Raw genomic sequence first — 144179 nt, 5'->3', positions numbered from 1 at the left:
GTACAGTATCTAAAATCATAACAGCATACACACAGAGCGGTAAGACAAGCTGGGCAATGCATAGTGTGGGGGGGGGGGGGGGGGTAGAAGCTCAATTAAATAAACCGACGGGTGTTGAAATGTCTAAAAAGTAAACAACAGCATCAAAAGTGACCACAGAACTCAATCGACATACATAGTCACCACTTGAGCGATTAAAGTTAGAAGGGCACCTTTATAAACAGAACATTTACGGCAGAGTAGCGATTCCCAAAAAAATTTTTCCAAGTGTTTCCATTGTTTTGATAACTGCATGTACATCAAAGAAGGATGTGTTTGGGGTTTTTTCTCTGTCTAACGACAATGAAATGTATCTGCTTCTTTTTTTTTAATTATTCCTTGTAATGCCACTTTTATTCCTAAGTAAATTTGTTGCTTCATTTAAATTTGATAGAAATGCTTACGTCCATCCTTATTTTCTTTAAAAATCTTTTAATTCCATTTCATTGAGCCTATCTAGCTCTGAAAAACAAATTTAGATGTGTAGCATTTTATAAGTAGTGATAAAATGCAATCGAGGCAGTGAGAAGCAAAGATAACATTGAAAAGTTTTTCTAAATCAGCCTGTCCAGTAGAACCTACCAGGACTACTAGTCTCAATCTCTTGCATCAAAACAGAGAAGAGGTTCCATTTGTATTAGCTTTCTAAAAAAATTAAATTTTGCCACTTGCATTCCTTTGCTTCTCACTGTCTGAATAGTGCTAGTATATTTTTGCACGAAAAGAGAAAAAGACAAGAGCAAAGTTTAACAGTAAAAACGCATTTTATTGAAGAACCAAACGAAAAGACAGAACATTTTCCTATAGAAACACATAAAGCTTAACATAAAACTGCACCCCAAAAGAAACATAAAAAACACACCCGAAATGCAAGACAAGAAAAGGTGACCCACATCGGAAAGAGACACTACAAAACGTAACACAAAAGAAACATAAGAAAACACACCCGAAAAGAGACAAAGAAAACACATCAAAGCAGCACCGAAATTTACAGCATTTTGTAAAGGACACGAATTGTAGACAAACCGAAGCATTTACGCATAAAATAATAGACCGAAATTGTGCAAGTATAAATGAAAGTTATCAAATAAAATTTTGTAAAGTTGTGCAAATTAAATATTTTATAACAAAACCAACCAAAGTTATTGATAAATATTAACTTTACTAACAATGTTCGAAGATTTTACTTGCAGTTAATTACTCTTTTATTCATCTATTATTTTATAAATTCTGTTTTATCGTATAAAACTACAGTAGACCCTCGTTTTACGCGTGTTTATTTTACGCGGTTTCGATTATACTCGGTTTAAGATTTAACACCTTTATTTTATTTTACGCGGATGAGTTTCGGTTTTACGTGGATGCGGCAATGCAAACATAAGATTTTCCCTTCTTTCAAAATCCAAACTCCTAAAGATTGCAGATAACACGTAACAACTGCATTTTGGCGTGCTGATAATCGAGCTTGGGCCACTGGAGGCATTTTATGCAATTGGTTCCAGAGTTCTTTCCAGAAGTAAAGTTATTAAACTCACACAGTTCAGAACTCACTGGAAGAAGAGCTTTTAGGAGTGACAAAGGAGGACAAAAGCAACATGAATACCGACGTCGGTGACGCACAACCAAAAACGTTCATATTGAAAATTCTGAGCCATTCCTAGACAATAGAAATGATCTTTCTGATTTGTTAGTGAAGGAAGATTGTATCATGGAAATGACGCAAGTGATCATGGATGCGTTAATGCTCTGCAAAGAATTACAGAGAAAAATTCTTAATGACTGCCGAAAGACTATAATAGCCAGCTCCTTTTTTTAAACAGAGAACGAAATTAATTTTTGTTTTCTTTATGCATGTTGTGCATAAAAATCGATATAAGTACACATTAAACTCATTATATAATTAATCAATACTAGAATGAAGTATTTTGTTATCTACGAAACCAAACCTCTATTCCAACACTAGGTATTAGGCCTCAATTTACGCTGTTTCAATTTACGCGGCATTTCCGTGGAACGTAACCCCCGCGTAAAACGAGGGTCTACTGTATTTACAATGTGTACTATAAATGCAATTTGTGAACTGGCAAATATTTAAAAGCTTTATTAAATCTTCTTTTTTGTACTTTTTTTCTTACTCGTATTTAAAGACAAGTAGTTTTGTCTGATTTCAATTTTTGCATAGATTTAAGATTTACTGCGCACAAAGTTTGAAGACAATTAAATGCTTAATAGGCACTCTTTGGTTGAGAGTGGGCGCTTGGTCCGAAAGCTGAAAAAGCGCCTCCTGATCTTGATAGTCCATGGATTCCACCATGTGCACCACCACCATAGATGCCGCCAATTCCAGCATGAGTACTTCCTCCAAAAAGGCCACCGTATCCCCCTCCAACTGCGCCATGGAGTCTAGAGGCTAAAACGGTGCAAAAAGAAAAGTAAAATATAAATTGTAAGCATACATCTTATCTATCCAAACAGCTATTACATATATTTACTTACGTTAGGAAATAAATAATCTATGAAATTGGACAGTGTATTTTGTATCGGTATTTCGACAATAACACTTAATTTTGATCTTGAATTTTTGTCTGATTTAAACGTTTTAAAGGGAGCTTAATCCAGTTTTATATTTTCATTTTTCTTATTACCGGGTTCTTTTAAATCTTTTATTATTTATCTCTACGGCCTTATGTCTTAATATAGTATTTTTCTACAATGCCAGAATCTTTATTTAGTTGTAGCATGAAAACATTTGTAATGTGCATAGTTAAATTTAAGCGAGACTTAATGTTTTTGGGTGTAATACCAAAATAATTTCTTCTCAAAAATCCTTATCTATCTAAACTGTTATTACACTTTCATAAGTTAGAAAAAGTATGCTTCAGGGTAGATTATTTCAAACAGGTTTAAATCTTAAAATGGTTATTATGTAGGACTCTCTTGACGTTTTAGTATTGATTTCTAGCATTTTGACGCTAATACTTGACTTTGTGTGTGTGTGTGTGTGCAAATTTTTGACCTTTTAATTTTGACAGGATATTATGTTTTAAACAGTTTATAATTTTTGATTTACAGTTCTTAATACATTTCATTAATATTACTGGATTCCGTTTAATTAGTGCCCTATAAAGGCATCAAATAGAGCTTATGTCAATTATACTATGCAAGTAGAAGACAGGTTTCCCTTACCAAAAGTGGTGGAAACGGCTTCAAAGAGCTCAATAGATATCATAAAAGTTGAAAGAAATATTCTTACCAGCACGTTTTGCTGCTTCTGCTTGAGCCCTGCGTACGACACCAGCGGGTGTTTGCTGAACTTGCATGTTTACATCAGCAGGGTTTTCCTTGCCATCAGTGCCTGGTTCATTAGTCCTCACGTTGGCCCTGAATCCTGCAGCGTCGGCTACATAGTCCACTTGACGGTAGAGTCCCTGTTGGTCCCTGTAGCCATAAGATCCACTCACACTACCACTGCCGTCACCGACTTCAGAACGGATAAGAACGCCGCCATCCTCAAGTCTGGACTGCTCTTGCAATTTGTAAGGTCGTGCAATATTGTTGCCCTTAAGAAAAATGATCAAGTTTAAGCTTTTCAAGTCATTATTTAGACAATACGTTTGAGAAAGGAATAATAAAATTAACTGAAACGATAAACGCGCTTTTGGCGGTCACTGACGGAGTATTTTGAACACACTTTGAGCCCGAAATAGAACCAATCAGGCAAAATCTGTTATTTATCCATAATTCCGTTAGAGTTCTGAAATAGAAACCTTGAACATCCAACTGAATCAGCGACTGAGCGCGTATTATTTTGTGTCATTTTTTTTTAAATAAAATAACTACCTGCGTTGCCCGGCTTTGCTCGGTCTACCTTGATTGTAAAAATTGTTTCAAATGACGTATATTCAACAATCAAGCTTAAATATAAGAAAAAGAAACAGCATGCAAAATTTCCCTCCCAAATAATGACGACAGTTATTTAGGTACTTTTAAGAAGTTAAAATGAGAAAGATGGATTTAAAAAGCGGAAAAATGAAAACAAAAAGTAAAATAAATTGAAGAAATTAAAATGAGAAAGAAGTAAAGTAACAATGGATTCAAAGGAAACATAAAATAAAATGGTTAACAACTTGAATGGAGATGAGATTTTTCAAACTTAATTTTAAAAGACTGCTAACTTTTCCTCATTTCGAGATAGAAGTTTAGTTTTTCAACCATAGGTCGAGATAAATCTGGAGTAAAATATCGCTTTTTCCAATGTTGTCAAAAAGAAAACTGTGGGATAAATCCTTCACTTTTTTATTGATATATTTAATGAAGAAAGTAGTGCTAGATTTCAGCTAAGCCTAAAACAATTCGAGCTAAAAACAAAAATAACTCCCGCCCTATTTAAGTAGCAGCATTGAAACAAATTGCACAAAATGCGGAAAATTCTACCCTTTCCAACGATATGTAATATTAATATCAGCAAGTAATTTTTCACCACCCACCCAATTCGGGAATTTATGTGAAAATTAAGCTTAAATTGGAACAAAAAAAAAAAAAAAACTATTAACGATTTTTTTTTTGGAACTGGTCTGCAATTTTTTCCGCTGCTAATAGAAAGATACTGTAAACTTTCAGCGAAATCGGTCGATTAGTTCTAGAGTTTTGCGCGTTCAAACAAACAGACGCTTTTTGGACCCATGCTATGTAGAGAAGAAGTGAAAAGCTTAGACTTATAGGAAGGGGCAGTGTACCCATTAAAAACACCAATTTAAACATAAATTAGAACAACACGGTTTTTGTTAAAAATGCTTCGTTTGCAGCATTTTCATCAGAAAACCAAAACTCTGAAAAATACATTGTGTTCTAGTAGATCCCCAAGCACCCCAATCCCAAAAGGTGTTGTGTTTGTTTGCGTTCAATAAATAAACGTCATTTCTTATTCAATCGACACACAGTTTGGTTTAAGAACGCTTTACAGTATTAAGAACAATATAAACGATGCATAATGCTTACTTTCTGACAAAAGAAGTGAGGTAGGAACTCTGACTTTCAAATTAAGTTTTTGCCAGATTACATCTAATATGCAGAAATGGGGTCGTTTCCAAAATTTTAAAAATATTTTTTTGCTGAAAGAGCATGCTTAAAAACATAGGATCCGACCATTTTTTAAATAATTTGTTTATGTTTAATCTTTTTAAAAAATTACTTAAATCGGTGCGCTTTCATTGTTTAAGCTTCTGCCGATGACATCACAAATGATGAAATGCCATTTCGTGTTGGCATTCACAGAGCAAAATATTTAACTCACATCTTTACTCACGTGTATTGGCAACGATAGGGTTGATAGGAAGCGTAGAGTGCAGTATTAATTCGCTTCTTGATTATCATAATGTGGGAATGCGGTGGAAAGATGCGCCAAAGAGCAACATTTGTGACGTCATCAAGAATACGCCTTGTTTGAAAAATCGGACATAAAAACATTAATTAAAAAATAACTGTTGGGAAAATAAAAGTATTTTCTGGGTCCATGATATTTTTTTCGCTTATTTATTGAACGCAAATAAACACAACACCTTTTGGGATTGGGGTGCTTGGGAATCTACTAGAACACAATGTATTTTTCAGAGTTTCGGTTTTCTGATAAAAATACTGCAAATGAAGCATTTTTAACAAAAACCGTGTTGTTCTAATTCATGTTTAAATTGGGGTTTTTAATATGTACACTGCACCTTCCTAAGTTCAAATTTTTCACTTCTTCTCTACATAGCATATCTCCAAAAAGCGTCTGTTTGTTTGAACGCGCAAAACTCTAGAACTAATCGACCGATTTCGCTGAAAGTTTACAGTATCTTTCTATTAGCAGCGGAAAAATTTGTAGACCAGTTCGAAAAAAAAAATCGATGAGTAGTTCTTTTTTTTTTTCCAATTTAAGCCCAATTTTCACATAATAGCAATTTCACCGACTAAAAGTATTGCTTTTGACTGAAGGAACAATTTGACAGAAGTACAGGACCTCATCAACTCGTCTCTCATAAGGTCTAATGCAAATTATGAGTAAGCGATGCATTAAAAAGACACTTAACATGGTAGTCCATCAATACTTATTGCATGAAGCCGTTTGAACAAACTGCACTCAATAATAGTTAATTCAACATATTTTTCTTAGTTTGTAACAAATTAGATGCAGTTACATAAAAAATGTTAGTGTTGTTATACAGTTTTACTTACCAGACCGTATCCTCCATGACCTGCACCAATGACACCAGCTAATCCATAACCTCCTCCAATATTTGAATATCCGCCTCCGTGTCCGAGGGCGGACGCATAACCAACCAAACAGAAAATTGTCAGCGCAACCTGAAAACGAGACATACCTACCCATTAGCATATGGCTTATTACAGTGCACTGGAACCTTTTACTGTGAAAAAACACTATCTTAGTCAGATTTTCTACACTATTTTATAAAAAGCTTTAAATACAGTGGTGGTAAAAAAAATGCATCACCCGCGTCGCATAGGAGAGGAATATCATACCGACTGCATTCAAGACACAATCAAGCATCCGGTAACCCAAATGATTTGGGGATGTATTTTTGATCAAGGAGTTGGTGGGCTTCACTTTGTGCAAGGAGCAGTAAACGCTCAGGTTTATATTGGCATTTTGGAGGAGAAATTGCTTCCTACTATCCGGGATCACTTTACTTCAGTTCCAAACGTCATTTTCCAGGATGATTCTGCTCAGTGCCATAGGGCAAAACTGGTAAGTAACAATTTAGAAACCTTTATCCTGCCATAAGACTTAAATTGACATGGGGTTAAGTAATTGTTTTCCTCTAAACTCACACGCAGGTTCAGAAATGGAAAAATGAGCTAGGGGTCAGCCGTTTGCCTTGGCCCGGAAACAGCCCCGATCTATATAAACAATGATCGGATTCCTGCTGTTAAATGTTTATTTCGTAAGTTTTGCAGAATTTCACGTACATTCATCGTTAATCGGTCGACCAAAACTTCTCACATAATCCCATTGTTGTGAAAATGCGAGGGTATTTTTTCTTACCAGCACTGTATATACGCGCACTCAATTTGTTGTAAGACGATTTCGGTACTACGAGAATTTCTTTTAAAAGTGTAACTGAAATCAAACCAAAATTCGATTCTATTCCAAAATACGCAGTAGGGCAATGTGGGGCAAATTGAAATGGCGCGACAAGGAGAAACTGTGAAATATTTACTCTGCTTTTAGCACCACCTATCTGGTAATATTTTAACTATGTAATAGCACATATAGTCTACTTCAGTTAAGAAAATAATACCGTCGAAAATTAAAGCATATGAAAATACAGGCAATTTTTAAAAATTGATACTCGTATTGTAATATTTTTTTGTAAGTCAAAAATTATTTTTGTTATTGTAAAATGATCAAGCTCTTGTTATATATTAACGTTTCAAACATTGAGACCTTCTTAAAATTCAGTATAGTATTTATTTAGTTAATATTAAGCTTATTTGTTTTTTAAATATTTTGTACAATTAGTCAAGCTCATGCTGGGCAAAGTGTACAGGGCAAAGTGAAATAAATTATTTTGTTTACTCACTCAATCGTTTACTAACTTACTTTCGAATTCCTTTATTAATTTATGTATTTACACTCCTTCATCTCTTAGTTCCCTTCTTTGTTCGTTCATTTACTAACTTTCTTATTCATTCACTCTTTTTCGCATTGATTTGTTTTTCTTCAAACATTAATTAACTCAATCGTTTAGTTCTTCGTTTATAGTTTCATTATCTTTTCCTTTTTTCATCCAACTCTTTACTTACTGATTCCTGATAAAAAATATTTCTTATAATGGAATAGAAAATATTTCATTAGAAAAATTTTATCTATTTCACTATGATCCATGGAAAAAAAGGGAGAGTTCCACTTTTTTTTTTTTTTTTTTGAAGACGTAAATTTATTGCTAAAAGTAAAAAATACAATTTCAGTGCAAGTTCTAATAAAATGCAATATCCCCTCTTTATATACTGTCATTATCAAAAAAAATCCAATTTGTTTTATTTTGAAAAAGTTCAGTCATCTTAACTATTTCACTTTGCCCCACATTCCCCTACTATACAAAATTAAAAGGACAACGGTCACCTATGACATACAAAACCTATAACTAAATTGAAATAATTTCAAATTCATTCTATTATTTTTGCCATCTACGCTTCGATAGTTTCACCCATTTGGTTTAGTTGCGCGCACAGACGATTTTGTTCTAAGCTAATAAAAATTCTTCTAGATTGCTAGCTAACATACATTTAAAGTATCAACGCGGATTTTTTTTCTCCGAGTTTTGTTAAAACATATCTAGAAAATAAAAGCTACTGAAATTATTATGTGGTAAAATTTTGAAATGAAAGATATGTTTTAGTTAAGTTCTCCCCTCACACACTCATTTGTTTTAGCTATGCACTACTGAAGTTGTGAAAATAGCAGAAGGTTGGGTCAATCTACCAGTGAATGAAAGCCTCGTCTTTTTTGTTAAAAAAGGAGGGTTTAAACATTTTTCATAGATGAATTGGCAGTAGTAACTACCTTCTACTAATGTACCATTGGAAGCAAAAGACTAGAAAATGCTGTGTTTATCCACTATTTGGCTGTGTTCACTCACTGAGTAGGGGCACTTTTTTTTTCATTCCAACCTCCCAAAAAGCCTACCTTAAAAAAAGCCTACCTTGCAAAACCATAAAAAGTCTTACATTTTTTAAAAAATAACTACACGCGTCATTTAAAGCGTTTTTCCTGTCCTGTTGCAGATACTACCATTTTCAATGATACTATGAATTTTTGAAAATGAAAATGCGCTAAAGTGTTCACTGGTCGGTCTACATTATACTGTTGTAAAATTTAAAAGAGGGCATAAATTGAAACTTAAAGGAAAAGCGATGGGTAACTTAGATTAAAAAACAAAAAAGATGAACTAAGAATTTCTATTTTTTCTGAAAATAACCCCGGATACCAAGGCGAGATACATATTTCCCAGTAAACTATAATAAACTTATAACGCACAACATAAACTAAATGTTGATGGTTAAACTAGAAAAATACACATTTATGTCGATCGGATATAGGTGCGAAATCTGTTTGGACATCATTTTTGTAAAATCTTTCTTTTAATGAATTTAAAATCTATTAAATTTGTTTAAAAGAAAAGGATATATGCTTTTCATGAACTAACCAAAGTACTTTTCAATTCAACACTGAAGCTGAATAATGTCAAAACAAGGTTTATACATAATTTTCCATACAATCGTTGACCACGATTCAAGAACTTTTCTGCCAAGAACATTCAAAAAGCATACCTTGGTGAAATTCATTCTTTTAACAGGAGGAGCAACTTCTTCAAACTGAAGCTGGAAGATGAACTGTGAAAGCTAACAGTCACCCGCCGTATTTATACCACCAGATAAATCTGACGTAAATCTATATCACAAAAGAAATTTTTGATTTTTGCAAAATCTTTTTCTTTTTTTTTCACTTTAAATTTTTCTCGCTCTCGCTTTTATAAACTATCTATTATTTAAAAGATGAAAACGCCATCGCTGCTCTATATTTCATCTCGCATCATCTGCCATTGTATTTCAGAATTATCTATTCACTCGCATTCCAAAACGTAACAATAATTACTGGATGTTACAACACATTTCCGAAATTTTCATTGAAAATAAACACAATCTGTTATGCCTACCGGAAATAGAGCAAAAATTCATACCAGATTCCAACGGAATTAGACTTGTTCTTGACGTTACCCCACACCAGTATTTGTTTCAAAGCGGAAAAGTAGGAAAAGAATAAGTGGACCTCAGGGAAAACATAACAAGACTTTGATTGAAATTGTTAGTTTGCATAAAACCTTTTTAGAGCGAAATAATAAATTCATGAATCATCAAAACATACAAAGAACTTTCTTGGTTTCAGTGCGATTAAACTCGGAAGAAAGTGTTTTTATGCTGTTATTTTACACGTAAGAGTTGCATATTATTCTGGTTGCCAGAGGTTGATGTTAGGATTCCCCTGCATTTACCGGCTTGCTTTTCGCTTTGAAATCTGCGACAGTGAACATATGCCCATTGGGCCACATGCTATGCATCAACCATTTGTTAGTAAAATTAATAAAACTTGAGAAACGTTCTTTTAAACTTATTTTTACGCAGTTCGTGCTTGAAAAAAAAAACTGTTGTCAATAAATTTCAGTTGAGTTGGCAACCGGAATGACCGTTTGCTAAAAAATGGTGTTAAACTTACGGCCACGGGGCCACATGCGATCCGCATAGCTAATCTATGTGGCCCATTGCTTTGATGCTTTGCTGCATTCTACAAATTAAAACCCACGAGTAGTCGTAATCTCACAATTTTGGGCCTAAATACTCAGAAATTGGTTTCTGGAAAACAAATTTCGTATTAATAAAATAGGCATCAAGTAATTATAACAAAAAATATGGGTATGTAATTTTTGAGTAATCACGATTGCTTATTGTTCTCACTTGACCGTCCTTGATGTTGTGGTTTCTTTTTCAGCTTGGACCAAGGACACCAGCACCACTGCCCACCGGCCTCTGCAGGCGCGGCTCCGAGCACTGTCTCCTGGAATCCGTTTCTCCTGGTCGATGGCGTCCATGTCCTACACACACGCGCTCTCACACACACACATACACACGCTCATACACACAAGCCTTTACACACATACACACGCATACGTAAATACTCACAGGTCTACGCACACACACACACAATTATACACACCTTACCGCCCAGGAGGAGGTGTAGGCTTGGGGGGACCCCCCCCCCCAGGAGCTGTTTCTAGAAACAATAGCCCCCAATGAGTAGGGCACTGTCGCAACTCGTAATTGCGAAAAACATAATTTGAATTCAAAATTTCAGAATTCAAATTAATTTTGAAAATTCGAAAGTTTTTCTTTCCTTTTTCCTGTATTCAACACTCTCCCCCCCCAACCCTACCAAAAAGGAGGGGGGTATAAGTTTGATATACCATTCTATCTGTTAGTAACACCGAAGCTCTTAAACTGATAAACCGATTTTAAAAGTTTTTTTTTTCTTTTTTTGTTGGAAATGAGACTTGACTGAGAATGTTCTAAGCTAGGTCCAGTCTTGGTATGATTTTAACTACGAAGTTATGGTTAAAAAACTTCAAAAACCAGTGTTTCTCTCCGATTTTGGAAGTGAAAACATGTTTTCACTTTTAAAATATTGGTACCAAGCGAAAAAAACGGATTTTTACTCGTCTAATGGAGTTTGTTTGGCGTTTCTAAGTTATATAGAACTGGAATTATGTAATCTTTTTAGCAGATTTCAAACACAATTTCAGATTTTGTTTCCGCAATCGGGATAGCTTGACCACGGGGAGATGACGGATGAACTGGAAGCGGAAACGGCCCACTTCATTTTGTATTAGGTATGATGTGAGAGATCGCGCAAGCGGTAAAACCTTTACTGCTTGCGAGTTCTCGGCAAGCGCTATCTCACTGATACTACCCATTACAAACGACGTAATCAATGTCCGCTTCCAGTTCATACGTCATCTCCCCGTGGTCAAGCTATAACGATATCGTCGTTTTCAGACTAGAAAACAAATCTTAAAGATTTAAATATGTTGTTGTGACTTATGCCAATCGGGACCGGAGTTCGAGTATCAATGCTATTTGATTTCAAGGCAAAGGGGTACGGTTTTCGTTTAATCGAGTGCATATTTCTATGTGGAAGTCCGATTTGGATTAGACAACACGATAGATGGCAGCACCATCTATAGACAGTTCGATGATTTAGAACCAGACAAGAAGTCGAATAACTGCTGGCCTTGCAAATCCATAGGTATTGTTTCACTTGGAGGACTTTGTGACTACGATTATATTTAACGCCTCCCCAGTCACCCTTAATGAGGAAGGTGGATCTTTGACCGGCTAGGATCAAACCAGGGACCCTCCGGTCACAAGTCCGATGCCTTACCGATCAGGACAACAGTGCCCTCAGATTTAAATAGTCTGTCTGTTCCCAGTTTCTATTTGTTAACAAATAAAAGGTGTAAAGGGGCACACGTGAACACGTGTCAACATGGTATGCTTTGCTAAGATATCTTCATGCGAAAAATCTTGAGAAATTCTCAAGTAATGGCAGTACCTTGAGCTTTTGGGCAAAACTAAGACCATTCAATTAATAACACATTTTTGAGCTGAGAAATTGGTGATATATTTTGAAAAAAAAATAAAGTAATTGAAAAAAATGTTCACATGTGCCCCCCTCTCTCCCTTCTTATAGTTCAGTTTAGTATATAAAAAAGTCTTTTAAAAGGATTTTCAATTTTCTCTTGGTTCTTAGCTCGGTCAAAACTCAAAAAAAAAAAAAAAAAAAAAAAAAAAAACCGTGAAAGTGCATAGAACTGTACACCTTGCATAGAACTGAAAATCGGTACAGACCTTAAATACATCGATATACCTGAAATGTCAAAAGTACCAATCGATCCTAGTGGAGCTAAAAAAATTATTTATGGTGAAAGGTTTAAAAAAAGAGGGAAAATTTGAAAATATTCATAGAATTGAAAATTGGTGCAGAAATTGAAAAATTATTTGCTTTACTTAGATTTTATGTCAATTCAACAAAGCGCGTAACTTGATGGTCTCGGATTAGTTTTGAATTTAACATTATGTGGAAATTCATAAAAAAATAAGAAATATGTTTTTTTTAATTTTATTTATTTATTTTTTATTTTATTTTATTTATTTATTTATTTATTTATTTTTTTGACCAAAAAATTCCTGGGCCGAGATACAGGCCGCTAAAAAATAAGCATCTATCTCAAAAGGAAAATACAAAAATGTTACAAGCCTTTTTAAATCATGTTAAAAAAAAATCTCATTTGCATAAAAATTGTTAACCATTTTCTTTCGCATTTTAATTCCTTAAACTTATTTTATTTTGGGTTCCATGGTTAAGTTTTTTAAATCCATTTTTCTCGTTTTATTTTCTTAAAAGTTTTGATATCTGCCGTCATTGTTGGGGAGGGAAATTTCGCATGATGTTTTTTTTTATTTATTTATTCAAGCCTGATTGTTGAATATACGTCACATGACACAATTTTTATTTTCAAGGTGGGCCAGGCAATGTCAGGCAACGCAGCTAGTCATAACACGAAATTTAAATTCTTATTTCAAACACTGAATAAAGGGGAATCTTTATATATTAATAGGCAAGCCGTTTTCTTTCGGTACCGATTTCTCCTCTGTTTGTGAACCGATTTTCTTCATTCTTTTTTTGTTCGGTAGCTATTGCCGAGTTTTAATGTCATCAATAAAATTTTTTGAAATCGAACGCTATTTAACGGAGATATTAATAATAAACGCATTTTTGTCCTAAATGGCTCCTTCTACGAGAACGGATGGTCCAATTTTTTCGAATTTGATATGGTTTGAAAGGTCTTTAAAAAACGCCCCTAACGAAAAAATTGTCAGGGCGCCCAAGGTCCAAAATAACCTAAATCCACTAGAAAAAATGTTATAAACATTTTTTAGTTAGCGAAACTCAAAAATTTTAATTTTATCTCTTTTCCATTGTTGAAATTCATTGTTGGAAGCGTGAAACATTGAGTTTTAATTCATTTTTTAAACCACTTTTTCTACACGAAAAATGCATTTTATTGCTTCGAGCTTGGTATGGTTGGAAAGCTCGCGAAAAATGTTTTAAAACACGGTTTACCCGGTTATACCGCGCGAAAATCGAAATCGCTATGTTGGCTAGAAACAGCAATTAAAAGTTAGTGAAAATTCATTTTTATTTGCTTTTTCACGCGACATAGTTAGCGTGAAGAAATTGCTGGATGTAATATTGTGGTGTTGCCAATTCTCGCTTGAGCATAAAGAAATGAAATAATTGCATTTGTTTTTATTATTGAGGCTTTTTGGGTAACTACGGGCATTTAAAATATTTTGATTTTGATTATGTTTTCGCGATTTTTATATTTAAATAAATTATTTTACGCAGTGAGTGATGACTTTCAGTTCCAGCTCCCAATAATACCTGCATTTGCTATCACCACAAACAGATCTCAAGGTGAAACTTTTGATAAAATTGGCGTATTATTACGACGTCCAGTGCTTCCGCATGGACAATTACATGTTGTCGTGAGTAGAGTTCGTTCATTTGACTGTTGGAAATTTTATATTTAAGGGCAAAATCATGCCTGCTTTTACAAAAAATATTGTTTGTACAAAAGTTTTACGTATTAAGGGAGATTTGCGGCATCATTTCATTCGGAACGACATCCATAATTGTGAAATTGAAGAGCTTTATCCATTTTGGCACCAGTGCCAAGAGGAGAAATATTTTCCTTTTTCATTCGTAAGAAAACGAGTACAGAAATGTCTATTTGCAAGGAACTGACTACGAATGAAGTCCCTCTTTAAGGTGGGGTTCATTAAATTGTAACCGTTTGTGACAAGGCGGAGGAAATAAATGACAAGAGGAACATACAATGGGGAGAATGGGACATTAAGCTTTGTTTTTAATTGCTTAATGTGCTGTTTAAGCTTGATTTTTTTTTTAATAAGAATGTTTATGAAAAACAGTGTGATATGTGGCAAAGGGAAGACGGGTTATGGTGAAATGTGAAACTTTTCGACAAAGGGGAGAGAGATCAAAAATTTTGAAAAGTACATTTGTCAGTTTTCCCCTAAACCGTAAACAAATCACAAACACGATTTTTTTTAAGAATTACACTATTATTGCGACGTCAAGTGTTTTTGAGTAGACAATTTATAATGTAGCAAGTAGGATTCGTTCATTTGACTGTTTGGAATTTAATAATTCTAACGGCAAAGGTCAAGGCAACTTACAAAATTATATTAAACTTATGAAAAGAAGCATTGTTCATGCAGAAGTTTTACATATAATCTGAGTTTTGCCGGATCATTTCATTTGGGAAGGTTTCGACAATTGTTAAATTGATGGGCGCTCTTCATCTATTGGCGTCAAATTTTTGGCACCAATTGCAGCTCGAGAAATGTTTTTACTTTGCATACGAAAACAAAGAGTAGGGAAATGTATATTTGCATACGGTTTCCACAAAATATGAGCTGTCCATGGATGAAATCCCGGTTTAAGGTGGGGTTCACGAAATAGTACCAGTTTGTGACAAAGGAGAGGAAAGACATTACAAGAGGGGCATACAATGGGGTGAACGTGGTAACAAGCCTTCTTTTAAATAAGAACGTTTATGAAAAACCGCGTGACATGTGACAAAGGGAAGAGGTGGTATAGTGAAGTGCGAAACATTGTGACAAAGGGGGGAGAGAGTCAAAAATGTTGAAAAGCATGACATCAGTTATGCATCGCCCTTAACCATAAACAAATCACAAAGTCGACCTTTTTAAATAATTGTACTAATTTTACGACGCCCAGTGTTTTTTGATTGGACAGTTATATGTTGACACGAGTAGAGTTCGTTCATTTGATACTTGGAAATTTATATTTCTAATGACGAAGATGCAACTTACTCAGTAAAATTAGACGTTTTATAAGTAACATTGTTCACACAGAAGTTTTACGTATAAATTGAGTTTTGATGCTTAATTTCATACAGAAAGATTTCGAAAATTGGATAATTTGTGATTTTTATCCATTGGTATAAATTTTTTTGTTTCCAATGCTAGTGCGAAAAATGTTTTTCCTTTGCATACGTAAGCAAAGAGTAGGAAAATATTTATTTGAATAATGTTAGCTCAAAGCAACATAATATCCAAAATAAATTTATTCAAGCCAGCAATTTGTCGACCACACCATTTTCCCAATGCGGTAGTTTCCTTTAAACAAAAGTACTACTTTTAGTCACTGAAATAGACAGAAGAAAAAAAAAAAGTTGAGCCAGAAAAAAACTTTTATTTTCTCAACAGTTGTTTTTTTAAAAACTTTTTTGTATGTCCGATTTTAGAAATAATGCGTTGTCTTTATGACGTCATACGTGATGTACTTTAGCGCGCGACTTTATTACCGCACTAAATATTTACGGTTTGCTCTCAACCGCGTTTTCGGGTTATGATAATTTATGTTGTGCGCTAATGGCATCAATGAGTGACATTTTATCGCTTTTGATGCCAAAAAATTAATTTCAATCTGCACACCAATTAAAATAGTTGTTAAAAAATACTAAATTTATTCAATTTAAAAAAAATGGTTAAATCCTTTGTTTTTAAACATCCTCTTTCTGTAAAAAATATTTTGAAAATTTCGGAAACGATCCCATTACCGAAATATCCCCTTTCAACCATTTATTTTGAGATTATAGTGTGTCCGTATAAAAATTGTGTCTTTTCAGATATGCAGTAAACATGAGTAAGAGTAGAAATAAAAATGTTGGAAATAGTTAAATTCATACAAGTTTTCTCATCAAGTATTCATTTATGAATATGGTCGAATTTCAACCACTGGGCGAACACTAGTAGAAATACATCGCCCCTCCGTAGAAAAGTTTCCGTATCCGTACTTGATTTGAACAACCTTTCTTTTTTTGGTCGATAGATCTTAGCAAGGACTCCTCATTCCCGAATTTTATTTTTTGATTTTAACAATACAAAGATATTACATTCGCTCCTTCGAGGAAATTTACGATAAATATACTAGATTCTGAACTTTAGGCGGACTTGTTTCCAACAAACTATATTGGGAAAATTTCCTGTCGAAGAAAAAGTTCATTTTTTATGTAACTATTTGAGGCTATAAAAAATAAATATTATTTATCGTTGATTTAACATTGATGAAAGTTAGATAGTATATTGATTAACTGAATCAAAATAAAGTAAATTCAGAGAGAAAAAAAAGTGTGTGAAATAATGAATTTTTTTTATTTGCAATGTTATAGGATTGGTTGGAATTAGTGGGACCCCATTTGAGAATAGTTTGTTTTCATAACCTTATACAAAAATTTGGAAACAAAAAAATTTAATCTTAACGTGATATTTTATCTTGGACATTATTAATGAACAAAAATTCATCCTTATTTTCTAAAATAATGCTTTAAATATTCGTAACGATTATATTTTTTAAAAAAATCGGATGGGTGTCGCACTTACCCTATAGTAAGGGGTAAGTGGGTCACTCCCCATTTATTTAAATATAAATGAAGCATTTTTAAAAAAATGGGTAAGGGGGTCTTACAGGATAAAGTATGTAAATTTTAAGTGTGAATTACTTTTTTTGTAAATGGATCCATTCATGAGACATTTACTGTATCTTAAATATGTATCACAGAAAATTTTAAAACGAAAAGCAAAACAATTTCATTTGTGAAATTTATAGAAAGGCTATTGGAATCTATTTTACTTTTACATATAAAAGTGTGTTTAATGGACGTTATACAAATAAGAGCAATTTCAGTAAATTTGTCGAAAGATAACGAATTTGAAAAAGAAATTGGAAACACTAGAAGACTGCGTATATGTAAAGTAAGCTAAGGAATAACCATTACTGCTTCATCTTCAGTAATTATTCCAACATCATCTGCACTATGCCAATAAAAAGTGTTACTATTTCTATTTGTTGTTGCAAATTCAACAGTATTTTTTGATTTGCATCATAAACTTCTAACATTACACCTACTTAAATCTTAATGATTTTCTTTCATGTATGTTTCACAAATACATTATCACCAGCTAGATTTTTGCTCATAGTCTGATATTATTTAATTGTTTTCAGTAAATAATGAGACTAAACACTATGAAAAGATGAAGGGAGACATACTCTTAGCATCAGTAAAAACTACGCCAGTATTCACTAATTTTAAACTTTAATAAAAGTTCTCCATAATATTTCATGGAAACAATAAAAAATTATCTTGATATGAAAAGAATATTGTTTGGGCTATTAAACCAGAACTTTTGACTGACAGTTGAACAAATTTATTAAGTGCGTGGAGTTCTACAATTATTAAGCCTTTTTCAAGCCATTAGTTTTCTTTCATTTTAGTAGTTTTCATTAGTTTTAGTACACTTAATAAAAATCTCTGTTTTAAGAAACGAAGTAGAAACTCGCCATCAAGTACGTATGTATGTAAGCCATACAATTATTGTTATGAAAAATAAAACTGGAACGCAGCACCTACGCACACTGTTTACTTAGTTAATTTAAAAATAAAAGACCTAGATTTTTAACACAAATCTAAAATAAAGCTAAGTGATAGTAAAGTGTAAATTTTGTAAATCATACCACAAGTGAGCAGAAAAAATTACCCGATTTTTAAAAATAAGGTTTTCAAAACTACTGCCCATATTACCAAAAGTGGTACATAAGTGGCAAAGAGAAATGTACCAATTTGTTTCAAGAACAAATGTTCGATGTGCAAACTTTCTGTTACTGCACAAACATGCTGAAATTCGACTCGCACTGTGCGATTTTTTTTTTCTGTCAAAGACACCTTTTACCTACTCTCTCGATGCTGAAAGTACTACAAAAAGTTTAGTACGTTGAAACATATGTAAATTGGCCACATACGGTGCACTACTTTAGTGATCAACTTATAGAGGTTGAATTATACGTTATAGATCTAATTCTGTGCCTGAAAATAGCGGTCAACTTAGACAGGTGGTCAACTTACAAGGGTGGTCAGCACTTTACAGGTTTTACTGAAACGTTTTTTTTTTTTTTTTTTTGCTGCAGGGCGAACGATGCCGTTAGATGATGTCGCGAAACAAAGTGTTTTAGCCATTGTGCCTTTATAACTGAATGTTTTGAGCGATATGCTCACACATTGCACATTTGTGTAATTAAACTTAATTTGGACAAACAAATTGGTGCATTTCTCTTTGGGGGTTCGGGACACAAAAATTGTCAAGTTTTGCATTTTTTTCATTCAAAAAACTTCTCTGTTTTTTCCTGCTTAAAAGGACATTTAAATCTTGTTTCTATCTTAATTAGAACGAAAGATATAATTATTCTTGTTGCATGCATTTATATGATGTTATATTTAACTTTAAAACTTTGGACTCGTTTTTCTCCATGATGCAATTTTTCCCGATTTTTTGGATTCCAATTCTTATAAATCAAGGATTGATAAAGATAAAGTGATGAAACTTGAAGCATATCTTTTTCAAACAGTTTACTTCAGTTTTTTTTCGGCAAATTTGAAAGAAAAAAAAAGTTTACTTCAAAAAATATGATTTGTTTTTAAAAAAAGTATATATTTGTAAATAAAAGTATAATTTTTCCTCGAAATTTTTCTTGAAATATTTTCTATTTTTTATTAAATTAATATTTTTTAAATTGTCGAATAAAAATTAAAGCTTAGATATTTGGGCATAATTTTTTGAAAATTATTTATAAATTGACCAAGAATATTTTGTGTTTTAGCAATTTAAAGGAACCCCATTTTTTTAAACAAATTAAATTTAAATAAAAGTTCTTAAAAAATATTTATGTTATGATTTTGCTTATTAAATAGATGTTGAATCCGTGCAAAGAATTTCAAAACAGTTTAATAAACTTTTCTTCAAAATGTGTCCCTTGCACCCTTAAGCTCATATATTACTTATTACAATATGTGCAATAGTTTCGAAAGTATGATTATTTAAAATAAGGTCCATCATTTGAATTCATCTTGGGAAAAATGCAATTAAAAGCCAAAAAAAAAAAAAAAAAAACACTTTTTGTAAAAAATAAAATGTACAAAAATAAAATACCTTGGCGAGAAACATGGGTGCAGAGAGTTTAAAAACTTCTTTTAGCCGCAGAGCTGAAAGACGAACTGTAAACCAATATTTTAAACTCGTATTTATACTCTTAAAGGAAAAAAATCAAAATTAAAGTACATTTTCATCATTTTTTTAAATTTCGACATGAAACCACATTGTTGTGTCTTGAAAGATGAGAGCCCCTTTACTGTAAACAATTTTCTTAAACTATTATCTATTGTGTTTACCAATTTCGCTCACATTCCATTTCCTGTCATCAATCTAGAATAGTTTTCAACTCTCCAGAAATAAACATTCAATTTCATCTCAATAACTTCAACGATCCGAATGTGGTGTGTAATGATATTTTTTCTTTCAAAAAGAACACACCTGTTCTTGAGTTTAATTTGCCCCTTTCGAGCTCAGAAACATATAAAACAATAGGTTGAAAGCCCCCAGGGGGAAAATGACGTATTGTTGATAATTTTCTCAAAAATCCTTAATGAAGTGAACTTTTATTTTTTAACAGCAAATGGAGAAAAAAGTCATAGTTATGTTTAGTATTACTTTAGATATGCAGCAGAATTGCTTTTGAATGTACGTAATAGAAGTAAACTTTTCTGTAATTGTGAAAGTCTTTGTGCTATAATGATAATGCACTGTAAATAAGGTGAGAATCCCACCGTCCAGGTTTTGAACGGTGAGGTATTCACCTTATCTAAAGTTCAATGTCTCAGTATTCATAAAGTAGGGAGTGAGCAAACTTTTTAAAGAAATTGAAGAGGACTTGGTTTCAAAACAAGTTTTGAAAAACACTTTTTAAACTGCTTGGAAGATACGAAATCTAAAACAATTGTTTTTCTTTTTTCTTATTTTGCATGTAGAGCAAATTTTAAGTGTTTAAGTTTTAAGTGAAGTTTCGTAAAATGTAGCACAATGTGTTCTATGATTAAAACATCGATTTCTTCTACTTTCCTCAAGTAATTCGCGTGCTCATTTTCGCAAACTAAAAGCTAGCCGAAAAGGAAGAGCTTATGGGATTTATAGTAGGGTTTAGTAAAAGTATGGAGAAAAAAGAAAATATTTTTAAAGATTCAATTCATAATAGCGAGCAAAAGGTATGGTCCCATAAAGAAAGGGCAAAGAAAAAAAAATCCTATTTTTAGCACCAGGATTCATTGCGAAATGTACTGTTTTTACGTAATATTATCTTCATAGTGCAGGTGATTTTTGTTTTTGATGCATCTATTTACCTATTTTTACGTTTCTAGGTCTTGGAAGTTTTCCCTAAATGTGTACCACACACACACACAAATAAACATACATCTATACATCTTACATTTATTATGTGTGCAGATGTTCAATTTGCAGTAGAAAAGTTGCCATTTGGTATCATGAAACATGAAATTAAATTATTTTTAGTTGTAAGTTTTCATCTTGGAGATCCCTCTGACCTTTGTCTTATAATAATTTACTTTTAACCACATTTTTTTTCACTATCTGATATAGAGCTAAAATACATTTATTCTCCGTTTTTCATTTTTAAGTTCCGTTATGACTTTATTTTTTAATCTTTCTTTATTTTTCAACTCTACGAGTTTACAAGGACCAATGTAAATGCTTGAAAAAATGGAGGTGTGATAAGGCTTCTCTAAGTTCATTTTAAGAAGCTGTAGCAGTATGACAACATCTCTACATAGTATAAAATGAAGTCTCCAAAAAGCGTCTGTGTATTTGAACTCGCAAAACTCGATAACTACCCGGCCGATTTTGCTGAATTTTTCAGTTTGTTCCTTTGCGTCCTGAGAATGTTTGCAGACCAGTTCCAAAACAATTCTATGAATAGTTCTTTTTTTATTCCAATTTAGGCCCAATTTTCACACAAATTCCCGAATATGGGGATGAAAAATTATTCGCAAATAGTAATATTATATATCGCTGGAAAGGGAAGAATTTTCCGCGTTCTTCGCAATTTGTTCCAATGCTCTAACTTAATTGCGGCGGGAGTTTTTTACGTTTTTAGATCGAATTTTTTTAGGCTTAGCTGAAATTTAGGCACTACTTTCTTTAATAAATCCATCAATAAAAAGTGAAGGAATTGTCCCACAGCTTTCTTTTTGACGCCATTGGAAAAAGCTACTTTTTTTACTCCAGATCTAACTCGACCTAAGGTCGGAAAAATAAGCTTTTATCTCGAAAGGAAATAAAGTTACAAACCTTTTTAAATCAAGTTTAAGAAATCTCGATTCCATTCAAATTGTGAACCATTTTCTTTCGCATTTTAATTCCTAATTTTTTTTTTTATTTTGTGTTTCCATGGTTACGTTTTTTAAATCCATCTTTCTGGATTTAATTTCTTAAAAGTATTTTAATATCTCTCGTCATTGTTTGGAAGGGAAATCGTGATGTTCCTGATTGTTGAGTATACGTCACTTGACACAATTCTTATTTTCAAGGATCGGGCAAAGCCGGGCAACGCAGCTAGTCCTTTTAATGTACTTGCATCAATACTTCTACTGAAACACTGAAACGATAAATTTGAAGCACAATGTGTATTTTGAAGAAACATTGAAACAGTAGACCAATGCGTTAAATAAGCCGCTGGGGCATCCATAAGCATGGTTTATGGCGTAAAAAAGAGAGAGGTGATTCTTTGGAGTTTTATTCGGAGCTACTTTAGAATCTAGAAAACGCAAGGCACAATTTAGCACTTAGACTGAATAGTCAGAAAACAAACTAATGGTCGAACCAACGCAACCGTTCCATGTTTTGTTTGAAATTCGGTTACATTTTAAATATGTTGAGAAAAGAGTTCTCCTTGAGAATTTATTAGAAAAATGTTTGCTTTAAGGGACTGTTGCAAGCTGCATACATAACTGAGTTGAACTTAGGACTTGCGCTAAATTAGAAAACCTTATATCTGCTGTTCTAATTGATAAAATTTGAACAAACAATCTGTTGCAGGAAAAAAGCTTTTTCGAATTACATAAGATGTTAAGGTATGTGGGAAGTATTTCACCCTTTCAATCCGCAATTTATGTGAAATTTCAGTTTAAAACATCGTTGCAAAACATTAATTCGAAATTTAAAAGGTAAAACCTCAGGTGCAGATTTCCGGGAGTTTAAGTAATTTTGTACGAAATTTCAACGATGTAGATGCTATAGGGTATCCTGGACGCAAACCCGCCAAATGCACAAGACAGAATTTCACAAATTCTTTTACGTTATTTTTTTAGTATACAGACTTAAAGATTATTGTTATTATTGCTGCGTGTTTATAAATCCTTTCTTGCAATTTTGATGTAGCTGTTTTCTTAGCTCCAACAAAATACCATGATTCATTTAAAAAGCAATTAAAAATGTATTTTAAGCGTTTAAAGCAATTGCTGCATGACGATATTCTAAACATTATGTGAAACTGATCATAAATCTGAATTTTGATTTTCGTGTGATGACAAAAATCGTTGCACCAAAGTTAGCACAATTTTCAAACAAAGGAAAAAATCAGTCGGAAACAAAATTTTCACTTGCATGTACATTTTATTTCATAGAACAGTACAGAAACATAAAAAACCCATAAAGAAACAAACATTTAAGTGCACAACAGTTTGCAATAAACGGCAGAAGAACATTGCACGAGGGAAATCGTTTTCTGGCAGGGAAAGCAGAAAAATACCCACAAAATACCGACAACAGAAACAGACATTGAGCAAATAAAGGGACCAATAATCATAAAAACGTAACGCATCCCTGAATTTGAAATAATTTTAAATGAATTTAAAAGAGGTATATATTTATTAAATCTGTCACACAGATATTTACATTTATGTTACCAGGAAATATTTATTGATGAGTTTTAAGATTTCTTCGAATTATAATCATGTGACGTTAAAAAGTTTATTATATCATAATTATTATTATAAGAAATTTATAAACAAGTATTGCTTTATCATCATAAATATTTCGGGAGCTTAGTTTTCATATAATTCAGAAATACCTTCTTTAAAAAAATCATTGATTTCTTAGAGAGTTCAATGAAAGAATAGTTTAAAGTAGAACATTTTTATTTACTGGCAGTCACTTTCTAACATTTTACGATTTTCCAAAAGAGGTATATATTTTTATGCGTCATTAAGAGTTCTAATATATGCTTTTTGGTTTAGATAAAGCGCTAGATCCAAAAGCTCCAAAAGCACCTCCATGTCCTGCTGATCCTCCAATTCCAGCTCCACCGTGAGCGTTTCCTCCATAAAAGTTAATTGCTCCAGAGTTTCCGCCAATGCCTCCTCCAACTCCAGCATGAAGTCTAGCAGCTAATGTTTTTGATAAAAATGTACACATTATTTAATTTTTATTTTTTAAATATCAGAAACTAAGCAACATCAGTGACATTAACAGTAATCGAAGTTTTAATACAGTTTAGGCATATTTGGAAACTTTCTTGAAAATTCTTTAAGGGGATGATTTATTAAATTCTCTAAAACATTTCATTTTTTGTTTTTTTTTAAGTATTGCAGAAAGGCTCTTAGGATCAAAACAAACATGATGATTCAGGTATTAGAAATTCTTTCAACTGAAATAAACAGTTTTCATCGTTACGTTAAGAAAATAGATTAGTTTTACAACTCATTGCATTTGCTGTCAATCTCCAGTCTGGTAGACCAGGATTAAAATTCCGTTGACACTTAGAAAACCTACAAGAAGGACAAAAGAACAAACTCCCTCCCCAAGAGAACCCAATCGGTTTAAGATATGTTCAGCTAAGGTCTATTTCTGGTGACCTTTTACGCAGATGATGGGAAAGTTCTTCTTAGCCTCAGTAAACAAAATACTTTAGGCTTCTGAGTATACTAGACTTAAGTTTAGGATTTTCTCTTTGATTTTCCTACTACAACAACTTAAGTCATAATGAACCGATTGATTTTGGTTTTCTTTGAATCTTAATTTTCGATTTTCAGTTTTTTTATTAGTTGTGATTTTTCTTGAGAAAAGTGCTGACTTCTCAAATAGTGAAAGCATTCCAATGGTATCAATCACCGTTTGTCAATGGTTACTATTCGCAAAAAACCTTTCATGCAGACATATAAGGTCACAATAATGCAATGTATCCAGTGATGCAAACCTGATACAGACCATTAATTTAAAAAATGGGAAATGGGGTTGTTTCCTTCAGTCAAAAGTACTATTTTTAGTCACCTGAAATTGATAGAGTAAGCAAAAGAAATAACATGGAGCGAGAAAAAAAAAATTATTTTCCCCAATGCTTAATTTTTAATTATTTTTTTCGAATGTCCCATTTTGAAAATAAGTCTTTATGAAGACACAAATGATGCACTTTGGCGCATCTGTCTATCACGTTTCCACGTTATGATAATCAAGAAGCGAATTAAATATTGCTAGCAACCATATCGTTTCCAACATATTAGAGTTACGATGCAAATTAAATATTACGCTCGGTGAATGGCATTTCATCATTTGTGATGTCATCGGTAGAAGCGTAAGCAATGAAATCGAACCGATTAAATTTTTTTTTTAAATATTAAACTTAGTCAAAAAATTTAAAAAATGGCCAGATCCTACGTTTTTAAGCAAGCTCTTTCAGGAAAAAATACTTCAAAATTTTGGAAATGATCCCATTCTTACATGTTTTACCTAAAACTAAATTGCACGGAAAATATTCTTACCAGCACGTTTCGCTGCTTCTGCTTGAGCTCTCTGGACAACTCCAGCGGGTGTTTGTTCAACCTGCATGTTCACGTCAGCGGGGTTCTCTTTGCCATCAGTGCCTGGCTCGTTGGTCTTCACGTTGGCTCTGAATCCTGTAGCATCAGCAAGATAGTCCACTTGACGGTAGATTCCCTGTTGGTCTCTGTACCCATAAGAACCACTGACACTGCCGCTGCCGTCACCGACTTCAGATCGGAAAGAAACGCCGCCGTCCTCAAGTCTGGTCTGCTCTTGCACTTTGTAAGGTTGAGGTACTCCCTAAAAAGTAAAATATCCTTAAATACAATTTCAAATGATTCTTATCCTTATATAACGTAAGCAACGAGCACACAACATACAGCCTAGGACCGAGAAATTAATGGCACTTTTTTAGCCAGAAAAAGGGGATAGTGTAGAAAAAGGGATAAGGTAGGTTGTTGATGAATTAGATGGATTTATTCAGCCTATTCTCCTCAACTAATGGATCAGCACAAGGGAGCATTAACGTCGTAATTTTTGAGGCACTTTTCTATTAAAAGTAGGTCACTAGGCACATTTTTTTACGATTTTTGTTGTTTATCGATATTGCAAACTAATAATTTTGTAGTTGGCGACATTCAACAGGTTGAATACCTAAATTCTAGGGTTACCATATACTTTTAGATATCGTCAATCAAGCAAATTTTCTATTGTCGTCAGAGAAAAAAATAATTTTGTCCTCAAACCAAGAGAGTTATTATGGATTAGTCTTTTACTTAAACCAGCTTTGTTTAATTTATTGCGTTTTCAATTCGACAACAAACACGTATAAAACTGATTTCTTTTCTCATTTGACAGCAAAACATGTGTTCGACGTTTTTTCTTTTTTAATCCTAATCAAGTATACTAATTAGTTCTACTAAATTAGAGTGCAATAAATACATTTCACAGTTCAATATGTTTTGTACTTACAATGTCAAGTGCTCCTCCGTATCCTCCACCTAGACCTGCTCCGCCATAACTTCCATCGATGGATGAATGTCCACCAAGACCAAGAGCAGATGCATAACCAACTGCAGAAAAAACAGCTAGGACAATCTGAAAAGCAATTTATATCAGAACTGGGAAGATTTTTCTTTCAATCACTTATTTACTGGAAGAAAAAAAACTTTGTTTACTTTGCGATTTTTGACATTCGTTTTTAGACAGTTCTACTTAAAAACCGATGGAAAACGAAGAAAATCCTTGCTAATGAAATCAAATATTGCTGAAACAAGTTTTCTGCGTAAAAAATAGCTGTTTATAAATGGGGAAGAAACCTACCATTCGATACGCATTTTCGAAGTGTTACGAAAGAAGAAAGTCCAACTGTTAAGTTCTCTAACGGACGTCCAGCAGTCAATCCCCAACCAGAATGAAGAGAGCTCAAGGTTCAGCCAACCAAAATTAAGGACGCACGTTCATCAGCCAATCCTGGCCTAGAACGGAGGGAGAGCTAGATCTTCCCACATAAATAGTGACAACACTTCAATATAAACATTAGTTGCTAGGAATTCGCTTGCCTGGAAGCTTCGACCACGTTAACACTGAGGATGGCCGCCGCAGATGCGGTCGAAACGTTTGGAATAACAACACTCAGACCACGGCACAACAGCCCGGAATCTTAAAAAGTATTGACACCGGCTGTGAAATCCTTCATTCTTACAAATAGCTATTTGTTCACAATGTGGGGAGTATTACCGGTTTAGCGGGAAACTCTGCATTCTATGGAATGCCTAAGACATTGTTTATATAATGCTGGGCATTTTTAGGCGAAGTATGAAACATGAGAATTATTGCATACTTTCTCTGGGCATTGTATATATTACCTAGACATTATATATCGTCACCTCCGAGCAACAGTAAAATATCTTGGTGTTATTCCTGGGATTAGATATCTTACTGTTGCTCTAAGGCGACGATATGTAGAATGACAAATACTATTTCGGCAAATCATGAAGAAAGGTGCTCATATAAACTCTACTTTAAATGTTAACGGTAAAGTATGAAACGCTGCATTCTATAGAACGCCTAGCACTGAATATAATTCCGAATGTTTTCAGGCTAAGTACAGCCGAGCTCGCTTATTCGAATATTGGTTTAGAGAATATCCCGTTTAATGTAATGAATTTTCAAAGCACCAAAACGTTGAAACTTGTCATTTTGATCCCGGATATTGGAATGTCCCGCTTTTTAGAATATTTTTTCTTGGTAAATTGGCTATTCCATTAAGCGGGTTTGACTTATAAAGTTATGACAGTTTAATAATTAATTTTTCGTTGAACAAAAAGCGTATTTTGATGTTCCCGAACAAACCTCACTGACAAACTTTGAGTCTGAAGCGAATAGAAATATGTTTCAGTTTGAATTAGTGAACAAGTTGTCTAAGATATTTTTAATAAATGCATTATTTTTATTGAAAAACACATATTTCATTGTTCTTCCATTTCGTGTTTTTCTGCTATAAACACATTTATTTATGATAGCAAAGAACAATTAATATTACTTTGACCAGCAATTTTCAATCCCCTTGATTTTCAAAACTCTTTTATCAATTCTCAGATAAGATATTTAAAAAATAAAAATTAAATAAAATTAAAAAAAAACTGCATCCAAGAGAGGAAAAGAACAATTGGTTTCATTATTTAGATCATGTTTATAATAGTAATACCATTACTCTTGTATTGTTAAAACGCGTTAAGAAGCTTTAAACATTTGGATTACAATATTTAATCAACTAGTCTAGCTTTCTTCCATCAATACTCTAAGGCAACTCCAAGATAACTTTAGTATCAATTGCAGTAAAACAACCTGAAAATATCCCAAGAATGAGCTTCTGGTGACATTGGATTACATTTTTATGCCAAAACTAGGTCCGTATTCAAGGGGTGGGTGTTTTGGGTTAATGACGCCCTCCCCTGAAACTTTTAAAAATAATTCTGAAAATTGTTTTTCATCTTTTATTACTTTAAAAAATGCACTAACTCAGTGTTATATCTGCATCAGTTGTTTCTGAATTTAATTATCTGTTTATTCATTTTTTTTTTTTTTGCTGTTCTTGTGAGCATCATTTCTTAAAAAGCAACACGGCGATTTCCTTCAAATTTAAATATTTGAAACACTTTACTTTTAGAGGACGAAATTCTACATTTAACATTTTTTTATTATTTTAAAAGAATAGGAATTTAAGAAGAATTATTTTGAATTCACGTGTCCGAGTATTACACTGGTACGCTTTTTTTTTTTTTTTTTTTTTTTTTGAGCTATCAAAATGCATCGATTAGGGGTACAAGCAAGTTATGTAGTACACTCATGAGATTTTTTTCTTCATTAAATAAATCCATCATCTTTTATGGTTGCATAAAATTGTTTAAAAAAATAATAGAATATATGACTGAAATTAAATTTAATTGATCATTACGTTTCAAAAATGTGTTTGGTAAAACTCTTTTCGAATCAAAAGTCTAGTTACAGCTTTTGCCAAAACCTCCTATTTAAATATTGTTGTTTGAAATTTTTCCACAGACAAAGATTTTATCAGGTAATTTGTGCGACATCTGAAGCATCAATTAAAATAGAATTGTCCTGTACACTGGCTTATATACCATTACATTAACCTTCAGAGTCCCCCATACCTACCACTCCATGGTTGGATTGGTCCCGGAAGACAGCTCTGTTTTTTGTTCCAGACCAGAGACCGAGAAACCCCTGATTTTTAAATCCTAGAGGTTTTGATCCAGAACCGAAACTTGTGGAGAACGTAGTAACCAAAACAAACTTAATGAGTCCCATCGCCATTGGACAGCACAGAGGACCTTCAATCTCCGGCTGGCATAAACAACCTTTACTTTCTACTCACGGATTCAACGCCTCACCGATAAGGCGACCACATTTTCTTATTGTTCAATTTGAAGAAATGAGACTTTGGCTTTTTATAGATATTCGAGCATAAGATACCATTATATACCATCATATGAAGTATCATATGAGACAGTGAGAAGCAAAGGGAAGCAAGTGGACTAGTTTAAGTTTCGAGCAAAACGCGTTTAAAGATGAGGTCCTTGGTAGGCTTTCATTGAAGTTTTTTCTAAATCATGCTGTACAGCAGGACCTACCAGGGCTACTAGTACCATCTCTTGCCCCCAGACAGAAGAGAGATTCACCTACCATTTGTACTGGTTATCTCCAAATTTTTAATTTTCCATTTGCATCCCTTTGCTTCTCACTGCCTCCTCCTATATTAAACACATTATACAAACTAAAAGTCATTTTTCTAAAATCATACTTCCGATCCAATCCGTCAGATGAAATTATATTTTGATATACAAGGAACAGGGAATATCTAAACACATACATACCTTGGTAAGATGCATTTTTCTGGTACTTGTAGCTTGTTCTCTGAACTGAAGCTTGGGAACGAACTGTGAAAACCAACTCTCTTGACCGTGTATTTATACTATGAGATTTATCTGACGTAAGCAGTAATCCTTTTAAAAAAAATCTCGATTCCGGCAGTTTTTTGAAATAATTACAGCTCGTTTATAAACGCATTGTTGTAATTTAAAAGATGAGAATTTCACTTTTCGTTCTTTTCTGAGATTATCTCTTTTGTAACTCAAGATTTCCGTCGCATTCCGAAATTTTAACAATCGCTGAATTTTTCAACCTTTCTTCAGTAATTCCTTTAAACTCAATGGGATTTCTTCTACATTTCAGAAGTAGAGCACATTATTAAATTCATATTAGATTTCAAAAGGAATAGACCAGTTTCTTGCTTTAGCCCAAAGCAAGAATGCTTCTAAAGATGTGAAAGTAAAATGAATCCCAAAGAAAAATGATACGCGACGTTAAATTCTATGCTATCTAGACAGCTCAAGGCCTTTTTGCTTCAGTACGCTTTATAACATTTAATGGTTTTACTATAAGAATTTTTTCTAATATTCTTTTGCAAATCCCCAACTTCAAAATTTGCGCTTAAATGTGCCTTTGCATAGTGCTACTTCTGAGAATGCCCTAAATATATTTTATGGAAGTTCTAAAGACAAGGTGCTCATCTTGTTTATTACGTCGCAATTTAAAACCAATATCAACTTGGGTTCCTGAAAAAGGAATTAGTCTACAAATATTAATGAATATAGGCTTTTAAATGTCAAAATTTCTTTAAAATGTCAAAAAAAAAAAAAAAAAAAATTAAACCTGCTCTGAAAAGTTTGGCATGTTTACTCTTATTGCAAAGAATTTGTAGGAAAACCCAAAACACTATGTGACATTTTCAAGACAACCAGCATGACTTATTTATAATACTAGCTGCGTTGCCCGACTTTGCCCGGTTCACCTTGAAAATAAAAATTGTGTCAAGTGACGTATATTCAGCAATCAGACTTAAATAAATAAATAAACATCATGCAAAATTTCCCTCCCAAACAATGACGACAGATATTAAAATACTTTTAAGAAATGAAGGATGGATTTAAAAAGCGTAACCATGGAAAAACAACATAAAATAAGTTAAAACAGTGGGACAACGCCTTCACTTTTTATTGATAGATTTAATGAAGAAAGTAGTGCCTAAATTTTAGCTAAGCCAAAAAAAATTAGAGCTAGAAACACAAATAACTCCCGCCGTAGTTAAGTTGGAGCATTGAAACAAAATGCGTAGAACGCGTAAAATTCTACACTTTCTAATGATATGTAATATTAATATGTGCAAATAATTTTTCACCGCCATATTGTGGAATTTATGTGAAAATTGGGCCTAAATTGGAGTAAAAAAAAACTATTCGTTGAATTTTTTTCGAATTGGTCAGCAAACCTTTCCGATGCTGAAAGAAAGATACTGTGATAATTTTAGCGAAGCCAGCAGGGTAGTTTTCGAGTTTTGTGCGTTCTACGAACAGACTCTTTTTGGAGACTTCATTTTATACTATGTAGAGATTTGTGCACTGTGAGGTTATGTAGACCACATAGGCTAGAGCCTTATTTCTTGATGTACAATAACAAAAATTCGCTAGATCGTGATTTCATCATCCTCAGAACATCTAACTGATGATAAAGCGTTATAACCAAGCAGTTGGTTATTCAGAGGCAAAAGAGTTCCTAAAGTTGTCTTGCTAAAACTTCCTGTTCTGAAGTTTTCTAGTTTTGAAAAAGTTCTTAATCGTTCTAGAAAGTCTAAATTATGTAGCCTCAAGTAGTAAAAATTTCGTTTTGTGCAGTCATGTTCTCTTGTGATTTGATAACCATAGATATGAAGATTGTAGACCAACAATCCTATGGTTAGCCCTATTAGGAGTGTGGTGTTCTTATTAAGACCCCGAAGGATCTGGTGGAGGATATGATTCTGTGCTGCATACTATTCTGCACATACGTGCACGAACTTTGCCCAAGAGTGACCAAAAAACAAAAAATAACGACTTACTAGTGCCCCGAGTGTTACGATTGATTTTTTTCCTTTCCATTGAAGGAAAAATAAAACTTTTGGTTACGTTTTGAGTTTATCAATAAACTCTAAAATGATCAAATATGCTTTTATATGAACTATAAGGAATGTTTCTTTTTTTTTAAAGTTTAATAATATTTTTCGGTGTTGTTTGAGTGTTTTCTGTATTGGGACTAGGGATGTGTCGTTCATGAACGAACGTGTCAAAAAGAACGAATCCTTAAAATGAACGGACTTGTTCGTTCACTTAAAAAATGAACGACAGTTCTTTTGAACGGTTAGCAGTTTGGAACATTGTGCTGATGAATTTGTGATAAAATTGCATTGCTTTAAAAGTTATATTCACCTTGGAATTTTTAACTCCAACATTCAATATCCAGATACTTTAAATAAGGATTATTACTGTCTAAATTTTTTCACCATTTCAAAGAGTGTTGTGTTCTTTTTTTTTTCTGTTCTCATCGGTATTGTGGAATAATTTTAAAGCTCCCCAATATTTTTTTGAAAGTCTTTTTTTTTTAAATAAGTTATCCGGCAGTGCTACCGATATATTTGTTGTTACTTTTTTCATTATACATGGTCTTTAGGTAATATGGTATATTATACAGTGCTCTAGCTGGAAAAATTTAATAACTTAATTTTTGGACATGATGAAACGTATCCTAGGTTTTTGGAATGGAGAACCTATCTTACGATTCGGCAACTGAGAAATATCTTACAAAATGAACTAGAATTGCCAGAACCAAAATGTGTTCCCAATCTGTTTTTAAATGCGCTTAAAGTTAAAGTTAAAATTTAACAAATACGCTGAGCGTGACACTTTTCGGTGCACTTTCTTCAATGGGGCACATTTGGAACATATTTTAGTGGACATTTAGGCAACTCGAACACTATCGCCTTCTGAAATTTATAGTGTAGAGGTTATCACTGATAAAATAATTTTAAAAATGCATTTTAATTAATTAATGTATTTCATTAAAAAAAAAAGCCGTTTGACGTTATAAAATTTTATATCCATCGCTTAATATGATTGATACAAAATATTAATATTCCTACATTGTGCTTTGAGTAGTAAAAGAAGAAGAAAAAAGATACCTTTCAAATATTGACACCTACCCCATGGATTGGTAGAGTTGTATCAAAACCGTGATATTAACCGATGAAAATGTAAAGAGAGGAAGACTGGTAAGGATTTTTTTTTTTCCTTTTCTTTCTTTTTTTTTTTTTTTTTTTTTAAGTATGCACACAAGCCACCTTTAATATTCGCAACTCTAGCGCTGGACTACGCTACCTTGCGGTGATTAGCAATAGTAAAGAAAAAGGTAAAACATTCCATTCCACGCGTTTTCTTTGGGATAAATTACAGGCATCAGACAGTTTGTGATGTAATGTAATTTCAGAAGAACAGAAAAGAAAGCTTCCCACAAGCACGATGAAAAATTACTGTCATTAATTAAGCGTCAAAGCAAGTCATAAGTTATGGCATTTGTTTGTTTTATTTTATTCATCCGCCATTAGACAGTGGCTGCAGCGCCCCCTATAGTTCACTGGAGTTGCGAATTCTGCTTTGGCAGTCGAAATGAAATAATATTTTGGGACTTACGAAGTTCTTTATCACTATATTCTTTATAAACCCAAATGCTTTAATCCTAGACCTGCAAACACTTTTAGTTAAGTGTGCTGTTCTTGTTACTTTTAGTGCGCGCTAAAAAAAATGTGCTAGTTCTTAACCTGTAAATAACCCTAATGCCGCTCTCTCCGTTTGTATTATACCCAGTTGAAACATGAAACACTGAACTGACACCCAAAATGAAATCAGTTATGACGCCTTGTTGCCTGCTGGTTATAAGAATTCTAAAGTTGCGTTATTTCCATTGGGATTTGAAATAAATTAATTTGAAAAGGTTGACTTCTTTCCTTCCTTCAGTGGGGGGATTTATAGACCAAGAGCTTACCCCCCAAAACGCGATTTATCTCTTTTATGGCGGGTGGCCGGTTAAAATGATATTTTTTTTTTTAAGTTTAACAATCGATATTTCACCCCTGGGGGCACCACGATCGCCCCAACATAGCGGGGGGGGGGGATTGGATACGTGTTTTCTCTTGTTAATTTTATGTTATTATATAATTTTTAGCCAATTAACTTATCACGTTAATACTTTTCTTTTATTTTGACCTTTCATCCACCCACGCAGCGTGTGACCCAAAATTAGTGGGGTGGGGGGATTAGAGCCAAAGTTTTTTTAAACACATTTTTTCACCTCTTGGTCTATTAGTCTACCGTTGAAGACAAGGTATTCGTCTTCAACAGTAATGCCAGCTGGTTATATCATTCACAAGTATTTGATGATTGAAGAGTGATTGAGCAAGACACTAATAGAGTTAAATCTATTTATTGATTTGAAATACATACTGCACACATAAATAAAATAAAAGTAGTTATCTGAATTAAAATAAAACAACAAATCCGATTTCAACTAATTTCTCAAGCATTGCATTACATTGGATTACACTTGATTATGCATCAGAATCTATATATAAATCTAAAAAAAAAAAGATTTCTACGTCACGTGGGTGATTTACATAAATACATTCAGCCCCTGGGGCACATTTTCAGTTCCAGTATTTTCAGAAAAAAACCTTTTTTATTTCTTCTGTACCTTCTTTAATTTCATCCATATTACAAGCTACATACCTATAGCTTTCTTCTCAAGTCGTTCAGTTTTTGGACTGAACTTTTATTTGTTGTTTAGAAAATCACGTATTATTATTACTTGCACATATACGAAAAAATACTGTGAAGCACTTTTAAGGAGACCCCCCATTTTATTTCCTCTTTCATAATTTAGAAACTAAAACTCTGTGATGAGGAACTATATTGAGTAAAGTAAGTTTACAGTTGATTTACCAATGTTTATTTTCTAAGTTTATTTGGCATTCATGGAACTTGCAGCGATTCAGGAAACATTTTTGCAAAAACTCTTGTTTTTCACAGGAAACTGGTGTGAAGTCACGAAATCCGGCAACGATTCCTAGATATAATCAGTGACGTTGCGGAATTTTTTCAGCCTGCTTTCCCACAGTCAAAGATAGAACAAAAAAGCATGAAACAAGGCTTAATGCATCTTAAAGATTTCGCTAAAAACAAAGAAAAGTTACAAATAATTATAATCTTTAGTAAAAATAAAGCTGAACGTCTCTGTGCGATATCGGGATATCTCTCTCTATCTAGATGTCAGGATCTCTGTGACGCGCATCTCGCCTAGACCGTTCGGCTGATTTTCGTGAAATTAACAAATGTGTGTGTAGTATATGATTCCACTGCAACCTCCCCTAATAACTCTTTCCAACGAAGAGAAAAAAAAAACTTTCTAACGCTTTTGTGTTATCCATACCATTAAAATCTGTTCACGTCCGTCTGTCTGTTTGTCCATCTGAAGATAGATCTTCTCGAGAATCGCTGAGAGCCGAGAGTCGAACGAGGTACTATCAACTCGAAATTTTACAAGGAAAACAATAGGACCAATCTCGTAATTGTACGACTTTAACTAGCGGATAGATTAATCAAAACGTTAATTGAGGCAGTGAGAAGCAAAGGGATGCAAGTGGCAAAACTAAAAACTTGGAGATAACCAGTACACATGGTAGGTGAACATCTCCTTTGTCTTGGGGCAAGAGATGGTACTAGTACCCCTGGTAGTTGCTACTATACAGCATGATTTAGAAAAAAAAATTCAATGAAAGCCTACCTAGGAGTAAACTTTAAACGCGTTTTACTCGAAACTTGAAAATGTCCACTTGCATCCCTTTGCTTCTCACTGCCTCAGTTAACATTACGTTATTCAGGAATTTTAATTTCTTTCCTGTTGCCATTTTGCATACGAGTAAGCAAATAATAAAATTTCAAAAATTGTTTTAAAAGGGAATTTTTTGGATGTGGTCCAAACATTAAAACAACTTTTCCATCTAGAATTTTATTTTAAATCAGTTTAATGTATCTTTTTTCTGTGATATATAAATCATAAAGCTACTCTTTTAAGCAATTTTTTCGCTTTGAAATTTATTGAAAGTTAATTTCGTTTCTCTTTTATTCTCAGAAATAATTTCTATTCGCAACTCTAACAAACTATAGGGAGCACTGTAGCCACCGTCTAATAGCGGATGAAAAAGGTAAAACAAACGTATGCCGTAGCGTAGAAAATGCTAATAAGCCTAGTAATTTTTGTTTGTATGCATGATTTTTTTTAAAAATTCTTTTGAATTAATGTTTCAAGTCTTGTGGATATTTTGGCCCATGTAGAAAAAAAATGAGAATTCAAGAAGCATTACTAAACCTCAGAAATTAATGAAAATTATGTAGTTCGTAGTTCTAAGCAGCCATATCCACGATGTTCAATTCGATATTTATCAATTCTTGATGGAACTATATTCTCATTGTAGTCATAAAACTGACAAGAACAGCATTTACTGCTGGAAAATTTAATTATAATATTGCGATTGATTAACAAAAGAGGAAGATGATATTCAGTAAGTTACCGCTCTATAGCCAGGGCTAAGGCAGAAATACATGAAGTACTGCGTCAGCTCAGTCAATTCCAGTCGAGGACTGCAGTTTCGTGCTTATTAGCACTCAACCACTATGACTGAGCTGGAGGTGGAAAACCTCTTGAGGAAGCCAGAGTGCCAAACAAACTGGTAGCTAATACAGAGTTAGCACTGACCAAACGAGTGACCGATGCAATGGTTCGGTTCAACTGGAATATTAAAGGCAAGGCAATATTCAGTAAGTTCCCGCTCTATGAGGGCTAATAAGCATGAAACTGCAGTCCTCGGCTGGAATTGACTTAGCTGGCGGTGTATTTAATGAGGAAAATGATACTTGTTTGGCTAGTGCTAATTGTTTTACATTTATAGCTGAGTTATTTCTATGCCGAATCAGTTAATTTTATTTTTTTTTCTGTTTTGTATGTTTCTAATTTCTGAATTATGATTTCATGCTGTCATGCTATGCAAATCATCAATAAAATTCTCACAGATATATCGTGGTAGATTTCTTTTTAATTGATCTTCCATTATTTCTTTAAACTATCGAATTGTGTAATATTTCCAATATTTATACGAACGAAATAAACATTTTTTATTTCGTTCTACGATAATATGTTCAAGAAAATATTTTGCATACAGCCGATTCCAACTGGATGCTGCAGTGAAATAAGGTTAGTTAAATTAATTATTTTTAAACTAGGCGGAATTGAAAGCCTAATTCTTCTGCTCATGTTATCAAATCCTTCTTTCGAGTTTAAAATTTAAAAAAAAAAAAAAACTCATATTCTTACAAATTCGCACAAAACAGTAAAATGTTTTACCTGGTATAACGTTATCCTCTTTCAAAAAAAAAAAAAAATGCTTCGAGCAGACGAGCATATTTGTTGTTAATTTCCTGAAAATGCGAAGTTTGTTCATCCAGAGTTTTCTTGTGCTTACGCTTTCGCCGTTTACGACAATCAACTCACTTTTTAGAGGAAAATAATGAAAACTAACAGTATTTTGAGAAGCTCAAAAATACCATTAAGGGACGAAACAATTTCTGTTGCTAAAAGCAATCTATGACACATAGAATGCGTTAATAAATACTCATAACAAACTGCATATGTTTACCAACAGACACACGTGGAACGCAATTCCTTTCACCCTTTTCATTAATTTTTCATATCACCGCAAGATGGCGTATTCGAGCGCCAGAGTTGCGAATTTCTTTCTGTTGCCATTTTTAATGTGCGTTAATAAATAACATTTTAATATTTGTTTCAGTGGGATTGACGTCTTCAAAACAATCAACCGGGTTTATCGGTTGCTCTATTCGGACATAACCTTTATTTATCGTCTGCCTTTTTATTTTTTACAGCGAACGTTCTAAACTCTTCTCAACATATCGTCGCCTCAGAGCAACAGTAGGAAATCTTAGTGTTATTACTGGGATTAATTGTCATAGTATTGCTCTGAGGCGACGATATGAAATTTATTTCTTAAGGAATGTTTAATTAATTGTAGTGTAAGTTTATCATTACCAGTCTCATATTTTGGCAATTTAAGTTGTGCGATAAAATTTTGTTTTACTTTTTCCCTTCACATAGATGAGTTTTTGAATTATAATAACTCTCTTTTTCCTTCCTCTTTAGTTTAAAGAACTCATAAATTAAGATTGTTTGGATTTCTTCAAATGAAATAGAGTTGAACCAAAAAAGCTTGCTTTTAATGATTTTAACTAAATTTTAATTGTAATATGATGATTTAGTATTAAATTAATGCTTACTGGTATATTTATTAAGTGTTGATGCTTTAGTTTCACGTAATCGACTAAGCAATATGTGTCATTTTATGTAAAAAGCTGGTTGTTATTGAACATCAATATTTCAGAATACTCATATCTTGTATTATCGATAACTATTATTAACGTTAATGAGATTTTTGTCAAAAATATGTTTTACTGGTGTTTGCAAACCCTGCATTACGCGCATTTATTTACATTGTATGGAGCCTCTTCATCCATTCAGAAAACTTTGCACTGACGAAGAGGCTCCATTGTAGCCTTGAAATAGCTATATGCTGTATTTTCGTATTATTTGTGCTTTATTTACGTAGTTTTTTCAATTTAATCATATTGTAGCAAAAAGCTTATTTCATCTTCTTTTATTTAGTTTCTCTGTATGCTTACAGAATACTGTACCTTACACAGAAATTAGCAAAACGTTATGCTATAGTTACATTACCATGGTGTAACCTTCAATAAGTGATGTGTATCTTCACACCAGTCACCAATTATATCAGTTAATTTTCGATTCCGAGTCACAACTGACTACAACTGTATTTATGTCGAGGACTGCTGACTAAGTGCCTTGCCTCCATTATTTTTTATACCGATAGATGGCAGCAACATCACCGGATCGAACAGTTAATGAGAATTTAGAACTAGACCGGGAGCTAATAGCTACCTGGTGCTAGCACCCCCAGAGGTATCGTTTCACTTGGAGGACATTGAGACCACGAGCATATTGTAACGGATCCGGTGCGACTTCCAACTTTCTTGAAAGGACGACACAGTTCTTAAAAAAACAAAGGAGCTTTATTTACACTATGTACAGGAAAGATCGTCAACAACTGCTAAATTAATCATCAGCAATTAAGCAAATATCACACAACACCGTAAACTCAACGGTTACACACGTATTTACTTCCAAATACGAAAAACAACACAGCGAAATGCCTCGCAATAAACAGAGCTAATACAATCTCAGTACAAATTCTAGATCGAAACTAAACTTTTTTATCCTGCTTAACTGCTTTTATACACACCGAAAAGAAAGCTCTCAAATATTCCACAAGATTCCAAATGCTTCTCGAAAATCGTAGACCGTTATTTTATTTCTCTTCCTTCGCAAATTTTATTAATGAAAAATAGGGGATCGTATACTTCAGTCGAATGTATAGGGGCTGTATATTCATTACGGGAAACTATTTACAGGGTACGTTACTACAATAATTACTATTTACAGAAGTTGTAACAATATTTAACGTCACCCAGTCTCCTTTAATGATGACGGTGGATCTTCGACCATCGAGGTTCGAACTCAGGACCCTCCGTCGCCGAATCCGACACTCTACCGATCGGGCTACCACGGCCATATCAGTTAAGTTAAGTTAATCCATCGGTGGCTATGCTGCCACAGATTTTATACAGACAGTAAGGTTACACATATTTTTTACAGTGTACTTGCTTACAGAAAATCGGCTTCCTTGCTACTGAAAGATGTTTTTCTGAGTTGGCATCTCAGTTAATGTGTAATTAGGTGTTGTATTAGCACTGCAGTTTACTTTCTAACTAAATTATATTACTTCTGCAGACAATCTATCCATTGTTTAAGTCAGCATTTCTTAAATTGGGTTTTCCGCACGCTTAAGATTTCAGAGAGATAACACAAGGTAAAGTTTATCTTCCTTATAATTCAAATTTGTCACTGAGAAAATTGATAAAGAATAGAATTTGAGTGAAACTTTTAATCAGCATTCTCCGAATAATCTTTGGAAAAATATCAAAGGAAATTTTAGGAAAAAAAAATCTATTTTTAGCGTACGAAATTCGATTCTTTCAGTACAAGAATATGAAACTTATTTTGAAATTGCATCTTATTTATCCTTGCAACATTTATTTAAATTAATGTCGTCATAGGAATTTTGGTGCAGTGTAAAAGCTGCATATTCGCAAATGCTACGAAAAGCGATATTGGAAGCATTACTATTTTTAACTATATGTGTTAATCACGGTTCTCCACTTTTGAGTTAACAGAAATAAATATCGCAACAGGATCAATATGCAAAATCTGACATGAGAATTGAAGTTTCATCCTTCAATATTATAATTGAGCTTATTTGCAATATAAAAAAAAAAGAACTACTTATTTTTCTAAAATTTAAACTTTAAAATATTGTTTGAACTAGTTGTTTAAGTTATTTTGTGCATGTTTCTGAAGTTACTTTTTAAAGAAAATAAATATTATATGAAATACTTTTTATTTTTATTGCATGTAAACCAGTTTTAGAAGACTACATTCAATCCATACTGTTGCAGAAAATCAGGGGTTTTAGTAGACAAGTGGTCATTTAAAAGGGTTCCTCTTGCACTTATGGAAGAAATTAAGGAACACTGGTCTAAGTTAATGTTACTGTATTTTGGTACCTTCGCGAACAAAAATAAAATAAGATTGCAAGGAATGTATTACCTCTGTAACTTATCTTCGAAGAACATCAGTTTACGCGTTTTTTTTTTTTTTTTTTTTAACCGAAAAAAATGCTTTTCTTTTCTTTTTTTTCTTTCAGTTTTTGCTTTTCTTGAATTTTGACATCTTTTTAAAATCATGTATTTTGAATTACGCCATTGTTAAGTACAGCTGTGCAACTAAAACGATCATTGAAGTGATGGTTTGTAACAAATTACAAATAACCTTATTGTATAATGCAAATTAACTGTGACAAATAAAATTCACTAAAATTCAGACCAATTTTGTTTAGAAATCGATATTACTTTTCAAAAAGATCGTAACTGCGTATTTGGATAACATTAAATAAAATATATTTAGACACTGCATTGAAAATTTTTAAATAAGTAGCTCTCTGGTATCTGTAGGAAAATATTTATTAATTTTTTCCCACCCCCCCCTAATAATAATCCTAAAAACTATAACATTACTGATCATTCTCAAACTTTATATTTATAACCTCCCCCCCCCCCTCCAAAAAAACTTCACCCAGTTTTTATTACAACAAAAGATTTTCAAGTTATTAACTTAATTCAATTAAATTATTTTTCTGTTTTATAAACTAAATCGACAAAGAAAATTGCAACCATTTACTTGACAAAATTGCTTTTATTGGCACGAATACAACAAAACACAAAAACAGTACAATGAAGCGAAATTAATCATTGATGAAAGAACGTTCATCGTCTATAGATAGACTACTAGGAAGCGAATAACAATCACATTGCCTGCAAACGTAAGAAACACCTTCACCTAGTGTTGTAAACCACATAAATTCCCTGATAAGATAAGTTTGTTCCCTGAAATTATTTCAAATAAGCACTTGCTTATTTCTGTTTGCCATCAAGTGAAATTCTCTCTTGGACTCGTATTTTTAATTTTAAATTCTGAATCTTTGAAATCTAAAACAAAGTAATTGCAACTAAACGTGAAAAAGATTCTGAAACATAGAGAAAAACAATTCAAATACTTTCAAACATGAAATTGAAGAACTGTTTTTTTCCCCTCATGTCTCTTGAAAAACTACGATGTTAGATGGAATTTTAGAGTTACGAATTTTTTTGCTTATAACTGTGTCATAATTATGTTTAAGTATAGATAGAGAATTTCACTGCTGAGAGGGCAAACGAAAATTTACCAAAACAGTTCCCAGAAAGCAAAAAGCTTTGTAAAATTGAATCAGAAATAGCATCAGTACGGAATCATCGGCCACTTTTCTTGCTGTTGCTTGTGATTCTACTTGGTCCAAATGCACCAAATGGACTTCCTGCTCCATGACCGGAAGAAGCTCCACCATAGGCACCAAGGCCACTATGAGCACCACTTCCCATGCTACTAGCACCGTGGTAAGCACCACCTCCGAGTCCACTAGCAACTCCATGAGCACCGGCTCCTCCATAAGCACCACCTCCGAGTCCACTAGCACCACCATGGGCACCGGCTCCTCCATAAGCACCACCTCCGAGTCCACTAGCACCATGGTAAGCACTACCTCCGTGTCCACTAGCACCACCATGAGCACCGGCTCCTCCATAAGCACCACCTCCGAGTCCACTAGCACCATGGTAAGCACTACCTCCGTGTTCACCAGCACCACCATTAGCTCCGGCTCCTCCATAAGCACCACCTCCGAGTCCACTAGCACCGCCATGACCACCAGCTCCTCCATATGCTCCAGATGCTCCTCCATAAGCTCCAATTCCTCCATGTGCTCCAACTCCTCCATGAGCACCAAGTCCTCCATAAGCTCCAATTCCTCCATGTGCTCCAACTCCTCCCTGAGCACCAAGTCCTCCATGAATTCCTTGAATTCCACCGAGAGCTCCACCACCAAGACCTCCCATGTTTCCAATACCCATGCCATAAGCTGCAGCTCCTATGACAATAGAAATAAAATATATTTTTTATTTTTAAAATCGTTTAATCAGCAGTTTGAGAATAGTTTAAATACGCGTAGAACTTATCAGTAGGCCTTCAAAAATTTTAAATACTAAAACAACGCGCAATCAAAGTAAAAAATCACTCATTAAACTAAATATTTGCAATCATCTAAGGTTTTAATCGTAGTGATCGAAATTATACAACGAAGGTTATTGTAAAAACTACTGCATTGTTTTACACAGCAGCTATTAATAGAAACGCAATGTGAATAATGTTTCTTTAATTTCTACGGTTGCAGAGAAAGTATTCTTTCCTCACTTTTTTTTTTCTAACACCATAGGTGTCTGGTGCCCGAGCAAGCTGACTTCATTCAGCTTCTGGTTAAAAAGTTGACTTCAAAAAACAGAATCAGGATTAACAAGAAATGTTCCATTTCAAATTCTGTGTACCAGTTTTGGAACGAAATTACTTTCTTTTTTTCTTTCTTAACTCGGTATTTTTTTTCCTTTTTTTTTTTTTTTTTTTTTTGAAGTGGTTTCCTACTGATACATTTACCCGCACATTGATATTGAGGAACTTCCACTCATACTGCACCAAAAAATGCTGTTGCAGGAAATATCTGCAGATCATTATTAGAAGCACTAATATATATTCGCCATCTTACCTGCAGAACGTCTTGATGTTTGTCCAGCTGAAGCCCACTTCTTCAGAACAGCGGCTGGTGCTTGTTCAACTTGCATCTGCACATCGGCGGGGTTTTCTTTGCCATCGGTGCCTGGCTCGTTGGTTTTAACAGATGCTTTGAATCCATCCTGGTCAGCAACGTAATCTACTTGTCTGTACAGTCCTTGACCATCCTTGTAACCATAAGAACCGGAGACGGACCCACTACCATCTCCACTTTCTGTTCTGAAATTGACATTGCCTTGCTCATCTACGCTTTGGTAGCCCATCTTGAAGGGTGTTGGAACACTCTAAAGAAGGGATGGATCTTGAGTTACTTAGCAATTGAAGTCTTAGCAGAAAAGATTTTAGAAAATGTACAATTACCTAGTTTGTAAGAGTAAGGAATAAAAATTCAATTTTATACACTAAAAACATTCCGGAACGCCATAGATTATTTCGAGACAACGCTCGGGGATTTCAGGGGTTTACGTCAATTTTCTGTGAAAAGCAAACTGTTCTGCGAAAGTTTTCCTGAGCAAATTTCATTTATGCAGATTTCACACCGTTGTGAAAAACATTTTTGGCTACCAGCATAAAAATATGATCATCTTCTTTATTGGGTGTTTTGCCTTCGACGCAGTTACGACCCTTTCAAATTGCCTGAGCCCTGAACAAGAGCAAAATGCGAGCTCTGGATATTGTAGCTTTTCATGATTCGCAAGCAAATGGGATTGTTGGTATTTTCTTGCAATTCTGCCTTGGCCACATTTGCTTTAGAAGCTGTTGTTTTAAACCAAGAAGAATGCCAATATTTTACTACAAAAAAAAAAAAAATTCTTTGAAGCTTCTGGATTTATTCAGGAAACGTGACTAGCTGTTATTGGAAAAGATTTTTAACCGACTTCAAAAAGGAGGCGGTTATCAATTCATACCGTATGTATGTTTTTTTTTTTTTGTTTGTCCACTCATAGCGTCTCACCTAGTGAACCGATTTTGATGATTCTTTTTTTAATGGATAGGGGATGGCTCAACTTAGGTCCCATTACTTTGTTTGACCATATTTGTTCTTTAGAAAAAAAGTTATGGGCAAAAAACAGTAAATTTTATGCAATTTCCCTATTAAATATTAAAAGGATATTGTAGCGAAGTTCGCACTTTTCATCCGTGGATAACGGTGGCTCAGTGGTAGAATTGTCGCCTCCCACACGAGCGAACCGGGTTCAAATCCCGTCTAGGACAAAGTGAATTTTACTAAAATTTCGTTTCTACTGTTTCCCGTATTTTCTCGAATCTTCTATTAATTTCTGTATCTTTCCAAGTCTGGAAAGTTCCAGCACTTTCTCAAGTTGTATATAAGGAGATGTAACGTTCATTCGTGGCTCTGAATCAAGATCTCGAGTTGAGACTAACGAGTATTCGCTTCATTTGGCTTTCACATTGTCTTCGCTACCTTCATCTACGCGACAATATGAAACTCATTGTTATAAAAGTTTGGTGCCATATAATAGTAATTGTAATGATAATTTTGAATAAAGGCTTCTCTGAAGCAAGCATCAAATTTCTTCAAGGGATATTTCGATAATGGGGAATCTGGCGCTGTCAGCTCATTTTTGGCGTAAATAATTTTATTTTAGTAACCCTGCTGATTTATAGTAACCCTATGTGAATTATCAAAATCTTCCTTTCTTCAGTGCTATTGCTCCATAGTAGGGGTAAACCTAACCTGGAAGCGAGGTGATGCAGTGATTAGGATCTGCGTTATCATCTATGCCGATAACAGATGATCTAAGTAAGAAAATACAGGATTGCATCATGAGCAACTTAGATGCTGTGGAATATAAATCAGTTAGGAAAAACGTAATACTTAAATGGTTATAATTAAATTAACTGCGCATGATTTCCAGAGAAGAACAAAGATAAGTTTTTAGTGCCAATCGCTTAAAGTTTAACGCGTGTCAATAGTTTTTTTTTAGTATGGAATATTTTTAAGAAAAAAATGTGAAGTTTCGTGATGGTAACTTCCTATTATTTCTGAAATACCTACATTTACACTAAAAAGAATGAAATAAAAAAATTTTGAAAAAAAAAATAGAACCAACTTCAAAATTGCTCTAAAAAGTGAAAAATAATTTTATTCTTTAAACACCATCCATAATGCTTTTAAACATAATTTTTGAAGTTGGCGCAAAAACGATAGATAAAATCATTCACAGCCATAACTCAAATACAACTATAAATTTAACCAGGACCAGTTTCTTCACTATCACATACATTATGCATTAATGACAGCATATTTGAATAGCGATATAAATGTTTCGTTCGTAACTTTGGATACTTTTCTAAAAAAAAAAAAAAAATATGAACGAAGCATGGTTACACTGGATTTTACGTTTTGCTTTTGCGCCAACTTCAAAAATTATGTTTAAAAGCATTATCGATGGTGTTCAAAGAATAAAATTATTTTTCACTTTTTAGAGCAATTTTGAAGTTGGTTCTATTTTTTTTTCAAAATTTTTTTATAAATCATTCAGAAAGATTCCTGGTTGTATTTTAATACCCCCTATAATTTAGCAGCATATTAATTTCCAGGAACGTTACAGTGTAAAAAATTCAAATATACGTTAAAAATGTAGGCAAAAATAAACAAACAAACGAATAAATAAATATAGTTGCAGAAAAACTATACTCTCTCCATGAACACACACTGCTACAGCTGAAAAAATAATCTGTTAAGTCTCATTTTAAACGTGGTGTTTTTTCTGAGAATCTTAAATAGGAGTTCTAGATAATTATCTATCAGTGAACAATTAAGTCGTTATTTATTTCGTACTATTCACGGCCATATTCGCCAGCCACATTGCTTCGCCAGCCACATTGTAGTTGCCGAAACTCTAATAGAAGCATTTTGCAACCGATCAGAAGGCTTGAATCCGCTGCTCAGGTGTCTGATTGAGATTTAACTGGACTGATGAATGTGACCGTCAGTGAGAGCTGTACACTAGCTAGTGTTGGCGGAGCTAGTGTTGGTGCTACTAGCATGTGTTGGTGGACAATAGCTAGTAAACAATGGTCCTATTTTCAAAATCTAGTTCCAAATCAATAGACAAACAATTAATTATTAAAGAATAAAATAGCATTTGGAAAGCTGTCACAGCTGTAAAACTTTCTATTTAGGTGGCATCATGTTGGCAAAGGAGTAAACACATTTTTAATGCAATTTAATTAAAATAAAAACAGAAGGCAAGACAACACAGGAATCTCAACACAGAGAATTATTTATGTAGAAGAATGTAGGGCAAAGTGAAATGCTTAAGATAACTAACTTTTTTAAAAAATGGACAAAGTATGAATTTGTTTTGGAACTGACAGTACACAAGAAAGAATATTCCATTTAATAATTAAAATTTCATTGAAACATTATTTAAAATTTTTGGAAGTAAATTTGAACCAATAAGTAAATAGAATAGCGAATGAACATAAAAATAAGTGAATGAATGAATAACTTACTGAATTATTAAATGAAGAAGTGCAATAAAGTTAATTAATAAATGAATACGAAACTCGTTTAATAAATGACTGAATAAGTAAATGAAATGAAATATTTTACTTTTGCGATCCCTTTCCCCCCGTATGCACTTGACTCATTGTACAAAATTTCAAAACTCAAATGTGCTTTATCTTAAATGAATAAATACAGCACCGATTATAGGTAAGTCTCAATTAATATTTAAAATGATAGCAGAACCTTTTTCCTTTTACAATAGCAAAAATAACTTTTGACTTATTAGTCGATATTTTTCACAAAACCAGTTCAAGTATTGCATGATTAAACTTAAGTATAATGTTAACCAATCTTCAGAAAAGCACTTACAAAAATATCTTCTCCAGCTCCATAACCTCCTAAACCAGCTCCAAATCCAGCAGCAGGTCCTCCAATTCCAGAGCCGAATCCTCCAGTTCCAGCACCAAATCCTCCATGGAGTCCCATTCCTGAGCTTCCTCCATGAACTGCTGATCCTCCATAACCTCCGGCACCACCAAATCCTCCATGTGGTCCGTGGCCTCCCATTCCGAATCCTCCCATAGATCCGGCTCCTCTATGTCCTGCGGCTCCTCCACCAAGTCCACCTGCCGATCCATAACCGCCATCTCCTCCTGCGCCAACACATGGTCCATTTCCACAAGCTGTGGCATATCCGACCAAAAATGTGACCGCCAGTAGGGCCTGAAAATTGAAATCATCAAAAATATAAACTCTTTTCAAACTTCAAACAAACCTAAAAGAACATAAATTAGCAAAAAAATACTGATGCTTTTGTAATTTTAAAGAGCCCTTTTATTAAGAAATAGTGGTACCTGCACGCCTTTGCCCGTAGTAGAAAATTAAAAGGTCTTTTGGTTCGCCTGTATATTTGCAAATAATGTATGGTGAACTTCTCGCCAATTGGCTTGCCCATATGTTACGGTTCCACGTTAAGATAACTTGGTAATTTACTCGTCTATCTAATGATAATTTTCTCGGGAAAATGTTCTTAAAATTGGAATAGAAAAAGAACAAAATCGAATTTTTGAAAAATTGTTTCGAGTTGCACATCCCCATGCTACAAGCTAACTTTGTGCCAAATTTCATGAAAATCGGCCGAACGGTCTAGGCGCTATGCGCGTCACTGAGATCCAGACATGCAGGGCAGACATCCAGCCAGAGAGACTTTGAGCTTTACTATTAGTAAAGTTGTAAAGAAGTGTGATATTTATGAATGTAAAGCTAAGCTTAAACATTTTTACTTGGAAAAGCAGATTGCTTGTAGCCCCTGCAACACATGTTGGCATTTTTTCTCTTTTGAAATTCTGTCCTTTTTTTAACGATCTTGCTCAGATTTAAATTTTTTAGTGTAAAACTATTTATATTTCTTACTTAAATATAGACTGCATTTTCAGGTCGAGCGTAAACTAATATTACACGCTTTCTTGTTTAAGTACATTTGTTAAGGCAAATCATTTAAATAGGCGAAAATGGATTACCCGTATTTCCCGAAAATATGATTTTTAGAATTGTGTAGCTTAGGTCTCTTAACCTTGGACGAGGTTTTTTATGTTTGTTGGTGAAACAGGAGAAATTCTTAGATTGGCATAGCGCCAGTAATCGTTGTCGCAACGCAAACCGGCTTTTTTCACCAGTAAAATTGATAAATAATTTTATACACACGTTCAATTAAAGTTCTTAAATCGTCACTTAACTCAAAATTAGTAAACAAAAAATACGTCTCTTGATTGAAAATGCAGCATTCGAATATTAAAGATCATAAGGAAATGAAAAAAAAAGCTAACTGTAAGCAACTATCTTTATTAGATGTAAGAAACAGGAGAAACCATCAGCTATTTCTTTTGGGTTTTTGGTTTTTACATGTAGACATAATTACGTTTACCATACGTCTGGGATTAGCCCCGACTGACCTGTGTTTTTAGTATTGGCTTGGGGTTGGCTTAGGGTGACAAAAATGTGCGTCATTTTAAGAGTGTACTTATCAACGGAAGGATTTTGTTTTTCAAGTTATGAACCTAAAAATTGAACCAGATAAGTTAAAGATCAAAAGCTGGGTTTTGTTTAAGTTCTGATAAAATACCTCAGTACCAGATACAATTGAAGAGGCACACAATTTTAAAGGTATTCCTAAAAACTGATGCATCAATATCTGCAAAATTATTGAGTTTCTAATGTGGTAGCTTGGAATATTTGCTCCAGAGAGTTTTTTCAGATATAAAGAACATTTGGTCGGCAGAAAGAGGTAAACTTTTGGTTCCTAAAATTTAACATTTGCTAAGCATTGAAATAATTTCAGTACTTTCATGCGGTAAGGTTTTTTTTAAAGGTATGGACTCAAAAATATATGGTAAGCCTATACATAAATAGAACTTGCGATTACCTTTTGTAAGTTAATTTATATCTTTGTAAGTTTGTAGAATACTTACTTTCGTGAGGTACATCGTTGTAAAATCTTTGAAGTTTCTTGTAGACGATGACAGAATGCGTCCAGTTGTTGATTGCTGACTAGCAGAGTTTCCACTACATATATATACTTTTGCTTGATGATGACGTACGAATGATGTAACAGCAAGAGAAAAAAACGCTCGAATTCCGAAACCATTTTTATTAACCTCTAAGACAAAGATTGTTATTATTTTCTCGAAGTGGACAACCAGAAGTGCAAAATGGCTTTTATTATTTTTCAATCTTTACGCTTTTTAGCCGAAATTAGCTTAACGATGCGTTTCATGTTTTGAGACATACGTCTTGATGATGATAGTTAGTGGTTAAAACAATTTCACGGCAACATCCGTGCTATTGTCAAGGATTCTTTGTTGATCCGGAAGTCGGCCGATTTCATAATTGAAAAGAATACGTCTTTTTGGTTTGAAAGCAGTAAACTATTTCTGCCCCAGAAACATCTTGTTTTAAAATGTTATGAAAGTCGAAATCGAAAAGTCCCCCCAAGGCTAAACTCGTTTCTTAAGGTATTCCATTTCATCTTCACGTGTATTAAATCTCTTCGGTCGCATTTTCAGCATTTCTGTTTTATTTTTCTAAGTGATAGCGATTTTAAATGACAAACTAAGAATGGCTGATGATTTATCTAAGGGAGTGAAATAAGGGTAATTGCTGTTTTTTAAGGGAAAAACTTTTTCCCTTCAATTTAAATTGCTTTTGAATATGCTTCCACTAAGTTTTTAATTTTCCCTTTCATATTGAAGCTTCATTTGACGTTGGAAAATGTAATTGTGATTGTAATTAACCCATTCTTTCGAATTTCTCTTTTTTACATTGAAGGAAATGGATTTTTAACGTTGAGAAATCTATAGAATTGTCAAACATATATAAATCCGTCAAAAATAATCTTTTAGTGGATGGATTTTGGACCATAAGCTGCTCATAGTAGCTGCTTTCAATTATAGCTCTTTATGATAAAGCTCTTATGAAGGAGCTACTTATGATATAGCTGTTATTATCTGTACATGATATTTCGAAGTTTCAGCAGTTTTTGCTCAGAAAGTACGCTTATCAGAATTTTATATCGCATTGTAATTGTTTTATAAGTATATTAGGTCTACTAGAAAATTTTGTTTTCTTATGAAGAACATAGTGCTGTGTATACCGTGGCCAGTTTACCGTTGGAGTTGGACTGATTTTGCGATAAAGGATTCGGAGTCGGGAGTCGAAAGCTTTATAATTCCAAGAGTAGAAGAAATTGATTTCTCCTTCGAGTTCTAAACTCCAGCAAGGTTACTGAGTAAGAATCGGAGTTAGAATGATTTTGGGGTGAAGGAGTCGGAGTCGCAGTCAAATATTCTAAAACTTCAGGTGTCGGAGTTAGAGCCGGGGTCTATCATTTATCCATTCGACTCCGCAGCCCTGATTTTTACAAATATAAATACAAATACAAATGTAACGACCAGCAACAGGCTCTTGGCCCAGCTTGGCTGGTACTAGGACCAGCAATTACCCTAGTCAATTTATTAGTCCCAATGAAGATCATTGGCCCTCTTAAGCTATCCACCCCCTTGCTCATTACCACCTCTTCCGGTAAGCTGTTCCAAGTGAACACAACCGTAATAAAGTAGTAGTTTTTCCGTATTTCCAGTTTGGCCTGAGCTTAAAAATATGACCCCTCGTCCTGCTTTCGGTGCAAAAATGCAATCCATTAACATCATTCATTTTGATAAATTTGAACAACTGAATCATGTCCCCTCTGATCCTCCTTTGCTCCAGGCTATACATATTAAGCCACATTTTTGTCACATTTAACAACACTCATTCAATATAGTTTTTATAGTAGCTTATTAATTCTTGATAGAGTGATGAGGTCGTCGTGGCCTAATCGGACTCGTAACTGGAGATTTCCGTGTTCAATGCCTGCCGACGAAGCTTAATGGTGACTGGAGCACGTTAAATGTGTTCGTGGTTACAAAGTCCTCCAAATTACCAAGACAAATGAATACCTCTGGAAGTGATTGGTGTATCGGCTCCTGGTCAGGATGAAAATGAAATGGTTGGATGGCCCTATCCAACAGGTTAAATTAAACATAGTGGTTGATACGGGCAGGGCCGTAACCAAACTTCTGTTTCGGAGGGGGTTTTACCAAACAAATTTTTTGAAAGTCTATAAAATTTGGTTTTCACGTGTATTCTAATGATTTTTGTTACAATAGATTATCTAAATGGAGTGAGGGGATGTTCTTACGAAACGCCATATTGTTACATAATAAATGATTTTTTTCAATAACTACCATAGATACACAATGAGTTTGTACAATTTTTCAATCAGACTAATTTCATTTCACAAATAATATTGAAATAATAATAACAACAATAATATTTTTGTCACTAAAATATAAATAAATAAATAATGGAAAGCATTTTTTGGATGAAAAATTTCGGAGGGGGGGTTTGAATTCTATAAGCCATCCCCTTGCATACGGCCTTGGATACGGGAGACCATGGAGTGTAGTGTAGTCCCAGCATGAGAGCAATTCGCAGATTCTATTTTGCAAAAAAAATTTCCTTACGAGATAAAGCACTCTAGTAGCGGTAATTTAATATCTTGCTCAGTTTCGTATTTTTTTCCTACCCAAAGGAAATTGCAGAAGAGGGAAAAAATATAAATCAGAGGTCATTACTCTTTTATCCTTAGCATGATGATTGCCATGTAGCATGAGAAAGTTAGTGAGCTTATTCGTGTGCCCGATTCAAGCCAAGGTCGTTGTGGTGAAGGACAATGTTCGTAACCATCAGTAAACTATGTAATATTTAGTGTGCAAGGTCTGAGGAATATGGTAACAGACCGGCAATGTTCAAAAGGCAACTTTCATACTGTATTACTAGTTCAGACCATTGGTAACTTTAGCGACTCACTAGAAAACAGACTAACTTAGCTGGAGAAGAAATTCTAACCCACCTTAATCCGCCCCCGACCTTATAGTCTTCGATTTTAATGTGTTTCTGTCTTTACAAAATTTGTTAGTAAAGAAAAAATTTAAAAATAAAGAGGATGTCAAACACCACTTATTCAGTGCTTCGATTCCAAAGATGAGGCATTTTTGAAAAATGGGATTAACAAATTCCCATCACGCTGGCAAGAATTTGTTTGTAACGATGGAAATTGTCTCGCACACTAAATAAATATGAAATGTAAGAAAATCTACAAAACGTCGTTCTTCTAGAACTGATAGAATATTCTGGTGCAACTAATATTTTCCAAAACTAACAAATTCTAAAAAATCGTTAAAGAAATTCCTTAATGTTAAGTCAGTTATGATTAAAAAAAAAGAGGGAAAACAAACATTTAATGAAAAGTTTAAGCAAAATAAAAGTAAGACAAAAATGTAGTATGTTAACTTTTCTTTAGTAAAATTGTTTAAATTAGTTAATGATGTATTTAACATTTTCTTCTTAACGTGCCAAATAAAATATTACTGACGTTAAGAAAGCAAACGTACCATAAAATAGAATTAAAATAATTTTGGTCATAACGCAAATTTTATGAAAATTGATTTTAAGTCACATTTTTTAAACTATCTGTTTTTTAATTCCATTCTGTCGAATTCTAAAAACGAAAAAACTAAAGAAACTTTCATATTATCTGTAACTCGACTTTTTGGTGATAATAAACTAATTTTGGTGTTATAGGCTTTTTAGGAAAAAATTAAAATTTCTTTCGTTGCTGCTAATGTTTATATTTCTTTAATTTAAAAAAAATAATAATAATATTTAAAAACAGTCAAGTTAAAGAATTATCTTTTATTCGACGGCTAATATCCCTCGTAATGAGTTTTAATTGGTGAAACTCCACCAATTGAATCAGGACTTAGGTATACATGCTTGAAATTTCTCCGTTGAAGTTAAAGTTGAATTTTGATAAACACTTTAAAATTTCTCGGATCAAAAAACTAAACACGAATGTGAAGTGTTCTGGTCAAGATCTTTCGAACCAAACTCTCTTTGAATATGACTGAACCTCAAAAATTATTAGTTTGGGTACAGACCGATCGACAAACATTCAAATTTTATTTTTAAATTTTCCATTAATGTTAAATTTGTGTCAAAAACTCAGTCATGAGACAATTGTGATCAATAACATTTTATTAACAGACAATGGAGTACAATTTTAAAAAATACATTGAAATTAAGATAATGAGATTTTCAATAATCAACTGGGATTTATTTTTCACTCATAGGTTTCCGAGAAAAAACGTCTGCTTCTTTAAAAGTCCTTATTATGCGCAAATACGTTAATGTTAAATGTCCATAAAAAATTTCAAAAATGAGTCATGCCATTAGTCATCAATAACATTTTATAAATAGAAAATGGAATACAATTCAAAAAATTACATTGAAGTTTATTGAGAGAGGTTTTTAAAAATCAGCTGGTTTTTTTTTTTTTTTTTTTTTCACTCGTAGATTTCCGAGAAAAAACACCTGCTTCTTTAGCGGTATTTAGTATGCATTAATACTTCTTTTGTGGATTGTCAAAGTTTCTAAGTACAAATATATTTCTAAATTTACACTGATACCCTTGGCTGTCTTGGCTGTCCTAAGAATTAGGACCGAGTTGGGACGAATAGGAGAGCGCATTTATGATGAGGGAAAATATATAAAAAAAAATACTTCTTGGTTGTACAATAAATGTAGCATCTATCAAGAGTCTAAAGCTGCCCCAGCCACCGGAAGATCTGAAAACAATTCTTCTCATTTTATTTCGGCAATAATTCAGTTGTTGCCCATCCCAATTCTCTCAACTTCTTCCTGCGTTTAAAAAATTTGCAATTGACAGGGAAATTACTTTACATTAAATTCCTTAATAAAATAAAATCATTCGTTAAGCATTAAAAAAGTTTGAAAAATAATAATAACAATAAAACGAACTTTAATAAATGGATACTTATCGAATGAAAAGTTGCAAGGAAGGACAGAAAATATATTAGTTAATAAATAAAAAAATCCTCGAGTAAGAAGGATTGATTTGAATACACGAAAACTACTGTCTAAAAGACCGTATTTTGCTTACAACATCACGTACCTAAAACATGCTTTACAGTTTAAAACAGAAAAAACGAGGGAGTTTTTTTGCAATGATAGCAGAGTGTATCTGAACGTTAAAAAAAGGCTAAAAAAATTATCTTCTTTCAAAAATCATATTTGTAATTCGCCACTAAGATTGTTTCCAAAGCTAGATTTCATACCTCCAAATATTCCACCACTTATCCCTCCACCTGTTCCACTAACCATTCTTCCAACTCCGTTCATTCCACCCGAATTTCCTAGACCAAGTTCACCACTTTTTCCCGCCCTTTCATGTCCCTTGCTTCCACCCATATCATTTATAGTATTCCTCCACCCCAGGTCACCCATACCGTTTCCTATTCCATTTAGACCGAAACGCATCTCACTTCCTAGACTCCCCATAATTCCTATTCCACTTTCCAAAGCGCTATTGAATCCCCCCATATGACCTATTCCAGCACTTCCAACACTTCTGAATCCTCCCGTGCCTCCCATTCCCCCGCTCATTGAACTACCGACTCCAGAGAAGATTCCGGTTCTTCCTCCAGCTTCTGCACCTGAAATGTAAAAAAAAAAAAAATGTTTTGAGTTTTCATGATTAAATATTCTGTACCTCAGAGCCAAACTGCATGAAATCACATATCATTACTCTACAAGAGAGCGTAAAAACGTTTACCTGGTACCTACCAAGATTGTGACTCGCGCTGTTATAACACTGATAAATAAAGGATTCTTTTTTACTTTCTCCTATATCTAATATATAGAAGAAAGTATTGGATTCGTGCAAATTTTCGAATTTCGAAGGATTCAAACGTTTTGAGTTGTGCCGAGTCCATTTCGACCATTTTTGGAAAATGTGTGTGCGTGTGTATGTGACTAGTATTTTTAGTTGGAGCAATGGGATATTTCTTGAGTTATGCGTGCCTGCTATTCCCCAAAAAGTAACTGGTGGAATCAAACAAAATTTGGTTCAAATGTTGACCCTAACAGGTTCAGGTGCTGATTCAATTTTGCTGTCAATTTTGCTGAAACAGGGGTTGAGCTATAGAACGTTTTTTGTCGTCAATTGTGACTGCTGTATCTGAAGAAATAATGAACGGAATCAAACAAAAATTTATCGACAAGTAGCCCTTAAAGGGTATAAGAGCTGATTCTATTTTGGCGTTACCAGCTGAAAGGGGGGGGGGGGAGGCGCAATCGAACGTTCTTTTTTTTTCATTGTGAGTGCCATATTTTAAGAAGTAATGCTACGTTCTGGATAAAATTTGGAATAAATGTGAATCCATATGTAAACAGGCGTTGTTCAATTTTGGCGTCAATCGCTCCATGGGGCGCTGTTTTTTTTTTTTTTTGGTGTTTGTGTGTGAATAAAAATAGCTTTATAATTGCAACAAGAAGAAAGATAAATCGTAATAGACTGCCATCTGCGTATTTCACATGATTTTAACTGTTCGAAAAATTACCAGAAAATCGCGATGATTTAAACTGTTTAACTGTTGCCATCTTGTGCTTGTTGACAAATAAATTTTTATTATAAGCAAGGCTTTTAAAATAATTTTCAACTTTCATTTTTTGCTTTGCTTTTGAGATAAATCGGGAATTGAGACGGTCGTCAAGTTTTGGAATGTGTAATTTTGTTTTTGTTGGGAATATTGCTTCCTCGTCAAGCATGGGGAGGGATCAGAATTGGAAGAAAGATATAGAAGAAAGTTTCGTGATGGGGCCACAACATACTAGTTAAAAAAGCAATTTGTTACAGCTCAGTGATGAACAATGTTCTTCAGACAATGCAGTAATGACCTGTAATTATTAACCTGCTATTTTTGGAGTTGCGATAGTCTGACCATGAATAACATTACTTAAATAACAAGGACATTTTTGATAATGATACAACTTTAGAGGAAATATAGTAAAGAATGTAGAATTTCTGAAGTTTACAAGACTTTACTGAATATTTGAAAACATTGATTGAACCGCTGAATTATGTAAAAATAAACAAGCAGTATTAATGTGAAATACTGACGTTAGTAATAAAACAGTTTCAGTCAAAGTAGTGAAAGTGCTTCTGTACATTTTTTAGATCACTTAATACTGAGATACTATTTATGAATTATCAAAAAATTAAAAAATGAAAAAAATAATAATGATAAAGGTATGATAGCACAAGTTGCAAAAAAAAAAATGTTATGTATGTTTTGTAGTTACAAGGAAACCAGAAGCCTTTTTATATGCGAGAGAAAAGAAGCTGTCAGCTTAAGACATAAGCTTTTTTTTTTATGTTTTTAAAATATTTTTTAAAGCATCAATACTATGGAAAAAATATAGCACACTACGCAAAAGTTTTAAACTGGTTGAATGGGATATTATATCAGGATGCCACAAGTTTAATAATTTTGATAATAAAAATGATGAAATTAATAATAAAATTTATACTAATAATAATAAAATTTATAATGACATTTATACTAATAATAATAAAATTAATAATTATAATAATAATAACAATAATAATAATGATGATAATGATGATAACAACAATAATAATGATAATAATAATAATAATAATAATAATAATAATAATAACTACAATAATAATGCTTTTTCATTATCCTTGAGCCCATTCCATCCTGATTGTAGTTTAAGTTCTAAGAAAATGATTTCACTATGGGATTGCTACTAGGGATTCAATTGCTAGATAGATAAGATAGCATTTATACATTTGGGGCCATTCATTAATTACGTAAGGGTCCCGAGGGGGAGGGGGTGAAAATCTATACGTACTCTTTTACTTGAAGGGGAGGGAGGTGTCAGACCCTTTCTTACGTAATATTTTCCCAGTCGATATTTTATATTAGAAATCCCACGATCAAGTGGTTTCGCAGGGATCATATTTCATTTGCTTCTGGAAGAAGTATTGGGGTGAGATGTTTATTTGTTTTACAGAGAATAAATAGTGTAAAATCTAATAAAGAATCGCACTGTATATGGAATGTCTTATTTTAAATTAGTATCGCATTATGAACAAAAAATATTTGTCGGAAAAACAATCAGTCTCGATTCTTTTAATAATCATTTCTTTGCACAAAAAGTTTTTTTTTTTTTTTTAATGCAATAATAGCGAATTTTATAACGATTCCAGTGATGTAAGATTAACTATTTTATTATTTTGAAAAACGAAAAGGAATCTACGTAAGTTGGGGGGGGGGGGGTGAAAAATCTTACTTACCCTTACATGGGGGAGGTGGAGTCAAAAATTGCCAAAATCATCCTTAAGTAAATAATGAATGGCCCCTTAGTAAATATATATGCAAAGCATAACGCGGAAAGGGAAATAGTTTTTCCTCCTGCGTAGTCTCAACAATAACCATCATCCTAAAGCTGTTTTACGTAAACTACCATTGTGCTTAGACTGAAATTAAATTATCTTTTACTGCAGCACCCATAAGGTAAATATTTCGTCTATAACTTTCATTCCGCTAGTACAAAACAGTAAATAAAATTTTCAATTTGCAAATACATGGGCTAATAATTTAGATTTGTTGGTTGAGGAACAACAACTGATGGTCTTTTTTCTACTCAAGTACAAATACGTTTCCAAAGAAACGTTTTCCCTTCTAAATTGCTCCTGCCGGTGTTCTGAAGACTAAACTGATTATCCTTGGATTCTATTTGTTCGCAGTACAGTAAAATCTGTAAAGTTGACCATCTTTGTAAGTTGACCACATGTCTGAGTTAACCGCTTTTGTCAGGAACGGAATTAGTTCTATCTTATATAATGAAGGAAAACCTCTGTAACTTGACCACCTCTCTATCTTGACCACCTGTCAATCTTGACCACTAATATACACCAGCTTTGGTTTGGTAGTGTAGTAGTTGTTTAGTAGTATAAAAAACCCTTTGTAAGTTGACAACTATGCAAAAGCATTAAAGTGTACTAAACGTTTCATCATTTATGCCTCAAATAAGTAACCAGACCCATTTTAGAAAAATATATGAACATTTATGCTTCTATCGAAAAACATTGGGATAATGTCAAGTCCCAGAAAATGAGTCAAACTTCAATAAAGAGTTATTTTGTTGAAAAGTAGATTACCATGGTTACAAATGTACAAGAAAAAATCAAATGAAGAATTTGAGTCACTTTTGACTTGTTATGAATTTTTAGGAATTGTTAATATCAAGTAAGTACTTTTTCATAAGCAATGAGGCTTTTTTTTTTTTTTGATCGATTCACAAAAATTTTAAATTTGTATGATACTTTGTGCGTCATTTTGGTAAATCTCTAAAAATATTTAAAGAACATTTTTTTTCTTATTGTTTTAAAGTAATGTTAAACAATGAAAGTGAGTTTAAAGTATTCCAATTAGTTAAAAAATTGCATGGGGCAAGAAATTACAAAAAAAAAAAAGCTTTCATTGCTACCCTCTATAAGTTGACCGCCTGTCTAAGTTTACCACCAAAGTACTGCACCGCAAGTGGTCAACTTACACAGGTTTCACTGTATGTTCAAGAACTGCGCAATTTTCGATAAGAGGAGTTTCCATTCAAGTTTTTGATCGACAGTTGCTGCTACTACAAGTATGTTATTATTATGCATAATGACTTTCTTCATTTGTTCCATTAATCTTTTATCTTAAGAAATTCCCTTAGAGTTGACGAGAACAGTCATAGGCCGGCCAGTGAGTGGAAACTTCAGCTCAGTTACATACTCAAAAATTCAAAACATCGTTAAAAACTGTAGCATTTAACCCCATGGCAGTAAGAACGTTTTGATTTTAATCATTTTCAAAAAAAATTGGGACAACTTTTATAGTTTCTGATCAGGTTTTGTGTGGGGGTGAAATGCAAAAGAAAAAAATACTAAATCCCAGCGAATGAAAACTCCAAACAAGTGGATAAACACAGCATTTTCCAGTCATTTTCTTTTTGAGAAATGCACAGAAACCACTCACTACTGTCAATACATTTACGATATTTATTTACAACCTTAGTTAAAAAGAAAAGGAACTATTCATTAACAGGGGAATATCCATTCACTCGCCATTCATTGGATTTAGAATAAAGAAAGTGTATACAGATTGTTACAAAAAATAGGGAGCATAACCTTTTTTGGTGTACTTTTCTTGAACATCCAAGGGAGATGGCTGTGCTTGAAGTTGGACGTGGGCAGGCATTTCTCTAGCATGCCCCATAGTTCCAGGCTCGTTTGTTCTGACGTCAGCTTTGAAGCCAGTTTCGTCGGCTATGTACGTCACTTCACGAGAGAGTCCTTTGTTGTCTTGGTACCCGTAAGTGCCAGTTACAGTTCCAGACATGTCGCCATTTTCTGATCGGTAAGATACACCGCCATCCTTCAAAGCATTCCGGTATTGGAATTTGTAGGGCTTCCTCATCTATTTAAATGTATTTCCTCTATAATTTCAACAATCAGTTTACCAACAAAGAGAAAATGACTAAGTAAAAGTTTAACAGTTCTATACCTTAAAACAACACCACCAAGTTATCAAATCTATTTATTAATACGAGCACAGAGCACAAGATAGTAAAAATCACGAAAACACTTTGTTAAACATAGAATAACTCAGCATTCCAGCAAGGGTTACATAGTGGGAGAACGTTCAATGCAGCAAGGCTAAACTGATTGTTTTGTACCCTTTCTCCACTAGAAGGAATTCTACTTGTGGTGTTCTAACAGTTCTGTTTTAGTTAAGATAATTTTGCTCAGAAGTTCCTCCTTCAAAAATATTTTAGAACGTTTGTTAAATTTGAATGTGGATTATAATGTTAGTGGTTGCAAGGAAAAGCTTAGCAAAGGATAGAATATTTATCTAAATAAAATTCGACACCTCAACCATGTTTTTAAGTTCATTCAAAAAAAAAAAAAATGTATTAGAATTCATAAATTGAAAAAAAAAGGATTTTTAAGCCGAAATGTTTTGAGACTGATATGCATTTTGTTGACAATTGATAACTTTTTGAGGAAGCTTCCTAATCATGTAAAATAAGATACAACCATATCAGCAGAAAATAGAACTCAAATTTCATACATTTGTTTTAGGGTTCCAAGGAACTTTTTTTTTATATCTTTTCGTCCATATGATTACGCCATTTCCATAAGCTAATGTATTTTCACGAATAAATTTGCATTCTTTTACTGTAACAAAACGGGTTTATTTCACGTGCGCGTAGTTTTGTATTGCTTTTTCATGTTTTCTTTTTTTGAGCAATCACGATTGCTTATTGCTTTCACTTGACTTTTTTTGGCGTCCTATCATTTTATTTTCCCACCGCCACCCTTCGCACCATCACCGTCGACCGGCTCCTCACGATGCTGCTCCTATAGCGAAGGCCGTCTCCAGGTTGCATCCATGTCCTACACACACGCGCATACATGCACAAATACACACATACACGCACACGCACATACACATACATCTACACACACACACACACATACACACAACTACCCACACACATACACACAACTACCCACACATTCATGCCTGCACACAGAAACAAACACATATGCCTACACACACGCATACACATACCCTGCCCCCACGCACTCACACATTCATACACACAACTACCCACACACTTATGCCAGCACACAGACACAAACACACATGCCTACACACACATACACATACCCCCTACACACAAACACACATACCCCCCCCCACACACAAACACACACGCCTACATACACACACTCGTGATTGCGAAAAACATAGTTTGAATTCAAGATGTCAAAATTCAAATTAATTTTTATGTATATGTATTCTCTTTTCAAAACTTTTTAAATATTTTGCACAAAGGGTGAACGTCTTAATCGTTTTCTTCATCCCTCCCCCACCCCCATAGTTGGAAAACTAAAATTATTAATCAGTAATCACTGTCAGCAGGTTGTAAGAGAAAAAGAAACAGAAATGCATATGGATTTCCAAATTATAGCAAAAATATGAAATTGTTATTAAAATAAATTTTTGGACACATATTAGTGGTAGTACTCAAATAAGTAATCAAAACTTGAAAATCTTTCCATAAAGCAATAAAAAAACTGAACTTTTTATCAACATAAGCAGTACTGCCGTGCTGAGCACAGACGTCGTATCTGCACTTTTTAACTTTCTCTCAAAAGTTGGTCAGTTTTCTCCATTTAATTTTACCTTTTAAATGAATCGATATGTACTTTCTTTCGACGGGTATGTTTCCACAGAAGTATTAGCATAAATATAATACATAAATACAAGCAAACTTTACTTACCATCAGTTCTCCTCCATTTTTGTCCATTCCACTTGACATTCCAGACCTAGCTCTGCCAGACATTCCAGGACTGATTCCTCCTGATGTACTGGAGCTACTTGACTGGGACTTAGATTTGCTTAGTTGTCCCGACCTATCTCCGTTAAATTCTCCGCCCATTCTCCCAGACATATCTCTTTCAATCTCACTTCTTACTCCTCCAGACGCAGTTCTCGCAATTCCACCGTTGATTCCCCCGGACTGTGCTCCTTCGCCTTCGCTGCTAATTCCTCCGGACACAGTTCTAGAGAATCTACCATTGATTTCCCCTGATACAGCTCTAGAAACTCCGCCGTTCATTCCCCCAGAAAATAATCCTTCAACGCCACTGTTGATTCCCACTGACAAAGCTCTATAAACTCCACCATTGATTCCTCCAGACAGTATACCTGCGCCTTTACTGTTGATTCCTCCAGATACAGCTCTAGAAACTCCACCATTGATTCCCCCAGACACAGCTCTAGAAACTCCACCATTGATTCCCCCAGACACAGCTCTAGAAACTCCACCATTGATTCCTCCAAGCAGTGATCCTGCAACTGCATGGTTGATTCCCACAGATACAGCTCTAGAAACTCCACCATTGATTCCTCCAGATACAGCTCTAGAAACACCACCATTGATTCCCCCAGACACAGCTCTAGAAACTCCACCATTGATTCCCCCAGATACAGCTCTAGAAACACCACCATTGATTCCCCCAGACACAGCTCTAGAAACTCCACCATTGATTCCTCCAAGCAGTGATCCTGCAACTGCATGGTTGATTCCCACAGATACAGCTCTAGAAACTCCACCATTGATTCCTCCAGATACAGCTCTAGAAACACCACCATTGATTCCCCCAGACACAGCTCTTGAAACTCCACCGTTGTTTCCTCCAGGTAATGCTCTTGGAACATCATTGTGGATTCCTCCCGAAACATCTCTCGCAACTCCATTGTTAACTCCGCCAGACAATGTACTTGCTACACCACTGTTGATTCCCCCAGACGAAGCTCTCGCAGCTCCAGCTCTGATTCCTCCAGACACACCTCGATCAACTCCACCATTCATACTTCTATATCTTCCTCCACCAATTTCACCTCCAATTCCAGCAGATCTTGCAATGGCCAACCCACTGCTGATACCTCCGTTCATTTCTCTACTTTTTGTACCACCTATACCTCCAGAGATTCCGCTAGCTACTTTTGAAGAAATTGCAGTTCCCATCCCGATTCCTCCACCTATGGCACCTCCGATTCCTCCACCAATTCTATTGCCGATTCCTCCTAATATTCCATTTCCTATTACTTCTTCTCTTCCATTTATGATTCCTCCACTTATTCCATTTCCGATTTCACCTCCAAATCCTCCTCCAATCATACCCCTGCTCAATCCTTCACCGAGTATTCCCATAGCTGCTGCTTGATGTATCATAAAGGCAAGAGCAAACATGACCTAATAGAAATAAATATTATCAACACCAGAGTGCTCAACGATCTTCAACATAATGCTTTAAATAAACATCATTCTTCGTCTACATAGAAAAACAAGATTTAAAAATGCTTCAAACTGCTATAAATCTTAAGCGAGAGATAATCACAAACAATATGAAAAATAATAGTTCTACAAGTGAGTCACAGTGACTGTAAACAAATAATCAAATATAAACTACTAATTTCTTCAATTTATTTACATTACTGTCAAAATTAGTTTATTTCAATGCTTACTTTTTTTTTCCAGGTTTGTGAAATTTCTTTCCTAAGAATCATTTTATCAATTAAGTCTAAAACTAATCGAACCTGCTTTCCTTCAGAGTAACAACGATGCTTCAATAGCAGCTAAATCTCGAACTTTATTGGATAAGGCCGAAAATGCTTTAAATATTCCTTTTCAGCATTTAAAATCATTGTTTGAAAGTCATGAAAAGCAAAAAAAAAATTAAACACGTTTTTCTAAGCGGGGAAAAACGTAAAAAAAAATCAGATAAAAAATAATATCTAAACGGAAAATAAATATATAAATCAACAATTAATCTAAGAAAATTTTTGTGCAGTACTCTCAATAAGCAGCATAAAATGAAATTATTTTGTTTTTTGATAGTTCTTTATAAAAAATGTATGGAGCATTCAAAATTTTAACTAAAAATAAAATTACATCTCTAAAGATCATTTACATAAAAATTAAAATGGTTTGTTTCTCTTTCCTCTGCGGAAAAAAAAGGGTAAAGTACGTTAATCCAACTAATTAACCAATTCCTCAAGTAAGGTCATGTTATGTATTTTAGTTTTCAATCACAACGTTTTTATTTATTTAATTATTTTTTGAAGCAAAAAAATGAATAAATAAATAAATAAACAAATAAAAGTTAAATTTAAACTCTAGCTTAATTTCCCAATTTTTAGGTGCTTGAACATAATGTCTAGTAAAAGAAAATATAACCATGTTAAATCGCACAAATTTGCAGAGAACTGAAGACACGTGTTTCGGAATTTTAAAATTTCAATGTCCCCTTTTCACTGCAAAACAGCCACTGCTGCCAGTCTTTTGGCGACAAAACTTGGCGACCAAAAGACTGGCGATATATCGCCAAGTGTCCGACAAATTATAATACAACTTGAGTTTACATCGAAATTAACAATGATTTCCCGCCAAAAGGGGCAAAAAACCGCCTTAAGAACATCCAAATGCAACCAAAAGGGAAGGTGCACATATAGACCTCACTAGGAGTCTAAGTATCAAATTTCAACTTTCTAGGACATTCCGTTCTTGAGTTATGCGACATACATACACACATACACACATACGCACATACGCACATACATACGTACATACAGACGTCACGCGAAAACTCGTTGCAATTAACTCGGGGATCGTCAAAATGGATATTTCGGGTGTCTGTACGTTCCTAGGCATATATCCACGTGTGGTCGGATTGAAAAATAAACTCAACATACATTCGGGGGTGAGCAAAATAGAAATTGAGGTCGATTTTTGAGTGAAATTTTTTTCGCGAATACAATACTTCCTTTTTTTGTAAAAGGAAGTAAAAAGAGCGTGGATGAATTTTTTAACATACTTGACACGTTTCTAAAACTTGATATTATTTTCTACTAAGCATTTTTTACATAAAGAGTTATTTTAGCATTTATTATATATCCTTTAAATACTATCAGCATATTACCTTTGAAAGAAACATTTTCGAAGACACTGAGAATAAAAAAATCCTTGCACAACAAACCCTAAGTGCCTGGAGATTCGATTTTCGGCTGTTTTATACCAAATTTGTAATGACGTAATGCTCATTGCAAACAACACCTCAGCAGCTGAACTGGAAATATTGAACGGATATTAGCAATAATTTTCAGCTACTAGTTATGTTTCCGACTAATAGGCACAAATTTGTTGTCTATAGTAGTTATTTACGATTGCAAACAAAAATAATTAAAAATATTATAGATGACTTCGAGAAAAATTAATGAAATGATGGTTTTTGTTATCATCAAAGTGTTTTTAATCAGGTCACTGGTTCAAGGTTATATTTCATTCTAGAAATTTATTCGTTACGAAAAGTTGTAATTATTTATTGTTTTATAATATCTTTTACTCTCGAAACTATCCACGAAACAGATGAATTCTAAACTTCAAAACAGCCCAAAGCATCTTTGACTTCCCGCCAATTTTAGGTGAGCTCATCCTAGTTTTCAAAAGCATTGGATTTCCAGTATTTGAAAAATGAATTTGAATAACTTACGGTATAAATGGGAGATTCCTATTAAATGTATCACAGACATATATGAACTGCTATCTATGCGTTTGAAAAATCTAACCTGGGAAAATAACGTTTTTTGGGACAATTATTACATTTGTGGCTGGCATCATAAGTAAATGAAGAATAAAAATGGAAAACGCAGTAAGTACCAAATAATAGTTTTTACAGGGCATCAAAAATAAGATTCCAGGCGGATTGTGGCACTTACTACTTTTCTTTCTTTTTCTTTCTTTTTTTTTTTTTTTTGAACAATCACGAATTGCTCTTTGCTTTCATTTGACTGTTTTGATGTCCTATGATTTTATTTCCCCCTACCTTCCTCTGCAGCACCGCCGTCGACCGGCCTTCCTGATGTTGCTCCTATAGCGAAAACCGTCTCCATGTTGTGCCCATATCCTACACACACACACACACGCATACATACACACACATACACACACGCATACATACACACACATACACACACATACACACACACATACACTCCTACACACACACACACACACTCCTACACACACACATACACACACGCACACACTCGTGATTGCGAAAAACATAATTTGAATTCAAGATGTCGAGATTTTTTTTTTTTTTTTGAGCAATCGCGATTGCTATTGTCCTTACTTGACCGTCTTTGATGTCCGGTTGCTTTTTCAGCTTGGACCAGGGGCCTCTGCAGCACCACACCCACCGTCCTCTGCAGGCGCGGCTCCGGGCACAGCCTCCTGGAATCCGTTTCTCCTGGTCAGGGGCATCCATGTCCTACACACACGCACGATCATACGCATACACACATATACACACAAGCCTTTACACACATACACACATGCCTACGTGCATACACACAAGTCTACGCACACGCACAAGCCTACACATGCACGCACGCGCACCTACACATACACGCCTGCACACACACAACTATACACACGTAACCGCCCAGAAGGAGGAGCAGGCTTGGGGGACAGGAGCCGTTTCTAGAGATAATAGCCCCCAATGAGCAGGGTCCTGTCGCAACTCGTGACTGCGAAAAACATGATTTGAATTCAAAATTTCAGAATTCAAGTTTTTTTTTTTTTTTTAATTTATTCATTTATATATTTATTTATTTATTTTTATTTTTTTGCATTATGGACTTGGACCTACCAAGATAAATAACGTTCAATAGCCTTCAATGCCACTTACTGCGCTCTCCACCGCACGGGCGCTCCACTTGCTCCACAGGCTGACCCTAACAACATTATTTTAACTACGTTCAGGGGGGATTGGCACATAAATCGTTCACCACTTGGCATTCGTTTCATTTTGACGAAAAAAAATGGCACTTATATATATATATATATATATATATATATATAATGAGTTTTCCAATTTCAGTCTTCCATTAAGAACCACATCCTCGATTCTGTTGCGTGTTATTTTTATTGATATATATTTGTTTTCATTCATGGAGAGTTGGGGAATGGGACGGCTGGAGGAATGGGACAGCTAACCTTCGGCTGCAATAAAATGCGAAAAACAGAAAATTTCTACTTCGTCATGTAGATCTATCGTATAAGTGACAGGTAATAGTATAATGCAGCTAAATCTACTCGACAAAATAGAAATAATATTTCACACTTCATTTCGGCATAAATGCAGCGATATCGCATTCCTGCTGCCGTCTCCATTTCTCCCAACTCTTCCATAAGTCATTTCTTTGCACTGAAAAAATAGTTTCTTGTAACCCCGTAACACGTGTCTACAATTACAGCTGCACGTAAACATTTTATTCATGTTGACTTAATCGGCTCTATTGAACTTTTCTACTAAAAATTCAAGCAAAGTGACTAATTCTGAAAAGTTAGCGCTCATTTGGCTTCTATTTTTGAAGTTCCTCCAAAATACTTTTCCGATTGTTTCTTTCTTTTTTTTTTTTTTTTTGTATAAACTTTTATAAACTTTTTTTTTTTCTTAGCAGTTTTTCTCTTATATTACACTAGTGGTACTCGCACGGTTTTGCCCGTAGTTGAAAATTAAAAGGTCATTCGGTTGGCCTGTATATTTACAAATAATGGATGACGAATTTCTCGCCAATTGGCTATGTTCGTTCCACGTCATGATAATTTTGTAATTTACTCGTCCATCTTATGATAATTTTGCTCCGGAAAATGTTCTTAAAATTAAAATAGAAAAAGAACAAAATCGAATTTTCGAAAAATCGCTTCGAGGTGCACACCTCCATGCTACAAACTAACTTTGTGCAGAATTTCATGAAAATCGGCCGAACGGTCTAGGCGCTATGCGCGTCACAGACATCCAGACATCCTCCGGACAGAGAGACTTTCAGCTTTATTATTAGTCACTAGTGGCACCCGCACGGCTTTGCCCGTAGTAGAACATTAAAAGGTCTTTTGGTTCGCCTGTACATTTACAAATAATGTACAGTGAATTTCTCGCCAATTGGCATGCCCATGTTACGATTCCACGTTGTGAAAACTTGGTAATTTACTCGTCCATCTCATGATAATTTTGCTCGGGAAAATGTTCTGAAAATCGGAATAGAAAAAGAACAAAATCGAATTTTCAAAAAATCACTTCAAGTTGCTCACCCCCATGCTACAAACTAATTCTGCGCCAAATTTCATGAAAATCGGCCGAACGGTCTAGGCGCTATGCGCGTCACATAGATCCAGACATACAGACATCCAGACATCCTCCGGGCAGGGAGATTTTCATCTTTATTATAAGTAATAAATATTATGTGAAAAAGGGCTTAAAATTTTAATAGAAAATTAATAAAATCGAATTTTTGAAAAATCGCTTCGAGGTGCACACCTCCATGCTTCAAACTAATTGTGTGTCAAATTTCATGAAAATCGGCTGAACGGTCTAGGCGCTATGTGCGTCATAGATATCCAAACATCCATACAGAGAGACTTTCACGTTTGTTATTTAAAAAGAAAAGAAAAGAAGAAAGATAAAGAAGTAAAGAAAAGAAAGACAAAGAAATATAATTTTCAGAACAAATTCTTTCCCATTTTATTAAAATTCTGTTAAAAATGGGCTTAAAATCGGAATAGAAAAAGAACAAAATCGAATTTTCGAAAAATCGCTTCGAGGTGCACACCCCGATGCTACAAACTAACTTTGTGCCAAATTTCATGAAAATCGGCCGAACGGTCTAGGCGCTATGCGCGTCACCGACATCCAGACATCCTACAGACATCCAGACATCCTCCGGACAGAGAGACTTTCAGCTTTATTATTAGTAACTAGTGGCACCCGCACGGCTTCGCCCGTAATAGAAAAATTAAAGGTCTTTTGGTTCGCTTGTATATTTACAAATGATGTATGGTGAATTTTCTCGCCAATTGGCTTGTACCGACGTTACAGTTCCACGTTATGATAATTTCGTATCTCGCCAATTGGCTTGTGCCCATGTTACGATTCCACGTTATGATAATTTCGTAATTTATGATAGTTTTTTTTTTCTTAAAATTTGAATAAAAAAAGAACCACATGGAATTTTCGAAAAATCGCTTCGAGGTGCACACCCCCATGTTACATACTAACTTTGTGCCAAATTTCATGAAAATCGGCCGAACGGTTTAAGCGCTATGGGCGTCACAGACATCCTACGGACATCCTACAGACATCCTACAGACATCCTACAGACATCCTCCGGACAGAGAGACTTACTGCTTTATTATTAGTAAAGAAGGATAAGGAAGATAAAGATGTAACAGGAAATAAACGGATTTTTGTTTTTTGCAACTGTAACATATATTTTTCTCAGAACGAAACGTCCTAAGGTAAAATGTGTTAGCTTCTGACCTACCGTGTTGTGTCCTAGCTAAATTCAGCAAGCACAATTGCTTTTTATCCTAAAAATTAAAATGAATTGTTGCTTTTTTTTTTTCTTTTGGACTAATAGATAAAAGTGGCTTAAACTATTCTCGGTATTTCAAGAAATCCAGCGAATCAAAATAAAATTTATATAGATTCACAAATATCATTTTTTTTTTTTAAATTGATGAAATGGATAAAGAAGAGGTGCAGAACAAATTAAATTGCATACACATGTTTCAATTGCATACACTTGTTACGAAGAACGGAGTTTTCAATACAGAATGATGTGTCTTTTAACTTTTTCGCAGAAGCTCTTTTTAAATGCCTTGAAAAGTAGTTTTTTTTTAAAAACTTCACAACAGCTGCATGCAATTTAAGTTCAGGCAATATAAAATGTTGTTTTCTCACGTTCAGTCCGCGACACAAATAAAATCTTTTCTAAAAAACTTATTATGTAAACAATCTTTTCTTAGTAGATCCACGTAATGATTGCACATTTTTGCATTGTAAAAGAAAGAAAATCAACTAAACATTTGTTCTTCAATTTTCTCTAATGAAACACCCGAGATTGATTTATTCTCTACTAGCTGCTGCGTTGCCCGTATTCGCCCGGTCTACTTGAAAATAAAAATTGTGTCAAGTGACGTATATTCAACAATCAGGCGTAAAAAATAAATTTAAAAAAAAACATCATGATTTCCCTTCCAAACATTGACGACAGACATTAAAATACTTTTAAGAAATTAAATCCAGAAAGATGGATTTAAAATGCGTAACCATGGAAACACAAAATAAAATAAGCTTAAGGAATTAAAATACGAAAGAAAATGGTTCACAATTTGAATGGAATCGAGATTTCTTAAACTTGATTTAAAAAGGCTTGTAACTTTTTTTCCTTTCGAGATAAAAGCTTAGTTTTTCGACCATAGGTCGAGTTAAATCTGGATTAAAAAAGGTCGCCTTTTTCAATGGCTGTGGGACAATTAGTTCACTTTTTATTGATTTATTTAATGATTTATTTAATGATTAAAGTAGTTAATGATTAAAGTAATGTAAAGATTTAGAAAATGTCATAAAATGAATTTTTCTGAAAATAGATTTGATAAATTACTCCTCAATTTTTAAGGACAAAGAAAAGTAGTTTACGTATTATTTTGGCAACCAAAGAGGTTTATGAATCTTAAAAATGAGAAAATTGAAACATTACCTTCGCAAAATGGCTTAATAATGTTTTATCCGAAGCAGTGATGCGTGTAATATTTCTGGAATTGTTGGTCATTTTTAATCCTGTGAATGATTGATAAAACTAAATATTGAAACCACCTACTTCTTTCTTTTTCTCATTTTATACTACTAAATGAAAACACAATTCAAAATGTCAAAAATATCTTAATGAGGAAAAACATTCGTCTCAATATTTCTTTAATAATGATGTTTGTATAGCGGTGAAAATTCATCTGTCAGTAGCAATGAAAAATGATTGGTACCAAATGAGCATTTTAATGATGTTGCCATTTCAAAGTATAATTAACTGCCATAATAATGTGTCTTTCTAGAATACGTGGCTAAAGAGTAAACACATAAAACTGATAAATTCATCTGAATACATCTATGATTGAATGGTATGGATGACAGGATGTAAACTTAAAGAAAATGTAATGCAAAAATTCAAGACATTATCAGCAAGTTGGGGATAGTGGCAACAAAAGTGACTGGTAATAGTTTTTTTTTTTTTTTTTTTTTTTTGAGCAATCACGATTGCTTATTGCTTTTATTTGACTGTTTTGATGTGCTATCATTTTATTTTCCCGCCACCATCCTCTGGAGCATCACAGTCGACCGGCCGTCTCACGATGCTGCTCCTCTAGCGAAAACCGTCTCCAGGTTGCGTCAATATCCTACACTTACACGCATACATACACGCACGTACACACAAACACATACACATGCACGCATACATACAGACACCTACACATACACACACAAATACTCACACACACTCATGCCTGCACACAGACACAAACACATATGCCTACGCTCACATACACATCCCCCCACACAAAAACACTCATACACACAACTACCCACACACTCATACCTGCACGCAGACACTCGTGATTGCGAAAAACATAATTTGAATTCAAGTGGTCAAAATTCAAATTTTTTTGTTTTTCTTTTGTTTAATACACTGACCGGCAAAAAATTCTCTTAAAATGCGTTATTTGGAGGGGATGTGAGCATATTATGTTAACTGTCAGCATTCTTCCGTCAACAGCAAGCAATGAAAGATACTGTACTTTTAAGTACATTGTACGTGTAAGTTATTTCAAAAGTTATTGAACCCGGTGATTTTCAACATGGTAAATATGTTAACCTTTTTCAAATGGTGTTTTTTTTTTCACGATATTTTTAAAGCAGGGATATAAATCTGAGAACGAACTCTTTACATGGGTTAGATAGCTTCATACAAAACTTAAAATGTTTTTTTTAGATGAATGTTTTTATCTGTGCAAGACTTTATAAACACTTTTTTAATTTCACGTTTTATTTATTTATTTTTTCTTTTTTTTTTTTTTTAATTCATCTTTTCTCTTATATGGCAAGGAGAACGAACTATTTCTATGTAGTGCTTTTCAATAAAAACCATAAAAAGGGAAGAAATGTGATTTCACGTTCTTCCGCCACTTGTCTAACATGTCACGTGCTTCCAAGACTTAAAGCAGAGAGAGAGAGGTGAGAGTTCATTAGACCACTTTCTCCCATCGTGCCATTTTTTCATTCTCGTTACTTGATAAGTAGCTCCAACTATATAATGAAACCTATTTTTTATATTTCTTCCATATCCCCTTTCTTTAATTTATTGCTCCATTTCTCAGAAGTAAAATAAAGATTTTTTTTTTTGAAAATAACTTTTAAGATTTGGGCATTAAATCGTAAGTTAAATAATGATCGTCAAACAAGAAGTAGTCGTTCACGCAGTGACTAGGGCTGAATAGCTAAAAAAAAACAAGTTGAAAATCAAAGGTAAACACACACACAAGATGCCTGGAGATTAATTAGTTCAGAACAAGAATCCATCAGAAGCGAAGTTGCATGCGTTTTCTTGTAAACCCCGAGAGAAAAATTGTCTCGAAATGCCTACACTAAGCTATGGGGCTCCAATGATTTTTTTTTTTTTTGAGCAATCACAATTGCTTACTGTTCTCACTTGACTGTTTTGATGTGCTATCGTTTTATTTTCCCGCCAGCACCCTCTGCAGCATCACCGTCGTTCGGCTCCTCACGATGCTGCTCCTCTAGCGAAATCCGTCTCCAGAATGCATTCATGTCCTACACACACGCGCATACATACACATATATACACACACGCGCACACATACACATACATACACACACGCGCACACACAAATACAGACACCTACACATAGATACAGAATACCTACACACACCTACACACAACTACCCACACACTCATCACACTCATGCCTGCACACAGACACAAACACATATGCCTACACACTCATACACATTTCCCACCACACACAAACACTCATACACACAACTACCCACATACTCATACCTGAACACAGACACAAACACACATGCCTACACACACATACACTTACCCCCATACTTACAAACACCCATACCCCCCACACACATAAACACACATGCCTACACACACACACACACACACACACACACACACACTCGTGATTGCGAAAAACATAATTTGAATTCAAGAGGTCAAAATTCAAATTATTTATTCTTTTTTTTTAACTGGCAAACCTTGAATTTACGTAATTTTTCACTTTTCCTTTTGATATCTTGAACCTTAATTTTTTTTGAAGATAAGATCTAAAAGAGGTGATTGAGGCACACAGTAATTCGCAACTGATATATAAACTATACTCGAATTAACTATTTTAGTCGTCAACAAGCCTCCTTCATATTTACCTCCTTTTGAATATCTTCTATGGTTTTTATCTCTTAATAAGAATCACTTTATTTATTTGTCCGTTTATCTAATTATTTACTACTGTTTTTTTTTTACATTTATTTATTTTACTTCCTTTTGTTTTATTTTATTTATATTTTAATTTAATTTAACTTATGGCATTTTTTGAGTACTATATTAAATAAATGGAAGTTTTTAGTTCATCATCAAACTCTGAACCCAAAGAAACAGTGAGAAGCGTTTTTTAAGCATGCTTTATACTTTTTTTAATTACTTCCATTCAATTAAGTGTTTAACTAAAATTGTTTAAGTGAGTAGTTTACTTAATTAACTCTTTTTTCTTAAGGTGGTTACCTTAGAAAGATGCAAGATACGTATGGTCACCACTTGCACGATATAAAACTATTAATCTGTTAAACTTAGTAAATGTAATTAAAGAGAAGAAATAATAATATTTCAGAAAACATATTTTAACTCAATGTTCAAAAAATTTGAAGACATGTAAATTAGAATAAATTTTTTTCTTTTAACTTTTCCTCCTCAAAAAAGTAATAATTATTATAATAGTAATAATAATTTCGTACAATGGCAATCAGCAAGGTAATCCCTTCAAATTCAGCTATTTTTGCCAGTGACACATGTTTTACAGTTTAGCCTTTTTGTAATTAAAAATAAAATAGTTCTGCTTTTTAAGGAAAGTCCATGTTTTGCCATCTCACCTTATAATACATTAAATTGTTTTGGAATTAATTTACTTTGGAGAATTTCTCGAGTTATGATTAATGCTATATAAGATGTGTGCGAGAGTGAATCCTTGGAGAAATTCTAGTTTTAATGCTTTGGAAAAAAAATTGCTCCTCATTGGCGAACACAGAGTTCGTAACAATCAAAATTAACAAAAATATCACGCTGAAAACCACTTAATTCTGTGCCGAAAATTTGCAAAGATATAACTCTATTTCTACAGTTTGAGTAAATGTATTTCATACATTCTTTCTAATAACTGGCAGATTTTTTTTTTTTTTTTTTTTTTTTTTGAGCAATCACGATTGCTTATTGCTTTTACTTGACTGTTTTGATGTGCTATATTTTATTTTCCCGCCAGCACCCTCTACAGCATCACCGTCTACCGGCTCCTCACGATGCTGCTCCTATAGCGAAAACCGTCTCCAGGTTGCATCCATATGCTACACACACGCGCACACACAAATACATACACCTACACACATTCACAAACACATACACACACTCAAACACATATATACACACACGCATACGTACAGACTCCTACACATACACACACCTACACACAACTACCTACACACTCATCACACTCATGCCGACACACAACTACCCACACACTCATCACAGTCATGTCTACACACAACTACCCACATACTCATCACACTCATTCCTACACACAACTACCCACACACTCATCACAGTCATGCCTACACACAACTACCCACACACTCATCACACTCCTGCCTGCACACAGACACAAACACATATGCCTACAAACACATACACATTCCCCACCACACGCAAACACTCATACACACAACTACCCACACACTCATACCTGCACACAGACACAAACACACATGCCTACACACACTTACCCCCTACACACATACACACATACCCCCCACACACACATAAACACACATGCCTAGATACACACACACTCGTGATTGCGAAAAACATAATTTGAATTCAAAAGGTCAAAATTCAAATTATTTATTTTTTTTTTCACGCGAGAGAAATATTTTTCAGTTTCAGAAATGGCTCCATTTAGGAAAAAAACGAATTTGAAATGATTTGCAGCCTAACACAACTAAACGAGAGGTTTTTTTCTCATGTTAGAAAATCGAAGTTAGTTAACTGGAAAGTTAGCTCGTTTGTTTCTGCACGGAATTTCCTGTTTAATACCAGCTATATTGAACGCAGTTGAAGACGTTTTGTAATTCAACTGCGTATAAAACTTGTCATACATCACAGCAACTTTTCAACTTGTCACTAAAAGATCTAGGGTTGTATTATTTATTACATAGGAAGCTTCTAACCTGGAATTTACATTGGACGGATCTGTGTTTTTACTAAAAGTAGATTTAATTTCACTGTCTAAATATGTACACAATTTAGTCAGCATACAAGGAATTTAAGTAGTGTCGACATCAGATTGGTTTTTAATGTTCAATTACAAATGCAAAAAGTGTGAGGCAGTTGTAAAAAACATAAACTTTTATTAAATTAGAACAAATACATGCTCTCCATTGCAAGCACGAAAGTTAGCTTACGTAGACTTGAAAAACACATACCACACAAGAGCTCCCACAAGTTTAAATAAGAACACATCATTACATGCACCGCCATCTATTATCACACAACAAAATGGGATACCATCTTGACATTAAATTTGAAAACAAAAGAAATATATGGACTATGAGAAAAAATATGAATATAATGTAACTTTTTATAAATTATAGAAGTTCCTTATTTATTACATTGATGCAAAAGAAGACGTTTTGCTTTCAAATACTTAATGTCAAAGAAGGTTTATCAGAAAAGTTCCATATTCCGAAAGAAATCACAGCACAAAATGTCTGAAGCAAAATCAGTGTTGTAGGGTATGCAGACAATCAAGAGAAATACCCGTTAAAGCTCAGAAAAGTAAAGCTATGTCACTTCCCAAAAAGTAACGCTATTCGTAACAGAAAAATATGTACACAAAAATACAACAAAAATATATATACAATATTACAGTGATTGTTTTTCTCAAAGATTCAACATACAGTGAAATCCCATTACAACGAACTTCAAGGGACTGCAAATTTTGTTCGTTGTAACGGAAATTTCGCTGTATTGGTATTCGTTGTAACGGAATTTCACTATAATACAAATACCAAATTTAATATTTTAAGAAGTTACATTTCTTTAACGCGACTTTTTATTTTCCGATTAATCATTTTTGCGAATAGCGATACTTTTCAAGAATTATAAATACAAGTATAAGGGTAGTTCGATCGAGAAAAAAATGCATTAAAAGCATTCTTTCGGATCCTTCTTTATGGAAACATGCGATTAAATGTCCAAGCCATCAATTTATCAAATTATATTCTTTAATATCCACTCTTTCCACCTGATCCAGCACCAGCTCTGCCTCCTCCATAGCTGGCTGCTGCACCTCTTGCAGCTCCTGCTCCACCGCTGAATCCACGGGAGCCACCACTTGCTGGAGCGAGTCCAGTAAATCCACCTGCAGCACCGGCACCATAACCACCTGCTGACGCTGCACTAACGGAAGAAGCTCCTCCACTGTAGCTGGCAGAACCTGAAACATTAAGTTTTTTTTACAAAAATGTTTTCTTTAGCGAGCTGAAGGTATTTATTACATTTTGTATTATTATGCAATTTTGGAAGTTAAGGTCTTGTACATTCATTAGTGCGAGAAATAATATTTCAAAAAATTATAATTAATTTGAATCCTGAAATTTTGAATTTAAATTATATTGTTTTGCAATCACGAGCTGCGACAGGACCCTACTTATTGGTTACTACCCTTCTCGCTTGTTTCTAGAAACGGCTTCTGCCCCTCCTCATGGGCGGTCACGTGTGTATAGTTGTGTATGTGTAGGCTTGTGTGTGTGCGTAAACCTGTGTGTATGCACGTTGGCGTGTGTGTATGTGTGCAAAGGTGCGCGCGTGTGTGTGTAAAGGTGCATGTGTGTTGTGTGTGGGTGTGTATGTGTATGAGCGTGCGTGTGTGTAGGACATGGACGCCACCGACCAGGAAAAGCGGCTACCGGAAGGAGTCGCGCGTGCAGAGGACGGTGGGGTTGAAAAAGGAACCAAATATCTAGGACGGTTAAGTGAGATCAATAAGCAATCGTGATTGCTCAAAAATCCTGACGAAAATTTAATCGAATGGAAACTAAGACATAGAGCAGGGTTAAAATTAAGACGCACAGTTCATTTCAAATTCAGTCTTGGTTAAAATTAAGACGCACAGTTTTGTTAATCTTCATTGTATCTGTGAAATTTGTTTTAATTAAGGTTTTATTTAAACTACGAGATCTGATGAAAGCTTGATTTTTGATAAGCTTAGAGAGTCGTTCAGTTAAGATTCGTGATAGATTTGTATTAGTGATCAGACATTATTAGTGCAGATTTGTATTTCCGTTGCTTAACTTAGCTTAAGTTTCCGACAGTTTTGACAGGCAATCTTTTCCACACTAGCTGCATAAAAACTAATCTATGGAACATGAAACTTTAAAAGATTTGCTTCATGGCAAATTTAACGCACTATGCTGTACATGTTTATTTTTTCTACGCAAAAATTATACTATTGTACAAAAAATATAAGTTTTTGCGTTTGTACTCCGTGTTTCAATGAAAATTAACTTTAAAAAAATTGCATCGTTTTTGTAAACTGCGATTTAAATTAATATTTAAACGTTTTGACAGCTCAGAAAACTGTTTGAAAATTATAAGTTTAGAAAATTAGTTTTAAAATTTTTAAAACAGATTAGAAGGTGTCATTACTTCATTGTTAAAGCGTATATCCATTAGCCTTTGTTTAAATTTCGGAGAAAACATTTTATAAATACTTATTTATTCGTTAATTTTCCAATTCCAAAAATTCGTTTCCATATTTAAATCAATTATGAAAACTAGTGACCTCTGAAGTAAATTTTATTCTTCTGTTTCACTTCTTTTGCATATTTATCTCATATTTTAGTTAACTTTAAAAAAAAATTGAAAGGAGAAATTTTATAGAAGAAAACATTTAAATAGTAACCGTTTAGAAGAAGCACAAATTTGTAAATTACAGCAGACACGTGTTTCGGCGTTACAGGGAACGCCTTTTTCAATGCAAAAAAAAAAAATAATGAGCTTATGGATGATTACAAATTTGGGCTTCTTCTAACGTTGTTTTGTCTTACTTTACTGTTCAGCACAAAGGTATTTATTTATCTTAGTAACCGTTTGTTCGATCAGGCCTATTTCCAGGTACTTAAAGTTGACTGACCAGGGAGTAAATAGGTCGAAATTAGTTGTTAAAATAAATATTCAAAAAGGTTTTTTCTTTTTTTCTTTTTTTTGGGGGGGGGGGTGAATGGAGAACTTTAACTTACTGTAAGTTCCATTCAATTCAAAAAAAGGAAACAACCAGTTACAGCCGCGTTTGTTGGTTGAGAATGCTCATTCATTGGGTTGAAGTACCTTTCATTCAACTCCCCGCGATCAAACATGAAGCAGCAGTATCAGTTTTTTTTAGGGGTCATTCACAAATGATATCTCGCTTTGATGTTAAGGGATTCTAGAAATTGTGACAGCTTGTGACAAGTGACAGTGAGGGGGTTACACGAAATATGACATCACACGTTATTTTCATACCAATATGCTTATGAAAAACAGTGTGATATGGGAAAAGGAGAGGGGTTAAAGTGAAATGTGATACTATGAGACTAAGGGGGAGGGGTCAAATGATGCAATGAGAAGCAAAGGGATGTAAGTGGACATTTTCTAGCTTTGAGTAAAACGCGTTTAAAAATACGTTCCTAGGTAGGATTTCATTGAAATGTTTTTCTAAATCATGCTGTATAACTGGGCTACTACTGCTATCTTTTGCCTCAAGACAGAGGAGAGGTTTACCTACCATTTGCATTGGTTATTTCCAAAGTTTTAGTTTTGCCACTTACATCCCTTTGCTTCTCAATGCCTCAAATGTGGGGAAAAAAGTTTGACATAACTTATGGACAACCCCCTTATAGTTACACTTATCAATAAAACGTTTTCAATTTCGCGTACCGAACGCTGCAGTTGCACAAGATATTATGAATTCCTGAAAATGAAATATTACTTAGTGGTCTAATTACTTGTCTAATTACTTGTTAGATTTCCCCATCCACTAAATGACAGCAACAACTTACCCCCACTGGATGCTGCAAATCCTCCAGCACGTCCGCTTCCGGCACTGAACCTGTCTTGAAGTCCTGCGGGAGGTTCTTCAACAGTCATGACAACATCAGCAGGACTTTCTTTCCCATCGGTTCCTGGTTCGTTGGTTCGGATCTGGGCTCTGTACCCGTTGGCATCAGCCACGTACTCGACTACGCGGTAAAGGCCTTGGACATCGGTGTATCCATAAGTACCTCGGACAGTACCGCTGGCATCTCCTTCTTCATTTCGGTAATGGACGTTGCCTTGCTCGTCTGTCGATTGGTAATCGAAGCTGTACGGCTTGGGCGCGCCCTGAAATAATTTGTTATTTTTATCTGTCTTTAAGTTATCAACTGTACAAGCATTGTAAAACGTGCTTTGCAATTTATGTAGCAACCATACAAATTCAAAACGAATCTACATTTTACTTCACTATTGGTCACGCATTTCATTACCATTTTCAGAAATTATTAATCATAATCTAGGAGCATTTTTATAAGGTTTTTTTTCTCCTCCCTTAACAAGTTATTTTTTACCCATAACTTTCAGTTTGTTATCTTTGCTCCTAATGATCTGTATTGTCATTGGTGAGACAAAAGCTACCATCCTTAATCAAAGTTAGGTTCTTTAAGGATAAAGCGTTACACTTTAACTAGCTGTCAAGCAAACAAAGAAAAATAATAGTTTAAAAAAAAACTTGTATTCATTTTTGAAACATTAAAATGACACATCGATGAATTTTGTCCAAAAGTTAATGCTGTGTGAATGTTTTTGGATCTGATATTCAAAGAAATTAGAAAGGGTCAAGTCACTGGTCTGACCAATCACAAAAACAGTAGAAAAAAAAATGGCATGAATATAAAGAGACAGAGAGCTGAGTGAGACCAATAAGCAGCAATATTGATTGCTCAATAAATTATGCTGCTTCAAGAATAAATTGATCATTATGGAAATAATTAACAACCATTGTATTTAAAGTTATTCAAAATAATAATTTCTATAATAGTAGTTGTAGGTGTTAGAATTACTGATATGACTCTTTCTTAGCATACTTGCTACAGATCATGAAATGGGTAACTTACACTTAATAAAATTCTGACAGAGTGGTGTAGTGATTAGGCACTGGACTCTTACGCCAAAAGCAAAAGTCGCAGCTTCGATCCTGGCTACTGTCGGTGAATTTTCAAGATGCAGAAAATCAACAGCGTTCATGTCGTATAATTATGCGGAAAAAGTGTGCATATGTAAAAGAAACCTCGACTACCCGTTCAACTTAGAGTGCTCTAGGCAAAAATAAAATCCAAGCGCAGTTTTGCATCGAAAATGGCCCAGGTTGCCTTGACATTGTAGGGAAACTGGACATCAAAATTCTCGTATTAATGGCATAAGTAATTCTACATGAAAAAACGGATTCTCCATCGGGGGATGGGATTGCACTAGGTCTGCAGAAGGTAATGTCTCTAACGCAGCCCCATTAGAAAGAAAGACGAATAAGAAAATGGGATGCGACGAAAGAAGGTCGCCGGAAGGTCAAAACGAACGTTCACATTGAACTTCTAACTTACGCCTTGTTGGTCAAATGATCCCCCATATGAAGAGGCTCCTCCTCCGAAGCTACCTCCGGCTCCACCTCCGTAAGCAACTCCACTTGCTCCACTTCCAAAACTGGTAGCTCCTGCATTGCCTCCATAACTTCCTCCAGATGCGCTCGATCCACTACCATAACTGCTTGCCCCACCAGAACTGCCACCATAATTGCTGGCACCAGCATTGGATCCTCCACCGTATCCGACTGCAAGCACGTAGCCTACTACGGCTGAGATAACTAGAGAAACCTGTGAATTAAATGAGAATAAAACATTTTAAAACGAGCTGATGTGTGCATCACATGACTTCTTTTCACTCCAATTTAATGTCATTTCCCCATTACTTGCATTTTTAATGTGATTCAATAGTTTACTCTCGAAGTATCACCAACTGTGGCCAAATTGAAATCAGATTTAAAAAAAAATCGCCAAAAACTTGGCGACCAAAAGACTGGCGATATATCGCCAAGTGTCCGCTAAATTATAACACCACTTGAGTTTACATTGAAATTAACAATGATTTCCCCCAAAAAGGGGCAAAAGACCCCTTTAGAAACACCCGAATGCAACCAAAAGAGGAGGTGCACAACTAGACAACACTAGGAATCTACGTACCAAATTTCAACTTTCTAGGACGTACCGTTCTTGAGTTATGCGACATACATACGCGCATCCGCACATACGTACATACAGACGTCACAAGAAAACTCGTTATAATCAACTCGGGAATCGTCAAAATGGATATTTCGCGTGTCTATACGTTCTTAGGCACTTATCCACGTGTGGTCGAGTCTAAACAAAAACTTAACATTCATTCGGGGGTGAGTAGAATGGAAATTAAGGTCGATTTTTGAGTGAAATTCTTTTTCGCGAATACAATTTCTTTTCTTGTAAAAGGAAGTAAAAATATCCATTAATCTCGTATGGTGAGATATTATTACATCAAATTTGCAGTTACCCAGCTTGAATCTTGCGGTGATTCAAGAAATTAGACAAAGAAGTAAAACGCTCTATTTTTCCTTTGGGATGAAAAATTTGCCAGCACTCTATAAAATCCATTTCAAAAGAATAAAAATGAGAAAACTGATAAACACAAAGATGAATTAGGCATTCACTAAGCTTAAAAGCAGGATATATGTCGCTGTCAACTGAACTTCAAGTTGTCTGTTTTACCTCCTTCAGTATAGTTATAAGCCAGAGACTGCAGTGCCCCTGAAGTTAATTGATTTGCCTAACTTATACAAGCAACTTAAAAATAAAAGCTTTTATAGCTTGAGTAGAAACTCAAAAAGCCCAAATAATTTTACCAGGAATTCATGGTATGCCAAGATCCAAGAGATTCATTAAATATAACTCCAAATGCAATACATTTCTGCAGAGATTTCAATGAAAATATTTAAGTGAATATTGTCAAAGAATTCCAGATAGCACAGATATTTTCGTTTGTATTAAAGAGTGTGGCATTTTAAAATTCAAATTTTTCCCGGGGGCAAAGTATATGCTTTTAAGATTAAAATCGTTAATAAAAAATATTTTAAAATTCTTTTAAAGGTCATTATTTATGAAAAAATGATTAAAAGTTGAATTACGATATAATTTTGATTCATACATTTTTACCCTTTTTACTCACATTTCTGCTTTCATTCTGTTTAGTGAAATACATAAATTGTTTGTGTAGAGATTGATTAAAATTTGGGGATGAATATTGTAAGTATGCACTTATGAGTTTTAAAAAAACTATGTGTACGAAATAAGTAGTGTACAAAATAAAAATAATTAGAAGAAGTAGTTTCATTTCTACGCATTGCTGTGGATGAGAAAACTCTGAGTAAATCTCTGTAAAAATTCATAGTAAATTTGTTCTTTTTCATGCGTTATTATTTTCAAAAGATCAATATCCGTAGATATTGATTCAGGTTAATTGAGTTGTTTGTACAATATCGTAAAACAACAGCTTGAGGAAGTTTGATTCTGCGGAGAACAAATAATGATTGCTTCCTTCCACTGTTTAATATTCTTTCAACGTGTAGCTAAAAGGCTGTACCAAGAATTAAACTCGCTCAAGTTTATCATCAGCTGTTAAATTAGAAACTATATTTCATGCACTTTCTTTCATCTCCGTTTTGCATTGAATATAACGAATTTTGAGAAACTAGATTACTAGATTAGAATCTATTAACATAAATCTTGCGTAACAAATCATTTGATTTGTTTTGTTTAAATGTTACAAGCATTAAATTACTGCACAGTTTAAAACAAAATAACTATTAGTTTATGTGAAAAAAAATATTTTAACAACGAATAGGAGTTGATGTCTCAAAAAAATAATAATAATAATAATAAACTCCTTTAATTAACGCGTTTTGTTTTGCAATGAATTTCGAAATGACAATTAGCACCGAAATAAAATTAAATTAAACTTCAAGATTTATAAAACCCATCTTAAATCTCACTGAATTTTCAAAAAAGTTCTGTTCACATAACTCTGTACGTGTGTTTTCTCCGCGTTTGCTCTGGCAAAGTTCTTTCCCAGCGTAGCTCTGTAAGCATGTTTTCCCCTCTTAGCCCGGAGAAAACTGTCAAATGAATCGATAATACTTCCTTGATTTTTGCAAAGAAGATAATAAATATTAAGAATATTTCATATACGGGATCTCAATGTTATTGGTTTTATTCATCAATAGCATGTCTTCTTTCCCTTTTAATTGGCAAACAATTTTTTTTTTTTTTTTTGTGTCTTACTAATTTTCTGTAACTCATTTAGTGAAAATAGTTTTAAATATTACTTGTAGATTAATAAGAACAATTCGTAAAAGTTTCATTTGAATCGCAAAATTTGTAATTTAGAACAAATAGCGTACTGAAACGTAATATAACATAAAATTGGAAAACTTGATTATAAATCGTTAAGTTTTTTAAAATTTTTGAAGTGAATTCTAGAAACATTTTGTTTAATAAGTACAATTTTACTGTTTCTCAATGACACAAATTTAGCTTTGTACGTTTAATTAAAAACTATCATCACTCTTAACTTCTTCCTTTAGCTACAACTTAATGCATGAATACAATCAATACAATCAATTTTAAATATCATGATCTATCATAACTAGGGTTATGAGCCAGACAAGGCATTGTGGAAGAAAAATGTCAGACCTCTAGGACGGTTCTAGTTTTCAGTGTTATCTTATATAATTAAAAACTGAGCATATGTATTTATGTATGTACCTATGTATCTATGTCCAAGTTTCTTCTCCCGAGCAACAGTGAACTGACCATCGATACAGGTATCGATGGATTCGTAATCTTCCCGTCTTTATGTTTGGCTATTTAACATAATCCTCCAATAATAATGAGCAGAGATATCAATTGAAAACTATTAATTAATTAGGACACTTAGATTTCGACATAAAATCCCTATTTTTCGAAAGCTTGCCTCCATTCAAATTATTATTCAGTGCTTCATCTCAACTTTCCGCAACAATGCTTTTATTAAAATTTATGGCATGAAGAAAATCATTGAGACGAAAGATCTGTTGCCATTTTTGTTTCTCGAATATGAACAAGTAAAATTCTTGCGTTGTTTTAAAGGCTTTTCCTGTAACCGGGGGATTTAAAATGTTTACTTTTGGTTATTTTTCCGAAATCTGCAGCAAAATTTTACTGATTTTTTTTTGTTCATGCCTGATTGTTGAACACGCGTCACTTGACATAACTTTTATTTTCGAGGTGGACCGTGCAAAGCCGGGCGACGCAGCTAGTTATGTATTTAAAAGTGGAGAATAAGTTCTTGAGAGCTAATGAATTCCGAAAATTTTATGAAGGGAAAAACCACACAAAAAACAAAAAGTTAGTGCGGAAATAATTCTCATTCTGTACTGCTTCAGTTTTTTTAAGAATAAGTAAAAAAAAAAAAAATTCAAAATTTCAATGAATAATAAAAGTTCTGAGATGATATAAAACCAACAATATCACTCAAATATTATACAGAAGTTTTAACATGGGAACTTCCTAATTCAAGAATAATATTCAATAGTATGTGCTTTTGTCGCAGAATGAGATTAGCCTGAAAAATATTTTTTTAATCTAAAAACCAAAATGTTCCTGGCACAAAATATTGATTTGAAGTTGTTGAAACTTCTCTTCTGAAGTTGTAATAGTGTATGCAATAAAAAAAACGAGGTAACTTTTCGTGATCATTGATTGTTAAATAAAAATGTTTAGTTTTATCTCTCGAAAAAAAATATAAAGATTTTTTTTTTTTTTGGTTCAACGGTGAGCTACTTTTTACTAAAGTAATTTATTTTGCTTCGCTTTTTCATGTGCCTAAAAATTACACAAAGGTTGTTACTCAAGGGGGTTATCAAAAGGATAACTATAAATCAGGTTAATATTCCATTTTGAACAATTTTTAATAACTATTAAGGGTTCTGTCCTTTGCTCGATCCATAAAAAAACCCGTTCGCCTCTTGGAGCGGATGACAATTGATGATTTTAATGGTGTTTTTATCAATATATACCTCCGACAATGTTTAAAATGGAAAGAGAGAGAGGAATGGCTTCCCGTGGATGTTCTGTATCCAACTCTACCGGTATTGACCCTGTCAGACATTGACAATCCGGAAGAGATAGGGTTACAGACACAGACAGACGCGGGCAGATTTTAATAGCATGGATTCCATAGCTTTCGATAACTATACAATGCTTTAAGACATTTTTTTTCTTCAGTTATTTGACTTAAGATATAATAACACTATTAAAATTCGAGTGAAGTAATTAAAAACAGAGAAATTAATCCGTAAAGTTATCTAACATGCCTACAACAGAAAATGGCAAGTACAATCGTAGCTACTGGCTGTTAGCTACGATTTTACAAAAATGATTTTGTATAAATGAACTGTTACTAAATAAAAATAAATGTTTTAGGAATTTTGAACGATTACTTGAATTACATTAGATCAGTCAGATATGCGACTCGTTTTTGATTGTGTCCAAAAATGATCTCAGTTTTAGTGTACCACGTCAAGTTTTAAACTGCACATGGCACGAAGCTATCAATTCACAAAATAAAGTGCATTATTTAAAAATATAGGACAAACTAATTTTGTTTTCAGGTAAGAAGCAATTACCTAGAAATTGCATACATAATACAAATAAACTACCTTTATCTGTTACTGATGAGCAAGGAATTATTTTAGATTACTTAACGAAAATTAATATTTTAGCCGTAGCAATCAAGTTCATCAAAACTTGCTACGAATGATAGTGTTCCGTCAAAGAAACACTTCAGTAGAAAAATGGTTTTATCAGTCAAAATGGAAGAGCAGTGGGGCTTCCTGTAATAGGTGTTCCTCCGTGGAAATTGGTCCCATCCACATAAATGGAACAGAAAATGATGCCTTTAAATCAAGACGTCTATTAAGATAATAAATATTTGAAACAGTAGAAAACTAACGTCCGGGATATCAAAACTATTCGTGTTATTCATTAGTAGTCTCTCTTTTTTCCTTTTAATTGGCAGACGAATTTCTTGTATCATATTAATTTCCTGTTATTCATAAGGTGAAAATAGTTTTGAGTATTCTCTAAAACATCTCAAAAATTTAACCCACCCAAAATTTTGCTAAAAGTTTTTCCCTTGTAGTACTCAAGGGAATATGGATACGAAGGTAGAAGTAAAAGGTAGAAAGGTGGTTGAAGAAAAAGGTAGAAAAGGAACAGAGATGACTATCTTCAAAGCTTCTTAATCAGATACTGAACAATCAGCCGCTAATCAAAGACCTTACCTGGAGAAATTTCATGTTGTTGGCACTCTGATCTACACAAGCTATTCCAAGCTCTGATCGAAGAAGATGGTCAAGAATGATATGATGTTGGCTTGTGCCGGTGCATCCTATATATACTCTAAATGCACCCAATCAGAACGTCACGATGGTGCCAGAACTGCTCCTAACCCCCCTCATTTCCTAATCATTAATTTGCATCTTGTTTTTTCTTTTAATTCTTACCTCTTCCGATGAGTCCTCTTACAGTAAGATGAGACGCGCGCGAATTCGCCTCTAGGGTCCCAATCAGGAAGACAGGGGCAGTGTTAACTTGTCGAATGTAGGTGAACTCCATGCCACGGGGAAGAGATGATCTTTGCTTCACCTTTTCACTTCAATTTCGAGTGTCAGACGAAAGTAAAAGTTGATTATCGTTCCACTGAACAAGATGGTGTTTTGTTGAATGGTGGTTTATTGCTGCTATTTTTTTTTTTAATTCTATTTCTAAAATGATGCAAATGAGTTGTGAATATTGTCCATAAATAAATGCTTCGTTCTAAAATGCGTGATTAAAGAAGACGTAAATAGCGGTATATGCCATTTTTATAATTGTCCTCTTCCGTTTTGTATTAAAAGAATATGTAATAGAATAGGTTATCGTTTGAAAATGAGCGTAATTGTGTAGGCAACAAAAATTTTTAATTGCTTATATGAGTATTCTTTTTAATGATTTCAATGAGAAATAATTATGTTTATTCCTCCACTGGAAAAAAAAAGTTTTTAATAACTGAAAAATAAATTAGCAAATTATTATGTAATAAAAAAAGGCCGTTTGACATTTTCCCATTATCTTTTATAGTTATAGCAAAGCAACTATGTTGAAGATGAGATGAATGAGATCCTTTGTGTAACAGAGTAACAGTACAAATCACAACATCATAAATGCGCAAATTTGACCCTAAATGAAGACACTTGTTTTGAGATTTCAAGGATCCCCAAACAATTCCTTGTGAGTGAAATGCAATCGTGTTTTACTTACACTTTTCCCAATTAAAACAAGAATTTCTAAAAACCCAAAACACGTGTTTACAGTTTGTTGCAAATTTCTGCATTTATATCATTTATCTTCTCACTGTTGTATATTAATACTGAAAATGCGCTTCACAGCATCGCATTAAAACCGCAGTGTCGTACATAAAGACATTTTGCAAAACTATGCATCTAACTTGAAAGATTAAAGAAACAATTTTGTCGTTAGTTTTCAGGTGCACCAACTCTTGCTAAGATTGCAAAGTTTGATCACATTAGTAACTCCTTAAATCGTAGTCGAATAATTAAATAAGGCCATTGCACAATGACTTATAATATATACAGAAGACATTTCTCTATTAAAAACTTCGCAACATAAAGAGCCAAATTATATTTAAAAATTATACGATTCGTCAGTTTTTCTAAAAAAAATGAGTGAAACCGTTTTATGAAATTTACTTGAATTTCTGTATATATATTTATCAACACTAAATCTGGTTCAAAGTGGTCTTTGAACAGAGAGAGAATTCCCTAGAATTCCAGACATAGTATTAAGATTACGGTTGAGATGAATTATTTCAATAACAAAAAGTTAATACTGACGTTCAAAAACGTATTCTAAAACGATATCGCAAATAATGTTCAAGAATTTAATCGTCTGTTTCACTCGTATTAAACAAGCTTCACATTCTTTAGCCATTCTAAAATAAAAAAATCAGAAAGAATTGGATTTTATTTGTAATATTTGCCATATCGGTTCAGATTTTTCCATGTTATTGCGTATGTGCTTGACTTTCAAAACTTTGTTTTGACGTTCAGTTTTTATGTGATTTTGAGCTTAAAACGTGGGTTTTTGTTTGAGTTCAAACAGTTTGAACATAACTAGACCACGGATTTCGAATGAAAAAATTTCTTACGAATGAAGAAAAAGAAAATCGAGGCTTGTAAATTCAATGCTGATTCTTGGGGACTGGAAACTAAAGCACGATTGTTTGAAGCATAATCGTATGAGTCAGTGAGAAGCAAAGGGATGTAAGTGGACTTCTAAAAATTTCGAATAAAACGCGTTTAAAGTTGCGGTCCTAGGTAGGCTTTCATTAAAACTTTTTTCTAAATCATACTGTACAGCAGCACATACCATGGCTACTAGTTCCCTCCACCTGTCCCAAAACAGAGGAGAGGTTCACCTACCATTTACACTGGTTATCTCCAAATTTTTAATTATAGCAATTGCAATCCCTTTGCTTCTCACTGCCTCAAATAATAAATTCCCTCATTTTATGCTGAAAAAGTAATGCTTTTTGAAAGTCCAAAAACCATATGAAACTTAAGAAGTAATCTCATTGATTTAACCTTTGGGGTTAAATTTTTAAAAAGCTATGATTAGGTTACTATATTGAAGAGTCTTGCATGCTGCTCGACGCAGGTAATTTTATATCAAATAATGAATCACCAATTTGAGTCTAATTCTGTACAGTAGAAATATGGAACAACATGATGCTATAGTTCAAAAACTATGGTTCAAAAAAAAAACTTTTTAAATGCATCGAGATAAATATTCAAAACTATTAAAAAAAATTTGACTTTTCTGATTAGAAAATTCAAAATTTTCAGAAATAAAATCAGAAGGTTAGCACTTCTAACTACTAACCAGCAGTTTTAAGATCTACTATTTACTCATTAGCAGATTAAGAATAAAATACGTTTATATAATCAGCCTATTGCATTTTAGTTCCTGGCAATGAAGATGAAAAAAAAGTTAGGACGTTTCTTTTTTTTTTTTCAAATAAAAGATTTTAAACTATACGCTCAAAAATGCATCCTCAATTCCGAGGATCGATAGGTATATTTCGTCATTTACGATTCTTTTGTCGCTGATTATCGCTTAAATATCAATTTAATTAAATCGAAATCTTCGTCAACTTGACGAAAGGTTTTCTGGGAGCAATTTTTCGCAAAGCCTTTTTCACAAATACGAAGAAAACTTTGCGACCCGGGAATACATTTCTGACAGCGTACCGGTTAAGAGTGTCAAAAGCTGCATAACTTAAGGCAGAAAACCCCCAAAATGGTTATTTTTACCGCACACCAATGGAAAAAAAAAATCAGCATCTTATAAATGTAAGTTAAACTTTTAACCAACTTGTTGTTTATCAATTATATAGCCAAAAATATTCTCGTCTTGCTATTTACGTTAATAAAAATTACTGCATCTGTACGTGTTTATGTTCTTTATACAACTCACAGTTTACGTCGGATCTATGCCAAATTTGGCACAAATTGACCCTTGATGCTCTAAAATTTACAGTTTTCGGCAGAAAATCCGTTAAACGGAATGCTCATATTCTATTAATAACAATACATTTTTGGAATTTTTAAAAAATTCAAAGAGATCTAAATTTAAATTTTGTGAGATAAAATTGCTCTTTTCTTCATGTTGATGTGAAATTTTACTTTTTTCAATGCAAATTATTTATGAGCTTAAAATGATTAAATATGAGCTAAAGCTCATAAATATTTTAAAGTATTTAATACGAATATTTTAAAGATATGCTTGGTATTATTTCATTTTCAATGGTGAGTTTGAACTTTTTTGAAGGAAATCATAGTTGACAACTAATTTTCCTAAGTCTTGATCATTTCTTTGCATCAAAAAATCATTAATCATTTTTTGTATCAATTTCATAATTCACCGTCAAAAAAAGTTCAACTTCAAAGTTCTTCAATTCATCAATTTCCTAACAAGAACGCATTTTGTTCATCAACGGGAAATCTTAACAAACGTGATAATATGAGATGAAATAGGTGAAAGTGGATCAACGATTCGAGTTCGACCACAACACCAAATAACGTCCTACATAATTCATAAAGTGATCCATAATCATTTAGCGCAAGTTTAATCAAGGGAGGATTTAAGAAACGTACATTATCGATCAGTGAATGATTTAGGATGGTCGTAAAAATTAATACATGTGCATGATGTAGGTTAACCGGCTTATTTTTGAAATTCTAAGCATTACTCGCCAATACTGTTTAGTTAATGCATCCAATTTTGATTTTGTTTTATTTGATGCTCCGATTCACCGCATGTGATGCTCTAATTTTTCAGTTGCAAAATCATTGAAATTCAGAACTTGAGAATTGCGTAGACTTATGACCATTCAATAGGGCAATTTCGTGTCCTTGGCAAAAAATTCTAATTAAGCAAGTCAGCAATGCATATGTAACATTTTAAAAAATATTTCTCTTCATTCGTTACCCCGCGTTATTGTTAAAAAAATTAACTTTCAATGTTCAAAAAATTGAAACGTTTTCCCTCAGTTGAAAACTTTAGGAGAGACTTGGTTACGTTAATTGACATTTTACATGTTGATTTTTCTGATTTTCTTACTAAAGATGCATACGAAACATTTTTTTTTATACATAATATTACTATTTTCCTATCAAAGTTATTTTGAAAATGTTGTTGACTTTTTTTTTTCATATTAAATATATCTTTTTTTTTTCAAAATGTATCAACTTGTCCCAACAAGTTTACAATAGTTCTTAGAGCCAACTAATCAATACAATCATCCAAGCTATCCAATCATATTTTTCCGCGAGACTTTGTTTGTAGTAGGCTCATTTCCATCCGCAGAACGTGTCCGAAAACTATACAAGCATGATACCCCAAAAATATTCTTCGAAAGCATTCGACTAGATGGCGATCCTCCTAGCGCCACGTAGCTGGGGTAGGCGGCCCGTTACGTGACTAGTAAAAAGCGTTCACTTCAAACTTATTAAAACAAACAGAGATATTTCTCTACTACCAAAACAACGGCTAACATGATTTAGTAAACGAGCTGGATTGTGCATCACATGACTTCCTTTTACACGAATTTAATGTTATTTATCCCTTATTGGCAATTTTAATGTGATTCAATAGTTAACTCTCTAAATATCACCAACAGTGGCCAAATTGAAACCAGATTTAAAAAATAAATAAATAAATATAATAAATCGTCAAACTTGTCGCCAGATGGCGACAAAACTTAGCGATATATCAGACTGGCGATGTATCACCAAGTGTCCGCCAAATTATAACACCACTTGAGTTTGCATCGAAATTAACAATGATTTCCCCCAAAAAGGGACAAAAGACCTCTTAAATACACCCGAATGCAACCAAAGGAGGAGGTGCACAACTAGACCCCACTAGGAGGCTACGTACCAAATTTCAACTTTCTAGAACATACCGTTCTTAAGTTATGCGACATACATACGCACATAGAGACGTCAGGAGAAAACTCGTTGTAATTAACTCGAGAATCATCAAAATGGATATTTCGGGCGTCTATACTTTCTTAGGTATATATGAACGTGTTGTTGGGTTGAAACAAAAAGCATGAGTGAAATTTTTTTTGCGAATACAATACTTCCTTTTTTATAAAAGGAAGTAAAAATGTAGGAATATAATTTCTTGTCGACGAGACGACCAGAGAGTTCGCGATGATAAAATCATTTAAAAACCACTACTTAAAACAGTTATTAATCTACAAAAACTTTTTGTGTACTCTCAATGTGCATGCGCTTTCGCTTCTGAAGTTCTAGACTAGGAATTCTGAACCGCAGCCATTGGTTACTTAAAATTTAGTCACAAAAAATGGCAGTCGCTTTTGCGCGTTTGGTAGACTTTTTTTTAAATTATACACGCAGCGCAAAAAGTAAATATCCTTTTTCCTATTGGTAATATTAAAAGATTAAGATACTCTGCAGAAACAACTAACAAAATTTTACTGGACATATTTTTTATTTAAATATATAACAAAAGAAGGAAATATTTCACAAAGTTTTAAGTGTAAAATCAAAGCGTGTTAGAACTCAAGGCTTTATTTTATTTATTAATCAGAAAATATCTATCCCCTGATTTTTTTTTTTTTTTTTTTCAGGGAATGTTGATTTTTAAGATTGTAAGAGTCCGTAAACGCAAAAACGAACACTTTAGAAAAAAAAAAAAAAAAGCTATCGTAAAAACGGATCATTTTTAAATACTAGCCTGTGTAAAAACACCAGAAATCATTGATTTTGCTACTTTGATTCAAAATGTTCGATCTGGAATGAACGACGGGAAAAATTATTTGTACAAAATCCAGGGAAGGCTTACCACATGCTCAAGAGATGGGCTCTAATGGGATTGGAAGCGTGTTGTTGTAACGAGATATTATTTTTAGCAAGCAAGAAACACATGTTCCCCACTTTTAGCGACTGAGACTTGACTTTTTGGTAGCCATTTTCAATAAAATGGTCACCTGTTGGTGACTGGCGACCGCTAATCTAGAGCTTCAGAATTAACTGACTAGCAAGCTGTTTTTGCGCATGCTTGGGGGTGAACCACGTTATATAGACGTACGTGCCCACTAAATGTTGCTTTCTCATTTATCGAAATGTTAGTAGAACAGGTCCCCAGGTTTCTACAAGCAGACAGGCCATGTTTGATAAGTAATACCTATTTTATTTTGCTATTTTTATGCCAAAATTTCAATCAGAATGTTTGTTACGAGTCATTACTAAGTTTATGGTCACTTAAGACTAGATTGTTAAAATAACTATTGTTATACTTTTGCCTGTTGATAAACAATTACTTGTTGATAACGCTTTATCATCAGTTAGGCTTTCTGATGATGTTAAAAACACGATTCGGTGATGTTTTGCTATCTTACTTAGAAAAAAGGAAGATGGGTTTATTGGTCTATATGGCCTCATTTGGAGCACACATCTAAAATTAAAAAATAAAAATTGGCACAAAGTTAGCACCCATGGCTCAAAGTGACCCTGACTAGTCGTTACATGTTGAATTTGATACAGCTGCGAGAATGATATTGTAACTGTGTACATTTTTTTCTTTTATATGTGTATTAAATTGCGTGATTAAAATTGCATTATTTTGGATTATAATCTAACTAAAAAGAATTCCTAATTTAAGCATGATTGACGCATTAGTTATCTTTTAAGAAGTGTAGTAATAACGCTTAGTCTAAAGAGCAAAACAGTCACCTCAAAAAATTAAATCCCGTACTATAAATAATTTCGGTAAAAATACCGCAAAATTAACGAGACTTTTGTAAAGTTATGTAATTACTCTATCAAAAAATACAGGCCTTAATAACAATTTTACAGAAAAATTGTTTTTTGCTCACAGTTTGTGTTATAGAAAAAAAAAGCAAGAATCTTAATTACGATTGTCCACGTTCACGAGCTACGGAATCAAATTTCTCGGAAGCAGCTACATAAAAAAAATATTTTTTTTTCTTCTCGCGGTAAATGATTTCTGTAAAAATACAGAAAATCGAGCTGATGTGTGCATCACATGACTTCCTTTTACTTCAATTTAAGGTAATTTCCCCATTACTGGCAATTTTAATGTGATTCAATAGTTTACTCTCTAAATATCACCAACAATAACCAAACTGAAATCAGAATTTTTTTTTTTAAATCGCCAAATTTGTCGCCAAGTTGGCGACAAAACTTGGCGACCAAAAGACTGGTGATATATCGCCAAGTGTCTGCCAAATTATAACATCACTTGAGTTTACATCGAAATTAACAACGATTTCCTCCCAAAAACGAGCAAAAGATCCGCTTAGAAACACCCGAACGCAACCAAAAGGAGAGGCGCACAACTAGACCCCGCTAGGAGTCAAATTTCAACTTTCTAGGGCATACCGTTCTTGAGTTATGCGACATACATACGCACATACGCATATCCGCACATACATACATACGTACACACAGACGTCACGAGAAAACTCGTTGTAATTAACTCGGGAATTGTGAAAATGGATATTTCGCGTATCTATACGTTCTTAGGCACTTATCCACGAGTGGTCGAGTCAAAAAAAAAAAAAAAAATACATTCATTCGTGGGTGAGTAAAATGGAAATCGAGGTCGATTTTTGAATTAAAATTTTTTTGCGAATACAATACTTCCTTTTTTGTGAAAGGAAGTAAAAATTAGTGTTTTATTAAGTTACGCTGGTATTCGTTCAACATTTCTAAATAATTATGTTTCAGACAAGTGCGTCTTTTTCTGCTTGCATTCACTTATGGAATTAAAGATTGCTTTATTACATTTTGAAATTTGTGTGGTAGCTTTTACTCAAGTAGTATAACGCTAAACTTAAAAAATGACATTGAGCTTCAATTAAAATTTTCGCTATTTCATATTTCATAAGATTCTTATCCTGCTATACTCGCTTAAGGGTTTTTTTAGTTCTGAAATTGAACTCAATGAGACTCATTTTATATGTGAATAAGTGGGTAACCAACCATCATTAAACTTTTCATTTAAAGAAAACTTTAGTAGGGGAATGTGGAACAAAGTGAAATAGTTAAGATTGCTTAGCTTTTTCAAAGTGAACAAATTGGAATTTTGTTTTGAAAAGTACAGTACATAAGGAAAGAACAATCTATCTTATAATAAAACTAGCATTGCAACGTTATTTTTTACTTTTGGCAGTAAATTTGGGCTTTAACGAACTAATGTGTGCATCACATGACTTTCTTTTACGCCAATTTAATGATAATAGCGCCTAAAACGTTTTACACAGATTTGTTTTCCCATTACTGGCAATTTTAAAGTGATTCAGTGGTTAACTCTTTAAATATCACCAACATTGGCCAAATTAAAACCGGACTTAAAAATTTAAAAAAAAACGCCGAATTTTCCGCCAAGTTGGCGACTAAACTTGGCTGCCAAAAGCTTGGCGATATATCGCCAAGTGTTGGAGAAGTTGTAGCACCACTTGAGTTAGCACAGAAATTAACAATGATTTCCCCCCCAAAAAGGTGTAAGAGACCCCCTTAGGAACATTCGAATGCAACCAAAAGGGGAGGTGCACAACTAGACTCCACTAGGAGTCTACGTACCAAATTTCACCTTTCTAGGACATACCGTTTTTGAGTTAAGCGAGATACATACGCACATACATATGTACATACCTACGTCACGGGAAAACTCGTTGTAATTAACTCGGGGATCGTCAAAATGGATGGTGTCTGTACGTTCCTAGGCATATATCCACGTGTGGTTGGGTCAAAAAAAAAAAAAAAAAAAAAACTCAACATTCATTCGGGGCTGAGCAAAATGGCAACTAAGGCCGATTTTTGAGTGAAAATATTTTCGCGAATACAATACTTCCTTTCTTGTAAAAGGAAGTAAAAAAGTGGAAAATGTTCACTTTTTTTTTTATCTTCATTGATAAAAGTGAAAAGTTTTGTCCTGACTTGAATAGACTACATGTGTTACTACACACAGTCAAGGGCCCATACTTGGGACCGTATCCTAACTTGAGACATTATGCGGAATTTTATTTTGAGTGCTTGCACTCCTATAGATATTCCACTAATAAGAAATAAATGGTGTTACAGAATAGAGAGTTAAACTTCGATACGGAAGCTTTACGGGTAAGTTTAATTATTTTGAGAATTTCAACAAAATATGCTACTTTTAAATATGGAAATAACTTTAGTTATCTACTTAAATTGAACAGCATCTGTCTGAATATTTTTGACAATTCATCTAGGCTATAAGTTTTTCTTCATACGAAATGAGTGTACCAATCTTTAAAAAGTTCATAGTGAGTTTATACAATAACTTGTATTTCTGTATGCGTTGCAGATAGCAAGACCCGTCTGCCGTTTGTTTTACCCCTGTCCTTTTGCTTCGCTGCGTTTTTTATGCGCATTTACTTCTGTTGGTTTACAAAGTCTTAGTACGTTAAATAATTTCAGCTCCCAGTATGAAGGTCGGCTTACCACCAGCACTGCTGGTGCATATTAGTAACTTAACTTTAATAATTTAGTTTAGTGTTCAATAAACAGATTTTTACTGCCACCAGCACTGCTGCGGCATTTCCAGACTAGTGTAATCAGCAAGGGTTAAATTATTCGCTGGATGCCATAAACAAGTTATTTGTTATCTACATGTAACTGGGCCTAACCTCTAGCTATGGGGAGATTACTGTAGTTATTTAGAGTTGTATTTCTAATGGATTCATTTACAGAACCTCAGGGGGGAGGGGTTCAGTCATATAACAGTCTTCGGTTCTTTTATTTCAGTCTATTTGAGTTTGAGTTTATGTTTACAAAACTTACAGTCGTGCGTAGTAATCTAATGTCGTCCCATAAAGATAATCTCTGTAACTCCTCCGGTTTTAGTACTACGTTATGTTTATTTTTAATACTCTGAAATCTTTCTGTTTTCAAAGTGTCCGTAGATTTTTATGCTTCTACAATATGAAATGGTAAGATTCTTAATTTCTTGTGTAGAAAGTTTTATATAAGAAATTCTTCAATATTCAAAAAAAAAAAATAAATAAATAAAGAAATAAATAAAATAATTATAAAGTAGGAGGATGTGGAGCAAAGTGAAATAATTAAGCTAAATTACATTTTTTGAAATGAACAAATTGGAAATTTATTTTAAAAATTGTAGCAAATAACAAAGTATTTTATAATAAAACTTGCATTGAAACATTTTTGCTTCTTGGCAGTAAATTTGTGCCATTAAAAAAACTACAACTTCCCTTTTTTATTTTTGGGTCAAAGTGAAAGACACAATATTTTTCAAATGCTTTCTGTTTGATTATTTAAAATATTTTTTATCAAACTTGTGAGTAAATAAAAGAATTAATGAGTAAACTAATAGACAATAAAGCAATGATTGAATAAATATTTCCTTAATTAATGTATGAGGAAAAAAAATGAAAAAAAAAAAAACTGTATGAATAAAAAAAATGGTCAATGAATAAATGAATAAATTAGTGAATCTTTTAAGTAAGTAATGTAAATGAATTAACTGCTAAATGAATACGTAATTGGTTTAATAATTTATTGAATGAAATGAATTGTTTCACTTTGTTAGCCTACTTTGCCCTACATGCACTTGACTAACTGTACAAAACAGTAACAATAAAATTAAGCTTGATATTAAAGAAATAAATACTGCACTGAATATTAGTGGGTAGCAATTAATATTTAATAATAATTACAACTACTTCATCATTTTATTGTAAAAAAAAAATTTTGTTTATACAAAGAAATCTTAGAATATGAGTGTCAATTTTTGAAAATTACTTATATTAGCACATGCTTTCATCTTCAGGGATAACTTTTTCCTGATATTGCATGTGTTAATAGAGCAGAATAAATATTTCATCATTTCACTTTGCCCCGCTACTTCACTTTGCCCCACATTTCCCCCCATGAAAAATAAATAGTGTCTAAGAAAACTAAAATCGTTTGCAGTACCTTTCTTTTGGGTAAAAAAAAATCGCAAATTTTTTTTACTGCTTTTTTTCTGCCAAAAATTAAAATGATAAAATTAATTAAAACTTTAGAATAAAATTTAGAAAATAAAAAGTTTATCGAAATAAAAGTAGTTTTTTTTTTTTCAAAATAATAATCGTTAACAGCTGCTTCCTTCAAGAAGATAAAGGCACTTCGAACTGGCAGTGAAGGAAAAAGAAAAGAAGAAAAAACATCTCAGCAATCATTTATGTACAAAATAAAATCATGTGCACTATTAATTCCCTTTATTGTGGTTAAGTCAATAAATATTTAACTATCGTTACGTCTAACAAGAGCGAATATTTATGTTTTCATCAATAATATTTTATTACTTCTTGGAAACAAAAAGTAATATCATAAAAATAATTTTATTGTTTTGTCTTTTTAGATTAAAAATTTTGAATTTCCCTCGTTCAGCTTAATGTAAAAAATTGAATGTTCAAAAAATGCCTTTAAACTAGTCAAATCAAAAAACAATATTCTTTACATATTCTTTGCCAAGAGCTTTTCCCAACAAAACTTAAATGAAGCAAATTCACCTTTTACTTCTGGATTTATGTTTGCTTTGAATTTCGCCGTAAACGTTATAATTGTTAAATTTTGAATCTGTTCAAAATTGAATGGAAAACTGTTTAGTTAAAAATGTGAAACATAAGGATGAAGTGCTCTCGTTGAGATATTTCTAGCAAAAAACCGTTTGTTTGAATAGGACTACTCCATTAAAAGTCATTAGTCCTCCATCTCAAAACCAAAATTTCTGTTTTTATTTTTTTTTTTCTATTTTTCAAAAAAAAAATGTTCTACTTCAGATCAAGCGATAGTTTTACGATGCATTTAGCCTCAAAAGTTATTAGTCCTTCAGTTCAAAACCAAAATTTCTTTTTCCTTCTTTTTTTTTTTTTTTTTCAGTTTTTCGAAAATATTTTATCTATTTTTTATTTAGTGATACTTTTACGATGCGTTAGGCCTTCTTTCATACTTTTTTTTTTGTGTTTTTCAAACTTTTACGGGAAAGTAGGCTAAAAACGATGGGTATCATGAAACTGTAACTTTAGCAAAAACGAATATTTGCATAGATAGATAATACAGAGACAAAAATCTTTTTAGCATGCTTTTATTTGATATGAAACCAAACATACAAATATACAACAACACAGATGCAATACCATAGAAATATTACCCTCCATCAAACACTAACAAAACCTTTTAAGAAGTAAATGAAAACAATGCAAACCACCCAGTTCTGTACAAAATACTGAATGGCTTTTTAAATGCAAGCATAGATGCATTAGTTTCTCCACCAACACGTAATGCCCATACTGATTACAGCAATAGTACGTAATTGTTTAGATATTAGTAATCAATTCATTATTAAATTGTTAGTAATATCCAAAATATTATGTACAAAACACGTTGTATAGATATCAGGGAAATGCTGATTATCAGAAAATTAGTTGAATTTATTTCAGCGTAATATAAAGTCCTCGAGAGAACTTTTTTAAATTAATTTTTAAATGCTCTGACAATCACAATTTCCTCAACATCTAGCACGTTTATATGGGCTTGAGCACCACATTTAAAATCACAAATGCTTTAGAATACGATAGCAGTCTGCCCACTTCTGTAGAAGTGAGTAAGACCTATCACAACCCTTCAAGGTCGAAATACCCAGACCAAATGTTCCTTGAAAAGCTTTCACACAAGCAAATCCTTTAACAAAACTCGAAACAGAGTTCCTATTTTGGCTAAAACCAGTACAAGTTCCTCCATTACAAAACCTTAACTTGAACTATTTACAACAGAGTGTGAGTTTTCACAAAGATCACTTGAAATGCGTGTAATATATGGCAACCATTCCGCCAGGATATAAATGTATAGCTAAGAAGTAGTTGTTCCTAATAAATACTAATATCCGCTTTTGCCGCTTCGACCGCCAGCGCCACCTCTGAATGAGCTTCCTCCAAATCCACCTCCATGAGCGCCTCTCGATCCTCCAAAACCTCCAGCTCCAGCGCCTCCAAAACCACCAGCTCCACCACCATAGCTTCCTGTAATTTAAAATCAAGCACATTATGAAGTGTTGAAAATGTGTTGACCTCTGTAGCTTGTACATAAAATTGTAATATTGATATTATTTTTTATTACTCTTCAGGCAATCAACTTCAACCGCTTATATAGTATGAAACATTTTTTCTGCTCAAATTCAGCTAAAATTGTTTTCATTTGATTTGTTCATTACGAAGGCATTAGTAGTCACTTCAGATGTAGCATTTTTTTTTTTTTCAATATTATGTAGCACAGCTTTATAAAACATTTTGAAGCTAAAAATATATATCGTTTATACACTGTCTGCGTAAGCAAGTGCTGTTTTATTATTAAAACAGCACTGCTTAGTTTCATTCTTGAATAAAATAAAATTAAAGCAGCAGATTTTGTAACATTTTCATCTTCTAGAGCTTTAAAGAAGTTAAACTATCTCAATTTTACTTTTCTATTCTCTTGATGCGGATTTTTTTTTTAATTTAAAATTAAGAATCATAAATTCAGAAGAAAAAAAAGAAATCGCGACACTCATTTCACCCACAATACATAGCAAACGTTTAAAGAAAAAAAGACTACACTGTCGATGTTCATAGACAAGTCTTATTTTCGTCTTGTTTTGCAGCGTTAGTTTACACATTTCGTAATAATTATACCTCTAATCAAAAAACCATACCATAGTCTAAAAAATGAATAAATATCTATTTATATAAGCACCTATTAAAAGAGTATAGGAAAGTTTTGGGCACATGAAGTATTTGCCCTTGTGTCTTCGTTATCGAACCCGTTATTTATTAAGAGAAGTCGCCAATGTTAGCGAATTTCGATGAACAATGGAAGACATCTTTCACAGGATTTGCAGATGGATGTTCTGCCACATGTAGATGGTGAAATCGCGTGGTACCTTCAATTTTTTGAATTTGGCACTTTTTTAAACTTCGCAGATTTTTATACCTCATATCTTAATACCGTAAAGAGATCAAAGGCAAATAATTTTTGAGCCAAAAAAAATGTCTCAATATGCGTTTTCGTTTGCTACATTTTCTTCTTCATTATTACAATTTTTTGTGGTTCCCTGGTGAGGACATAACATACCTGATCCACCAGAGTATCCTCCACCACCACCTCCTACTCGTGTGTACTTGTCTTGAATTCCAGCAGGTGGCTGTTCGGCTGTCAGCTGAACGTCAGCGGGACTCTCTTTGCCATCAGTTCCTGGCTCGTTGGTTCGGATGTTGGCCCTGAATCCTCCAGCATCGGCAACATATTCGACAACTCGGTAGAGGCCTTGGTTGTCGGTGTACCCGTATGAGCCTCGAACGGCCCCACTGGCATCCCCTTGTTCGTTGCGGTAGTGAACATTGCCTTGTTCGTCTCGGGCTTGGTAGTCGAAATTGTAGGGTTGTGGGGGGTACTGGAAGAGACAAGTTATGAGATAAAACGTAAACATACAGCATAATAGGGGGAGAATTTGCTAAGACTTAAAATTTGAATTGCGAACGGATTTTTTTTTTCGTAAGAAATATCGTTAAGACAAGATCACAGTCCAAATGTCCTTTTTTTTAATGACCAGAGATTAAATCCTGAAGAACAGTGTTTTTCAACCGCTGGTCTGACTAACCGGCACCGATCTGCAGCAAAATTTGACTGATCCTCGATGATGTTTAATTATCTGCGTACAAATAAAATAAAAATAAATATCTTATTCAAAAATAATAAATAAATTTTATACGATGATTTATGTGTTAATATTTAAAGAAAAAGAACAAAAAAAGATCTTACTCCCTTTTATTTTTTTCTTCTTTTTTTTTTTTTTTTTTGTAAAACAGACAGGGAAAAAAACTTCAGCGGTTCGTGAAATTCCTTCAGAATGTTTTACTGGGCCGCGGATTAAAAAAAAAAGTTACGAAATACTGTTTTAGAAGGTAATAAAGTTATAAGCGTATTTTCGAAGAGATGAAGTTCATATGTTCTAGAATTGTTTTTTAACACAAATTACAGTAAGAAAATATTAAGGCACGAGTATGGGAGTAGCAACAGTTTTTAAGCTATCTTCTTGGCAGCAGGCTTTTGCCCAAAAGTTCACAGAATATCACTTCCCGTAGATTTTTAAAAGGGAAGACCGTTATATGAATTGTTTTGTCCAAAACATAGTTAAAACTGCATCTTAATGTTAGATCTAAAAAAATATATCTATAAGCAACTCACGTTTCCACCTTGTCCTCCGCCATATCCTCCACCTCCTCCTCCTGCTCCTCCTCCATATCCTCCACCAGCTCCACCACCATATCCTCCACCACCGCCTCGTCCTCCACCACCGAAGTTACCTCCTCCAAAACCTCCTGCGCCACCACCATATCCGGCAGCAGACACGTAGCCCATAAGAGCTACCACAACAACAGCAACCTATAATTGGAAAAGGATGCTCAAAGTAAAATGAATGTTAAAAGTAAGATTAAAATCTCACTCTAAATGAAGAAGGGTAGCATTGAAACTGAGGAAAAAACATAAATTTTTCTTTTTGTTTGACAAGCTAAATGCTGACAAGAAGATTTTGTATTCAAATCTGAGAAGAAAAATAGTACATGGTGACTCTAAAATCACTGAATGCACATTATCCAAAACCTCCTGCTTCAGTTATTATCCTGAAGACATGCGTCTCTAGAAAGTTTTATTCGATTTATTTAATATAAACCTTTTATTTTTACTTGGGAAAATAAATATTTTCATTATCTTATGGACTATTTTCCTGCACACAGCCTTTTCGAACTAAAAGAAACTAAACAATATAATTGAAATAAAATCCACCTCTTCAAAATACTCATTCTTCAAAAATATTTTTTACAAAAGATATTTCACGCATAAACTCGCTTGAAAATTCCTGCACAGAAACATGAAATTTAAAAATCTCAAGTGCAAGTATCGACTTTCAATAACATGAGCTTAGTTTTAGGGGGGGAGGGGGAATTGCGTTTCATTTAGTTATGTAAAAATTGAAAACAAGTTAGTTTTCTCTGACAACTTCTTGATTTCTAAATCTAAAAACTGAATATAAATCTTAAGTTACTTAAAATATTCGAAGAACTTTTTTTTTAACTTCTCGATTGAAGTTGGAAAGTAAAAACGAAAGTACAATTTATTGAGAGTGTGTTTAAAAAAGAAACAGAATTTCATTTCTGGAAATTTTAGTGATAGTTAACATTGTCGGTAAGAAACATGTTATCAAAGATTTGCAAAGGAAATTTAATACGTTAAATTAAATTTTTCATTGAGATTTTTGTTCAGTAAAAGAATTTATAAAAAGTAATAATACAATATAGACACAAATATTCTTCGCAACCAAGTATACTTTTGAAAATACAAGTATTTCCAGAAATTTAGAGCAACTATATAATCATTTTTCGAGCAAGGTACCAAATCCTTTTATTATTTTTCTCAAGCATTTAAATCGTTATAAACGTTACTGCAAAAGACTAAAATCTAATGAATCGATTTTTACCGGTGAATGTCAACATGGACGCAGCAAATACATTGGTGAAAGACCAAATATGTTCTATTATATTTTTATGCATTTAGCAGTGCATGTTAGCAGCATTCTCTAATACATATGCAATTGTGTGTTATTCATTACTAAATTATTATATTTCATAACGATATACGAATATCTTTGACTCGAACATTAAATGATTAGTTTTTTACTTAACTAGCATCCATTTAAAAATCTTCAACAGCTAATGTTTTAAAGCGGAAGCTCTTTCTTTTCTGAAGTTTTCTCTATTCATTACTTTTTTTTTTCTTCTGCCAAAAACAGATTTTAAACCGATATAAAATGCATCGCATTTGTTCAAACAAGAACAACAGCTCCTTTTCTAAACGGGGAAATAATCGTTACTTCTATTCGTATTAAGTGACGAGTTTTGTTTCGCTATTAAGGTCAAGTTCTCTCAAATCCTTTGTTGATGCTTTCGTCCTTGGGAGAACGTTTGAGAACAGTAATGGCGAGATAAAATGTTTCCTATTTCAAAGTTTTTTGTGAAACAAATAGGAAAACTGTTGTCATTAATTATCTGCACTGAAGTGAAAAGGTTTCACTGTTGGGTTTTCATGTCTGTTAGAGATAAAATCTTCAAAGGAATGTAAACATTGGAAGACCTCTAACGCAATGGCGGATTTACTCATTTGGGGGCTCTTCGAAATGCATTTTAGGGGGCCCCCTCTTACAACGTAAAAGATTTTCATTTGCAGTTTTGATTGCTTTTGGGGTCCTTGTTTAGTGGGGGCCTTTTAGCTGCGACATTTGAGACATGTAAATCCGCTACTGCTATGACGTATTCGGAAATATACCTACTTCCACTTGTTATTATTATTTCTAAATTCTTATAATTTATCGTCATTGTTATTTTTAATGCGACTAAGATGTTAGAACTGCTTAATACAGAAAAAGTTTATCATCCAAAAATACAGCTTATTTTATATACATTTTATGAACCAGCTACTACAAAATATTGATAAAGTGTTACCTCAATTCCACTGCTTTGTATAAGCATTATAATGTGTTTTTGGCCGTATAAAGTATTTAAAAATAAACAGCGTACTAGAGTACTTATCGGAAAAAAAAGCTTACGTTATTTTTTGTAATAGGCAACAATGTTTGGCAAATCCTGGGCGTCAGGTTAGTAGGAAAACTTGAAAAAAATACATTCGTGACAGAACAAAAATTTGAATAAAGCTATTTAACACTGAATTCAGGGGCACCCTGATAAGAAGACACTGTGACCGCCCAAAAAATTTCCTTATTCCGCGCAAATTCTGTGAGATGATTGGGCAAATTTGTAGACATAATTGCCATGTCCATTTTCATTTGATGATTCGCCAAGTTGGGAATCTCCGTCCACTCAAAAATTTAAGTTCGGGGATCCCCTGACTTAATTTCTCTAAAAACTTAAGAAAAAATTGTCTAGCGTCAATTTTTTTTCCCCGATTCCAATATTTAACTTTGGCCTCTGATTTTATAGAGCAGACAAAAGAGTTACTCATCGTTTCTTTTTGTATTGCATTGAACATGAATCTCTTGGTGTAAAAAATTTGTAATATCCACATAACTCCCCTCTGATACCTTTCCTCACACCTCCTTACACACCTCTTGACCTTCAAGTTGGAGTATGTCACGCTTGGAGAACCGGCTGTTTGATCTCTCGGGGCAGATAAGTCATCTAAGGTTTTCGTTATCGGCTTCCGTTAGGGAAAATCCTTATTGAAGGAATCATTAGCCGTGACCGTCACTGAAGTAGGGAAAATTGCAGGTTTGGGGAATTCCAGACAGGCAAAATCCAATAGCCTAATGAATAGAAGGGGACGAACCTGAGATCTTTGTCTTGGAGGATCGTGTCACGGACATAATGGAGATCCCAGATAAATATTGAAAAATAAGCCTCATGTTAGACATAAAGCTTTGATTTCGGTGTTTGATTGGCATGGAAACATTAGATTAGCTCTTCCTATGAAGATTTGAAGCAGTCTAACATATTTTAACAAGGTGAAATTTGGCATAAATCTGCATTTGTTTAGTAGGGTGGTTCGAAAAAATCGATTTCTTTATTTCGGAATCGCGTTACCCCTCAAAAGTGGTAGTTTGGTATCCTAAATGGGGGGAAAATAATAAAAAAAATTCTAAGTGAACATCATCAGTTAGCGCATGAAGTTGAAAGTTTGAAAAAACATGCTAAAAACTGAATTTTTGAAAAAAATATTAAAATTACTATTATTTTTTTTAATTTTATTTATTTATTTATTTATTTATTTTTTTTGTATTTTTATAACGCAAAAGCCATAACTTGTCAGTATATAGAACAGTTTGAACCTAAAAAAAAATATTTTGTAGCTTTTACATAAGATCTTTCGTTTGCGAATCCTACGCCTTAAATTTGGCTAAAATTCTTGCCCAATGTATGGCGTATGCGCGAACTAAAGATCTTATGTAAAAGCTATAAAATACGTTCTAGGTTCAAAGTACGCTATATACCGACAATTTATGGCTGTTGCATTTTTTTTTAATACAAAAAAAAATAACTTTATTATTTTTCATAAAAAAAAAACAATTTTAATTTTTTTTTTTTTTTTCAAATTTTCAGCCTCATGCGCGAATTGAAGATGTAACTTAGATTTTTTTTTAATTATTTTTCCCAATTGAGGATACCAAACTACAACTTTTGAGAGGTTACGCTACTCCCAAATATAGATATCGATTTTTTTTCGAACCACGCTATTGTTTAGTTTTGGTGCTTGAATAAATGTTGGCATGATGGAAAAGTTAATTTAGCTTTTCCTACGTAATTGAAGCAGTCAAGTCATATTTCAACAAGGTAAAATCTGAACCGCTTTAAATCTGCCATTGTGTCATTCAGTGCTTGATTGAATGCTGGCTAAAAACGTTAGACGCAATAGAACTATTTCTACGTAAACTTGAAACAGTCCAGATGCAACATATTTCTGGAAGGTGAAATCTGCACTTTTGGGAAATGCAGAATAGTCGAGAAGTTTTGATACAAAGCTAGATTAATGGCTTACATTCTGAGTATCAATCATAATAATTAAATAACTGTAGTAATTAAAGTATTAGTAGTAACTGATAATTATTTCGAAGTTATCGAATGATTTTAGTGAGCAAGTTCAATAATCACTGTATGTATTTTTTAAAAAAAGCGCGGGAACATTGAAAAAACTGGGGAATAGCGAAAATATCGTACAGAATTTCAAAACTCTAAGAGGACAATATTTTATAGGAGATTACATTTAATTATTTGGAAAATACTTTTTTACTTCAAAAAGGAACGTCTGTGCTTTCCATTTTTGCCTCAGTTCAACCATACGTTTTGTCAATACTTTGGAAATTAAATGTTGCTAAGGTAGTGACTGAAGAGGCGTTTTTTTTTTTTTTTTTTTTTTTGTTTTTTTTTTTCTTTTCACACTTTTTTCTTGACCATGTTTGTACACCTTGAAATAAAAATACAATCATGTAAGCTTCAAATTCTAACATACGTTGCTATCGTCAAAAAGATATAGACATTCCATGAAAAAAATAAAAGTTTAAAAAGAAACATATCTGCTTTTGACCTACGTTTCTAATTCATTAAGCCGGCTTAAGTGAAGAAAAAAACTGAGACAAGTATCAGATCAAACTCAAAATGCTGATGCATTCAATGGAAATCAAAATTAACTTATATCAAAAATTTAAATAAAAGTTATGAAAAATCTTTTCAAAATAAGAAATATACCCAAATGTCAATGCAAAGCTATTATAAACTACATTTGGGTATTTTTTGGAATGTTTACTTTCTACACATATACTAAATTCAATAACAAATAAAAATTTGTCAATCATAAGAATTTTTCAAACAATCGCGGGAAGTGTTTTAAACATGAATTCAAAACTTTTAGTGATGGTTTTTAATTATACCTCAAAAGTCATTTAAAGTATTGAAACAGAAAACAGAATTATAGGTAAATTGTTCTTAATTAGCTAAAAAAAATCATCTTCAATCAAAATAACTACCCTTATTTGGAATATGCAGGGTGTCTGTTACTTATGTATGACGCAGGAAAGAACCTGACGTGGTAAAAATGACAAGAGGTTTCTAAGGAACGTGCTTTATACACATTCCAGAGTCTACCTTGAAAATTTCTAATCATATATTTTACGTTATTTAAGGGAAAATGTCCCACACGCACAAACATCACAAAATTAGTTGCTATAGTATCATTAGTAACTTTAGCCATGGAATCATTACTAGGAAATTAAAAAATTAAAAAACACTCTTGCTATCTTCAAAAACATTTTATAGAGTTCCCGAATTGTAATGTAATTAGTACTAAAAGTAACAAATACAGTTAGGCAAAAATAATATTTATTTTGTAACCAAAAGTATTAAAAACTACGATATGATATCCTTTAAACATAAAATAGGCATTTAAAATAATCCCTAGCATTAAAATGACATTGAAAATTCCAGGGTTTTTCTTTACGTTGTACATGTTTTTTACAAGATGATATAGAACTAAAATCTCATTTTAAAATAATAATATTTAGGTCTGTATACGTTAGGTTTCAACTATCTATGCTTCTAACTAATTTCGGTTAACCAATTTTTGCATATTTTTTTTACCTCATCAAAAGTAAGAAAGATTTGGAAAAGGTTTAAAATACTACATGAAGTAAAAGAAAAGATAAAACTTGCCTACTAAGTTAACGATAAGTAATAAGGTAATGTAAAAATAGTTAATGCGAGTAACTTCACAAAACTAAAACTTATAAAATGCAACGGCAAAGTTTTTGAGGTAAAACAAAATCGCTATGTCTTGAAATAGGTAAAAAATTACTCGAAATAATTACTAAACAAATAACTGAACCAGAGACTTTTTCAAGCACTAGTAAAAAGATACAAATATTATCCTGTAAGTTGACCATTTACTTAACGAAACCAAGTATGAAAAACCAGCAATGAGTATAAGAAAATCGATTTTGAAAGAAAAGAAGATTCGAAGTTAAAAGAAATGCATATTTAGTTGAACTATAACAGAAAACTAACACGGTAAAACATATTCTAGAGGATGATATAGAATTTCAGTAGAATGATCTTTAGAAAGTTTTTGCTTCTTCACTAGATTCCTCTTACTCTTTACGTGCCCTAGAAAAGAATTTTTTGTAACTCCGAAAAATACGCCGATCTTTGTGGCCTTTTTTTGCTTTATTTTTGCATTCTATTTGTTTTACTGTATTAGCAGGGGCTTTTCTTATTGATAAATGAGAATAGAAATTTATGTACTTTAATAACGTTTTTAATAACTTATTTTTATATCAATACTTCACACAGAATTTAAAAAAGCAATTTTTAATCTATTCTGTCATTTTTCGATTTCATATTTTACGTTTGAAACAAAAAGTTAAGAAAAGGACTATTTTTCTAGAACACCACCTTTCTTAGTTTCAGTAACGGAAAACAGTAATGTATAAGTAAAAATTTTAAACATATTTAAAAGATAAGCTTTGTAAATATATGCTCCATTTTTTTTTAACTTTACGGTAACAATTAATTTTAATGGTTGAGCATTTATGCTTTCTTTTAATAACTTAATATTTGAAATATAATTGTAAAAGTATTTTTAAAAATCTAATTTTTGTCTTAAATTTATCATTGGCATTTATGCTGAAAAGTTAATAAAAGCGTTTTTTGCACAATGCTTATGATAGTTTTTATGGTGGACAAAATAAGTGTGTGATTATAGTTGATAAAAATATTTAATTAATCCGTGCATGTAAATTTATGCATTTTTCTCGAAATAACTATTAAAAGCTTTTTTCCCCCACTAACCTAGTGTTTACTTCAACTTTCTTGGGATATTCAAAAAGTTATGTTTGGTAAATTTATTTTTTAACGGTTTTATTTAAACTTTAAAAATATATTTATTTTGATTATTAAACTTAATGACTGCTAATACTTTCTCATCTTTTGAAATAGCACCATCTCTAAGCTTCACTATTTGAATAATTTAGCTAACAAGAAAAAACTATCCCGACATTCTTCCCCTTCGCTGCAGAATGGAAGTTTGCGGCATTTTCAAAAAATAAATAAATAAATAATAAATGAAGTAAAAATAATTAAATAAGTAGAATAATAAATAAAATTGAGTAAATTACAAAATATTTTTAACAACTTTTTTTTCATTAAGATTCTGATATTTAAATAACATGAAAAAAATATTAATAGGTTTATGAATTACTTCTAATCGAAAATTTGAAAACTTAATTCTAAACTTAGGGCACGCAAATGTTCCATAATGGTCCTCAAAGGGTTAAAGTTAGGGGGTTAAAACAGCAGATTTGTTTTTAAATTTAAAAAAATATATTTATAACGTTAGCTTTTCTCTCGAAAAAGAGTCTCATTATCACCTGCGATATAAACACCTTAGTCGATTGAGATTAATCCATGCCCCAATGGTAAAAAAAAATTAATCTATTACTTTTTCTCAATTCATGTGTCGGTTTTATAACTGTAAACCAAAAAGCTGATAAAAGTTATTACCTAGCACACTAACCTGTGTTACTTTCAATAATATACTTAAAGCTTTAACTATTGAATTAAATTTTACAGTTGTAACTAATTTAAACAATTTAATAACGTTTGAATATATATCTTTTTAACTTTTGAAAACATATTATTATACAAAGCTTCAATGTTTGAATATTTTATCTATTAACAAGAAAGATTTATCCAAACTTTTCCCCAGTCCATTAAAATCATAAAACAATAGGGATTTTTTTTAATATTTTGAAATAAAACTAAGAGGCATAACGAAAAAAAGCAAGGTAAGCATCAAAGATATGAGTACTATTCCAAAGTATCAGTATTTGAATATTTCTACTGTTTTAGCAGTTATCTAAACATTACCCATTAATGGCATAAAAGATAAAATATTTTTTTGGCTTTATTAATTTTTTTTTTAATTTTTTTAATGTTTAAGCAAAATATTTTAGCAATTATTTTTTTCTCTCGAAAAAGAACATCATAATCACCTGAGATATGAACATCTTAGTCGATTATTAACCGTTACTCCACTCTTCGGGTACAGTAGGGAGCGATCAGGGGGATGACCAAATGTCGAGATGAGATGATGTCTGACCATCGTCCGAGCCATCCTCCCATATATACCCCATCCTCCCTGTGACGTCACGCCGGCAGGTAACGTCTTTCTTTTTGTCCTCTCCAGACCGTTAATTTGCCATCTTGCCTTCATTCATCCATTTTCTTGCTGCTTTATTCTCTGTGCCATTGTAGGCGTCCAGACGTGCAAAAAAGAGAAAGTGTGTGCTCTTTATCTGCAGGGAGCACGAGGGAGGGATGGGGCAGGAGAAAGTAGGTGAACTCTGAGACGCTGATTTTAATTTTCTCCTCCGTGAGATCGGGTCTGGGAGAAGAAAAGATAAGGGATCACAAAGAAACGATTCCCCCCCCCCTTTTTCGATGTGGGTTTGTTTTGCCGCTCATCTTCTATGCGAAATGGGAGATTTAATTTTACGGATAAAAGATGAGGTAGTAGACTTAGTTATTTTATCTATTTTCCACAAATAGTAAATTATGATATTAATTTTATCTCGGCTGATATTAAATCTGCCGAAAGATTTATATACTTTCAAATATTAATTAAGAAAGAAGGTTCAGAATGAAGTAACTAATAATTAGCACAAAAAGACCAACAAAACATGTACTTTGTTTTTATGGTTACCTTCTGCGAAAATAGGAGATTTGTTTTTTTTTTTTCAGATAAAAGATGGGGTAGTAGACTTTCAATGTAAACACTAGTTATTTTATCTATTTTCCACAAATAGTAAATTATGATATTAATTTTATCTCGGCTGACATTAAATCTGCAGAAAGATTTATATATACTTTCAAATATTTCTTAAGAAAGAAGGATCATACTGAAGTAACTAATAATTAGCACAAGAATATTAACAAAACATATACTTTGTTTCGATGGTTATCTTCTTCGAAAATAGGAGATTTGTTTTTTGAGGTAAAAGATGGGGTAGTAGACATGCAATAAACACTAGTTATTTTATTTATTTTCCAAATAGTAAATTATGATGTTAATTTTATCTCGGCTGATATTGAATCTGCGGAAATATTTATATACTTTCAAATATTAATCAAGAAAGAAGGATCATAATGAAGTAGCTAATAATTAGCGCAAAAAGACCAACAAAACTTGTACTTTGTTTGGCTGCTTACCTTCTGTGTAAAATAGGAGGTTTAATTTTTTAGATAAAAAATGGAGTAGTAGACTTACAATAAACACTATTTATTTCATCTATTTTCCAAATAGTAAATTATGATATTAATTTTATCTCGGCTGACATTAAATCTGCAGAAAGATTTATATATACTTTCAAATATTTCTTAAGAAAGAAGGATCATACTGAAGTAACTAATAATTAGCACAAGAATATTAACAAAACATGTACTTTGTTTGGCTGCTTACCTTCTGTGTAACATAGTAGATTTAATTTTTTAGATAAAAGATGGGGTAGTAGACTTACAATATAAACACTAGCTACTTTGTCTATTTTCCGAATAGTAAATTATGCTATTAATTTTATCTCGGCTGATATTGAATCTGCGGAAATATTTATATACTTTCAAATATTAATCAAGAAAGAAGGATCATAATGAAGTAGCTAATAATTAGCGCAAAAAGACCAACAAAACTTGTACTTTGTTTGGCTGCTTACCTTCTGTGTAACATAGTAGATTTAATTTTTTAGATAAAAGATGGGGTAGTAAACTTACAATAAACACTATTTATTTCATCTATTTTCCAAATAGTAAATTATGATATTAATTTTATCTCGGCTGACATTAAATCTGCAGAAAGATTTATATATACTTTCAAATATTTCTTAAGAAAGAAGGATCATACTGAAGTAACTAATAATTAGCACAAGAATATTAACAAAACATATACTTTGTTTCGATGGTTATCTTCTTCGAAAATAGGAGATTTGTTTTTTGAGGTAAAAGATGGGGTAGTAGACATGCAATAAACACTAGTTATTTTATTTATTTTCCAAATAGTAAATTATGATGTTAATTTTATCTCGGCTGATATTGAATCTGCGGAAATATTTATATACTTTCAAATATTAATCAAGAAAGAAGGATCATAATGAAGTAGCTAATAATTAGCGCAAAAAGACCAACAAAACTTGTACTTTGTTTGGCTGCTTACCTTCTGTGTAACATAGTAGATTTAATTTTTTAGATAAAAGATGGGGTAGTAAACTTACAATAAACACTATTTATTTCATCTATTTTCCAAATAGTAAATTATGATATTAATTTTATCTCGGCTGACATTAAATCTGCAGAAAGATTTATATATACTTTCAAATATTTCTTAAGAAAGAAGGATCATACTGAAGTAACTAATAATTAGCACAAGAATATTAACAAAACATATACTTTGTTTCGATGGTTATCTTCTTCGAAAATAGGAGATTTGTTTTTTGAGGTAAAAGATGGGGTAGTAGACATGCAATAAACACTAGTTATTTTATTTATTTTCCAAATAGTAAATTATGATGTTAATTTTATCTCGGCTGATATTGAATCTGCGGAAATATTTATATACTTTCAAATATTAATCAAGAAAGAAGGATCATAATGAAGTAGCTAATAATTAGCGCAAAAAGACCAACAAAACTTGTACTTTGTTTGGCTGCTTACCTTCTGTGTAAAATAGGAGGTTTAATTTTTTAGATAAAAAATGGAGTAGTAGACTTACAATAAACACTATTTATTTCATCTATTTTCCAAATAGTAAATTATGATATTAATTTTATCTCGGCTGACATTAAATCTGCAGAAAGATTTATATATACTTTCAAATATTTCTTAAGAAAGAAGGATCATACTGAAGTAACTAATAATTAGCACAAGAATATTAACAAAACATATACTTTGTTTCGATGGTTATCTTCTTCGAAAATAGGAGATTTGTTTTTTGAGGTAAAAGATGGGGTAGTAGACATGCAATAAACACTAGTTATTTTATTTATTTTCCAAATAGTAAATTATGATGTTAATTTTATCTCGGCTGATATTGAATCTGCGGAAATATTTATATACTTTCAAATATTAATCAAGAAAGAAGGATCATAATGAAGTAGCTAATAATTAGCGCAAAAAGACCAACAAAACTTGTACTTTGTTTGGCTGCTTACCTTCTGTGTAAAATAGGAGGTTTAATTTTTTAGATAAAAAATGGAGTGGTAGACTTACAATAAACACTATTTATTTCATCTATTTTCCAAATAGTAAATTATGATATTAATTTTATCTCGGCTGACATTAAATCTGCAGAAAGATTTATATATACTTTCAAATATTTCTTAAGAAAGAAGGATCATACTGAAGTAACTAATAATTAGCACAAGAATATTAACAAAACATGTACTTTGTTTCGATGGTTATCTTCTTCGAAAATAGGAGATTTGTTTTTTGAGGTAAAAGATGGGGTAGTAGACTTACAATATAAACACTAGCTACTTTGTCTATTTTCCGAATAGTAAATTATGCTATTAATTTTATCTCGGCTGATATTAAATCTGCCGAAAGATTTATATACTTTCAAATATTAATCAAGAAAAAGGGATCATAATGAAGTGACTAATAATTAGCGCAAAAAGACCAACAAAACTTGTACTTTGTTTGGCTGCTTACCTTCTGTGTAACATAGTAGATTTAATTTTTTAGATAAAAGATGGGGTAGTAGACTTACAATAAACACTATTTATTTCATCTATTTTCCAAATAGTAAATTATTATATTAATTTTAGCTCGGCTGATATTAAATCTGCCGAAAGATTTTTATACTTTCAAATATTAATCAAGAAAAAAGGATCATAATGAAGTGACTAATAATTAGCGCAAAAAGACCAACAAAACTTGTACTTTGTTTGGCTGCTTACCTTCTGTGTAACATAGTAGATTTATTTTTTAGATAAAAGATGTGGTAGTAGACTTACAATAAACACTATTTATTTCATCTATTTTCCAAATAGTAAATTATTATATTAATTTTAACTCGGCTGATATTAAATCTGCCGAAAGATTGATATACTTTCAAATACATTAATCAAGAAAGAAAGATTATAATGAAGTAACTAATAATTAGCACAGAAATATTAACAAAACTTGTGCTCTGTTTAAATTGTTACCTTCTGCAAAAATAGGAGTTTTTTTTTTGAGATAAAAGATGGGGTAGTAAACATGCAATAAACACAAGTCATTTTATCTATTTTCCAAAAAATAATTTTTTATATTAATTTTATCTCGGCTGATATTAAATCAGCCGAAAGATTTATATAATTAAGAAAGAAGGATCATAATGAATTAACTAATAATTAGCACAAGAATACCAACAAAGCTTGTACTTTGTTCGGATGGTTACCTTCTGTGTAAAATAGGAGGTTTAATTTTTTAGATCAAAGATGGGGTAGTACACATGCAACAAACACTAGTCATTTTATCTATTTTCTAAATAGTAAATTGTGATACTAATTTTATCTCGGCTGACATTGAATCTGCTGAAATATTTATATACTTTCAAATATTAATTAAGAAAGAAGGATCAAAATGAATTAACTAATAATTAGCACAAGAATACAACAAAGCTTGTACTGTGTTTTGCTGGTTACTTTCTGCGTGAAATAGGAGCTTTAATTTTTCAGATAAAAGATGGGGTAGTAGACATGTAATAAACACTCTTTATTTTACCTACTTTAAATATTGCAAATTAAACTATTGATTTTCTCTCGGCTGAGTGTGCCTGCATTTGAAAATATTAACAAAAAAAAAGGATCTTGAAGTAGCTGGTTATTTGGACAAAAAATATTGACAATTTTTGGAACTTCTCAACTTATATGGGAAATGAGAGATTTGATATCGCAGATAAAGATTTCATAGTAAGACATACAATAAGCACCCATTATTTTCCCTTTTTTTAATAGTGAGGAAAGGTAGGAGAATGTGGGGCAAAGTAAAACAAATAAGATGACAGCTTTTTCAAAAGGAACAAATTGGAAATTTGTTTTGAAAATTGCAGTATATAAAGAAAGAACATTAGTTTTATAATAAATTTTGCATTGAAACCTTTTTTTTTCTGCCAGTTAAACTGTTGTGTCAAAAAATAGGCGGAAAATTTTCACTTTTTTTTATGGGACAACGTGAAAAATGAAATACTTTTCGAATGAAATATTTTCTACTCGAATGTGAAAAATATTTTTGAACAAATTAATGAGCAAATAAAAGAATAATTGAGTAGATGAAAAGATAAAGGAACAATAAACTAATAAATAAATAAATATATTAATTAATACATAAGGGAAAATAAATGACTGAATAAAATAGTGAATGAGTGAGAAAATAAGTGAATGAATGAATTAATAAGAGAGTTATTAAATGATGGAATAAAAATAAATTAGTTAATAAATGAATAAGTAAGTGATTTAGTAAATGATTGAATGAAAAAACGAAATAAACTAATTTCACTTTGCCCCGCTTGTACTTCATTAATTTGGTAAAATATTAAAAAGGAAAATAAGCAAAATATTAACTAAACAAATACTGCACGGTATATTAGAAGGTCCCAATTAATATGCAAAAGTTAATAACAAGATCATTATCATTTGATAACATCAAAATAATTTTTGACTTACAACAAAATATTTCAATTTGAGTATCAGTTTTTGAAAATTGCTTGTATTATCATATGCTTTGATTTTCAGAGGTAATTTTTCTTGACTGGAATAAACTACATGGTTAAAATATTACTAGTAAGTGGTACTAAAAGTGGAGTAAACATTCCACCATTTCACTTTGCTCCACATTCCCATACTAATTTTTTTCATAGATGATTGAATACTTTTAAAAATTGACGAAAAGAAGATCATAAAGAAATGGCTATTAATTTGGACAAAACAAATTAACAGACCTTAGACTTAGTTTAGATGGTTACCTTCTGAGTAAAACGGTACAAGTCATTTAAGAGGTAAAAGGTGTGGTAGAAAGACATGCAATCAACTTTTTATTTTACCTATTCCTTATGCATCAAATTACGTATTAATATTTTTCACTGCTGATTTCATAATTTAAAGTTTTTTTTTAAAGAAGGATCATATTGCATACCTTTAAATAGCAACAAAAAGAAGGATCATAAAGAAGTGACTATTAATTTGGAGAAAAAATATTTATAAAACTTTTTTTTTTCTTGTGGGCTCAAACTTTCAACGATGAATTGTTTCTGTATTCTTTTAAATGCTCTTTCTAGCTGTATTCGTCTTATTTTTTTTCTTTTACTATAGCACTGCTTAAACCTGGGTGTAATCATAAATAACCCTGTAGCTGATTATTGAAGTTTTCTTAATTCATTTATTTTATCAAGGTCAAGTCTTTCCATATGATTAGCGAAGTTGGAATTTAAGCCACATCTTGCGTAATACAGTGAAACCTGTGTAAGTTGCCCACTTGCGGTGCACTACTTCAGTGGTCAACTTCAACAGGTGGTCAACTTACAGAGGTTGGTTTATATAATAAGGGCTAATTCCGTGCCTGAAAAAAGCGGTCAACTTACGAGGGTAGTAAACTTCACAGGTTTTACTATATCCCGAGTTTGATGTCACCAATTAAAGCTAATTTCATATTCAAAATTTGAGGTGTAGAAAGAACAGAGCGGGACATGCAATGCAGTTCCACACTGAAAGAAAGGTGATAATACTATCGTCATGAAGAAAACATAGTGATGATTGATGAGGGACACGCATTGATGTAAAGAAATATGATCGATTATGAGTGATAAGTTGCGATCTATGCGCTATATACCCGACTGATTACGTGAAAATAGGTTTTAATTATGAAAAGGACGGTTTGTCTTACGCTCTTACATAAAAACTGTTAATGATGTAATGGCATAAGACATAAAAAAAATATCATTGTGGTAGAAAATAATAGTAGATTCAACAATGTTAAATTAGCGAGGGTTTTGCAACCAGATTCCGGACTGTTGTCTCGGGGCTTCAAGAAAAGCAGAACAAAGCTTTTGCTGAAATTATCAATCTGTCCACCCTACGGGAGGACTATATCAATAAAGAGGGGAATATCAGTTAATTCAAACTCACACGGAGCTAAAAGCAAAAAAAAAAAACGTTAAATCGCGCAAGCCTTCCGAAAACTGCACACATGTGCTTTGGGCTTACATGAAAACCCCTTTCTCAATGGAAAAGAGTTGAGCTTTTAATCCATCAGCTCAACTCTTTTGCATTGAAAAAGGGGTTCCTTATGTATGCAGTTTTCTGCAACTTTGTACCATTGAATGTTGCAATACTTTCTTTAGCTTTTCTGCCATAAGTATTTCTTAATTTCAAGCTAGCGGTACCCGCACGGCTTTGCCCGTAGGAGAAAATTAAAAGGTCATTTGGTTCGCCTGTATATTTAGAAATAATGGATGATGAATTTCTCCCTGATATGCCATGTTCATTTGCTCGTAGATGTTATGATAATTTGCTTGTCCACGTTATGGTAAATTACCCGTCCATGTTATAGTAATTTGCTCGGTAAAAAGGGCTTAAAATTGGAATAGAAAAAGAAAAAGATCGAATTTTGGAAAAATCGCTTCGATGTGCTATCCCCTACGCTACGCACTAATTTTTTGAAAAACGACCGAACGGACGGTCTAGGCGCCATGCGTGTAGCAGACATCCAGAGACACAGACTTTCAGCTTTATTATTAGTGAAGAAGATACCCAGACTTTCAGCTTTATTATTAGTAAAGTAAAATATCAAATCAATAGCAACTAAAAGGAGTTTTTTCTTTAGCTTTTAACCCATTAAAGACCATAAAATTTTCATAGAGTGTGAACTTTTTTTAACACTATTAATTGGCGACTTAAATATTATTAATGACAAATTAAGTGAAAATCGTATCAATAGAGCTTGCGTAAATGATTGAGACTCATGTGTCTATATGGTAAATTAGAGATTCAAAAGTACAATAATTTTGCTAAATTTGGTTCATTTATTGTTCCGCTCAGAAGTATTTGAATAATTAATGTGGCTGCTTACATTACATTTTAAATGAAAGAGAAATCTTGAATGAAAGTTGAAGTTTGACAGCATAAATGCTATGTCTGTCGATGTACGCAATTTCATTTGCGATATTTTAAAGATAAAGTTACAGCTATTTTTAAGGAATGTGAATAATGTTTTTTTTTTTTCTAATATTTCGATTTTCGTGCGAACTATAACATGAAAAAATATGCATAATTTATAAATTATCTGTGCTCTATAATTTCGAAAAACAATTTTGAGCTAAAGGGGTATATAAGTCTCAAATTGCTTAACCCTGAAGGGTTAAAATAATTTCTGTAAATGCTCAAAATACATTATTAATTCTCAAAAATGCTCAAAATGTTGCTGGTTTACATTGAGAGGAAAAACCCACGATGAGTATTGGTTTTGCAAATGAAGTAGTAAATGCTAAAAGAATGAGAAGCGTTGCTTTACACCCAAAAAGTCAAATCATTTTGCATTGAAAAATCGGGATGTACTGTAACCCTGAAATTCGTGTCTGCGTTGCATATTTGTGTTATTTTAACGTTCTTGAGTTTTCTTTCAGTGGCGTGACACGTTTAGCCTTTTTCAGCATACTTTCCCATAAATGTAAAAAAGAGAAGAAAAAAGTCAGAAAGAAGACTTAATGCATCTTTAAAATATCGCTGAAAACAGAAAAAAAAAGTTTAAAAATTTAAACAATCATTGAATAAATAACAATAAAATTAAAAATCAGGAAGTAGAATTTTGAGATGGAGAAAATGCTTGTCTGCCAGTTTGTTTCCTCTCCTAATAGCTTTTGAACGGATAATTCGATTCGAACAAATTTTTTTTAAAATAAGAAATAGCAACGTTTCGCGAGAAATAGAAGGCTCTGCGTGGAAATGGTGCCGATGCCTTTAAATCTTAACGAAGCTATAGGCAATGTTGAAGTGTCCATTTTTATAGCTAAATTTGCGGAAGTTTTCCAATATTTCGGCAAATTTTGAGAGCTTTTATTTCTATAACTAAGGGGCCTGCCCCCTGCTCGCTAACGCTCACCAACCCCGAAGATTTCTTCGCAATATTATTTGATTCGCAAAGGTTTAAATCGTCAGTTAAACAGAAACAGATTAAAAACGCATTATGAGCTCCCTTTGGAACAAAAAGCAACCCTTCCCCGGGTTTCAAAATAATGTGTACCAACTTGCAGAGCGACAAGGGCTAAGAGGCTCCTGAGTATTGCAAAATTGCAGTTGTATACGTTTGAAAAGTCACTTTTATATTCGTGGTCTCTAGTAATATATTTTGCTCTTTAGCTCAGGGCTTGAATTGAGTTGAGCCTAAGATGTTCCATTAAAATCGAAACCCTTAAAATTTGTGAATAAGTAAGAGGAAACAAACAAATTAAAAAGTCGTAACTATGGAAACGCCAAATAAAACATCAATAATTTGAATAGAAATAAAAATTTTTGACATTGATTAAAACTGCTTATAACTTTTTTTTGGAGATAGAAGCTAAGTTTTTCGACCATAAGTCCAGTTAGATCTGGAGTTTAAAAAGCCGCTCCCTCCAGTGGTGTCAAAAAGAAAACTGTGGAACAATTCCTTCACTTTTTATTTATAGAAGTAGCCCTAAAATTTGTGCCTAAATCTTAGCTAAGCCTAAAAAAGTGCAAGATAAAAACGCAAATAATTCCCGCCGTATTTACGTTAGAGCATTGAAACAAATTGCGTAGAACGCAGAAAATTTTACCCCTTCCAACGACATATAATATTAATATGTGCAAGTAATTTTTTACCCCTTTAATAGACAATAATAGGCAATTTACGCGAAATTTGAGCTTAAAAAATTCCAATTAAAAATAAACAGGTGCAAACCACCGGAACTCTAAGTAATTTTGTACAAAATTTGGTGGTATATATTGTAGGTGCTATGGGGTGTCCTGGACACATTCCCGCCACAAAATCCCGCCCTTCAAAATTTTCTTTGATCTTACCTTTTTTTAATAAAGGAGACAAGGGAACGAGGGTTAATAATACGACGAAAGTTATTACGTCAAAAGTTATGTTTGTCTTTTAATGCTACTTTTTTTTCCTTTTTTTGAAAACCACACTTACTTATGTTTTCCTGGTAAAGCTTAAACGAGAAATAAGGACTAAAAAAAATTTCACTGGGCCATGCTGAAGAGAAAAAACAATTGAGGAAAATGGTCAAAGAACTTCAAAAATTGCAAGCAATTTGAATACGTTGTCATTCTTCAGTTTAGGACTAGAACTTTACGTTCATCAATCATTAGAAAGCCAACTTGCAAAACGTCTGAGGAAATTCCTATAATGAAAGGTTCAAAAAGCAAATGACTTCCTATGTAAACGTAATTTAAAGGTTTTCAAACATTTCGCCAAGGCTCTTATTACGCTCCTATTGCATTAGATTTCAATTTCCCTATGTTTGAATAATAACAAAACTTTTCTAGCTTTTGAAATGAGAAGTGATAACAGGGTGTCGCTTAAATTATAAGTTATACTCAACTTAAAAGCGATCGCTTCCTTGAACACTAAACCCTTTCTTTGTCTTCTTTTAAAAACGCTTTATTTGTTATTTCATTTCAAAAGATGGCAACGGCTGATAAATGTCTGCAGATATATTGCTAGGTTTTTTTTCCAAGGAGTGTAATTTCTCTTGTTATTTTTTTTATCCCTGAAATTCATTTCGGAGGAGTAAAATACACAAAAACAATGTCAATAATTGATCAATTCCATAAAAAAAACTAAAATTCTGAGGAGGAAATTGACGATGGCAAGAAAATAATTCATGCGTACTATTTTGAACTCCATGCATACATTAAACAGAGTTTAAAAATTAAAAAAAGTATCTATAATTGTAGGACACCCTATTTTCTGGGCTTTCTTTATCTTCTTTACTAATAACAAAGCTGAAAGTCTCTCTGTCTGGATGTCTGGATATCTGTGACGCGCATAGCGCCTAGACCGTTCGGCCGATTTTCATGAAATTTGGCACAAAGTTAGTTTGTAGCATGGGGGTGTGCACCTCGAAGCGAGTTTTTGAAAATTCGGTTTTATTCTTCTTCAGTTCGAATTTTAAGAACGTTTTCCCGAGCAAAATTAACATAAGATGGACGAGTAAATCACAAGTTATCACAACGTGGAACCGTAACATAGGCAAGCCAATTGGCAAGAAATTCACCATACATTATTTATAATTTACAGGCGAACCAAATGACCTTTTAATTTTCCACTACGAACAAAGCCGTGCGAATAACACTGGTTCTAAATAAAGTCAACACGTGATGTTTTTCTAATAAATTAATCCTAACTTGTGCTTCGCGAATTTTTTTATTATTATTTACATATGAAATTATAATCTCCCTATTTTTATTTTTAATGTAAATTGTATTTTATGCTTGTATCTAAATTTTTTGGACGGTAACTTGCTATCTCCGGAAACAACATTTAATGGCTATTTCCACAATTTAAGACTTTCCTCTAATTCAGATTTTTTTCAACAAAAAAAAAAGAAAGAAAGAAAGAAAGAAAAAAGAGTGCTTTCGGCTTCCTTCTTCGTTACAATGACGAAATAACTGGCAGAAGTCACGCATTCCACGTTTTCTTTTTGTGAATAAGTTTCCCCTTTTTTTCTGTAACATTCAGTTTAATTAAAAAGGCATTATTGCTTTGTTTGAAAACTTTTCTTCTAAATTTTTAATGATTTACCAAAACTTTACTCAGATTTAGTTCATGTTAAGCTTTGAAAAGAGCCATTTCTGGAAAAAAAAGTGAAACGTAGATTTACATTCAAACAAATAATATTTCCTGTTATCCAAATCAGCTAAAGCATGCAGAATCATATAAATTTCACTTTTTTTTTCTTCTTTATAAGATTTGAGCTACTCAAGGGCAGACTCAGTACCTGATTTTGGAATGAGTCGTTTTGAAAAAGAAGTTTTGCGAAAGACGTCAGAAGTTTTTTTTTTTTTTTTTGGTCTTTTTTTCTTTTGTTTTTTGGGGGAAATACGGGGTCTGGATCGAATTTTTTGAAGAGTAAGTCTTCAAAACAATGTTTTAAGCTATATTTGGTCACTTAAACATAGAGGGAGGGTCATGAATCCGAGGACCGTCCCCCTTTAGGTCCACTTCTGGTATAATTATCAAACAAACATAGTGTCTTTCTTTCTTTCATTTTTTTTTTTTTTTAATTTCATTGCGTCGAATTGAATTGTTTTGCACAAATAAGCATTCCGTCAGGGATAACGCAAAAAACTAAGCAAATTCTAGCTGATACTGATAATCCAAAAGCTGTCTTTATTTTTAAATCAAAGTAAACGAACTTCTTACATTATTATTTTGTTTTGTTATCATTATTATTGTTATTATTATTATTATTATTATTATTTTGATAAAACTATTGTGGCATTAATAAACTAATTTACTAACATTTTGAAATCGTCTCAAGCTAAACTTATGTAAAATTCAAGGTAGTCAAAAAGGTGGGGGAAACAGCTATAGCTGCCATCCGGCTAAACTTATCCAAATAAAATTACACATGTGTTTGGCCTGGAGACTTGCGGTAATTTTTAACAACGCAGTGTTTGCGAGTACATTGAAAGAATTCCAAAATTTTCGAAGAGCATCAACCACGTTTTCCTTGCGCAAACTGATCAGCGTGTTGAAAAACCACCAATGGCATTGGAACGATTGGCGCGTAGGATGAAAGTTTTTTTAAAAATATAATAAACAAAGCAAATTAAAATGATAAAAGAATAAATAAATAATGAAATAACAGCTCCTGCAGGAACTTCTAAATCGAAAAAGTATTCTTAAAACATTGATTGGAATTGTTAGTCACTTTTCGAGCGCTAAGGAAATGATGATAGAGAATTAGTGTTTTCAACGTACACATTGTAAAATAAAGAAATGTTTATTAATTTTGCAAAAAGAGCTGTAACTATTCCCCATTCCAACTTGTTTTTGTTTATAAAGGGTTTCAAGCATAGAGCAGTAATTGTAAATGGAGGAAGCAAGTCCAATAATTTGCTTAGCAAAAAGCTAAAGCATCGATCCCAGGTCACGTGACTCAACAACGACGAATGGTTGACACGTTTTGCGAGAAACTAGCGAAAGAAACCTGATTTCTTCCAATGCTTTGCTTTAAAATCAATCACGTGACTTGTGACCTGTGCTTCACGAATAAATCTTCACTCCCACCATTTTATCCCTTCTCAATGGTTTCAAGCAATTACGTCTTCTTCAAAGTAAGTTTCGCAGTGGAATCAGAAATAATAGCAAACACCAAAAGAACAATATGAAAAATAGGGGAATATGAATTTGTTAAGGTAACTTACCTTTTTCTAATTTTTCGAAAATTCGTTTTCAAAATTACAGTACAAAAAGAAATAACAGTGTATTTTATGGCAAAACTTGCAGTGAACCATTTCTATTTATTTTCGGCAGTAACTTTCTACCTTCAAAAATAAAAAGGTGGGAATTTTTCCCTTTTTTTCCTTGGCACAGTTTTTCAGAAGAAAAAGTTCGTATTTGATTATCAAAACTATTTTTGGTTAAATGAATGAGCAAATAAAATAATGAAAGAATAAATGAATAAATAATAAAACAGTAAAAAAAATAATTAATTAATGTACGTGAAATAAACATGAATGAATAAATCAGGTAATTAATCAATGAAGGAATACAAATAAATTAAATTGCAAATGAATGCATCAGTGATTTAATAAATCATTGAATAAAGTAAACGAAATGAAATATTTCACTTTGCTCCATCAACTTTGAAGTGCATGCACAAACTAAACAAAACATTGAGAGTAAAAAAAATAATTTAAAAAAAAAACTTAGTATGTATTAAACAAATAAATATTGTAGCGAATATTAGCATTTAAAATGTTGATAGTATGAACTGAATAAATTAATGGTTTAAATGTTAATAACATGAACTTAAGCATTTCATAATTTAAAAAAAAGTCAATTTTGGGTTTTTACAAAATCTCTCAGTATTAGCAATAATTTTTAGAAATCGCTCGTATTAGCTTATGCTTTAATCTTCAGAGATAACTTTTTTTCTTACTGAAATAGACTGCATGCTGTGTTACGACATAGGTAAAATATTGCCAGACAGATGGCGCTAAAACAACTAAATGTCTCATTATTTCACTCTACTCTGATATTTCACTTTGCCCCACATTCCCCTACATGCGTACATGATACAGGATGATATGACATTTGATAGAAAAATATATCATTTTAATAATTTTTCGACTTAAAAAAAATAAACTTAAGATGATAATATCGGCTTCGTTTCAAGTAAAAAAATAACTGAGAACACAGAGAAAAATCCCAGTAATTCGATACTAGTTTCTGACCGTTACCTTCCAGTTGGAGATTAGCATCGGTTTTCAGTTCTTCGTAATATCCTTTAACCTAAGTTTTTAATCTCTGTCAAATGCCCTTCAGTTTCCAATATAAGATCTTTGTTTAGTAGGTTTGTTCGTAAATATATTTTCATCCAAATTTCAAAAAAAAAAAAAAAACAGGCGCGGTCAAGGTCTATGCTGTACATTTTTCCTTGAAAATGTCGGGAGTTTTGAATTCCTTTTGATGCAAGATTTCCTCTGATTTCGTTTTTGATAATTCCAAGTATATTTGTGAACTCAGACGTGACTACGTCTTTATTCTTATTTTTTATTATTTTTTCTGTTTTGTTTTTATTAATTTATTTATTTATTTTAACATTTTCAATTAAATATTGATTTTCACATTTATTCCGACGAATATTTGCATTGTTCACTTCATGTCTTTGTAATGCTTTCCAGGTTCTTCAGAAGGACTCCTGAATCTAAGTCCTAGTTAAACGCGCTTTCCCATAACACTAATCTGTAATTTTACAGAATACTTCATAGAAACCATCACCTTAGAGTAGAAACCTACACTGAATAGGGTCAAAAGTTTAACTTTTTTTAAAAATAGAAATCCACTTTGGTAGGAAGAGGTATGTATTGGAATCAAATGCTAGTGTTAGTATATTTTTGCAAATTAAAATATATTTACATCCCCCGCCAGCCACTTGAAGTTTCGCCAAATATGTAAAAATTGACATTTTTTAATAAAATAAAATTTTCACGCATGTATTTTTTTTTAATCGGCTCTGGTAGGAAAAGTTGTGCTGCTCCACTAACAGATGAAGATGCTTCTGCCACTAACCTAACTAATCTTTCGACCTCTAGTGCAAATTCCAGTATTCACTTGCAATAAAGCCACTCGATTTATCCTACCCCCACCTCGGGGGGACTGCATTATTATTTTTGGTAGTCAAAACATATTTAGACCTCTAGTAAGGTCCTTAAAGTTTCGCCAAAAATGTAAAAATTGACATTTATTGCCTTTTTTAAAAATTTCTTACTCATAGTTTTCGATCATCTATAGTGAAAATGGTTGCCTACTAAGATTCTTAACTCATGGAAAAATATAAATATTGATACCGTACGATATTTAAGACCTTCACCCGCTCGGCAAAATTTGGAGTATTTGCAGAGTTTTATTATTTTGACCTTTAAAAACAAAATTTTTACTAAACACTTTTTTTTAATTAAAGCGATTTGCGCACTTTCTTTTTCTATAATAACGCTACACAATTCTTTCGGATTAAAACTAAAGGGTAAGATAGGAAAGCACCAGAGGACCGTTAATACGCCACTGTGTTGCTGTTTCATAGAAACTCTTCGTTTGTTTTCCCGAAGTTAAGGTAGAATAACTTAGAATTCTCCTCGAGGCTGCATTCTAACTAATTTATTCTTTTTTTTTTTTTTTTTTTTTTTTTTTTTTTTTTTTTTTTTTTTACGAAGTATATAAATTTTACATCTTATACTACTTTGTTTTATTTTCAAAATTTGGCAATAATTTTCAAGACACCAGTGTTGTACGTATAAAGTCATTTCGACTTGCTGCTCCAGCAGATGAAGGTGCTTCTGCCACTAACCTAACTATACTCTTTCGACCTCTCTAGTGCAAATTCCATTATTTGCTTTTAATAACGCCATTCGCTTGATCCACTTTCTCAAGTTGCGCATCGGATAAATGTTCGGTTAGTGGCGGGGGATCCGGAAATACGCAATTTTTCCGATCGATCAATTCTGTGCAGTCGTTTGCTTGAAAATTGAGTGGTTAAGTGACAAAATCACGAACAGTTTCATTATTTAAAGTTTGATTCTTCAAGATTGTTCTGTAGCCTAATTTCTTAAGAGGATAGTGTGTTGTTGCTCATGGTAACCAGCGGGGATTTTTTTTTTTTTTTTTGATAACCTTGAAAACTATTTCTTTTGTATTCAGGATCAACTACTAATTTCAGATCATCGCTGAGATATCTTGAGTAGTAAAAAAAACAAAAGAAAAGAAAGAAAAACAATTCTCAGTGAAACTATCTTTCCCTTCCCCCTTCTTTTTCTCTTTAGTTAATTTCAAATTTTTATTTAACCAAGAATAAAAGGGAAATGTGTTTGGATTTACAAAAAACAATCTGTGACGTTTGTAACATGTTACATGAAGTACTAGCATCAAAATTTTTGCAACTTTATTACACAGATTTTTCTGGTACTAAAGATCAAAAGTAAAAAAAGAAAATAACTTTAACGAAATACGCATCTTTATAGTTTCCAGGAAACAAAATAGGAGATTAGAACATGAAAGTCCATAAATTTCTGCTACTTGAAGCAAAAACACTCCCGAAGAGCCATAAATGTGAAAAATAAGTCATTTAAAAATATATTTTCCGGATGAATACTCAAAATAATTCCATTTTACTGCAATTGCGCAGCATGGTTCTTGAATCATGTCTCCATTAAATATATTCTCCAAGATTCCAGATAAGGTCTAGACAAAAGTAGAAGGAAGTGGCTTTTATCTAAATGAATGCTTTCCACGTGATTGAACTATTAGAGTTCTCTGGATTGAGATATATAAAGTCAAAGTTAATTACTGTTGAATGTAGAAACATGAAAATGCTATGTTTTTTAAAGAAAGCTGTGTGCGCTTCAAAATTAATGGTTTTTAAGAGAGTTTTCTAGGGTGTGTGATGTTTTTTTTTTCTTTCTTTCTTTTTTTTTTTTTTTTTTTTTTTTTGAGCAATCACGATTGCTTTCATTTGACTGTATTTGGCGTTCCTATGATTTTATTTTCCCGCCAACACCCTCTGCAGCATCACCGTCGACGGCTCCTCACGATGCGGCTCCTATAGCGAAAGCCGTCTCGAGGTTGCGTCCATATCCTACACACACGCGCATGCATACACACACCTACACACACACACATATATACATACATACACACACAAACACATACACGCACCCACAGATATCCCACCCACACACAAATATACATACATACACACACAAACACATACACACACCCACAGATATCCCCCCACACACACAAACACACGTACACACACCTACACACACCACATATATACATACATACACCTACACATACACACACGCATACATACAGACACCTACACACACACACACAAACACATACACACATACACAGATACCCCTCCCACACACACACAAACACATACACACCCACAGATACCCCCCACGCACACGCAAGCACACATACACACAACTACCCATACACTCATGCCTAACTACACAAACACGCATGTCTACATACACACATTCGTGATTGCGAAAAACATAATTTGAATGCAAGGTGTCAAAATTCAAATTATTATTATTATTTTGTGTGTGTGTGTGTATGAGAAATGCAGAGTAATTCTAACTTGTTTTTACAAAGTAAGAGGAATGAAAATACTCATCCTCTTTTTACCAAAAATTACATAGGAACATAGGATCGCATCTCATTCGCAGAAAAGAGGAAAGTAGAAAAGTCCCGTGTGAGATGAAAAAATACAAGTAATCACCTCTGACGTAACTTTGTACCTACGCAGCATATATTTAGTGAGCAAAACGCCTGTGGACTCCTATTCCTAATCCTATTCAGAGTCACAACTGACTACAACTGTATTTATATCGAGGACTGATTACTAAGTGCCTTGACTCCATTATTTTATATACCGCATATTTAACGTCGTCCAGTCCCCTTTAATGACGACGGTGGGTCTTCGACCATCGAGGTTCGAACCCAGGACCCTCCGGCACCGAATCCGACACTCTACCGATCGGGCTACCACGGCCCCACCTGTGGACTCAGCTGAATATCTCGTGGTAGGAATTGTTGTTGCCACGGAAAAAAATAATTGGACAAAAAGAAACCGTACAGAGGGTACACCAGCAGCCAATTCGACGGTGTCACCTGTGCAACGATACGCAAAGTCGGCATTCTGAGCACTTTCTGTGAGTTTTTGAGATTCATCCAGCATATTTAAACTACTGAATCACCTGAAATTTTACCGTAGAATACAATATAATTTTGGAAAGAGTTTTATAGAATGTCGTTTTTATATCGCAACCTTTTTCGTCCACTTTGTTACAGCTATTTACAAAGTAAAATAAACATCTACGCTGAAATACTAAGTAGTATAATTTCTTTTCTTAGCTGCTCACTTTGAATTATCCAGTCAAAAGTTGAGGCTAACTGTTTTTTTCTTCTGATAGTCACTTTGAGTTTTTGAACGCTACTATGGTATATTTTTCTAATTAAAAAAACTTTTTCCCTTGAAATTGCAGACAGAATAACAGTTTCAGAATCATTTTATTTTAGTTCTTTAGTTGTAAATTTTATTTTTAGTTAGAACCTTTTTTTTTTCAATCAACGGGCGCTATTCGCACGTTACCTCAGTCTGACACAGGTGCGTGTGATGAAGTGGGCGCATAAGGAAAATGAGAGTTGTAACATTTATTTAAGATTAAAACGTAATTTCTCATCAGCGGGTGCTATTCGTTCTAAGTAACCTCAGTCGAGACCGATCTGGCAGATGCGTGTGATGAAGTGGGTGCAAAAGAAAAATGGCAAAAGTAAATTTTCTTTATGTTTAGAACGATGTTTTTGAAGGTTTATTTGTGTACTCTGTTGCTCAAGTGCTCTTAAAGTAGCTGGCATAACCATTTTCAGACAGTCAGCAATTCAGACCATTGCATGTAAACCTTACTACACCGTTATGGAGACAACACCAGACTACTAAGTGTCTTGCTGGCAGCTTGGGTTCACGTCTTTGTGAGATCTGAACCACGCTCGAGCCCTACTGTACCGTTTCCACCTCTTGTGTAAAGACGACAAGAGAATGCATGGTCTTTTAGAGACGTTTAATCAACATATCAATATTTACAGCTATATTACAAATTACAGATTATTAATGTTACAAAGATATTTTGAACTGCGAGAGCCACACTCCGCGACTCATCTGCCCTTTGCATTACGAGAGTCTCCCCTCTTGAACTATTTACTTTCTCTTATATACGGGGATTCGTTTGGCGGGGAATGCACCCCTGTTTACAACAGTCAGACGATGTTGTCAAAATGCGTTAAGATCTTTTCCATCTGCTGTCTGTGGTTTTCAACCGCGTTGACAAGATGGCTGAAAAATGTTCCCTATAGTGTCACAGACATCATATCACACCAAACGGAGAAAATTTATGTGCACAACAAATGTCCAGCTTCGGATAGAATTTAGCTTTTCTGAAGATCTAATTTCGAACATTTCTCAGAAAAGGGGAGCAAAAACCGTATTTACGTGTGGTCTTATACTTATCCAGCTCCCATACTGGTGACAGATATAAAACACCCGCGTAACATGTTTTTCTCACGATGAGTGTGGTCTGGAAAAGAATTTCTAGACCGACCCCACACATTGAATCAAAATAGCAAACAAGTGGAGGAATCGCATCGGTATACTACCATCAGTTCTTATCAACTGAAATCATGATTCTATCTCAGTAGACCAGGGATCATCTGATATGGTCGTAGGTCCACGACAAACGTTACAGAATATGTCATGCTGGTTGTAAAGGCACTAGAGTCGGTCTTCTAAGCCCATTAAGGGGATGCAATACCGAAAAAATGTGAAATTTTCTTTAAATTGTCGATTTTTAAATTTTAATCTTAAAATGATCCTTCAACTGTGTTTTCTTTGTATGTTCTAAATCTTATTCTGAAATATTAAAAGGGAAAAAAGTTATAACCGATTTCGTAACATCATGTCTGCTGTGATCTCTTTAAATTTCCTCCGGTAGTTCACATCCATTGAAAACTTTAAATGCGTTTTTCTCAGTTTCTAATTTTTACATGTTTTGGTGTATTTAAAGTGCAAAGGCTTTTTTTGTATTTAAGATAGCAATTTGAAACTTTTTGCGCATGTTTATAAGTATTTGCTTCACATAATTGGGTATTTTTGAAACTCTAAGTGAAACAATTTTTTTTTTTAAATCAAACTTTAAAATAAGAGATTTTTACCAATTTTTTAGACATACTGTATAAAAAAAATCATAAATATTTTTCTATAGCTCTGATATTTTAAAAAATACCTAGTTTTATGTAAAAGTGTTTGAATAGTGTTTTAAAAAAAGAATGGATTCGATATGAGAAAAATTGTAGAAGGAGATAGCTTTTATAAAAAAAATTTCAAAAATTTAAAATTTTTAAATTTTATATTAAATAATGAATTAACACGGCTTTTTTTGCTAAATTGTTTTATTGTATTAAATCATAAACATAAAATCATAAAAAGTTTTGAGTTAAAATGAATATAATTTTTTTTTTTTTTGATGTTTGGTACCGCGTCCCCTTAAATCCAAACTTTGTTGCACTGTTCTAAGGGACAGACCTATCGTGTGTCCGATACCGACTTCTGTTGTTATTTCCCTCAGCGTCGTTGATCTGTTAACCTTGACGGTCACTGGTCTCGGTTATTAAGTGTATTCGGTCGGCCAATACGCAGTCCAAGTTGGGAGAATATGCCTAAAACTAGGCATTTGTGGCACTTTTTTTTTCACTAAAAATAAGAGAATTCTGAATTTCTCGACTAATTCTGAAGTAGAATACTCTACTCGTCTAAATCCAATCACCATTCTGTGTTCGAAATATGTTAAATTCCGCCGTGCAGCCATTATCAGGTTAGAAACCTTTTTTAATGAATTGCATTTTGTGCGTGACGCTATTACTATACCATCTGCATATTTGCTTATTGCTATCCCATGACTTTTGTCAGTTCAGTGTACATATTAAGTAAGCTAAGAGCAAACTTTTTTTAGACATTTTTTAAGGTAAGTTCTTCTCTCCATCTGAAGCATACTTGCATGTGGGGCTGACGTTTTGGGTTTGTATTCAATACTCAATTTATAATTTCAGTATGTAAGTGCTACACATCCTCTTATTTACATGAAATAGTTTCCGTTTCAGTGGTTGGTGTCCAATGGTTTTAGACACTCCCTCCCCCCCCCCACCTTCAGGAAAAAAGAACTTTTTTACATTATTTAAACTTGTGAAAGTTATTTAAAGAATCAAGATAGCTTGATTTCATACAACTTCTTCGGGAAAAGTACAAGTCCCGCTGAACAAAAACTGTGCATTGTGAAATATTTCAACTAATAATAATTAAAAAATCAAATAATTATTTACTGGGCTGCGGATTTGGAATGTGATTGATTTTGGGATAAATATGTCGGAGTCGGTTATCATTCCTACGACTTTGCAGCACTGATAATTTCAACCTGAAAAAAATGTCCGTTTTAGAGGTTGCAAATTTTCCCCTGACCATGTTTAAATTTATTTCAACTTATGAAAATGACTTCAACAATACCGGTAGCTCGACTTAAATCAACTCCGACCAACAACCAATCTACTTTCAAGAATTGAACTTAAATCAACCTTATTTTTCCCTCGGGAATTTTTCATGAACAGAACTTTTATTTTTCTCGTCCAATAACCGGATAACTGGATTATTTCTTGAACTTACTGCCTAGTGAGGTCATCACGCTCAAAAGACATTGACATGCAGGCTACACTTTCTCTATCATACATGGAATCCAAAATGGCGATCGAGTAACGAAAGCGTAAACCAAACAAGAAACAAAAGAATTGATGCAATGAGATGAACTGGACGAGAAAGAAAAATAAAATGGAAAATATTTTTCGCGTATATGGTAAAAACCCATGTTGAGAACAACACCCATCCCAAATCATCTGCTGTCCCGACTACCCACTTCGAACCAGTTCTGGATGCTCACCTTTCGACTTCGAATGCGTATCGATGACACGATTAGGCAAATCGTTATTTATTAATCATTCCAAAATGGCAGCAGTATTTCGAGCTACGGCAAAAAACGGACAAGTCACGTGATCTATAACAAATATCGAAGCATGACGTCCAGGTCACATTATTGGAAATCATGTTCCCATCCACCCTTCTTTTGTTATTCCTTGATCTGATTTCCGGAACTAATTGGTGTCAATTAGGAAAGCGTCTGGTTCGTAAAGAATACGTTTAGCGAAATCGCTTCGTGTGATTAAATGGGAAAATTAATGAATAGATGTGTTTCTTTTGATTATTTTTGTGTCCTCGTGGCATCTTGGACGTGATTTTCATTATTCAGACCCACAAAATGTATGACCTAGTTGAGCAGATTATTGAAAGTATTAAGAGCAGTGTCATCGATTTTTAAAAAAATGATATAAAAAATATCTTCACTCACAATAAAAGTTCAGTACGTTTTACCGAGTTTATTGTTGAATAATTTGATAAGTAGTTTTGCATGTTTGGATGTCCTTGTCACATGCAAAGTTAAAATATCTGGTCGGAAAGTGTTCAAATAGCACCTGAAGTGGGTCAGGTTGGGTAAAGTAGTATTACATAAGCATAAGGCATTATTTTTTAAATTAATGCTGATATTGGCGCGAACTTCTCTCTCTCTTTCCCTCTAATTTTTTTAGCTTTCAACAACTAAGAATTAAATTTTATGTTCAAAATTCTATTTAACTACTCATTTGTAGAAAACAGCTAGTTGATATGCTTATGTAGCAATTTGAAATTAGAATATCCTTTTTGTACACTATAGGTTTATTGATTAATCACGATTGCTTATTGTTCTCATTTGACCGTCCTTGATGTTGTGGTTCATTTTTCAGCTTAGACCAGGGGCCTCTGCAGAACCACCGTCCACCAGCGCGGCTCCTCTGGTCCTGAGCGCTGTCCCCCTGAATCCACTTCTGCTGGGCGGTGGCGTCCATGTCCTACACACGCATGCTCATAGATACTCACACATGCGCGTGCCTTTACACACATATACACGCCTACGTACACACGTAAGCCTACACACACACTCACTCGACTATACACACGTAACCACCCAGGAGGAGGATTGTACTTGGGGGAAGTGGGGGGGGGGGGGAAGAGCCGTTTCAAGAAACAAAAACTCTAATGATTAGGTCTTGTCGCTACTCGTGATTGCGAAAACTATAATTTGAATTCAAAGTTTCAGAATTCAAATTAGAGTTGATTGGGTGAAGTGGGTCACAGGTCTTTTTTTTTATTTTATTTTATTTATTTATTTATTTATTTTATATATTCATTTATTAATGTTATTATTATTTTTAACAAATTAAGTAAGCTTGTTTTTATGTTTCCCTGATTTTTCGCCAAAACGTATAATTTTGGCCTTCTAAGTACTCTTTGTTATTTCCGTAACAACTCATGTTCGCTCGAAGTAAAGCTCTGGTCACTAGAGAATGCAAAAAAGTAAAAAGTTATAAAACAACGGTATGGTCACAAATCTACATCAGAAAAAGAATCAGCACAACTACTTATATCAATAAGTCTTTTAAATGTCAGGATGACATTTCTACAGTTATGGATGGGCTTCTATTGAGACAAATCTTAAAGAATTTATTCATCATAATTTGCATCTCTGTGGGGGTCTGTACTCTGTTTGAAAGATGTTAAATTAAGACATGATGAATAGGAAAGTTTAGTATCTTGTTTGGCTTATTTTCCGACATGAAAATGTACTGAATGAGTTTAATGCTGTCAGCTTTCGTTACAACGTGTCAGAAGAATTTGGAACGGATGATCCATCATCAGTGGCGTTCCTAGCACGGGTGTCACCTTTGGTTGTATTTTTTGGTGTCCTCTCCAACTCCCTTTCACTCCCCCCCCCCTTTTTTTGTGAAAACAGGCAATTTGTACAATGAGGTTGTTTCCTTCAGTCAAAAGTAGTACTTTTTGTCACTGAAATTGATAGAATAAGCAAAAAATATTAATAATAATAAAATAAAATAACATAGACCCAGAAAATACTTCCATTTTCCCAACAGTTATTTTTTAATTAGTTTTTTTAAATGTCTGATTTTTCAAACAAGGCGTGGTCTTGATGACGTCACAAACGATGCACTTTGCCGCATCTTTCTATCGCGATTCCACGTGATGATAATCAAGAAGCGGATAAAAATTGCGCTCTGCGCTTGCTATATCAACCATATCGTTGCCAATACACGTGAGTAAAGATGCGAATTAAATATTTTGCTCTGTGAATGGCAACACAAAATGGTATTTCATCATTTGTGATATCATCGGATAGAAGCATGAACACTGAAAGCCAGCCGATTTAAGTAATTTTTTAAAAATATTAAACTTAAACAAATTATTTAAAAAATGGTCAGATCCTATGTTTTTAAGTATGCTCTTTTAGAAAAAAAAATACTTTTAGAATTTTGGAAACGACCCCATTTCAAAAACTTGTTTTTCTTTTTTTTGTGTGTAATGAAAGTTTAGATAAAAAAAAAACAAAGAATAAATTAAATTCGCTGAACGTAAAATTGCCCTAGACGCGCGTTTGTTACCGCTCCCTTCTCAAAGTACTGTGCTCTATTTCCGTTGAAATTTAATGAATTAAATGTTAAAATATGTTCATTCATGGGGACATATCATTCATAGGGAACATTTCAGAATTACTCTCTAGTGGGCGTTACCCGGGGCGGACCCCCACCCCCACCCCTGCTATCATTGCGATGCTACTGCTATCATCGTAATATGAAAGCTGCAATTTATTTTATTTCATTTTTAGTTTATAAGCCTAAAAGGTGCACATCAGCATATTTTTAGCTTTTTCTTTCCCTGGGAAGAGAAAAATAGTTGCAGATTTGTTCACATTTATTACAAAAATGAGTTGACTTCAGCTGATGAAAATTTGTCAACCTTAATGTGTTTTTACCTTAACGAAAGAGGTAAAACAGATTTTTCCTTTAAAAAATATTTCTTTAGTTTTACTTTTTATTTATTTATTTATTTATTATAATAGCTTTTTTTTGAGCAATCATCACAGTCGACCGGCTCCTCACGATGCTGCTCCTATAGCGAAAGCCGTCTCCAGGTTGCATCCATATCACTTACAAGCATACATACACGCACGTACACACCCACACACAAACATATACATACACCTACACACATACACAAACAAACACATACACACGTACAAACACATACACACACACGCATGCATACAGACACCTACACATACACACACGCCTACACACAAGTACCCACACACTCATGACTGCATACAGACATAAGCACGCATGCCTACACACACATACACATACCCCCTACACACATACCCCTCCCCCACACACACATAAACACACACGCCTACATACACACACACTCGTGATGGCGAAAAACATAATTTGAATTCAAGAGGTCAAAATTCAAATTATTATTTTTTTTTTCATTCTGAATTTTATTTTTGTCATTTTTAGTAGCAGAAGCCCAATGCGGTATTCCTTTTTAACCTCAAAATAAAAGATCTGCAAGCGTTTCTTTTTTTTTGGATAGAGAAAATCATTTTTTCGCTGTATCGTAAGCCGGTGTTCTTCCTGATCGCTATATTTCTGGGATCAATAACGAACGCCAAATTTTTACTTTAAAAAACAATAAAAAAGGGATATATTGCCAGAAATCCTAGCCCACTCAGTGACTACATTTATTCAATCGTAACATGTTATTTCGTTTTTAAAATTCAGAATTTCTTAAACTGCTTACTAACTTTCGAAGATGGGTTCCAAAAAACATCCTACTACACTGAAAGTTTTATTGTTTAATAAAACTTTCAGAGTAATAAATAAATTTATTTGTTACGTTGTTTTTAAGTTTATTTTTCATTTGCTTTCTTTTGGTTAGTGCTTTCACATCTATTGTAAATACTAAAATTAAACACTGTGAGTCATATGAAATGCTGTCACCTATGCATGGTGCAACTATTGATCCCTGGGGTAATCGTTGATCACGTTCATTTCTTGTTGTAAATCCAATTAGATAAAGAGTAACTTTCATACAGTTACTGCACTTACACTTACCACTGAATAATTTCTTAGAAAATAAACATTTTACGTTTTCCCCTAACTAACTTTCAAAAAAGTTTACTTGTTTCTAACGACAAGAAATTAAAAAAATTATATTAATTTGAATTTTTGGCATCTTGAATTCAAATTATGTTTTTCGCAATCACGAGCGTGTGTGTGTTTGTGTAGGCGCATGTGTATGGGTGCGTGTGTGTATGTATGCATGTGTGTGCATGTTGTGTATGCAGTGCTGTGTGTGTACGCGTGTGTGTGTGTGTAGGCGTTCGTGTGTGTGTGTTTGTGTTTGTGTCTGTGCGCATGCCTGAGTGTGTGTATGTGTGTGTAGGTGTGTGAGTGTATGCGTGTGTGTGTAAGATATGGAGCAACCTGGAGACGGTTTTCGCAAGAGGAGCAACATCGTGAGGCCCGTCGACGCGGCGGTGGTGCTGGCAAAGGGTGCTGGTGGGAAAATAAAATGATAGGAATTCAAAACAGTCAAGTGAGAACTATAAGCAATCGTGATTGCTCAAAAAAAAAAAAAAAAAAAAAAAAATTAGACATAAATACCTGTCATTTAAAAGAAAATAATTCATTAATTAGTTTATAAGTTTTTTTATTTAACTACGTTCATTTTAATTAGTTTTCAGGCAAATTTCCTCAAATAAACGTTCTTGAAAGAAATTTTAATAAAACTTACATTTTGAAGTAATGAAGTTAAAAATGTATTTAAAAAAATATTTCATTGGCAGAAAGTCAACTGTCAAGAAGCAAATTTCTTTTCCTGTGAGAATGAATGAAAAGTTTGAAATCTCAAAAAACTAAGGCAAATATCTCTGAGTTAGAAATTGACACCAACTAATGTTTTGAATGAGTAGTTATTATGGGGAAAACTTTGCATCAAGAAGAATTAGTTTGAAAAAAAAATCCATCGAACCATATTTAACTTTTATACTTTCCCTTTTTTTTCCTTTTTTTCTTCGTTTTCGTTGCTTGAAAAAGAAGTCAAATAGTTAAAACTATAAAAGTCATTTTCAAATAAAAAATCGCATGCGCGTTTTCAAAAAAAAAAAAGTGAGGTGGGCTACTTTTACGACAGCACAGTAAAAGCACCGCGATGTTATTTTAAAGTGACCCGTAGAGTAACCAACCACGTTTAACCAGCGACGTTATTTATTTTTATTTGTTTTCTTTTTTCCTTCAAAAAGACACATTAAGTGTACGCAAAGAAATGTATTAAGAGGTTGGTTGTAGCGGTAGTAAAATTAAATTCTTATTTTTCCACCTCTTTTCCCCGAGATGCACTTATGCTATAATTCGTCAGCAAAAAAAAAACAGCCCTAACTCTCCAGAATACAATAGTCTAAATAAAAAATATTTTTTGTAAGAATAGTGACCGCTTATTGTCGTAATATCACAGAGTTCAATAGGTCTTGATTCAACGAGCGGTTTAGCCACGTATTCATGTATTCTCCGCATTTGGTATTTACAAATGGACTATAAGATTAATGAATCTACAAGGTTAGAGTTTTTGCTTCCAGACATGTTTCAATTAGAAGTTTTAATCTTTTTCTGTTGTACATGATTAACGTTTTGAGAAATCGTTGAAATGGTTCAGGCACACTATCTTCTTAAGTTTTGATTACATATGTTTAGTTAATTAATTACAGTTTTTTGTAGCGCATGTTCTAATACGTCATCGTAATCGGAGCTACCATTCATATTTTTCGCAAAACCCTACGATCGGATTCATAAATTTCCGAAGATCTAAGCAGAAAAACCGAAGATAGTGACTAATAAACTTTAAAGTGTTTTTTCGTTTTGTAATTACTAATATCCTGTAACTGCTGGATTATATTCACTTTTAAATCATAACTTTTAAATAATATCAACACTAAATTCTAAAATGTTCTTCTGAATAATTCTTAAAAATAGTGTCTTTAAAATGACATGAAATAATAGACTGCTGCTAGAAACAATTTAAATAAATGAATAAAATAAGAATACATTTTAAAAATAATGATTTTTTTACTGTCTTTAATTGATATAATTATGCAGACAGTACAAGGTAGATAGACAGGAACCATTTACGACAGACAGAAAAATTACATCCAAGGCGGAGAAGATTTACTTATTCATTTATTTATTTATTAATTTATTTATTTATTTGGCCAATTAATTTCCAAAAAAAATTATTTTTACATAGTCTTAACACTTTCATGAAATATACCTCTATTATATTGATTGCTTAGTCGAAACATTATGTTTTAGTGAAAATATGTTTCATCGATCAAGTATTTAATAAATTTATCTGTTTCATCAATAAAACCCAATACCCAAAAGAATTTCAAAAAAAAAATTCAAAAACTCTTGATCTTTATTAATCTTGGAGAAAAACCCAAGCTTTGACACCAGACTTGATCTTGATAGTCCTACCACAGTTTATATCATTCACATCAACATGTACGAAGATAGCTAAGAAGCCATATTTGAGGAATTACATAGAAAAAGAGGCGCCCCCCCCCTTTTCACCGACACGAAATTTTCTCCCCCCCCCCCGTTTTTCCTTGTTTTTCAGTTTTAATCATACCTATTGACATAATAGGGGGGGGAGATTTTAAATGTTTTATGAAACTGGAAATAAATCAAAAGCGACAAAGGGGGAAAGGGGGAAAATGGTTGTGCCTTTTGTTTAAAATGAGATTGAAATTAAGAAAAATCAAATTATTGCGGTTTTATTATTTTTTTTTCATCTGGCAATTCTGGCAAATGGCAAAATTTTGAAGATTTCATAAACATTCCATTCTGTTTTCAGTATTTTTCACGAGTGTATGCGGTTAATTCTATTGGCCAATGAGTTCATAAAGCGACAGATTTTTAATTCTAGTTGAACATCATGCACCCATAAAAGTTCAATAAAGAATTCTAGAATAATGTATCAAATATGTATGCCGAAAAAATTATTTTGTCACATTTCAATGTACTCGAAACCTATTTATTTTACATCCTAGCTCCTTCGAAATAAGACTGTTTATTTATTCATTGCTATTTTGTTTCAGCTTTTAAATTACATGCGTTTTACTTTTCAAATAACATTTGTTTCTTCCTTCCGAGAATTCCCTTTCAAAACGAAAACAAAAGTAGTGCCGACGCGTCTTCCAAATGACAGGTATCAATTCCAAACAGGTTGCGAACAATTTGATAGCACAAATTCGCGCGTAATAACACATTGATGGGAATTAGCAGCACTCCGGATGGGTCAGGAGCACCAAATTGTTATGTTAATAAAGGACCAGCAACAATGATCGTTCAGCGCTGCCTTGTTTTAGAGAACCAGACAATGGGAGATCTTGCGCCATTTTTCTTTGGCAATACCGAGAGGTGAATCCAGTGGGCGAGGTCGCCATTGTGGTTTGACCCCAGTGCTGAAGTGTCTGGTCTTGGCGGTTTCGGTCGTTTTCTGCAGAAAAATCGTGGTGGTCTCGTGAGCCGCGGTGACCGTATGGTCACGTGACGGGCGTTACGGATAAATGAAGGAACCAGTTCTCATATTTACGGATGAGACTCTTTTAATGCAGAGAAACTATTTCCCCACTTTGAAGAAAGTTATTTGTTTGGATCGTGTTTTGGAATGCCATTTATTTCTATTAAAAGCATGCTGGTGCAATTTAGGCTTTATTCAATACATTTCTATTTCATAACTCTTATGAAACTTCTTCGTGAGGCAGAGGAGCATATTAAAGACGAAAAACGAAAAGGGTATATTAAAAAACAATAACTTCAAATCGTCTTTAATCAATCAAGAAACATTGTTGCTTAAGAAAAAAATCCATAAACCACAAGAAACAGTTTGTCTTTTTTAATAAATCATTTAACGTATTTTTTATGCACCAGTAATGGAAAAAATGTTGAAATAAAAATGAAGAATTGTTACTGTTATTTGTAAATTTCTCCTCTGATGGCTGTACTTTGCATTTATTATCAATTAATTATCGTTGGTAATGTTTTGATTTTTTTTTTGCATTATTTCATTAAATTCTCGTCTTTGCTATTTATTAATTTTTTTCCTTAAAATGGTAACACTAAATGAAATTAAATAAAAGAGTTGGATTGTTTTGATGGTATGCGAGTAGAAAGGTTTTTTTTTTAATGGAAAAAAGATTTAATTGCACATTTATGTAAAATATAGGCTCTGGAGGGGGAACATGGTCATCCGTCAAATAAATAGCTATAGCTTCGAAATAAATGCTCGAATGAATGAGAAAATTTTATTTTAGAGTAGGGCAGTTAGAAACTACATTTGGAATACAAAGTTTTACAGCTGGCGAAATTTTATTTGGTAAAAAAAAAGTATTTTGTGTGAATACAAAAATTTTTTAAATATCAACTTTTTCCAGAATAGTCTCAAAAGCATCATGATTTTGTGTTTCTTTTTGTATAGTTTATGTCTTTCTTGCTTTTTCCAACTTTTGATCAAACTTTTTGTATCAGTCTTCGTTGCAGTTGAAATTACACTGTCCGGTTTTACTCCACTTGCTGTCTGGTTTTGCCCCACTCCTGAAGCACCCAAAAGTGAACAATAATAAAGTAACTATCCACATCAAACTCAGGATTGTACCTCTCAAATGTATAAGGACGTATGCTGACTAATTTTTATCTTAAGAAAAATTCTAAATATCTTATTATAATTTCATATTTGATTATATATGATTTTATCTTATTAGATTATATATGATATACATACTAGATTATGTATGATTGTATTATTTTATTTAAGAAAATCTCTAAATATCTTATTATAACTTCATATTAGTAGATTATAACTTCAAAGCTTAAAATACCGGTTTTACTCACTTTCTCCTAATAATTTTAAAAAACACTTCAGAAATTAATTTTGTGAAAAAAATGGAGAACCTTTTTGTGTTGTGAAGTTTCAGGTAGAAAACTTTATTAAGATATTCAATTGAGGTCATATCATTTTTGCAAGATTCTAACTGTTTTTTGTGTTATGAAATAGAAATATCCTGCGAAAAATCAAGAATGGGACGAAGAAGCTTACTCTTACGTACTTTCTAATAGTCTCTTTAAAACTTATATTTTTATACCTCTTGATTAATTTAAAGTAATGAATACACACACTAAATATCTCGTCATATATGCCTCAGCTTGCTTGAATACAATTTAAAATATATTGGAAAACTTGAGATTGTAAAATTTATATTTTAAACATGAAATATATTATAATATTTACGAAACTAAATAACTTTAATAAAGACCTGTATATCTTAACTACTTCCCTTTTAATTAAGAATTACTAGATGAAAAAATGTCAAACAACGCAGTGAATGGCCATGGTTGTTTTTCTTTGTAATCTTATATCAATCTTTTCTTTTTTGTTACAAACTTTACCTTGCTAAAATTTACGAAGTTAGAGTTGTGTACTAGGAGGCAGCTTACATTTCATTTTTATCTGTTAATATGCAGGTAGTTATCAAAATAATGGAAACCCTCTGTGACAAGTGTGTTGGGAATCGCTACTCTGCCATAAATGTTCTGTTGATAAAGGTGCCTTCTGACTCTAATCACTCACACTGGTGAATCCAGATGGTGATTGAGTTCTCTGGTCATTTTTGCTAATATTGTTCGCTTTTTAGACATTATAATCCTCTTCAATACCGTCGGTTTCTTTCATTAAGCTTCTCTTTGAGTCAACTATTTTGCTTTGCCGAGCTTGTCTTACCGCGCTGCGTGTATGCTGTCATGACTTTAGATTCTGTATCTCTAGAAACACCAAAACATTTGATGTTTCAGTTACACTTGCTTCAGTTAGACTCGCTCCAACAGTTTGGCCTCTTTTTAAATTTGAGAGGTTCAATATTTCACGCGCTTAAAAAAAATACAAGACGTCCAGAACTCCAGTTAATAAATCATATACTACCAGAATATGTACATTGCTATTTGTAATAATAATAATAATAATAATAATAATAACAACAGATATCTAGTTTTATTCTTTAATACTTTCGAAGCACATTCAAAAATGTCACTTTTATTCACAGGTGTTTCCATTATTTTGATAACTACCTGTAGATTCCTCAGCAAATTTCAACTGACTTCATGCAGTGTAACTGAGCTAAAAATGATATGTTTTTAAGATTAAAAAAATACGTTAGCTTTCAAAGTATTGTTGCTACATCGACTGTTTCGTTGAATTCAATGTGTAATAGGCGTTTTTATTCCTCAATATATTCTGATCCATAATACTTGTTGGAAAATATAAAACGAAAAAAAAAATGGAAATCACTTTATAAATGATAATCCTGCGACGCTAAAAGAAATTAAGCAGATACTCTAGAATGTTGGAGCGTTTTTTTTTTTTTCTTTTTTGAAGGAGGAGGAGGGGGGCATCCGTTGTTAACGGAGAATATTATTCGATATTTTATGCGTAAATATGTAGTTTGAAAGTCTTTTGTTTATTAATGAAAATTAAAGAATTTTATCTTAACTGCTAAACAAAAGAAAAATACATGGAATACACCGCCAGCTCAGTCATTTCCAGCCGACGACTGCAGTTTCGTGCTTATTAGCACTCATCAGCCCGGCATAGGAAAGTGACTGAGCTGGAGATGGAAAATTGTCTGATTTGCTAATCCTGCATTAGCTACCAGTTTGTTTCGCACTCTTGACTTCCTTGGAGGTTTTCCATCTCCAGCTCAGTCACTTTCCTATGCCGGGCTGATGAGTGCTAATAAGAACGAAACTGCAGTCCTCGGCTGGAAATGACTGAGCTGGCGGAGTATTCCATGTATTTCTGCTTTAGCCCTGGCTAATGGGCGGTAATTTACTGAATAAAAGAAAAATGTTATTTAAACTCCGAAGAAGTGGAAATGAAGAAATAATACATTTATTAAATTGTTTGGCTAAGTTATCGTGAATTAGATTGCATTTTTCCAAAAGCTTCAAGCTTTATACAGTGAAATCCCGTTACAACAAATACCGATACAACGAAATTTTCGTTACAACGAACAAAATGCTCGGTCCCGTTTAAAACGCATTTAGATGATATATAAAAAAAATCTCATTTTAACAAAGAGTTTTTTTTTTTCAGAAATTCGTTGCAACGAAATATTTTTCCCAACGTCAGTTGGAATATTTTGTAACTAAAAAACAACTTTCACAAGTCGTTACGGAAAAACTTTGTACTTTCAAAACAGAGCCATTGAAGGTGGAAATGCACTCATACTGAAACATGGGGTGATGTGTGACAACTAAAGTTATCCAAGCGCAGTCAATTTCTGCACACCAAACGCAAGGCGCCCTGAGAATTCGGAAAGGGTTCTTGCGGTCAATGTAATAACGTTTATAAGTTAGA

At 33.2% G+C, this 144179-nt stretch overlaps 3 protein-coding genes across 3 annotated transcripts; all 3 read right to left on the bottom strand.

The window, feature by feature from the left end:
• Window positions 1-41912: 41912 nt before the first annotated feature.
• LOC129219917 (uncharacterized PE-PGRS family protein PE_PGRS54-like) lies at window positions 41913-63056 on the bottom strand. The gene is made up of 7 exons (XM_054854236.1): window positions 61581-63056; window positions 59418-59706; window positions 54536-54870; window positions 48882-48950; window positions 47267-47482; window positions 43256-43565; window positions 41913-42586 (listed from the first exon to the last, which is right to left on the bottom strand). Exons 1-7 carry the CDS (start codon window positions 63054-63056, stop codon window positions 41913-41915), a joined length of 3369 nt encoding a protein of 1122 aa, XP_054710211.1.
• A 13225-nt stretch (window positions 63057-76281) lies between these two features.
• Window positions 76282-86489, bottom strand: LOC129219907 (keratin, type I cytoskeletal 9-like). Its single transcript, XM_054854225.1, has 4 exons — window positions 86475-86489; window positions 80671-80940; window positions 79096-79417; window positions 76282-76493 (listed from the first exon to the last, which is right to left on the bottom strand). The coding sequence occupies exons 1-4, from the start codon at window positions 86487-86489 to the stop codon at window positions 76282-76284; spliced, it is 819 nt and encodes a 272-aa protein (XP_054710200.1).
• A 12417-nt stretch (window positions 86490-98906) lies between these two features.
• On the bottom strand, window positions 98907-110541 carry LOC129226789 (uncharacterized). Its single transcript, XM_054861419.1, has 4 exons — window positions 110419-110541; window positions 102057-102254; window positions 100944-101262; window positions 98907-99856 (listed from the first exon to the last, which is right to left on the bottom strand). The coding sequence occupies exons 1-4, from the start codon at window positions 110431-110433 to the stop codon at window positions 99714-99716; spliced, it is 675 nt and encodes a 224-aa protein (XP_054717394.1). The 5' UTR covers window positions 110434-110541; the 3' UTR covers window positions 98907-99713.
• Between the last annotated feature and the right edge of the window lie 33638 nt (window positions 110542-144179).

The sequence above is a fragment of the Uloborus diversus genome, chromosome 1 (genome assembly GCF_026930045.1).
Source record: "Uloborus diversus isolate 005 chromosome 1, Udiv.v.3.1, whole genome shotgun sequence".
Lineage (NCBI taxonomy): Eukaryota > Metazoa > Arthropoda > Arachnida > Araneae > Uloboridae > Uloborus > Uloborus diversus.
The sequence above is the reverse complement of the archived record's forward strand: the minus strand, read 5'-3'. Positions and strand labels throughout refer to the sequence as shown.

Excerpts from the sequence above, each read along its gene's own strand:
- LOC129226789 (XM_054861419.1), bottom strand. Across the intron at positions 101,263-102,056 it reads GCGGAGGACAAGGTGGAAAC|TACCCCCCACAACCCTACAA; the intron begins GTGAGTTGCTTA and ends TGTCTCTTCCAG. Across the intron at positions 99,857-100,943 it reads AGGATACTCTGGTGGATCAG|GAAGCTATGGTGGTGGAGCT; the intron begins GTATGTTATGTC and ends TTTAAATTACAG.
- LOC129219907 (XM_054854225.1), bottom strand. Across the intron at positions 79,418-80,670 it reads GATCATTTGACCAACAAGGC|GGCGCGCCCAAGCCGTACAG; the intron begins GTAAGTTAGAAG and ends AAATTATTTCAG. Across the intron at positions 76,494-79,095 it reads ATTTGCAGCATCCAGTGGGG|GTTCTGCCAGCTACAGTGGA; the intron begins GTAAGTTGTTGC and ends TTAATGTTTCAG.
- LOC129219917 (XM_054854236.1), bottom strand. The coding sequence starts at position 63,056 with ATGTTTGCTCTTGCCTTTATGATACATCAAGCAGCAGCTATGGGAATA. Across the intron at positions 43,566-47,266 it reads GAGGTTATGGAGGATCAGCA|AGTGTTCCAACACCCTTCAA; the intron begins GTTCATGGAGGA and ends TCCCTTCTTTAG. Across the intron at positions 42,587-43,255 it reads AACATCAAGACGTTCTGCAG|GAGCTGCAGCTTATGGCATG; the intron begins GTAAGATGGCGA and ends CTATTGTCATAG.